The sequence below is a fragment of the Erinaceus europaeus genome, chromosome X (assembly GCF_950295315.1).
Source record: "Erinaceus europaeus chromosome X, mEriEur2.1, whole genome shotgun sequence".
Classification (NCBI taxonomy): domain Eukaryota; kingdom Metazoa; phylum Chordata; class Mammalia; order Eulipotyphla; family Erinaceidae; genus Erinaceus; species Erinaceus europaeus.
Window position 1 is genome coordinate 84,454,669 of NC_080185.1, and position 144,179 is coordinate 84,598,847.

Consider the following 144,179-nt stretch of genomic DNA (forward strand, 5'->3'; position numbering starts at 1 on the left):
AGCACACATTAGGAAACAAGAAAAAGCACAAATAAACAGCTTGATTGCACATCTTAAAGACCTAGAAGAAGAAGAACAAAGGAACCCTAAAGCAACCAGAAGGACAGAAATCACTAAAGTTAGGGCAGAAATAAATAACATTGAGAATAAGAAAACTATACAAAAGATCAACGAAAGTAAATGTTGGTTCTTCGAAAGAGTAAACAAAATTGACAAACCTTTAGCCACACTCACAAAACTAAAAAGGGAGAAGACCCAAATAAATCAGATAGTAAATGAAAAGAGGAGATATCACAACAGACACTGCAGAAATTCAACATATCATGCGAGGCTTCTATAAACAACTATATGCCACCAAGATAGAGAACCTGGAAGAAATAGACGATTTCCTAGATACCTACCAACTTCCAAAACTAAGTAAAGAGGAAGTGGATAACATGAACAGGCCCATCACAGCTAATGAAATTGAAACAGTTATCAAAAATCTCCCCAAAAATAAAAGTCCTGGACCAGATGGCTTTACAAATGAATTCCACAAAACCTTCAAAGAAGAACTAATACCTCTACTTTTAAAAGTCTTCCAAAAGATTGAAGACACTGGAGTACTCCCTGCCAGCTTCTATGAAGCCAACATCACTCTGATACCAATAGCAGACAGGGACACAACCAAAAAAGAAAACTACAGACCAATATCTCTGATGAAAATAGATGCGAAAATATTGAACAAAATTCTAGCCAACCAGATACAGCAGTATATCAAAAAGATTGTTCATCATGACCAAGTGGGGTTTATCCCAGGCATGCAAGGTTGGTTTAATATACGTAAAGCAATCAATGTGGTCCACCACATCAACAAAAGCAAGACAAAAAACCACATGGTCATATCAATAGATGCAGAGAAAGCCTTTGACAAAATACAACATCCCTTTTTTTTTTTGTCTTTAAAAATCTTTTTTTCTCTTTTTTTATTTTTATTTAAGAAAGGATTAATTAACAAAACCATAGGGTAGGAGGGGTACAACTCCACACAATTCCCACCGCCCAATCTCCGCCCAATCCCCTCCCCCAATAGCTTTCCCATTCTCTATCCCTCTGGGAGCATGGACCCAGGGTCATTGTGGGTTGCAGAAGGTAGAAGGTCTGGCTTCTGTAATTGCTTCCCCGCTGAACATGGGCGTTGACTGGTCGGTCCATACTCCCAGTCTGCCTCTCTCTTTCCCTAGTAGGGTGGGTCTCTGGGGAGTGAGTACCTCCCTAATACTTCCTCTCCACTTTTCCAAGCTTTGGGTCCATGATTGCTCAACAATTTGTTTGGCTTTGTATGTTAACTCTCTTTTCAGTCACCAGGTTCCAGGTGTCATCAGGATGCCGGCCAAACTTCCCTGGATTGAAGACCCCACCAATATGTCCTGGAGCTCAGCTTCCCCAGAGAACAACATCCCTTTATGATCAAAACACTACAAAAAATGGGAATAGATGGAAAATTCCTGGAGATAGTGGAGTCTATATATAGCAAACCTACAGCCAACATCATACTCAATAGTGAAAAACTAGAAGCATTTCCACTCAGATCAGGTACTAGATAGAGATGCCCACTATCACCATTACTGTTCAACATAGTGTTGGAAGTTCTTGCGATAGCAATCAGGCAGGAGCAAGGGATTAAAGGCATACAGATTGGAAGAGAAGTCAAACTCTCCCTATTTGCAGATGACATGATACTACACATAGAAAAACCTAAGGAATCCAGCAAGAAGCTTCTGGATACCATTAGGCAATACAGTAAGGTGTCAGGCTACAAAATTAACATTCAAAAGTCAGTGGCATTCCTCTATGCAAACACTAAGTTAGAAGAAGAAGAAATCCATAAATCAATTCCTTTTACTATAGCAACAAAACCAATAAAATATCTAGGAATAAACCTAACCAAAGAAGTTAAAGACTTGTATACTGAAAATCATGAGTCACTACTCAAAGAAATTGAAAAAGACACAAAGCAGTGGAAAGATATTCCATAATCATGGGTTGGAAGAATTAACATCATCAAAATAAATATACTACCCAGAGTCGTCTACAAATTTAATGCTATCCCCATCAAGATCCCAAGCACATTTTTTAGGAGAATAGAAAAAATGTTACAAATGTTTATCTGGAACCAGAAAAAAACCTAGAATTGCCAAAATAACCCTGAGAAAAAAGAACAGAACTGGAGGCATCACACTCCCAGATCTCAAATTGTATTATAGAGCCACTGTCATCAAACTGCTTGGTACTGGAACATGAATAGACATACTGACCAGTGGAATAAATTGAGAGCCCAGAAGTGAGCCCCCCACCCCTATGGACATCTAATATTTGACAAAGGTGCCCAGTCTATTAAATGGGGAAACCAGAGTCTCTTCAACAAATGGTGTTGGAAAAAATGGGTTGAAACATGCAGAAGAATGAAACTGAACCACTATATTTCACCAAATACAATAGTAAATTCCAAGTGGATCAAGGACTTGGATGTTAGACCACAAACTATCAGACACTTAGAGGAAAATATTGGAAAATCTCTTTTCTGCATAAATTTTAAAGACATCTTCAATGAAACAAATCCAATTACAAAGAAGACTGAGATAAGCATAAACCTATGGGACTACATCAAATTGAAAAGCTTCTGCACAGCTAAAGAAACTGCTACCCAAACCAAGATACCCCTCACATAATGGGAGATCTTTACATGCCATACATCAGACAAGAGGCTAATAACCAGAATATATAAACAACTTGCAAATCTCAACAACAAGACAACAAATAACCCCATCCAAAAATGTGGAGAGGACATGGACAGAATATTCACCACGGAAGAGATCCAAAAGGCCAAGAAAAACATGAAAAAATGCTCCAAGTCTTTGATTGTCAGAGAAATGCAAATAAAGACAACAATGAGATACCACTCCACTCATGTGAGAATGTCATAGATCTGAGAAGGTAACAGCAGCAAATGCTGGAGAGGGTGTGGGGTCAAAGGAACCCTCCTACACTGCTGGTGGGAATGTAAATTGGTCCAACCTCTATGGAGAACAGTCTGGAGAACTAGAAATGGCTAGAAATGGACCTACCCTATGATCCTGCAATTCCTCTCCTGGAGATATATCCTAAGGAAAACAACACACACATCCAAAAAGATCTGTGTACACATATGTTCTTGGCAGCACAATTTGTAATAGCCAAAACCTGGAAGCAACCCAGGTGTCCAACAACAGATGAGTGGCTGAGCAAGCTGTGGTATATATACAATCGAATACTACTCAGCTATAAAAAATGGTGACTTCACCGTTTTCAGCCAATCTTGGATGGATCTTGAAAAATTCATGTTGAGTGAAATAAGTCAGAAACAGAAGGATGAAGATGGGATAATCTCATTCTCAGGCAGAAGTTGAAAAACAAAATCAGAATAGAAAACACAAGTAGAACCTGAATTGGAATTGGCGTATTACACCAAAGTAAAAGACTCTGGGGTAGGTGGGTGGGTGGGTGGGGAGAATACAGATACAAGAAGAACGGCAGAGGATCTAATGGGGGTTGTATTGTTATATGGAAAACTGGGAAATGTTATGCATGTACAAACTATTGTATTTATTGGTGAATGTAAAACATTAATTCCCCAGTAAAGAAATTTAGAAAAAGAAAAAGAAAGTATGCACAAACTATTGTATTTACTGCCGGACGTAAACATTAATCCCCCAATAATGAAATTTTTTTAAAAAATGAGCTATGAGCTGTAGCTACAAAAAGCTTCTGTACAGCAAAAGAAACCAATACTCAAACAAAATGACCCCTCACATAATGGGAGAAGATCTTTACATGCCATACATCAGACAAGAGGCTAATAACCTAAATATATAAAGAGCTCACCAAACTCTACAACAAGAAACCAAATGACCCCATCCAAATATGGGGTTAGGACACAGACAGAATATTCACCACAGAAGAAATCCAAAAGGCCAAGAAACACATGAAAAAATGCTCCAAGTCTTTGATTGTCAGAGAAATGCAAATAAAGACAACAATGAGATACCACTTCACTCCTGTGAGAATGCCATATGTCAGAAAATGTAGCAGCAGCAAATGCTGGAGAAGTTGTGGGGTCAAAGGAACTCTCTTGCACTGCTGGTGGGAATGTCAATTGGTCCAACCTCTATGGAGAACAGTCTGGAGAATTCTCAGAAGGCTAGAAATGGACCTGCCCTATGATCCTGCAATTCCTCTCCTGGGGATATATACTAAGGAATCCAATACGCCCATCCAAAATGATTTGTGTATACCTATGTTCATAGCAGCATAATTTGTAATAGCCAAAACCTGGAAGCAACCCAGGTGTCCAACAACAGATGAGTAGCTGAGCAAGTTGTGGTATATATACACAATGGAATACTACTCAGCTATTAAAAATGGTGATTTCACCGTTTTCAGCCCATCTTGGTTGGAGCTTGAAGAAATCAGGTTAAGTAAAATAAATCAGAAACATAAGGATGAATATAGGATGATCTCACTCACAGGCAGAAGTTGAAAAGCAAGATCAGAAGTGAAAACACAAGTAGAACCTGAACTGGAGTTTGTGTATTTCACCGATATAAAATACTCTGGGGTGGGTGGGGGGGGGGAAGAACAGGTCCTGGAAAAGGATGACAGAGGACCTAGTGGGGGGTGTACTGTTATGTGGAAAACCGGGAAATGTTATGCATGTACAATCTATTGTATTTACTGTTGACTGTAAAACATTAATCTTCCAATAAAGAAATTTTTTTAAAAGAAAAATAGTTATTATTGGAAATGTATTAACAATTTAAGCCCACAATTAAAATTCAAGCAGGTTACCAATATGAAGCTTTAAGTGCTTAGAATAAAGGAATATATACTCAGAATTGTTTTCTATGCATTAAAAAGTTTGGGACATTCAATCTATTTTCACAACATATTGACTAAATAGTGAATTATAAGACTATAAATTAATAGGAGTGTGTATTACTACCATTCCCACCACAAAAAGTCTATGTCCTTACCCCTACCCCCTCTAATGAAGCTGAAAATCCACCCCCCATAACTTTTTACTTTGGTGTAATATTCCAAACCCAGTCAAATTCTGCTTTGCATTTTTCCCTTTTGGTTCTTCTTTCTCAACTTCTGTTTATGAGTGGTATCATCCCATACTCATCTTTCTCTTTTTGACTTACCTCACTTATCATAATTCCTTCTAGCTCCCTCCAAGATGGGTCAGAGAAGGTGGGTTCATTATTCTCAATAGCTAAGTAGTATTCCATTGTGTATCTATACTACAACTTTCTCAGCCTTTCATCTCTTGTTGGGCACCTGGGCTGCTACTAAATTTTGACTATTACAGATTGTGCTGCTATGAACATAGGTATACACATATCTCTTTGGATAGGTGTGATTGAGTCCTTAGATATATCCCTAGGAGAGGAATTACTGGGTCATATGGAATGTCTATTGCTAGTGTTGTAAGGGTTCTCCAGAGTGCTCTCTACAGAGGTTGGACCAATTTGCATTCCCTCCAGCAGTACAGAAGGGTTCCTTTGTTCCCACAATGTCTCCAGTATTTGTTGCAGCTCTCGTTTTTGATGTAGGACATTCTCACAGGGGTGAGGTGGTATCTCATTGTTGTCTTTATATCTCCCTGACAATCAGTGACCTGGAGCAATTTTTCCTATTTGTTGCCCTTTTGGATCTCTTCTGTAGTGAATGTTTTGTTCATATCCTCTGACCACTTTTGGATTGGGTCATTTGTTTTTTGTTGTTAAGTTTGGTGAGCTGTTTGTATATTTTGGTTATTATTCTCGTCTTATGCATGGCATGTGAAGATCTTCTCCCATTGTGCGAGGAGTCTCTTTATTTGGATGATGGTTTCTTTTGCTGTGCAGAAGCTTTTAATTTCATGTAGTCCCAGTGATTTGTTTTTGATTTAGTCTTCCTTGCAATTGGGGTTGTGTCATCAAAGATGCCCTTGAGGTTTAGATGTAAAAGTGTTCCACCAATATTTTCCTCTAAATATTTGATAGTTTCTGGTCTACCATCCAGGTCCTTTATCCATTTGGAGTTGACATTTATTTCTGGTGAGATAAAAGTGATCTGATTTCACTCTTCTGAATTTTTCAACCCAGTGTTCCCAGCACCATTTTTTGAATAGACTCCCCTTTGTCCATTTAACAATTTGGATCCCTTTATCCAAGATTAGATGTCAATAGGTATGGGGGTTTAGTTCTGGGATTTCAATTCTGTTCCACTGTTCTGTGGATCTATTTCTGTTCCAGTGCCAGGCTGTTTTGATCATGATGGTTTTATAATATAGTTTTAGATATGGGGGTGTTATGTCCCCATTTCTATTTCTTTTCCTTAAGACTGTTTTTGTGATTCTGGTTACAGATAAATGAGTATATATTTTTTATTCTCTTAAAGAAACTTGGTGGACTGTTGATGGGTATAACATTAAATTTATATATGGCTCTGGGTAGAATATTCATTTTGATTATATTAATTCTTCCAGTCCATGAGCATGGGATATCTTTCCACTTCTTTGTATCATTTTCTATTTCCTTAAATAGACATAGTTTTCAGTATATAAGTCTTTCACTTCTTTGGGCAGGTTTATCCCTAGATCTTTTATTGATCTGCAACAGTGAATGGGAGTGATTTCTGGATATCCTCTTCTTCAGACTTAAGTGTTTTCAGAAAGAAATGCCACTGATTTTTGTACATTAATTTTATACATTAATTTTTGTACATTAATTTTGTACATTAATTTTGTATCTTTTCAATATATAGGCTGTGTAATTGATATGCAGACTCTCTCAAAAGCCTATACCAAGTAGATCAGAAGCAACCAATAGCACAGCTAGATACAAGATACTGGGTACAATACAGCAAACCCTAACAAAAGGACTTTTTTTTTAACAAATTATTTTCTTATATTACATTATATAATACACAAATGTATATTAATAACCTGCTCTTTTAATCATTTCTTACAGAAGGCTAAGAAAAAAACATAGTTAAGATTAATCTAGCTGATAAATACAATTCTTTTTTATTTTTTTACATTTTCTTTTTTTTTATTTAAGAAAGGATTATTTAACAAAACCATAGGGTAGGAGGGGTGCAACTCCACACAATTCCCACCACCCAATCTCCATATCCCACCCCTTCCCCTGATAGCTTTCCCACTCTATAGCCCTCTGGGAGCAAGGACTCAGGGTCATTGTGGGTTGCAGAAGGTAGAAGGTCTGGCTTCTGTAATTGCTTCCCCACTGAACATGGGCGTTGACTGGTCGGTCCATACTCCCAGTCTGCCTCTCTCTTTCCCTAGTAAGGTGTGTCTCTGGGGAAACTGAGCTCCAGGACACATTGGTGGGGTCTTCAATCCAGGGAAGCCTGGCCAGCATCCTGATGGCATCTGGAACCTGTTGACTGAAAAGAGAGTTAACATACAATGCCAAACAAATTGTTGAGCAATCATGGATCCCAAGCTTGGAATAGTGGAGAGGAAGTATTAGGGAGGTACTCACTGCAAACTCTAGTGTACCTCTGCTTTCAGGTATATATTTTGCAGTAGTTTATGGATACGTGTGAACATATGATCTCTGTCAGAGAAATTGTTGTATATCTAGGTTTTGGGACTTTGTTAGAAAGTGAACCACCTGAGATGAAATTAGAGTATACTATGAAAGGAAAGGTCTCACCTGAGTAATAAAGCTGAAGGGTTGTCATTCCACAAGTGAAGTCTCTGGACACAGTCTGAAGTAAAGCATGTTGAGGTGGCAATCGTTGTGTTGGTTAGGTTGTGATCGGCAGATGCAATATTATTTGATATGGATTGGGAGAGGCATACGGGAAAGTGGGTCCTATCCAAGGGTTCCAGGACTGGGGGAAGTAGGGGCTCTATAGTGGAAATGTGAGGTTCCTGCTGTCTTAGGGTTCAAAAAGACAATCGATAGTTAATGTTATCATCACATTATTTGGTAATTGGGTTAACTTTGAAAAGTCCTTTTGTTATGGTTTGCTGTACAGTACCCAGTATCTTGTATATAGCTGTGCTATTGGATGCTTCTAATCTACTTGGTCTAGGCTTTTGAGAGAGTCCGCATATCAAATACACAGCCTCTATATTAAAAAGATTCAGTTTGTCTTTTGAGAAACTTTGAGACATACAATTGATTTTCCCCCTCTCATGTTAATTAACTAGTGATTTATATGTCTACATTTTGCTAGGAGTGTACATAAACACCATTCCCACCACCAAAAGACTGTGACCCATCCCTCCCACCCACTCCCACCCCCTACTGGCCCAGGAAGCTGCATGCCTACCCCTCACCACTGGGTTTTTACTGGTGGGAATGTAAATTGGTCCAGCCTCTGTGGAGAGCAGTCTGGAAAACTCTCAGAAGGCTAGACATGGACCTTCCATATGATCCAGTAATTCCTCTCCTGGGGTTATACCCCAAGGACTCCATAACACCCAACCAAAAAGAGATGTGTACTCCTATGTTCATAGCAGCACAATTCATAATAGCTAAAACCTGGAAGCAACCCAGGCGCCCAACAACAGATGAGTGGCTGAGAAAGCTGTGGTATATATACACAATGGAATACTATGCAGCTATCAAGAACAATGAACCCACCTTCTCTGACCCATCTTGGACAGAGCTAGAAGGAATTATGTTAAGTGAACTAAGTCAGAAAGATAAAGATGAGTATGGGATGATCCCATTCATCAACAGAAGTTGACTAAGAATATCTGAAAGGGAAACTAAAAGCAGGACCTGATCAAATTGTATGTAGGGCACCAAAGTAAAAACCCATTACTTCTTTACCCATTCATCTGTGGACAGACACTTAAGTTACTTCCATAGCTTGGCTATTGTGAATAGTGCAGCCAAGAACATAGGGGTGCACATAGACTTTCAAATTAATGTCTCTGTGTATTTCAGATATATGACTAGGATTGGTCTTGCAGAGATAAAGGTTATTGGACACTTACATTTCTTATGATGGAGTCATATTCCACTGTATATATGCTACAACTTCCTTAACCACTCATATGTCATTGGACACTTGGGTTCTTTCCACATTTTGATTATTTCATTTAGTATTGCTGTGATCACAGGTGAGCATAGATCTCTTCAGAGATGAGTTAGTTGGATACATGCCTAGGAGAAAAATTGCGGAATCATATAGTGGTTCTATTTCCAATGTTTTTAGAAGTTTTAATGCTATTTTTTCATAAGGACTAGACCAATTTACATTCCCCTATCAGTGTAGAAGAGTTTCTTTTCCCACACATCTACCTTAACATATATTGTTTCTTTTAAGTTTATGACATACTCACAGGTGTAAAATAGTATCTCCTTCTCTTGATTTGTGTTTCCCTGGTAATTAGTCGACTTTGAGCATTTTTTTCATGTCTATTGACCATCTGATCAGACCCTATCCCCATTTTTCTCATTTATCTATCTATCTATCTATCTATCTATCTATCTATCTATCTATCTATTTACTACACCCCCATTTTATCATTGAGTCTTCAATGCTCCAGACCAAGTTTTACAGATAGAGAGGCAGACGCAGAGATAGAGATGTAGAAATAAAGATACCACAGCACCAAAGCTTCCCTTACTGCTCTGGATTGTGCCCATGACAACACAAGCACATTATACAAGTGAGATATTTTGTTCTGGGAGTTTTTTATTTTATTTTATTTACTTATTTTTTTTCCCTTATTGGGGGATTGATGGTTTACAGTTAATTGTAAAATATAGTAGTTTATATGTGTGTAACATTTATCAGTTTTCCATATAACAACTCAAATCCCCTCTAGGTCCTCCTCTGCCATCATGTTCCAGGAACTGAACCTTCTTCCTCCACCCCAGAGTCATTTAGTTTGCTGCTATACATCAAACCCAGTCCAAGTTCTGCATTGTGTTTTCTTATTGTATTTTTCAACTTCTTTCTTAATTAGTGATTAAATAATGATCAGTAAGATTGTGGGATAAGCTTCTTGGATGGAGCTTGAAGAAATCATGTTAAGTGAAATAAGTCAGAAACAGAAGGGTGAATATGGGATGATCTCACTTTCAGGCAGAAGTTGAAAAACAAGATCAGAAGAGAAAACACAAGTAGAACCTGAACTGGAGTTGATGTATTGCACCAAAGTAAAAGACTCTGGGGTTGGTAGGTAGTAGTGCGGGAGTACAGGTCCTGGAAAAGGATGACAGATGACCTAGTGGGGAGTGTATTGTTATGTGGAAAACTGAGAAATGTTATACATGTACAAACTATTGTATTTACTGTCAACTGTAAAACATTAATCCCCCAATAAAAATTAAAAAACAGATCTATATTTGTTACATGTTTAAATATTTTTGTATACGTAACACAGGGGATTTTAATGACAAAATTCTTCTAAAAATAATTAGGGTTGGGGGTAGACAGAATAATGGGAAAAATGATTGTGGGATAAGAAGAGTACAATTCCATACAACTCCCACCACCAGAGTGCTATATCCCATCCCCTCCATTGGAAGCATCCTTATTCTTTATCCCTTGGGAAGCATGGACCAAAGATCTTTATGGGGTGCAGAAGGTGGGAGGTCTGGGTTCTGTAATTGCTTCTCCGATGAACATTGGCATTGACAGGTTGATCCATACCCCCAACCTTTTTCTATTTTTTCCTAGTGGAGACGTGGGTTTCCAGGACTTAGTTGTTGTACTTGGTTCCTTAGGATATATCCCCAGGAGAGGAACTGCAACATCATAGGGAGGGTCAACTTCTAGCCTTTTGAGAGTTCCCCAGACTGCCCTTATAGGGCTTGGACTAATTTACATTCCCATCAGCACTACAGGAAGGTTCCTTTGTCCCTACAACCTCTCCAGCATTTGTTGCTGCTACCTTTTTAAAAAAATTTTATATTTACATATTTATTTCCCCTTTTGTTGCCCTTGTTTTTTTTATTGTTGTTGTAGTTATTGTTGTTGTTACTGATGTCATTGTTGTTAGATAGGACAGAGAGAAATGGAGAGAGTAGGGAAGACAGAGTGTGGGGGAGAAAGACACCTGCAGACCTGCTTCACCGCCTGTGAAGCAATTCCCCTACAGGTGGGGAGTCAGGGGCTCGAACTGGGGTCTTTATGCCGTTCCTTGTTCTTTGCACCATGTACGCTTAACCAGAGCTCTGCCCCATTAGGGAAAGAGAGAGACAGGCTGGGAATATGGATCAACCTGCCACGCCCACGATCAGCGCAGAAGCAGTTACAGAAGCCAGACTTTCCACCTTCTGCACCCCATAATGACCCTGGGTCCATACTCCCAGAGGGCTAAAGAATAGGAAAGCTATCAGGGGATGGGATAGGATATGGAGGTCTGGTGGTGGGAATTGTACCCCTCTTATCCTGTGGTCTTGTCAGTATTTCCATTTTATAAATAAATTCAAAAAAACTTCCACTCAGTAATTTTTTTTATTTTTGTGATGGTCCTTTTTGTTGTGCAGAAGCTTTTCAGTTTGATATATTTCAGTCCCGTTGATATATTTCAGCTTTTTTTCCCCTTGCTGTTGGTTTCAAGTTTCCGAAGATGTTTTGGAAGCAGAAGTTATGAAGTTCTCTGTCAATATTTCTTTCTATCTGTTCTATGGTTTCCTTCCTAACAGACAAATATTTGATCCATTCTGAGCTGATTTTCATGCCTGGTGTGATGTGCTGGTCTTGATGAATTATGCATGACATAATTCTATTTTCCCAGCACCATTGATTAAAAAGACTCTTCCTCCATTTAATGTTTTGGGTTCATCAATATAAATTAACAGTCTATAGGCATGAAAGCTTATTTCTAGAGCTCTCAATTCTTCTCCATTGACATGTGTGCCTACTTTTGTTATAAATAGTTTTTTTATTTCGTTAGTGACTTAATATTGATCTACAAAATTATGAGATAACAGGAGTATAATTCTACACCATTCCCATGAACAAAGATCTGTAGTTCTCCCAAGGTCACAGATATGGGTTGACTATAACTTCTTTTATTTATTTTTTTATACAGATTTTTTCTTTTTTTTTTTTACGAGAGCACTACTCAGCTCTGGCTTATGGTAGTGTGGGGGACTGAACCTGGGATTTGAGAGACTCAGGCATGAAAATCTCTTTGTATAACCATTATGCTATACCCCCACCCATATACAGATTTTTTAAAAAATATATTTGTATTTATTTATTTTAAAAGGGAGACATTAACAAAACCGTAGGATAGGAAGGGTACAACTCCACACAATTCCCACCACCCGATCTCCATATCCCATCCCCTCCCCTAACAGCTTTCCCATTCTCTATCCCTCTGGGAGTATGGACCCAAGGTCATTGTGGGATGCAGAAGGTTTGGAAGGTCTGGCTTCTGTAATTGCTTCCCCACTGAATATGGGTGTTGACTGGTCGGTCCATACTCCCAGTCTGCCTCTCTCTTTTCCTAGTAGGGTGGGTCTCTGGGGTAGTGGAGCTCCAGGACACATTTGTGAGGTCATCTGTCCAGGGATGTCTGGTTGGCATCATGCTGGCATCTGGAACCTGTGGCTGAAAAGAGAGTTAACATACAAAGCCAAACAAACTGTTGAACAATCATGGACTTAAAGGCTGGACTAGTGCAGATGAAGTGTTGGGGGTTACTAAATGCAGCCTATTGTGTACTTCTGCTTTCAGGTATATATTTTGCCCTAGTTTATGGTTATGTGTGAACATAGGCTCTGTCTCATGGGACCGGTCTATATCTAGATTTTGGGACTTTGTTAGGAAGTGAACCACCTGGAATGGAATTAGGGAATACTATGAAAGGAAAGTTCTCACCCGTGTAATGAAGCTGAAGGGTTGTCATTCCACACCTGATGTCTCTGGACACAGTCTGAAGTGAAGCATGCTGAGGTGGCTTGCATTGATTAGGTTGGGATAAGTGGATGCAATATTATTTGATATGAATTGAGAGAAGCATGCAGGAAAGTGGGACCCACCCAAAGGTTCCAGGACTGGGGGAAATAAAGGCTCTATAGTAGAAATGTGAGGTTCCTGCTGTTTTAGGGCTCAAGAGGACAATAGATAGTTATTGTTATCATCACATTATTTGGTAATTGGATTAACTTTGAAAAGTCCATTTGTTAGGATTTGCTGTATAATACCCAACATCTTGTATATAGCTGTGCCACCGGTTGCTTCTGTTCTGCCTGGTCTAGGCTTTTGAGAGAATGGACATATCAAAGACTCAGCCTATGTATTAAAAAGGTTCAGTCTGTGCTTTATAAAGTTTGAGACAATCAATTTTTCCCTTCTCATATTAATTAAATATTATTTATATGACTACAAATTAATAGGAGTGTACAGAAACACCATTCTCACCACATCTATTATGGACAACCACATCTATTATGGACAACTACATCTATTATGACAACCACATCTATTATGGAAAAGTGATACTAACCACCTCTTAATGCCATACACCAAAATCAAATCAAAATCATCAACATGGGCAGGGGGAATACCATCATAGTGATATAAACACTCTCATGCTTGAGGCTCTGAGGACCCAGGTTCAGTCCGCCCAACACTATAATCTAGAGCTAGCTGTGCAGTGCTCTAGTAAAATTTAATTACTTATTTTTTTAAATGACCAGAACATTAAACCAGGAACTCAAAAATTTATAGAACATCAATGAAATATTCCAGGATCTTCACCTCAAAGAAGTCTTTGGAGACTTAACCCCATGGGCATGAAAAGTGAAAACAAGAATAAATAAATGGGACTACATGAAACTAAAACGCTTCTGGGGGGGGGTGGATGGTGGCAGCACCTGGTTGAGCACACATGTTACAATGTGCAAGGACCTAGGTTTAAGCCCCCAGTGCCCACCTGCAAGAATGTGCAAGAAATGCTTCACCTTCAGGAGTGGTGAAGCAGTGCTGCAGGTGTTTCTCTGTCATTCTCCATATCTATCTCCCCTTTCCTCTCCATTTCAGGCTGTCTCTATCCAATAAATAAAGATAATAAAAATTTTAAAAGATAAAAAAGCTTCCACATAAAACTAACATTTAGAAAAAAAATTTAAAGCTTCTACACATCAAAAGTACCCTACACAAGGATAATCAGGCAACTCAGTAAATGGGAGGAGATATTTGCTCATCACACATCTGACAAGATACTGATAAAGAACTGATACAGGGGAGTCACTTCACAAGCAGTGAAGCAGGTCTGCAGGTGTCTATCTTCCTCTCCCCCTCTGTCTTGCCCTCCTCTCTCCATTTCTCTCTGTCCTATCCAGCAACAATGACAACAATAAAACAAGAGCAACAAAAGAGAATAAATAAATATATAAAAAGATGGCACTAAGAAGGGAAATATTCCCTTTATTAGAAAAAAAAACTTATAAAGCTCAAGAAAAGAAAAAAATAATAATCTGATAAAAACTGTACCAAAGTAAGGCCTGGCAGAATAACTGACACCTTACAGACACTTCTCAGAAGACACAGACCCAGACCCCAGACCCAAGGGAAGAAAGGAGCAGGTGCTTTGGAGCTTCGTCGCCATTTGCGAATTACCTAGTTAAACGCACACCTGCAGACCCCAGACCCACACTTCCTTAGCTGCCATCAGTCTGATGGGAAAGAACTGGAAATTGGACCTTTTGTCCATGAGACCCCTGACCCAGTACTTGGACTGGGGAATGTGCAAAGACCCAGTCATAGCCAGTGGGGTGACCTCTGATGGTAATTTAGGAACCTTGGAAAAAGGCTGAAACATACCAAGGTAAATGCAAAGTGATGTCCCCAGAAGCTGAACCTGTAACTATGCCCTTGTAGTAAAACTTGCCCAGTAAAGAAATGCTGAGTAATGGGAAAGTAAGCTTTGAAATACATTGTTCAAATATATTTACTAAAAATCTACCCAGGACCAATTGGGAACCTAAAGCAGGAACAGCAGTCTGTGCTCCACCCTCAGGCAGGGGACTTCTTCATCAAACAACCCTAAAAGTGCCTGAGTACCAGCAGTCACAAGTGCTCTTTGTCGGGTTGTGTGTTGCAGGAGAGAGAAGAGACCAGGAACTTGTGGCCTAGTGGGAATGCAAATCTTTATTCACACGGAGGCCCCAGATTTGGGTGCGGGCACCTCGGGTTTAGGCCAAATCTTTATTCACACGGAGGCCCCAGAGTTGGGTGCCAGCACCTCGGGTTTAGGCCACGTGGAGCTAGCAAAATGGCTGCCTCCCGCTACGCCCACCAGCCCTTCTCCAGGTCGGGATGCAGAAGAGAAAAGAGAACGAAACGGAAACAGCAGCAGGCTTTATAGGGCAAAAACCAGAAGTGGCAAGTCGGGACGGGATTGGCTAGGAAAAGGGGTGAAGTGAGGCAAAAGGCATGTTGGGAAGGTGGAAGCATCCTTAGCAACTGTTGTAATGGTTTTAACTGAATTAGCAATACCCTGAGGGAATAACATGGTAGAGATCTGTAAATAATACTTGCATGGAAATATAGTGGTTTGTGGGCCATGCCAATGTTCAACCACATCTGAACAATTTCCCAACAGCTCTTGAAAATAAAGTGAAGAGAGTCATGTAGTAATGTTGAGCAACTTTCAGGTCTCGTCTTGGGCAGCTTGCAGAGCATTGTCATAAAGTCTACTGAATGAGGGAGTCAGGCAGTAGTGCAGTGAGTTAAGCACACATGGCACGAAGTACAAGGACCAGAGTAAGAACCCCAGTTTGAGCCCCCAGCTCCCCACCTGCAGGGGAGTCTCTTCACAGGCGGTGAAGCAGGTCTGCAGGTGTCTATCTCTCTCTCCCCCCTCTATCTTCCCCTCCTCTCTACATTTTTCTCTGTCCTATCCAACAACAATGACATCAATAACAATAACAATAATAACTACAACAATAAAAAAGGGCAACAAAAAAGGAATAAATAAATATTAAAAATAAAAGAAAGAAAAGTCAACTGAATGAGATGTGTGGTAGGAAGAACACTTATGTCTCCTTCCAATAACATAATCATAACCACTAGCCACATGGAATAGTTAGACATTGAAAATGTGGGAGATCCAGGGCCAGTAGTGGTACACCTGGTTGAGCATACACATTGAGAGTACACTTACAATGTACAAGGACCCAGGTTCTAGCCCCTAGTCCCCACCTGAAGGGGGATGCTTCGTAAGCAGTAAAGCAATATGGCAGATGTCTCTGTCTCTCTTTTCCTTATCAATTTCTCTCTGTCTCTATCCAAAATAAATAAAACATTAAAAAAAGTTCAAACCTCCAGTCCCCACATGCAAGGGCAAATTTCACAGGCTGGGAGGCAGCACTGCAAGTGTCTATTTCCCCTTTCACTCTTGATTTCTCTCTGTCTCTGTCCAATATATAACTAAATAAATAAGAAAAAATTAAAGATGTAATAGAAAAATGAATGTAAAATAATCTCACAAGTAATTTTTTCATATTTACAGAGTTTCAATGATAATATTTTAGACAATTGTGGTAAATAAATTGTAGTGTTAAAGTAAAAAAAAAATGGACCAAGAACTAAATAGACAGTTTTCTTAAGAAGTGATGTACATGACCCACAGACATATGAAGAAATGCTCCATTGTATGTATCATTAGAGAAATGCAAATTAAAACTACACTGAGACACCATCTCACACCTGTGAGAATCACCCACATCAACAAAGCAGTAAATTACAAGTGTTGGAAAAGTTACAGAGAAAAGGGACTCTGCTACACTGCTGGTGGGGATACAAGGTGGTACAGTCCTTTTGGAAGACTATATGGAGAGTCCTAAAATAAAACTGAAGTTACTTTCTAATCCTTCTATATCACTCCTAGGCATGTATCCAAAAGACATGAAAATACTGATAGCAGCATTATGTAGAAGTGAAGAACAACAATGGGAAGAAAGTTATCCCTCTCATAATTATACCCATAAAGTTAAAATATTGTGAGGTGAAAGACAGTTACAATGAAAAGTATAGAATATATATAGATATTGCATCTGCTGATCCCAACCTAATCAACACAACAAGTAACACTTCGGTATGCTTCACTTCAGACTGTGTCCAGAGATGTCAGGCATGGAATGTCAACCCTTCAGCTTCATTACTCTGGTGAGACCTTTCCTTTCATAAGATTCTCTAATTCCATTCCAGGTGGTTCACTTCCTATCAAAGTACCAAAACCTAGATATATACCAGGTCCCATGAGATAGGGCATATGTTCACACGTATCCATAAAATAGGGCAAAATATATACCTGAAAGCAAAAGTGCACAATAGTCTACAGTAAGTCAGTATAAAGTTCATAATGAAATAGTGTCTACCGAGACTTAGATACCTTCCTCACATATTTCCTCACTCACTCCCAAGCTATCCTTATCAAAGCAAAGACTGCAAAAGCTGAATAAGGGCAAAAGACTGACATACTTTAATGATGACTCTTTAGTCACTATCACCCCATCAGCTGTGGCACTAGTTGGGGAGTTGAGATTCCTGAGATTCCCAAACAGACATGATGGGCCTAGACCTTGAATAAATCCCTCTCTTCATTATTACCGGTCATCTATATCAGGAACAACAAAACAGACCCCTTTGTGGACCCCCATAGGACCTTGCCCTCAACTTGGATCAACAATGGTAGAGAATGTTCCATCCTCCAAAGGGAGGCTGGGCAACATACTCTATGCTACACCTGAAGAAGATGGGTCCTGATATTGGGGCAGCTTAAAATGTTTCTACTCATGACCACAGAATGTAAGCTCAGATCTACAGGGATGCAGGGGTCACATAGGCTACTAAGCTGAATATGAATAAGCTACTAAGCTTAATTTGATCACATCAAATTAATGGGGTTTACAGTCAACAATATTTATACACTTTTCCCATATTTAGGAGCTATTCTCTTCCCTGATCCAGTTTTCTGGTCCTTTTTCCTGCCATGACATCATCTCACCAGACAGTAACTTGGATCCACCTGCATATCAGATTTCAGGCTCAGCAAAAAAAAACTAGTATAGCCACAGGCCCTTTGGAATATGACTGAAATATGCCTACTAACTATCTACAGAATGGAAGACCCCCCAACTCTTCATATGAACTATTCCAGCCTTTAGGTTCATGATTGTTCAACAATTCAACAATTTGTTTGGCTCTTTTCAGCCACCAGGTTCCAGATGCTAACATGATGCCGACCAGACTTCCCTGGACAGACAACTCCACCAATGTGTCCTGGAGCTCCGATTCCCCAGAATCCCACCCTACTAGAGAAAGACAGAGGCAGGCTGGGAGTATGGATCGACCAGTCAATGCCCATGTCCAGTGGGGAAGCAATTACAGAAGCCAGACCTTCCACCTTCTGCATCCCACAATGACCTTGGGTCCATACTCCCAGAGGGATAAAGAATAGGAAAGGCATCAGGGGAGGGGATGGGATATGGAGAGCTGATGGTGGGAACTATGTGGAGTTGTACCCCTCTTATCCTATGGTTTTGTTAATGTCTCCTTTTTATAAATAAATTTAAAAAAGAAAAAAAGTTACATGTATAGAAGTTCTCCTAAGACTATAGATACGGATTAAATCTTATTTCTACAACTGTCAAAAATAAATAATTAATTAAAAACTGTTCCGTATTCATTAACTGTAAGAATAAATTTTGAGGGGCCAGGTGGTATTACACTTGGTTGAGTACAAACACTAAAGTGCACAAGGACCTACATTCAAGACCCCAGTACCAATTAATTAAAAAAAGAAAATAGTAATAGCAACAATAAAAAAAGAGCCCAGTACCTACCTGTAGGGGAGAAGCTTCACAAGAGGTGACACAATGCTGCAAATATCTCTTTCTCCTTCTCTAGATCCCCTTTTCCCTCTCAATTTCTCTGTTTCTACCTAAAATAAATAAATACGTTTAAAATAATGTTTTTTCAACTTGACATTTCTTTTCATTTTTATTTGTGATTAATAGTAAGATACAAAAATATAAGATTACAGTGTATAATTCCACCATGAAAGTTTTGTGCCCCCATCCTCCTACCGCCCAAATATAATCATCATAGTTCTCATAAGTTTTCAAAACAGTTTGCTTTCTTCTGTTTTTTTTTAATTTTTTTAATTATCTTTATTTATTGGATAGAGACAGTCAGAAATCGAGAGGGTAGGGCAGATAGAGAGGGAGAGAGACAGAGAGACACCTGCAGCCCTGCCTCACCACTTGCAAAGCTTTCCATCTGCAGGTGGGGACCGGGGTCTCGAACCCGGGTCCTTGTGCACTGCAACATGTGCGCTCAACTAGGTGCGCCACCACCCGGCCCCTTTCTTCTGTTTTTTTTTTTCCCAAGTTCATGTGTTCTCTAGATTCCACATATGAGTTAAGCCATCCATCAGTTGTCTTTCATCTCTTTATTTATTACTCTAAGCATTATCACCTCCAGTTCCATCCATTTTGTCCCTAAAAACATAATATAATTTTATATGCATCCCTATTTAAATACATTTCTAAATACAATTTTACACATATGAATGCATTTATAAAGTAATTTATAGTTTCAATGCAATACCTACCAAAATAATATTCTTTGTGGAAACTGAGCAGTCTGAAAGTTTTTGTGGAACCACAAAGAAACATGAACAAACAAAGCAATTTTGAGAGAAAAAGAATTGGAAGTATCATGCTCCCTGACATCAAACTATACTAGAAAGCAATGATAATTAAAGCAATGTGGTATTGAAATTTTAAAAAGGCACTCAGGTCAGTAGAACAGAGCAGCAAGTGCAGAAATAAATCCACATGTATATGGGAATCTAATATATCAATATGATAAAGGAGCCAAAGCCATTCGGTGGATAAATGAAAACCTCTTCAACCAACGGTGTTGTGAAAACAGGCAATTCATATGTAGAAAAATGAAGTTAAACCAACATTTAGTATCATATGTAAAACTTAACTCAAAACAGATTAAAAACTCATCTACACTTCATGTCTGCTTCTCTCTGCATACTTTCTACAGATTTCCTGCTCTGCTCAGAATTTTTTTAGGCACTTGACTTGGCCCATTGCCCACTCACCTCTACCGACATTCTGATCAAATGAACATTTTGATTCAACTCCCCAAAACTAACTGATCTCCCATCTGGATCACTTTTTCTAAAATGTATTTATGGGAGAGGAGACAAATATCAAAGAACCACTCTGCCATATGTGATGCTATGAATCAAATTTAGAACCTCACACATGCAAGTCACACTCTACGGTTGTTCTACCTCCAAAGCCACTGGATCTCCTACTTCACATTCCCAAAACAGTGATTTGATTGATGCACCTCATAAAGCTCATAGGTTGTAAGATTAGCATTGGTGCAATCAACATTCCTCTAAAGGAGAAGACACAATACATATTATCTCTTGAAATTCAGCAAGAGTTGTAAATAGAACAGATTCTCCCAGAAGTCAATGTAAGATTGGTGGGAAAGAACTAACATTTGTAATGTGTGTATCAGAATGACTGACACATAGTAAGTACTAAATGATTATGATAATTAACAGTGGCAATATTCCATTTCTTATGGGAGCCTTCCTAGAAGTTTCTAATTTCCCAAGCATCCCATCCCCCAGATCATAACCTATACTACAAGAATCATTTAATTAATAAATCAATGATTTAATTAATAAATGATTTGATTAAATCAATGATTTAATTAATAAATCAATGAGATTTATTAATTAAATTCATGGTAGACTTTGAAAATTTCCTATTTGTAGAGTACCATTATAGGCACTGGCAAAAGGAATACACAAATTAATCATGCCCTTATCCTCACTTCAAGGAATTCACAGGGTAGTGAAAAGAAAAGACAATCTTAAAAATGAGATGTCTGGGAGTTGGGTGGTAGTACAGTGGGTTAAGGGCACATGGCATGAAGCAAGGACCAGCGTAAGGATCCTGCTTCGAGCCCCTGGCTCCCCACTTGCAGGGGAGTCTCTTCATAAGCGGTAAAGCAGGTCTGCAGGTGTCTTTCTCTCCCCCTCTCTGTCTTTCCCTCCTCTTTCCATTTCTCTCTGTCCTATCCAACAGCAATGACGTAAATAACAACAACAATAATAACTACAACAATAAAAAAACAACAAGGGTAACAAAAGGGAATAAATTTTTTTTTAAATGAGAGATCCTCAGATATGAAGCTCTGGGAGTTCAGAGAAGGGCAAAGACCTGTTTCTTCATATGAATGCCTGCTATTAGATGTCTCAAAGTCACCTTGAAATAAACATATTTAAAACTGACCACAAACCTGTTCCTATTCTCAGTAAAGCAAGTTCATCTACCCCTAGTTGCCCAGTCTTGAAACCTGAGCTGTACCCACTAATGAAGTCAGCTGTTTCAATTGCCGAAGTTGTTCCTGAGCCTTTAGTAAGTTTTTGTCTTGCCTGAAAGGTCAGAACCAATAATAAACTCAAGCATTTCTGGAGGACTATGAAATCAAAATCATATTTGAGAGAAAATACCTAGAGTTCTCTCAGGTTGAATTTTGATTTGACCTCTGATTTCACTGAGTACAATCTCTTTCATAAAATCAGGTCAATTAAAGTCTGAAGTATGCTTATGCCATTTTCTCTGTAATTTGTTCCTAAATTAATATCTGCAAGCTCTGCCCATACTCCTAAACAGGAAAAACTTTAAACACAAAATTATTTATTTCATAACTATTTTCTGACGGTCAAATACAGGGAGCATTCTTAATATTCAATAAGAGTAGAAGAGTTAACAGAATTGTGGCACAGATGACTAATGGATCATTCTATAACTAGTACAGAGGGATGTCATCTGTGGAAATTCTCTAGCAGCAGGGGAAATTATTGTGTTGTAACTAAGGGTACAGGTGTACACTCCAATTGCAGCAATGCAAATTGCTTGTGTCTTTATTTCAACTATGAACATCTCTGAACTTTTTATTGTATCTTTTTCAATAAGTCTTAATTATGTGCCTTTTGTACCAGACCTCCCTTTATGTGCTAGGGTTTCAGATTCACAAACACAGAAGAAGAAATATATAAAAATAATGAATTCAAAAATATGTGTGCCAATTTGGGTGAATTCACTTGGCCTTGAATGTCTCTAAACCCAGAGGGTTCAATTCTAGCTCTAAAGTGTTAAGACTCCTCCCTGGACATCCTTCTGGGGCACTTAAAGTCATAGTAGGTGATTTACCTCACTTTTATTTTCAGAACTTTTTGATAGTGATCTAATAGAGGTTTATAGGCTTATAAAATTACAAGAATATAGTTCCACACCACACTAACCACCAAAGTGAAGGGCTTTTACAGTGAAAACTGCAGGGGAAGCATGGCCATGGTGTATAGGAAACAGTCATAGCGTTAATAGCCACCACAGTTCTTTTCCTGGTAAACTAGATAAGGCAATAAAAAAAAAATCACCTGAAATCTCAACAAATTACAACTAGGACTTTGAAAGAAACTCACTAAGCCACAGTAGCCATAGGTGATTGCCAGTGACCATTGAGGGAGAGATTTTCAGGACATAAAAAGTTATTTGTGCCAGAAACCAGTACCATTTTGGTAGTTATGTAGCAGTACAGTTGGTCAACAGCAGGAAGGTGGAGAATTTTGGGGTACTAAGGGACATCAGAATATTGAACTTCTCACAATAAATCACCATCTATCAGGGTAAAAACCTGACCAAGAACTAAAGCCATGTAACCTGTCCTAAGTCTGGAAACTGGCTTTCAATAAATCCAACTTGTTCTTTAAGCACCTAGAGGAAAGCAGTTCTAACACACTATTAATTTCCAGACTCCAGTGTAGAGACTCAAACATAGCAGCAAGGCCTTATTTTGTCATCAGAAGCTTGGTGACACAAGGTAGAGTCTTCCTTCCCCAGTATATGAGCAGGAATATCCAGCACTGTAGCCACAGCACCATCTGCTGGCTCCACAACAGAAACCACACTAACTGCTAAAATTTAGACACAACTCAGCCATGGCAGGTATTACAAGCTATCAAATATACACAGAATTGGAAAAAATGTCAGAGATAGAATTTAGAAAATTCATTATGAAGGCAATTCAAGAATATAAATATAACATATAGTAATAAATTCAAGAATTCTTGGATCATTTCACCAAAGAGTTATACAACACAGAAGAAAAACCCCAAACAGAATCTGCTGTAGAGTTGAAAAAAATTAAAGGAAAACTCCAAACAGAGTTACAGGATGTAAAGGAAATTTTGAATTTAATTCAGGAAGAGGTAACAGGCCTAATAAGTGGATTAAATCAGTTGAGGAGAGAATACGAGGAGTATATACTCTGGAAATTCAAAGATGTGGAAAGGAAAAGTTTATGAAAAATGAAGCAATTCTCTGTGAAATAGCAGGGATCCCTGAGGGAGAGTAGATGGAGAGAGAAAAATAGAATATATTCCAAGAAATCCTAGAAGAAAACCTTACACACACAGGAAATATTCAAAACATAAACATCCAGAAAGCTGAGCAAACACCCATGTTTCTAAATCCTAAATATCCCACACCAAAATACATCATAATAAAACTAAAAGCAAGAACAAGGAAATATATAACAGCTGCTAAGGAAAGAAAGAAACTTACATACTGACATAGGACCATCAGGTTTTCATCAGATTTATCATCACAAACTCTAGAGGTAAGGAGGGAGTGAGATAGCATATTCAAAGTATTAAACGATAAGAATTGTCAGCCAAAGGGGTTGGCTGGTGGCACACCTGGTTCAGTACATATTTTACAATGCCCCTAGTCCCCACCTACAGGGGGAAATCTTTGTGAGTGGTGAAGCAGTGCTACAGGTTTTTCTCTGTCTCTCTCCCTCACTATCTCCATCTTCCCTCTCAATTTCTGGCTCTTTCTATCAAATTAATACATAAATATATTTTTAAAAGAATTGTCAAGTTCAAATACTGTATCTGGCTAAATTATCCTTCACCTGTGGTGAAGAAATAAAGATCTTCTCAAACATACAGAAACTGAAGTACTTCACAACTAACAGTCATATCACGCAATAATTACCATTTGTAAGTGTTAATTAGCAATTATTAATTAGTCCCACATAAAAAGAAGCAAAGGAATTCCAACCCCAAGTGAAGTGGTCATTGGTATAACAGCACAAGGAACACAAACAATAGCAAAAGAAAAAAAAAAAGACATAGAAGGGAGTTGATTGGTAGAGCAGCGGGTTAAGCGCATGTGGTGCGAAGCACAAGGACAGACGCAAGGATCCCGGTTCGAGCCCCCAGCTCCCCACCTGCAGGGGAGTCACTTCACAAGCAGTGAAGCAGGTCTGCAGGTAGAGTCTATCTTTCTCTCTTCCTCTCTATCTTCCCCTCCTCTCTCCATTTCTCTCTGTCCTATCCAACAACAACAACAACAATAATAACTACAACAATAAAACAACAAGGACAACAAAAGGGAATAAATAGATATTATAAAAAAAATTTTTAAAAAGACATAGGAAAAGGGGAAAGCAAAATGGACACAGTATAGTAGAATAACATCTTGCTGAAGCAAGTCCAACTTAAAAGAGATTGTGGTAGATTTTGTAAGATGCAACACTCATGATAACTACAAAGCAAAATATAGCACAGAAGTGAATAAGAAGCATATCTGCAGTAAGTGAGACCATCATAGAAAGTCATGCACAACCCAACAACAAAAGTCCTGGACCAGATGGCTTTACATACGAATTCTACAAAACCTTCAGGAAACAGTTAATACCTATACTACTAAAGTTCTTCCAAAAGAATGAAGAAAACTGGAACACTCCCTTCCACCTTCTATGAAGCCAACATAACAATGATACCAAAAGCAGATACGAACACAACAAAAAAGGAAAACTACAGACCAATATCTCTGATAAACATAGATGCCAAAATATTAAACAAGATCCTGGCCAACCAGATACAGCAGTATATCAAAAAGTTTGTTCATCATGACCAAGTGGGATTTATCCCAGGAATGCAAGGCTGGGTCAACATATATATATTTTGTCAGTGTTTTTTATAATTAAAAATTTTTGAAAAAGACCAAAAAGTGAATATTCTGCCCAGAGCCATATGCAAATTCAATGCAATCCCTATTAGTGTCCCACTCAATTTTTTAGGAGAATAGAACAAAGCTACAAATGCTTATCTAGAACTAGAAAAGACCTAGAACTGCCAAAACAATCTTGAGAAGAAAGAACAGAATTGAGTGCATCACACTCCATGATCTCAAATTGTATTATAGGGTCACTGTAGTCAGGATGGCTTGGTACTGGAACATAAAAAGACACACTGACCAGTGGAATAGAATTGAGAGCCCAGAAATATTCCACCAAATCTATGGACATCTAATCTTGGACAAAGGTGCCCAGACTATTAAATGGGGAATGGAGAGTTTCTTCAACAAATGGTGTTGGAAAAAATGGGTCAAAACATGCAGAAGAATGAAACTGAACCACTACATTTCACCAAACACAGAAGTATATTCCAAATGGACCATGGACTTGAATATTAGGCCCAAAACTATCAAATACTTAGAGGAAAATATTGGCAGAACTCTTTTCCATCTAAATCTGAAAGGCATCTTCAATGATATGAATCCCACTACAAGGAAGACTTAAACAAAAATAAATCAATGGGACAACATCAAATTGAAATGTTTCTGCATAGCAAAACAAACCACCACCCAAACAAAGTATCCCCTTTCAGAATGGGAGATCTTTACATGCCATACATCAGAAAAAAGGCTAATAACCACAATTTATAAAGAGCTCACCAAACTCAGCAACAAAAAACAAACAAGAGGTGAGAAGAGAGCTGAAAAAGCTAAACTTCTGACAGATGCTTGCTTTAGTAGCCTTTCATACCCATATCCTTTGCCAGTTTATATGCGTTAGTAGAGGTCATGACATCTGTCATATACTAATTACATTGATTTCCCATAATTCCTTTTGTTCTCCATAAGGAAAACACTATTCTCAATACTGGAGGAATCATCTTTGTCCAAATCATGTGGCTAGCAGACAATGAAGAAGCCAAAAGTCTCAGTGCTCATCTGCGACCAGAACAACCTTGTCAGCCACACAGCTGCCTGAGTTTGAGAACATAGACAGGCTCTAGGCTCCAGGCTCCTAATTCCTGTCTCAATTCAAGAGAATCACAGATCTGTACTGCTCACAATAATTCATCTGTGTGGGGTCAAAGTGGTGTTTCACTTGGCTGAGCAAACACATTACAGTGTGCAGGGACCTGAGTTCAAGCCACCAGTCTCACCAACAAGAGGTTAAATATTGCTTCAAGTATCTTTCTTTTTTAATATTTATTTATTTATTCCCTTTTATTGCCCTTGTTATTTTATTGTTGTAGTTATTATTGTTGTTATTGTTGGATAGGACAGAGAGAAATGGAGAGAGGAGGCAAAGACAGAGAGGGGGAAGAGAAAGATAGACACCTGCAGACCTGCTTCACCGCTTGTGAAGCGACTCCCCTGCAGGTGAGAGCCGGGGGCTCGAACTGGGATCCTTGCACCAGTTCTTATGCTTTGCGTCACGTGTGCTTAACCCACTGTGCTACAGCCCAATTCCCTAAGTATCTTTCTGTATCTATCTATCTATCTATCTATCTATCTATTTATCTGTCTCCCCCTTTCCTCTCAATTTTCTCTGTCTATATCATAAAGTAAATAAATAAATAATTTTAAAATAACTTGAAACATCACATTACAACTGAAACTTTTTTTTTTTTTGCCTCCAGGGTTATTGCTCGAGTTCCGTGGCTGCACTATGAATCCACTGCTCCTGGAGGTTATTTTTTCCCATTTTGTTGCACTTATTTTTGTTATTGTTATTGCTGTTGTTGGATAGGACAGTGAAAAATAGAGAGAGGAGGGGAAGACAGAGGGGGAGAGAAAGACACCTGCAGATCTGCTTCACCACTTGAGAAGCCACCCCTTCCCCCTACAGATGAGGAGCTGGGGGCTCAAACCTGGATCCTTATGTCTATCCTTGTGCTTCACACCATGTGCACTTAACCTGCTGCACTACCACCCAGACCCACAACTGAAACTTCTGAAGAAATTCACTGAACCACAGGTGAGTGCAAGCATGCAGGAAAGGAGTGAAAGAGAAATTCTCAAGACAAGAAAAACAGTCTAAGGCATCAGCTGGCACCATCTTGGTAGCTACTAGTGGAGCACAGAGTCTGCCCCAAGAGGAAAGGGAATTTATCTGGGGAAAAAACTGACTGAAAAACTAAAGTCATGAAGCTGGGGAGACAGTGTAATATTTATGCAAAAAGCCTTTCATGCCTGAGGCACTGATCATCCCAGATTCAATCTCCAGTATCACCATAAACCAGAATTGAGCAGTGCTCTGGTAAAGAAAAAATAAAATAAATAAATAAATAATGTTGTTTTGTCTGCCCAGGCTGCAGCAGTGGGCTTTCAGAGGCCAGAGTACAGATTGAAACGACACAGAAAGAAGCTATTTTGTTGACACTAGCACTAAATCTGCCCAGGAATATTTTGTAGAATTTTTCCTTTCCTTCCTCCCACCATCATCATGACATATAAACAACATAGCCACAGCACAACCTATTGACTGAACAACAGAAACCACACTTTGTGTGTCAGCTCAGAAACAACCAAAACATAGAAAAAGTACAAATGACCAAAAACATGGAGACCTAGAAAAATGTCAGAGATAGAATTCAGAAAACTCATATGAAGGTAATTCAATAATAAAAAATACAGACTCAAATTCAAGAACTCGGATATAATCTCACCAAAGAATTACAAAATGCACAAACAAAACTCTGAATAGAGCTATGGGATGTGAAGAACACTTTGAATGTAGTCAAGCTTATATAAGAGAACTAGTAAGCAGACTAAATTAGGCTGAGAAGAGAATATCACAGCTAGAAGATAAAACCAATACAACCTCTGAATTCAATGATGCTGGAGAGAAAAGCTTTATGAAAAAAATGAAGCAATGACCTGTGAAATATCAAACCCAAGAGAAACTGAATGTGAGAGTTATTGGGATATCTGAGAACAAAGAAACCATAGCAACTAAGCAGAACTTGGACTGGAGTTGGTGTGCTGCACTAAAGTAAAAGACTCTTGGGGGGTGTTAGGTCCTGGAACATGATGGCAGAGGAGGACCTAGAGGGGTTGTATTGTTATGTGCAAATGTTATACATGTACAAATTAGTCTTCTATTATATTGTACTGTTGACTGTAAACCATATGGAAAACATAGCAGAAAATTTTCCACACCTAGCAACATTTAAAACATAGGCACCCAAGAAGCTGAATGAACACCCAAGACTCTGAATCCAAAATAGCCCACAACAAGTCACATCATAGTAAAACTATCCAAAAACAAGTCCAAGGAAAAATATTGTATGCTGCTAGGGGAAGGAAGAATCTCAATATAGATGGAAATAACAGTCTACCCATATCTGTGACCTTGGCATTTAGTTTCCAATGGGGGGGTTGGGGGATACATATCTCTGCCAGTTTGATCCCTGGCATCATCACATATGCCAGAGTTATGATGGGTTTTTGTTTGTTTGTTTGTTTGTTGTTTTTTGGTTTTGTTTTTACCAGAGCACTGCTGAGCTCTGGCTTATGGTGGTGTGGGGGATTAAACCTGGGGCTTTGGGGCCTTAAACATGAGTCTCTTTGTATAACCATTATGCTATCTACCCTCTGATTCTTTCTATTCTTCTTCTTGTCTCTGGCACTAATAATGTCTTTTAAAAAGTACTGGTTAGGGAGTTGGGAGGTAGCACAGCGGGTTTAAGAGCACGTGGTGCAAAGTGTAAGGACTGGCATAAGGATCCCGGTTCGAGTCCCTGGCTCCCCACCTGTAGGGAAGTCGCTTCACAAGCAGTGGAGCAGGTCTGCAGGTGTGTCTATCTTTCTCAGCCTCTCTCTGTCTTCCCTTCCTCTCTCCTAACAGTGACATCAATAACTACAACAATAAAACAACAAGGGCAACAAAAGGGAATAAATAAATACTAAAAAAATAATAAAGTTTTAAAAAAAAGTACTGGTGAGAATGTGGTGAGATAGGAATACTTTTACACTGTTGGGGGAATGTAAATTCATCCACCCCAGAGGAAAATAGTCTGTAATTTCCTCAAGTGTTTTAATATGGGTCTGCCATATGATCTTCTAGGTATGTATTCAATGAAAACAAAAACACTTATTCAGAAAGATCAACGCACACTCATTATGTTCATGACAGTGCTTTTTGTAATAGCCAACATTGGGAAATAACCTGAATTCAATGCCTGAATTAAAGAAGCTATGCTATATATGCACAATGAAATAGTATTCAGCTGTAAGAAATGGCAAAATCTTCTCTTTTGCTACAGCATGGGTAGGACTGAAGGGAATCATGTTAAATGAAATCATGATGAATAGCAGATGACCACACTCACAGGTAGAAACTTAGGAAGCAAATCAAAGGAAAATATAGGGTGAAATCTCAATAAAGTATGGTCTATTATAGCAGATTCAAGGACTAAAGTGAGAGAAACAAGTTGACTGAAAGGGAGCTGGGGACCTGGAATAGGGAGTGAAAGATGATGATTTGGTGTCCAGTGAGGTGTGCCTGTTTTGGAAATAGACTACATTTCCTGTTTTTTGTTAGTTGGTTTGCTTTGCTTGTTTTGTTTTTTGGGGTGGTTAATGGTTTACAGTAAATACAGTTGTTGGTACATGTGTAAAATTACTCAGTTTTCTGCAAAACACTTTCACCCACAGCCTAGGTCTATCATGCACCAAGACCTAAAAGCTCCCCACCACCACCAATGTCCTTAAGTTTGGTGCAATACACTTAAACCCAGTCCGAGTTCTACTTTGTTTCCTCTCTGTTCCTTTTTTTTCCTATTTTTTATTAGCAATATTAACAAAATTACAAAATAAGAGGGGTACAATTCCATACTGTTCCTGCCAACAGAGTTCTGTATTCCCATTCCCCCCATTGGAAACTAATACCAAGGTCACAGATATGGATGGACTATTATTTCCATAACCATCTATATTTATATATTTTCCCATATTTTTCTATGGTCCTGCATTCTCTTCCAAGTCACACCTACACCTATTGCTACTTTTTTCTTTCTTCTTTCACTAGGTCCTGATGGAACTGGGTTTCAGAGCCCTCTAGTCATCTCCCCCTCTGGGAGTATGGGATAAAATTATTTTGGGGGTACAGAATGTAGGAGTTCTGGCTTCTGTAATTGCTTCTCCACTGGACATGGGTGTTGGCAGGTAAATCCATACCCCCAGCTATAGTAAATAAAAAATAAAAAACTGGCACTGCTGTGGTTGTGGTTTAAACAAATAGGGAGTTTATTACATTGCAGTACAGTGATATAGTATGGTATTATTTAGGTACAGCAAAATAGGCAATGGGGTGGAGATATCAGCTAGTCATTACATTTATTAGCAATTAACAGAATTACAAAATAAGAGGGGTACAATTCCATACTGTTCATTACAGCTGGCGAGGCATGAGTCTTTTTTATTTTTTTTTTTTTTGGCCTCCAGGGTTTTCACTGGGGCTCAGTGCCTGTACTATGAATCCACTGCTCCTAGAGACCATTTTTCCCCATTGTGTTGCCTTTGTTGTTGTTGGCTAGGACAGAGATAAATCAAGAGAGAAGGGGAAGACAGAGAGGGGAGAAAAAAATAAACACTTGCAGACCTACTTCACCGCTTGCAAAGCAACCTCCATGCAGGTGGGGAGCCAGAGGCGCTAACTGGGATCCTTACACCAGTTCTTGCACTTCCACCATAAGCGATTAAGCCGGTGCACTACCACCCAGCCCCAGAGGCATACGTCTTTTATTTAATTTACTGAAGCTAGAGTACACATGTTGAGGTCCCAGGAGAAGTGGTATGCACTCCAAGGAGAGCACCCATGAACAGCTAATTGCATCTGAGTTCGCAGGAACAGAGAGCATTTCCAGAATACATGCACTTAAACTAAGTTCCGACACACCCACAATCCTTTGTGGGTTTGCATGTGCTTATAGGCTGACATCAGCCATATGTTAATTACATTTGTCAGCAGTATCCTAATTACGTTCATATCCCAACACCCAGCATGTTTCTATCTTTTCTTAGTGGTGTAAAGCTCTAGAGAGATAAGGCTCCTGGATACACTGGTGAGGTCATCTGCCCAGATAAATCAGAATGGAATCATTTGCAACTTGGTGTCTAAAAGGCAGTAAATTATGAGGCAGGACAAAATGTTTAATATACAGGAACCAAAAAGTAGGACTAGAAGAGGTGAGAATAGGGATCTTAGGGTAGTAAAAAGCTAGGAAATCTATTTTGGCTATGTTCCTAGGGTCCACGATTTTACTGATTTTTGCCTGAGCAATACTGAAGGTAGGCTATAAATGGCATCTGGGAAGGTGATGTCAGAGTTGAGAATAGAACTAGAAAGCTGGATTAAGGAAAAGAGTAGCTCCCAAACTTGAAGAAAATATGTAATACAATTAACTGTTTACCTCATCTATCTGACCCAGGGCCCATATATATTCATATTTTGCAGAGGAGCCTGTGTAACCTCCAAGTCCCTGTCAGTCTGAGCTCACAGTCCATGATCACAGCTGGGAACATTCTAGGCTGCACACATTTCAGGACCAGTCTTCCTCATGTGGCATAGTACGCTGACTCAGCTTCCCTTTAGAGAGTGGGGAAGTCCATACCATTGCTGCTTTATAGGGAGGGCAAGGTCCTGTAGAGGCCCACAAGAGGGCTTCTGATAATGTCCCTGATGGAAATGACCAGTGATGGTGGAGAGAGGGGTTTGTTAGAGGTCTAGGCCCATTGTATCTACAGGGGAATCCTAGGATTCCAAGCAGGGCCCCATGTGGTGATGGTGGCCTGGTAGTGACCAAAAAGGCCACCATTGAGTGAGCTAGTCTCTTGCCCTTTTCCAGCTTTTGTAGTCCCTTATTTGTCTAACCAGTTTGGTTTTCTCCCAGTTGTTAAAGCACTGAGTATCATTTATTGTATCCAAATCAGTCTTTAGGGTCTAGTCTCAATTTAGGGGAAAAAAAAAACACCTGGGATTTTAGTGGGGTCTAAGTTAGCCTGGAGTTTTACTACATTTACTTGTTTGATGATCCTAATAAAGCCTTTCATAGAGTCTATTAATTATCCTGTAGTTGATATAACTTTTGCCAATATATCTCTTGGCTGATTGTATACAGTGTTTCTTCTTCTAAAGATTATCAAGGGGTGACAATAATGTTGGTGCTATCTGAAGAGATTAAGAGATATATATTTCTTTTGTGTAGTTAGTTGAATAGTCAGAGTGACTGAGGGATATGAGGTAGGGGATAGGAGAAGAGGGTATCTAGGCCTAAGTGATATATATTTGGTTAGAAAACTTATGGTACCTTCGTTAGGTCATTCTACTTAATTTCCCATCTTATTATGTCTGATCACAGAGGACTATTAAACACTTTCACCTTGAGGTTTATAGTTGCCACTGCTTATGGACATATGTATACATGTACCTAGTCCCCTAGATCTGTAACTTTGTTAGAGAGTGTGTCATCTGAAATGGAACTAGGTAGTCCCAATGTGTTAGCAGAGGTTTCACCAGATTTTTAAAAATTGAAAGGTTGACATCTCAGACTTGCCCTCTCTGGATACAAACTAAAGCAAAAAGGCAGTGGCAGCTGAACATGGCATGGTGACATTGGTTGTGTTGATTTAGTTGAGGTCAGGAGAGGAGTATAACAGATCAAGAAGAGAGGCATCAAGAAATATAAGCAAAGTCTCAAGAGGTACCAGAACTTGGAGAAATAATGGATTTTAAATAGAATTCACTTTTCTGTCATTATTTCTCAGCTTTCATCCATGTGTGAGATAATCCCATATCCATACATCTCTTCCTGGCTTATCTCACTTGATTCCTTCAAGCTCCATCCAAGATAAAGTGAAGAACATGAATTCATCATACTTTTTTTTAATATTACTTATTCCCTTTTGTTGCCCTTGTTTTATTGTTGTAGTTGTTACTATTGTTCTTATTGATGTCCTTGTTGGATAGGACAGAGAGAAATGGAGAGAGGAGGGGAAGACAGAGAACCGGAGAGAAAGACACCTGCAGACCTGCTTCACCACCTGTGAAGGTACTCCCCTGCGTGGGGAGCTGGGGGCTTGAACTGGGATCCTTATGCCATTCCTTGCGCTTGGCCCAATTCCCAAATTCATCATTCTTGAGTAGTATTCCATTGTGTATATGTACCTGGTTGCTTCCACATTTTGGTAATTCAAATTGTGCTGTTTTGAACATAGGTATACAGATATATTTTGGCTAGGTGGTTTTTGTTCCCCAGAGAAAATGCTGGGCAATAGGGTAGGTTCATTTCTAGTCTTCTTTTTTATATATAATATCTTTTTAAAATAGTTTTATTTTTTTAATTGGGGAATTAATGTTTTATATTCAGCAGTAAGTACAATAGTTTCTACATGCATAACATTCCCCAGTTTCCCATATAACAATACAACCCCACTAGGTCCTCTGAATCCTTCCTGGACTTGTACTCTCCCCAGCCACCCACCCCAGAGTCTTTTACTTTGGACAGTACACCAATTCCATTTCAGGTTCCACTTGTTTTCTTTTCTGATCTTGTTTTTCAACTTCTGCCTGAGAGTGACATCATCCCATATTCATCCTTCTGTTTCTGACTTATTTCACTCAACATGATTTTTTCAAGGTCCATCCAAGATTGGCTGAAAATGGTGAAGTCACCATTTTTTACAGCTGAGTAGTATTCCATTGTGTATATATACAACACTTGCTCAGCCACTCATCTGTTGTTGGACACCTGGGTTGTTTCCAGGTTTTGGCTATTACAAATTGTGCTGCCAAGAACATATGTGTACACAGATCTTTTTTGGATAGATATGTTGGGTTCCTTAGGACATATCCCCAGGAGAGGAATTGCAGGATCATAGGGTAGGTCCATATCTAGCCTTCTGAGAGTTCTCCAGACTGTTCTCCACAGAGGTTGGACCAATTGACATTCCCACCAGCAGTGTAGGAGGGTTTCTTTGACCCCACACCCTCTCCAGCATTTGCTGCTGTTACCTTTTCTGATATATGACAGGATTCTCACAGGAGTGAAATGGTATCTTGTTGTTGTCTTGATTTACATTTCTCTGACAATCAGAGACTTGGAGCATTTTTTCATGTTTCTGGGCCTTTTGGATCTCTTCTTTGGTGAATATTGTGTCCATGTCCTCCCCCCATTTTTGGATGGGGTTATTTGTTGTCTTGTTGTTGAGTTTGGCAAGCTCTTTATATATGTTGGTTATTAAACTCTTGTCTGATGTATGGCATGTAAAGATCTTCTCCCATTCTGTGAGGGGTCTCTTGGTTTGGGTAGTGGTTTCTTTTGCTGTGAAGAAGCTTTTTAGTTTGATGTTTCGAGACTTCAATGAAAATGAAGACACAAGCTATCAAAATATTTGGGACACAGCTAAGAGGGAAGTTCATAGCTATACAAGCACACATTAGGAAAAAAGAAAAAGCACAAATAAACAGCCTGATTGCACATCTTAAAGACCTAGAAGAAGAACAAAGGAACCATAAAGCAACCAGAAGGACAGAAATCACTAAAGTTAGGGCAGAAATAAATAACATTGAGAATAAGAAAACCATACAAAAGATCAACGAAGCTAAATGTTGGTTCTTCGAAAGAGTGAACAAAATCGACAAACTTTTAGCCAGACTCACAAAACTAAAAAGGGAGAAGACCCAAATAAATCAGATTGTAAATAAAAGAGGAGATATCACAACAGACACCGCAGAAATTCAACATATCATGCGAGGCTTCTATGAACAACTATATGCCACCAAGCTAGAGAACCTGGAAGAAATGGACGATTTCCTAGATACCTACCAACTTCCAAAACTAAAGAGGAAGTGGATAACATGAACAGGCCCATCACAGCTAATGAAATTGAAACAGTTATCAAATATCTCCCCAAAAATAAAAGTCCTGGACCAGATGGTTTTACAAATGAATTCTACAAGAACTAATACCTCTACTTTTAATAGTCTTCCAGAAGATTGAAGACACTGGAATACTCCCTGCCAGCTTCTATGAAGCTAATATCACTCTGATAACAAAAGCAGACAGGGACACAACCAAAAAAGAAAACTACCGACCAATATCTCTGATGAACATAGATGCTAAAATACTGAACAAAATTCTAGGCAACCGGATACAGCAGTATATTAAAAAGATTGTTCATCATGACCAAGTGGGGTTTATCCCAGGCATGCAAGGTTGGTTTAATATACATAAATCAATCAATGTGATCCACCACATCAACAAAAGCAAGACCAAAAACCACATGGTCATATCAATAGATGCAGAGAAAGCATTTGACAAAATACAACATCCCTTTATGACCAAAACACTACAAAAAATGGGAACAGATGGAAAATTCCTAAAGATAGTGGAGTCTATATATAGCAAACATACAGCCAACATCATACTCTATGGTGAAAAACTGGAAGCATTTCCCCTCAGATCAGGTACTAGACAGGGCTGCCCACTATCACCATTACTATTCAACATAGTGTTGGGTTCTTGCCATAGCAGTCAGGCAGGAGCAAGGAATTAAAGGCATACAGATTGGAAGAGAAGAAGTCAAACTTTCCCTATTTGCAGATGACATGATAGTATATACAGAAAAACCTAAGGAATCCAGCAAGAAGCTTTTGGAAATCATCAGGAATACAGTAAGGTGTCAGGCTACAAAATTAACATTCAAAAGTCAGTGGCATTCCTCTATGCAAACACTAAGTTAGAAGAAGATGAAATCCGGAAATCAATTCCTTTTACTATAACAACAAAAACTTAAGCAAAGAAGTGAAAGGCTTGTATACTGAAAATTATGAGTCACTACTCAAGGAAATTGAAAAAGACACAAAGAAGTGGAAAGATATTCCACGTTCATGGGTTGGTAGAATTAACATCATCAAAATGAATATACTACCCAGAGCCATCTACAAATTTAATGCTATGCCCATCAAGATCCCAACCACATTTTTAGGAGAATAGAAAAAATGCTACAAATGTTTATCTGGAACCAGAAAAGACCTAGAATTGCCAAAACAATCTTGAGAAAAAAGAACAGAACCAGAGGCATCACACTCCCAGATTTCAAACTGTATTCTAGGGCCATTGTCATCAAAACTGCTTGGTACTGGAACATGAATAGACACACTGACCAGTGGAATAGAACTGAGAGCCCAGAAGTGAGCCCCCACACCTATGGACATCTAATATTTGACAAAGGTGCCCAGAATATTAAATGGGGAAAGCAGAGTCTCTTCAACAAATGGTGTTGGAAACAATGGGTTGAAACATGCAGAAGAATGAACTGAACCACTGTATGTCACCAAATACAAAAGTAAATTCCAAGTGGATCAAGGACTTGGATGGTAGACCACAAACTATCAGATACTTAGAAGAAAATATTGGCAGAACTCTTTTCCACATAAATTTTAAAGATATCTTCAATGAAATGAATCCAATTACAAAGAAGACTAAGGCAAGTATAAACCTATGGGACTACATCAAATTAAAAAGCTTCTTCACAGCAAAAGAAACCACTACCCATTTCTAGTCTTCTGAAAGTCCTCCAGACTGCTCTCCATTGGGATTGGACCGATTTACATTTGCAGCAGCAGTGCAGGAGGGCTCCTTTATGGGGGGGTGGTAAGGGTTTGATAACAAAAACTGTCACACCACACATCCTTAAATCAGTGTTTAAAAAAAGCTATCCAATGCACACGAATGAGCCTACATTAAGTTTATATCACACCTGGGTGCCAAACTTGGTTCTACCACTGACTTCTTTCAGACAACTTTCTGAGCCTATTTATTCATCAAAATGGAAGATTAATACCTTACCAGTGGAACTATACTGGGGATTAATGAAGGCAACACATTTCCATGGTTAGGTACAGTATGCTTTGGTCTCCTCAAAATGGAGTGGTGTGCACATGCCTGCTAATCAGCCTTCACTAATCAGTCCCTCACATAGATCCTAAATTAGAATTTAAATATGTAAATTAGTAAGTAGCAGCACGAGATGCGAGATGGTGTAGAAATTTGGAGAAGGGAAAATGACTAATGTAATCTAATAACCATTCCCATCAAATGTACATTGTCTCAAGCAAACTGCTGATTAAATGAGATCCTGTATACTGTCCACTGAGAGTAAAGTCAGACACTGCTTGGACCCAATGCCCTGGTCTGACAGAAATAAACTGTCCCGGGAGTCGGGCTGTAGTGCAGCGGGCTAAGCGCAGGTGGCGCAAAGCACAAGGACCGGCATAAGGATCCCTGTTCGAACCCCAGCTCCCCACCTGCGGGGGAGTCGCTTCACAGGCGGTGAAGCAGGTCTGCAGGTGTCTATCTTTCTCTCCTCCTCTCTGTCTTCCCCTCCCTCTCTCCATTTCTCTCTGTCCTATCCAACAACAACGACAACAACAATAATAACTACAACAATAAAACAACAAGGGCAACAAAAGGGAATAAATAAGTAAAATAAAATAAAATAAAATAAAAAGAAACTGTCCCAAATATGTTGGTTTAATGCAGTAAAAGGACTTCTAGATACCAGAAAGGAGTGGGCTGTTATATGTTCACAAGGTAACAATTCACCTGAGGGCAAACTCTGCGCATCAATAGTACCAAACATGTTTGAACCACGTAATTCAATCTCACTATTAGAAGAGATGAGCATCTAATCAGACTTCTGTTCAATCTTCAGATCCTACTAACTTAAGTCTGTCCAGAAATGCTTCAACTCAGGGCTTGTCCCAAATCCACCTAGCTAACACTGACAGGTGCTTTGTTTTCCTTTCATTCAAAAGAACTGCCTACTACATTGCAACACCAACCAGACTTTTAAGTAATCTTCCCTCTGTGCTATTCCCAGCCCCTTTCAAAGTCACAGAAGGCTCATCACTGACCCCTTCTCCCATTCACACTATACCCAGATGAGTATCTGTGAAGTTAGAAGACTCCATTGCTGAAATGACCTGCCACTGAAATCTTCTACAGGCTGATAAAAGAAATCATCACCCTAGGCGAGGGTATATAGCATAATGGTTCTGCAAAGACTCTCCTGTCTGAGACTCTGAAGTCCAAGGTTCAATTCCCTGCACCACCATAAGGCAGAGCTGAGCATTCCTCTGGTTTAAAAAAAAAAAAAGAAAGAAAGAAACCATCACCCTCCCAGGGACCCCACCCCCACCCCACCCCACCAGGCCTACCAACTGTCTAGCTTCTACTTGCATGTTTAGCTCTTCAAGAGGGTTTTATTGTATCTTCGTTCTGTGTGTGTGTGTGGGGGGGAATCAGTTCTCCAACCATCTCAGCTCAGATTGCAGGATAAACTGTTAAAATCAGTAACCTGAGAGGCAGCACACAGGAAAGAGTGTTAAATTCTCAAGCATAACATCCTGAGTTTGATTCTTGAAATTACATGTGCCAAAATGATAATCTGGTTCATATTATCTCCCTTTTCTTTTTTTGCATCCAGGGTAATCTCTGGGGCTCAGTGCAAGCACTCAAATCCACTGCTACTGGAGGTCATTTTTCCCTTTTTTTTTTTTGCCCTTGTTGTTATTGTTGTCATCACTGTTGTTGGATAGGACAGAAACTGAGAGGGGGAAGACAGAGAGAGAGAGAAAGATGGACACCTGCAGACCTGCTTCACTGCTGTGAAGTGACCTTCCTGCTCGAACCGTGATCCTTGTGCCAGTCCCTGTGCTTCACACCATGTGCGCTTAACCTGCCGTACCATCACCTGTCTCTCTCTCTCTCTCTATCTCCTTCCCTCCCTCTCTCCCTTCCTTTACTCCCACCCTCCTTCCCTCCCCCCCTCTCAAAATATGTACAAGGGGAAAAATTTGCTAACATCAGGTATCTGCTGAGAATTTCCTTTATTTAACTTGTACAACAGAGTAAGGGTTAAAGGATACTGGGTTTGGCAATTTCAGGTGCTTGGGGCTCCTTTAAGGGTAAAGAGAATGAAAGGTGCTTTTAATACGCAGGTGCTTCAGGAAAACATAAACATAAGCTGACACTCAGAGTAGAGAAGGAATAAGATCAGCTGATCAGTCACTGGCAGCATCATCAGCAGTGCCAGAGAGGTCAAGGGCAGACATCATGGAATCAGACAGCTTGCTGGCAAGTTTATCTGTAGATAGAGAAATACAGGTTGGTGAAAAGTTCAGATTTAGTGCCTGACTTATCAATAGACCTACAGAAGCTGGCTTACATCTTTCTACATCCAACTTCCAAAGTAGTTCATTTACCCCTCTAAACAATAAACAAAACAGTAGTGGGCTGTTAGCAGCCACAACTCAACCTCAAAGGTTCATCTGTACAATAATTACTACAATATAGTTTCTGTCTCAGCATCAAACTCACTGGGCTCCAAATATTTTCATTCTTTCCTAGTATCAAAACAGAAATTCTTTTACTGTAATGAACTTAGCACTCTGCCATTACCCTCAATATTTTTTTTTTAATTTAAGAAAGGAGACATTAACAAAACCGTAGGATAGGAGGGGTACAACTCCACACAATTCCCGCCACCCAATCTCCATATCCCATCCCATCCCGATAGCTTTCCTATTCTCTATCCCTCTGGGAGTATGGACCCAGGGTCGTTGTGGGGAGCAGAAGCTGGGAGGTCTGGTTTCTGTAATTGCTTTCCCGCTGAACATGGGTGTTGACTGGTCGGTCCATACTCCCAGTCTGCCTCTCTCTTTCCCTAGTAGGGTGGGTCTCTGGGGAAGCAGAGCTCCATAAACTAAGGCAAAATATATACCTGAAAGCAGAAGCACCCTCAATACTTTTACAGAAAAAAGAGTCAGGCGACCCAGGGTTGAGCCCAGTCCCCACACTGAAGGAAACATCAGTGCAGTGGTCTCTTTAAAAAAATAAATAAATAAAAGATTTGTGTTATTTTATGACTATGGGGGGGGGGGACAGAGGGAGGTAGGGAGGTAGGAAGGTGCCAAGAAAGAACCTGTATCAAACACATGGCAAAGTAGTGCCTTCTCCAAGTGTGCTATTTCTTTTTTTTTTTTTTTAATTTTTATTTATTTATTCCCTTTTGTTGCCCTTGTTGTTTTATTGTTGTAGTTATTATTGTTGTTGTCGTTGTTGGATAGGACAGAGAGAAATGGAGAGAGGAGGGACAGAGAGGAGGAGAGAAAGATAGACACCTGCAGACCTGCTTCACCGCCTGTGAAGCAACTCCCCTGCAGGTGGGGAGCCGGGGTTCGAACCGGGATCTTTATGCCGGTCCTTGTGCTTTGCGCCACGTGCGCTTAACCCGCTGCGCTACAGCCCGACTCCCACCAAGTGTGCTATTTCATAGGCCCAATGCTATGCTTTCTTTCACTCCCTTCTCTGCCTCTATCTAGAGAAAAGAGAGAGCAACACAGAAAGAGACCGACACAAACAGACACACACTGTAAGGGGTTTGAGCCTGAGTGCTCTCTCAGTCTCAAGCCACATCCTATTTATCTTAGACATCATCTCCTCCAGGCAATCTCTGGTACCTCCTATTACATAACCACCTCCGGGTTGGGTTAGAGCCCCATACTGTGCATTCTGTGTCTTCATGGTGATCAGTCTGTGTTACCCATGTCTATTTTCTTTTCTCCTTCCAAGCTTTCCAGATGATTCTAATACAAGAAAAACTGGATAACCCCTGCACTAATAGGGGCATCTCCTAATCTTTTCATACTCCCTAACCCTGACTTGGAATTGGAGACACAGTAATGCTCATTCAGGAGCCAGTAGTCAAGACCCAAGGTGGCACTTTCTGTAGCACAGGGTGGTTAGGGGCACCCACCTGTGCGCTTCTGCATCTTCTTCTTATTCTTCAGGGCAGATGCCAGAGCCTGGCCCTGCTGCAGGGGTTCTGTCTCCATGATCTTCTGCAGCATTGGGCGGCGGTCCACAGAGTTAACATTCACCATATTGTTGTTCCTAGGGCGGTGGTCCAAATCGCGCTTCGCCCATCCTATCTGATGACGGTTTGGATTGGTGCAATATCCAGTGAAATCGCCGATCTAGGAAGAGGGGAACAACAGTGATATCTTTTCCCTGAAAGTAGATGCTCAAAGACATCTGCAAGTAAGCCTAGACCAGGTCAAACAAAGTTCCATATTTGGTTCCACCATAGATTAGCAAATACTAGGTTAAGCTGTCAGTTTCACTTTGTTCCTCTGTCAAATTGGGTAGGACAATGGGGAGTATGCATGGCTTATAAATGAAAATTAAAAATAGAGCTACTTGATCAGTGACAAATGTTATAACAGTTCTTTGTTTAAGTGATCCATAAAGGACTTTTACCTGATTTAAGAATTTTTCTTCTTATACCTTTTTTTTTTTTTTTTTTTTGTATCCAACTCTGTGTGGAGAAATGCTGGAGAAATGGGACAGATGCTGTCTCATCTTTGGGAAGCAATCAAACTAGGGAATACAGTCAATCATATTGTAAGCAGGAATGCGTTAAGTGCAACTTAAACTTAAGTGACAAAGGTTGAGGAGGTAGCAATGGTTAACATACTTCTACTGATAAAGATCATTCCTTATCATTGGACACTGGAGCATGCCTGGGCACCAAAAAATGTATCTAGCTGGTTGAAGTAGAAGGTACATGTGGGGAATAAAAGCTAATGTTGAAAGTATTTAAAAGCTAATAAAGGACCAGGTAGTGGCACACCCAGTTCTGTGTACCCATTACAGTGCAAAGGGCCCAGTTTCAAACCCCTGGTATCCACCGGGGTGGGCAGACACTTCACAAGAGGTAAAGCAGTGCTACAGGTGTCTCTCTTTCTCTCTCCCTTCTATCACCTCCTCTCCTCTCCATTTCTCTCTGTTCTATAAAATAAGAACAACTAATAAAGAAATCTCACAGGCTGCAGAGATAGCATACTGGTTATGCAAAAAACCTTTTATGCCTGGAGCACCAAAGATCCCAGGTTCAATCCCTAGCAACACAGTAAGCCAGAGGTGAACAGGGCTCTGGTCAAAAAAAAGAAGAGCTAAAAAGAAAAAGAAAATAATGTCAGGTATCTTTCTGACCATATATAGATACTTATTATACTAGTTGTATGTATACACTTATGTGATAATACATATATGTACTTCTCTAATTCTTAAAATGACGTTATAATACACATGGCACTAAAGGTCACATGGCTATTAAGCAGGATAAATCCAAAGAATCAAACTTCAGTGCCCATATGTATGACAACTCACATACTCTCACAGTATACACACCCAGATGTTGGAACAGTTCAGAGCCCTTAACCTGAGTCTCAAATTTATAAAGCAGAGTTGGTAGCAACTGCAACTACCTGAAAAAAAAAACAGTACATTCTAGGGGGCTACATGGACAAGTGAAAATACCAAAAGTGATGTTATACATACAACTTTACACTGGTTTTTTTTTTAAAAAAATAAGCAACTGAGGAAATGTTTGAAACTATGTGAGAATATGAATGGCATAATTCCTTCTACTGCAAAAAGTATGATCTGTGTCCATTGGGACAAATAGATGGAACTAGAGGTGATTATGCTTAGGAAAAAAAAGAGATGAGGGTGTCAGGCAGTAGCACAGCGGGTTAAGCGCACGTGGCGCAAAGGGCAAGGATCAGCTTAAGGATCCCGGTTCAAGCCCCCGACTCCCCACCTGCAGGGGAGTTGCTTCACAGGGAGTTGCTTCCCCTCCTCTCTCCATTTCTCTCTGTCCTATCCAACAACGACAATATCAATAACAAATACAACAATAAAACAACAAGGGCAACAAAAGGGAATAAATAAATAAATAAACAAATTAATAAATGAAAATAAGAGATGAAAACTACCAAATGGTCTTACACAAATGTGGGATCTAGAGAACTGATACATATGAACTTGGGGGGGGGGGAACAGAAGAAAGCAAAAGATTCTAAGACTTGTGAAAACTACAGTGGATATCTACAGGAGGGGGGGAGGGTGAGGATACAGAACTCTGGTGCTAGGTGTGGTGTGGAAATAAACACTATATAATCTTACAATATTGTGACCACCAATCACAAATTAACTTAAAAATTCTTACCACTATCCAGTGCAGGCCTCATCATCTCTTACAGTTCATAGCTAACAATTAACCTTCTGAATTCCTGCCTCCACTACGATCCCTGTTTCTAACCTGATTTCTTTTTTAAAAAATAATTATTTATTCCCTTTTGTTGCCCTTATTGTTGTATTGCTGAAGTTATTATTGTTGTTGATGTCAATGTTGTTAGATAGGATAGAGAGAAATGGAGAGAGGAGGTGAAGACAGAGAGGGAGAGAGAAAGATAGACACTTGCAGACCTGCTTCAACGTTTATGAAGAGACTCCCCTGCAGGTGGGGGGCTGGGGGCTTGAACCGGGATCTTTACGCTGGTCCTTGCACTTTGCGCCACCTGTGCTTAACCCACTGTGCTACCTCCCAACTCCCTCTAACCTGATTTCTTTTTTTTTTTAAATTTAATTTAATTTTATTTATTCCTTTTTGTTGCCCTTGTTGTTTTATTGTTGTAGTTATTATTATTGTTGTTGTCGTCGTTGTTGGATAGGACAGAGAGAAATGGAGAGAGGAGGGGAAGACAGAGAGGAGGAGAGAAAGACAGACACCTGCAGACCTGCTTCACCGCCTGTGAAGCGACTCCCCTGCAGGTGGGGAGCCGGGGCTCGAACCGGGATCCTTATGCCGGTCCTTGTGCTTTGCGCCACCTGCGCTTAACCCGCTGCGCTACAGCCCGACTCCCTTAACCTGATTTCTAATACACAAATCTGGCCGTGCCACTTTCCTGATTAAGAACCCCTTACAGGGCAAAAGACTAGCTCACTTAATGATGTCATTTTTGGTCACTACCAGGCTATCCCATCACCTGGAGCCCTACTCAGGGAATCCTTGGATACCCACATAGATACAATGAGCCTATACCTGTAATAGACTCCTCTCTTCACCATCTCTGGCCACTTTCATCAGGAAAGTCATCAGAAGCGCTTTCAAGGGACTGTCCAGGAGCTCATCCTCACTATAAGGTAGCAATGATAGGGACTGCCACACTCTGAAGGGAGGCTAGGTCAGCCTACCCTGCCACCTGAGGAAGGGTGGTCCTGAAATGAGTGCAGCCTAGAATGTTCCCAGCTGTGACCATGAACTGCAAGCTCAGACTGACAGGGACTCAGAGGTTACACAGGCTCCTATGATAAGTATGAATATATATGGACCCTGGATCAGATAAATAGGATAAACAGTTAATTATACTTATATATTTTCTTCAAGTTTGGGAACTCTTTGCCCTAATCCAGCATTCTAGTTCTATTCTCAACTCTAGTACCAGCTTCACAGAAGATATTTTTAGTCAACCTCCATGTTAGCTATAAAGCTCAAGCAAAAATTAAAAACTAAAGTCATGGGCTTCCTAGCTTCTTTCTTTCCACCTAAGATTTCTATTTTCATCTGCTCTATTAATATTTTTTTCATTCCATTTTATTCAAAATTTTGTCCTACTTTATTTATTACTGTCTTTCAGTCACCAAGTTGCAGGTACTACTATGATTCTATCCTGAAATCCCCAGGCAGACAGCCTCACCAATGTGGCCCAGAATCTCACCTCTCCAGAGCCCTACACCAGGAGGGAAAAAGAGAAACAGGATGGTTGTTAGATTAACCTGCTACCATCCCTATCAAGTGGACAAGTAATTACAGAAGCCAGAACACCCACCCTCTGCACCTCAAAAAGAATTTTGGTCCATACTCCCAAAGAGGGAGAAATGGTCAGGAAAACTGAGCTCTGGACCCCAATTCCATCAGGACCATGAGAGAGAAGAGGGGGAGAAAGGACATTTGAAAGTAATAATAGGCGCAAGGACCGGCATATGGATCCTGGTTCAAGCTCCTGGCTTCCCACCTGTAGGGGGTTACTTCACAAGCAGTGCAGCAGGTCTGCAGGTGTCTATCTTTCTCTCCTCCTCTGTCTTCCCCTCCTCTCTCCATTATTCTCTGTCCTATCTAACAACGATGACATCAATAACAACAACAATAATTACAACAACAATAAAAACCAAGGGAAACAAAAGGGAAAATAAGTTAAAAAAAAATTTAAGTAATAATAGGTGTAGGTGTGACTTAGAAAGAAAGAGAAGACAGGCCCATAGAAAAAACAGGGCATATAGTTATAGAAAAAGGTGACAGATAGATAGATAGATAGATAGATAGATAGATAGACAGACAGACAGACAGATATAGAAGTAACAGTCAACCACATCTGTGATCTTGAGAGAATACAGTTTCAATGGAGGGAATGAGGGACACAGAACTCTGGTGGTAGTAAAAATAGGGAATTATACCCCTGTTGTCTTATAATTTTATAAAGCAATATTAAAACACTAATTAAGAGGGTCGGGTGGTAGTGCAGCACGTTAAGTACACGTGGCGCAAAGTGCAAAGACTGGAGTAAGGATTCCAGTTCGAGCCCCCGGCTCCCCACCTGCAGGGGAGTCGCTTCACAGGTGGTTTTTCTCTCCTCCTCTGTCTTCCCCTCCTCTATGTCCTACCCAACAATGACGACATCAATAACAACAGCAATAACTACAACAATAAAAAGGGCAACAAAAAGGAAAATAAATATAAAAAAAATTGAAACACTAAAAAACAAACAAACAAACAAAAAAAAAAAACCTTCCAGTGGCCAGGGAGGTGACTGAGCAGTTAAGAGTATGAATGAAGTTCTTTGTCTCCTTCAAGCCCTCATAGAACATATGACAAAAATCCTGGCCTGGTCTTGTCTCTCTTCTCATAAAATAAAAAGTACATGCGGGAGTCGGGCTGTAGCGCAGCGGGTTAAGCACAGGTGGCGCAAAGCACAAGGACCGGCATAAGGATCCCAGTTCGAACCCCGGCTCCCCACCTGCAGCAGAGTCGCTTCACAAGCGGTGAAGCAGGTCTGCAGGTGTCTATCTTTCTCTCCTCCTCTCTGTCTTCCCCTCCTCTCTCCATTTCTCTCTGTCCTATCCAACAACGACAACAACAATAATAACTACAACAATAAAACAACAAGGGCAACAAAAGGGAATAAATAAATAAAATAAATATTAAAAAAAAAGAAAAAAAAAGTACATGCATCTTTTAACAAAAAATTTTTTAAAAAAGGAGACCCAGGGCTTGATGGTAGAGCACCTGGTTGAGTGCACACATTACCATGTGCAAGGATCCAGGTTCAAACCACTAAACCCCATCTGCAAGGAGGAAGCTTCACAAGTGGTATTGCTGTAGGTGTCTCTCTCTCCTCCTCCCCTCCCAATTTTTCTATCCTGTCAAATAAAATAAAATAAAAATATTTTAAAAACTTAAAAAAAAAAACTCAAGTTCAATCCCTAGTATAACATATGCCAAACTGGTACTCTGGGCTCACTCCTTAAAAAGATGGGTGAGATCCCCCAGACAATACCTTTGGTCCACCTGCCATGATAGCTGTGAGTTTAAGACAAAAATTAGTCCACCTTCTGCACCCCATAATGATCCTGAGTTCATACTCCCAGAGGCATAAAGAATAAGAAAGTTTTCAAGGGAGGGGATGGGATATGGAGTTCTAGTGGTGGGAATTATATAGAAATGTACCCCTCTTATCCTGATATTGTCAGTATTTCCATTTTATAAATAAAAAAATAATTTAAAAATTAGTAAAGTCATAGGCCCCTTGCAATATACCTAAAATAGACCTACTAGCTTTTCCCAAAATGGAGATCCCAAATCTCACCTACTGTATTCTTACCTTTAGGTTCCTGATTATTAAACAATTTGTTCTGCTTTATATCTTTTTTTAAAATATTTATTGATTTATTTATCCCCTTTTGTTGCCCTTATTGTTTTTTATTGATGTAGTTATTACTGTCATTGTTACTGATGTTATTGTTGTTGGATAGGACAGAGAGAAATGGAGAGAGGAGGGGAAGACAGAGAGGGGTAGAGAAATATAGACACCTGCAGACCTGCTTCACCGCCTATGAAGCCACTCCCCTGCAGGTGGGGAGTCAGGAGCTCCAACCATCTGCTTTATATCTTAATGCTTTTTCAGCCACCAAGTTGCAGATGCTACCATGATACCAATATGACTTCCCTGGGCAGACAACCTCACCAATGTGTCCTGGAACCCCACCATCAACAGAGCCCTGACCCAGTAGGAAAAGATAAAGACACAGGCTGGGGTTATAGATCAACCTGCCAATGTCCATGTTCAGCAGAGAAGCAATTTCAGAAGCCAGACCTTCTACTTTCTGTACCCCATGATGATCCTGGGTCTGTACTCCCAGAGGGATAAAGAATAGGAGAGCTTTTAATGGAGGGGATGGGATATGAAATCTGGTGATGGGAATTGCACCCCTCTTTTTTTTTTAAGTATTTATTTATTCCCTTTTGTTGTCCTTTTTTTTAAAATTGTTGTAGTTATGATGGGAATTGCACCCCTTTTTTAAGTATTTATTTATTCCCTTTTTGTTGTCCTTTTTTTTAGATTGTTGTAGTTATTAATATTGTCGTTGATGGATAGGACAGAGAAATGGGGAGAGGGGAAGACAGAGAGGGGGAGAGACAGACAGATACCTGCAGACCTGTTTCACTGCTTGTGAAGCGATTCCCCTGCAGGTGGGGAACCAAGGGCTCGAACCGGGATCATTACACCTGTACTTGCACTTCGCGCCACATGTGCTTAATCCACTGCACTACCGCCCAACTCCCAATTGTATCCCTCTTATCCTATGGTCTTGATGATATTTTTGTTTTATAGTAAAATAAAAAATAGAGAAACACTTGCAGATATATGTAGTCAAGAAAAATAAAGGACAGGGAGTTGGGCAGTAGCGCAGTGGGTTAAGCACATGTGGCGCCAAGCACAAGGGCTGGCATAAGGATCCCTGTTAGAGCCCGGCTCCCCATCTGCAAGGGGAGTCACTTCACAGGCGGTGAAGCAGATCTGCAGGTGTCTGTCTTTCTCTCCTCCTCTCTGCCTTCCCCTCCTATCTCTATTTCTCTCTGTCCTATCCAACAATGACATCAACAACAACAACTACAACAACAACAATAAAATAACAAGGGCAACAAAAGGGAAAATAAATATTTTTTAAAAAATGAAAAATAAAGGACAGAACTTTGGATTAGTCATGTGGGACAATCTACAAAATTAATTTGTAAGTGAAATGCAGAATAGCAATATATTACTTAAGTTAAAAATAAATGTCTGAAGGGGCCGGGTGGTGGTGCACCTGGTTGAGTGCACACATTACAGTGTGCAAGGACCTAGGTTCAAGTCCCCGGTCTCCACCTGCAGGGGGAAACTTCACAAGTGGTGAAGCAGGGCTGCAGGTGGAGACCGGGGACTCTCTCTCCCTCTCTATCTCTCCCTCCCCTCTAGATTTCTGGCTGTCTCTATCCAATAAAGATAATAAAAATAATAAATAAATAAATGTGTTGGGGGGGCAGGTGGTAGTGTAGTGGGTTAAGCACACATGGCACGAAGCACAGGGACCAGTGTAAGGATTCCAGTTGGAGCCCCTGGTTCCCCACCTGCAGGAGGGTCACTTCATAAGCCGTGAAGCAGGTCTGCAGGTGTCTTTCTCTCTCCCTCACTGTCTTTCCCTCTTCTCTCTATTTCTCTCTGTCCTATCCAACAACAATAACAGCAATATCAACAAAGGCAATAAAATGGGAAAAAATGGCAGTGGATTCGTAATGTAGGCACCAAGCCCTAGCGAGACCCCTGGAGGCAAAAAGTAAAAATAAAAATAAATAAATGTCTGAAATGCAAATTAAAGCCACACTGAGATTCTACCTTACACCTGTAAGAACAGTCCACAGCAACAAAGCAATTACAAGTATTGGTGAGGATGTGGAGAGAAAGGAACTCTGGCACACTGCTGGTGGGAATATAACTTAGTGGAGACTATGTACCACAGTAGGTAGAGTCCTTAAATAAAAAACTGGAAATGTGGGGGCAGATGGTGGTGCACCTGCTTAAGCACACACATTACAGTAAATAAGGACCCAAGTTCAAGCCCCCAGTCCCCACCTACAGAGGAAAAAGCTTTATGAATGGTGAAGAAGGGCTGCAAGTATCTCTAAACGTTTCTATATCTCCAACCCCTCTCAGTTTATCTGTCTCTATCCAATAATATGCAGATAAATAAATAAGAAAAATAAATAAAAATAAAAATGTAAATGCCTTATGATCCAGCAATACTACTCCTACGCATATATGCAAAAGACAAAAAAAAACACTAATTAAAAGGAATATATGCATGTTCATAGTCGCCTGCTTCAGAATATCCAAGGCATAAAAGTAACCTAAGTGCCCATCAAGGAATCATTAGATAAAGGAGTTATGGAATATATATTCCATGGAATCTTGCTTTGCAACTTAACAAGATTATATTATGTCACTCGGGGCAATATTAATGGAACTAGAGATTATTATGCTTAGTGAAATAAGCAAAGAGGTGAAAGACAACTATGGGACGGTTTCACTCATATTTGGAATATAGATTGTCAAAGTATATAAACTTGTGAAAAATAATCAGCAAGCTATCAGACTGTGGGGACTATTGTGCCTATGGAGGGAAGAATACAGAACTTTGGTGGTACATATGGTAGAAAACTATGCATACCACTGAAATCTCACAATATTGTAAACCAATGATTCAATAATCAGTAACAGGGGAGTTGGGCTGTAGCGCAGCGGGTTAAGCGCAGGTGGCACAAAGCACAAGGACCGGCATAAGGATCCCGGTTCGAACCCTGGCTCCCCACCTGCAGGGGAGTCGCTTCACAGGCAGTGAAGCAGGTCTGCAGGTGTCTATCTTCTCTCCTCCTCTCTGTCTTCCCCTCCTCTCTCCATTTCTCTCTGTCCTATCCAACAACGACAACAACAATAATAACTACAACAATAAAACAACAAGGGCAACAAAAGGGAATAAATAAATATTAAAAATAAAAATAATAATAATAATCAGTAACAAAATCTCTGTATCTGTGTATAAAGACAGAACAACTATAAAAGAATACTCAAATTGGTTTTAGTGACTGCCTCCAAGGAAAGGACAGGGTGGCTGGGAGACAGAAACAAAGGAGATATGTACTGTCTAGTGAAAAGATAAAAAAGAACCAGCAAAGGTAGCCAGGTGATGGCACAGTCAATTGGGTGCACATGTTACCACACAAAAAGGACCAGAATTCAAGTCTCTGGTCCCCATCTGCAGGAGAAACTTAACGAGCAATGAAGCAGTGCTACAGGAATCCCTCTCTCTCCTTCATTCTTTTTTTTTAATTTATTTATTCTATCTCCCCTTTCCATCTCAGTTTTCTCTCTCAGTTATATTTTTAAAAATATATAACTTTTTTTAAAGGGGGTAGTAAAATAGTTTATCTAAATAGTGTAATAGCCTTGCCATGCATATGACTTAGGTCTGAGCCTGACCCCCACCACAATGGAAGAAGCATCAGTGCTATGGTATCTTTCCCTCTTTTCTGTGCCTATAACTAAAAAAGGCAGCCTAAATTGGTGAAGGCCAAATCACCACCAATACCACCACCACTACTACTAATAATAATAATAATAACAATTTTAATGAAAAATAAGCCTCTTCACCCAGAAAAAAAAATAATAAAGGAACGTCAGTGGTTTCCTGTTACTGAAAGCAATACCAGTGATATAGTCAAACTCAATGACTTCTGGGCATCCTCTGATTTCCCACACCAGGAGCATTTTCCTCCAAGCACACATTTGGGCTTTGGCATGAACAGAAACAGCCTCTGCCCATGAGCTAACTGCTATCCCATTTGCCCATAGAATTCCTCATTCCCCAGAACCCCGCCCCACTAGGGAAAGAGAGGGGCAGGCTGGGAGTATGGATCAACCTGTCAATACCCATGTTCAGTGGGGAAGCAATTACAGAAGTCAGACCCTCCACCTTCTACATCCCACAGAGGGTTAAAGAATAGGAAAGCTATCAAGGGAGGGGATGGGATACAGAGTTCTGGTGGTGGGAATTGTGTGGAGTTGTACCCGTCTTATCCTATGGTTTTGTCAGTGTTTCCTTTTTATAAATAAAATAAAACAGAACAGAATAAAATAAAATAATTTTAAAAAATTCCTCAAGTCTTTAAGATGTGGCACCAGCGGTAAGACCTCCAAGCAAGTCTTAGGTTAAATTCCTTAAAAATCTATGCTTTTGCAACCTCCATTCCCACTCACCAACCTGTGTTTCTTATTGCACCATGCAAATGTCTGGGTCTGAAACAGACTAAACTGTGATTCCTTGAAGGGTTGAGAAGGGGGACTGGTAGAATAAAAAACTATGAGTTCTTAGTACATCAGATCTTAAAAAAAAAAAAAAAAATAGCAGGCCTCAATACAGAAATTCTGGTATTTATATATTCCATGGACTACTACTTCTACAATCAAAAAAGATGATATTGTGTCCTTTGGGACAAAATGAGTGGAGCTGGAGAAGATTATGCTTAGCAAAACAACTAAAGAGATAGATGAAAGACAACTACTAGATGGTTTCACTCATATGGAATCTAAAGAACTGATAAACACAAAATTAAAAAAAAAAAAACAGAAGCAAACTTTTGTCTCTAGGATTATCGCCGGGGTTCAGTGCCTGCACTACGAATCCACTATTCCTTTGGCCATTTTTGTTTTCCTATTTTTTTTGCTAAGTCAGAGAGAAATTGTGAGGGGATGGGAAGATAGAGAGGCAGAGACAGAGAGACATCTGCAGGCCTGCTTCACCACTTGTGAATCGATCCTCCTTCAGGTGAGGGGCTGGGGGCTCAAACCGGGATCCTTGCACCAGTCCTTGTGCTTCACTCTATGTGTGCTTAACCTGGTGTGCCACCTCCTAGCCTCCGCAAACAGTTTAAGATTTGTGAGAACTATGGTAGTTATCTCTGGGAAGTTAGAGGGTGGAGGCACAGAAATTTGGTGTAGTGTAAAATTTTACAATCTTGTAACCTACTATTAATCACAAATGAAAAAAATAAAAATATATCATGACTTTTCCAATAACCCAATAAAAATGAAGAGGGAAAAAGTATTTTTGACTTGATCCTGTAAGTCTGGAAAGGCACAAAAGGATAAGAGAGGATTGCAAGCTTAGGCTAGGGCTATAGGAAGGATGGAATGAACTCAACAGTTTCTCAAGATACCAAGGAAAAAGAAGCCACAAGACTTCTCTGGGGAGCCAGCTGGTGGCACACCTGGTTAAGCACATACACTACAGTGTGCAAGGACCCAGGTTCAAGCCCTTGGTCCCTACCTGCAGGGGGAAACCTGGTGAAGTAAAGCTGCAGGTGTCTGTCTCTCCCCTTATCTCCCCCTCCGCTCTCAATTTATCTGTCTCTATCCAATAATACATCATTTAAAAAAATTAAAGACTTCTGTAGTAGTTGGGTATGGGATGCTGGGACTTAGCTAGAAAAGGAGAGTTAGAAACATCTATATTTACAACTGGCTAGCTAGATGAGGATACCTACTCTATGTGCCAGAGCCAGGATTGAGAAAGTTACATGAGAACTTACTCTATCAACCTGTCATTACTTGGCAAAGAGTGCATGTACCCTCTAAGGTAATCCCAGGGAGCCCACAAGGCATGAGTGAACAACCAACACAGACTTCATGAAAGACAGAAAGATACTAATCACTTCCTGGAGTCTTGATTACAATAGGGTTTTTCCATGAAGAAAGGAGACAGGTACCTTATACACAGTGGTTTTATTTTCTATGGCATCTGCCATTTTCACCAATGGAGAATGAAGCCACTTGAGATCCATTTCGCGTGGGTCCATGTCACCGAATAGTTCATCAGATTCTCCGGTAGCCAAGCCTTTAACACAAACAACACTACTATCAAGATCCCAGTTCCTCCCTGCTGCCAGCCCCATCATCAGTCCCAAGTAGAAAGAACATGTAGAAGCTACTCAGTGGAGTCAGAAGGGAATGAGGCTACACTAACAATGGAGTAGGGCATTCACTTTCTGGGAGAGTTTCTTTAGAGTTTCAACAACGTCTACACCTATAAAATGAGAAAACCACAAGTCCTATGAGAGTGTGCTGCTTTCAGTCACAACAGAGAAAGCCCAAAGCACACTGACCTGGGACTCTGCCCTGTGAATACCAGGCACTAAGAGCACTTCCCTAGGACCAATCCTCTCTCGCCTTACCTTTGATCCTTTTAGAGGTAGTTACCACTGCTAATCAAAAATGTGCCCTGTGGCAATGTCCTTATTACTGTTGTGCCTGCTTTTAAAATTCAGCCAATCCCTTCCCTTGGCTTTCAATCCCTACTCACTCTTCAAAATCCAAAGAGCCAACTCCTCTAAGAAGCTCTAAAAAATAACCTATCCTTTGTCCTCTTCCCAATCTTTCTTTCGCCAAAGGGCAATCTCAGTGGCAGAGTCCCTCTTGCCCTAATAAGTAGCCAGCATCAAGGATCATCATAAAAATGTGAATACAATTTCTTCCCCAAGTTCCCACTTCATAGAAAAGGACAAAATTCAGAAAGGAAAATGATTTGCCTGAAGCCACGTGAGAAATATATGCAGTTGAGTCCTCTTGGTGTCACCTATAATCTAAGGACACAAGTACAAATGAAGGAAAGGAATTAGCTAGCCCTCATGGGAGTCAAGGCTTTCTTCACTGACGCAGGATAGTCAGTCAGTCCCAGTTACTTTTCTTAGGCAGTAATGAAAAGGAAAAAGTCATAAACCAGAGCTATAGATGGCAGAACATACCTCCTATAGGAGTTTCTGAAAGTCACATCTCAGCACCCCAGCAAAGAATCATGTTAGAAACATCTAATATGGGAGTTGGGCGTAGTGCAGTGGGTTGAGCGCAGGTGGCACAAAGCACAAGGACCGGAGTAAGGATCCCGGTTCGAGCCCCTGGCTTCCCACCTGCAAGGGAGTCATTTCACATGTGGTAAAGCAGGTCTGCAGGTGTCTTTCTCTCCCCCTCTCTATCTTCCCCTCCTCTCTCCATTTCTCCCTGTCCTATCCAACAACGACAGCAATAACAACAATGATAAACAACAAGGGAAACAAAAGGGAAAATAAATATTAAAAAAAAGAAACAGCTAATATTTACCAAATCTATACTGCATGTAGACACAGGTCTATATGTTTTGCTTATTAAATCAATCCTCTTGACTACTTTATCTGGTGGGTGCTATTGCCCTCACTTTACAGATGGCATGACTGAGACATACAAAGGTTTAGATAGCTTGCACAGCACCCACAGCTATTAAGAAATAAAACCTGAATTTGAATACAAACAGTCCATTCTCATAATCACTTCACTTCTCTGAGATGAGTCTTATATAACAGAGATGAAGAATTGGCTTTTATAACACCTTTGCCTATCACTGATTATGTGCCTTTTGTTCCAGATTAGTAAACAATTTGTTCTTCTTTATATCTTAATGCTTTTCACACATCAAGCTGCAGATGCTACCATGATGACAACCTGACTTCTCCGGGTAGACGACCTCACCAATGTAACCTGGAACCACATTCTCTCCAGAGCCATGCCCCAATAGGAAAAGATAGAAACAAGGTGGGGGTATGGATAGACCTGTCAACACCCTTGTTCAGTGGAGAAGCAATTACAGAAACCAGACACTTACTGCACCTTCCACTTTCTGCACCTCATAATGATCCTGGGTCCATGTTCCCAAACAGATAAAGAATAGGAAAGCTTCTAGTGGAAGGGATGGGATACGGAACTCTGGTGGTAGGAAATGATTTTTACCCCCTTACCCTATGTTTTTGTCGATATTTTCTATTTTTTATTTTATAAATAAATTTTAAAAAAGAAAGTATCACCTATATTACTAATTTATTTTCTATTCACCAAGAGTCCATAACCACACTCTATGACCTGTATTATAATTTTCCACATTTCCAGAGAAGATATTAAACTAAGTGTTGGATGAACAATTTTCCCAAAGCCAGAATACAACCAAAAAGGGGAGGTCAAATGTGGAATTTGTTGTCAAGCTTTTGTGGTTCTGCTAGGGAAAAACCAAGTGCTGTAAAGGATGGTATACTCACTCACTCTACTTACATTCCATAGTATCTTCATTGGCTTGCTCAGTATCTTCAATATCAAAGAGCTCAGTCATCTCTTTAACAATCTCAGCACTGAGATGAGTGGGCAGAGTATGGGTGGCAGGTGGAAGTGTATAGAAACTGATCTTCCCACTGCATTGGGAGATGGGAGGAAATTGGTGGTGATGTCATTAAAAGATAAAATAGACAAAAGGAAATTAAGTTCCCATGTCAGAAATTATGAAGGATAAGAAAAGCCAGACAGGGAGTCGGGCAATAGCGCAGCAGGATAATCACACATGGCGCAAAACGCAACGACTGGCGCAATGATCCTGGTACAAACCCCGGCTCGCCACCTTCAGGGGAGTCGCTTCACAGGCAGTGAAGCAGGTCTTCAGGTGTCTATCTTTATTCCCTCCCGTCTCCTCCTCCTCTTTCAATTTCTCTCTGTCATATCCAACAACAACGACATCAATAACAACAATAACTACAACAACAAAAAACAAGGGCAACAAAAGGGAAAATAAATAAATATTTTAAAAAAGAACAAAAAATAAATAAAATACAGATAGTGAATTTTGATCAAGAGGTTGAATTGTTGGATAAATACCGGACATAGATTCTCAAGCCCTAGGATCAACCAGGAATACCAAAGGAGACCACCCGGGACCGAAACAAGACAGGCCTAGAATGACCACAGGAACTCAATAAGTCACCGGTGAGTACAAACACCTGTGGCTGGTGAAAGAGAGGAAAGAGGGGCATAAGGAGCAATTAAATGACTGCTAACAGTTCAGCAGTTTATCAGTTGAGACACCACCTCCAGTCTGCTCCAACAAGGGGACAGCTTAAGGGAGGAGAGGACTCCCCAGAGACTAACCAAGTGTAACTCTGAGTCTCCATTGCTACTACCCTCAGAATCTGGAGCAGCGACAGGAAGGGACACCAGGGGACAGAGATCTAACCAGGAAACTCAGAAGACCTATACCTCGGTGGCATAGCTGAGAGGCTGTGAAAGTCTCTTTGCATAACCACTGGATTATCTCTGCCACACCCTGCTTTATCTCTTGATCAGGAGTCAGTGATTAATCTAAGAAGCCTATTGATAGTTTTAAAGGCTTCAGGCTCCCATAGCCTACAGGGAAGGAAAAAAAAAAAGAAAGAGGCTTTTAAACCACTTAGCACCAACTCAGGGATTGAAATAATGTTAACTTCCACCACTGTGAACCCTTTAATTAACTTACTTAGACACAAATCAATCCAGGCAATAGTGATCAATAATTTGAAAAGTACTGATAAAGGAAACTCATAACATAATATATAAAAAGGTTAAAACAACAAGAAAAAATATTGGAGAATCCAAGCAGGAAAAGAGTTCAGCTAAAAGTCCTCCAGAGGGTGAAGCACAAAACAACGAGTTCAACATCCAAACATTAGCTAAGGAAATAATAACAGGAGTGAGTAAAGATTTTGAAAAAAATTGTAATCAGAAATGCAGGAACAACAAATGAGAATATGGAAGAAAATTCTAATAATCTCATGGTTATTAGAAAGCTGAAAGCTGAAATTGCTGAGCTAAGAATGCAACTAGCTGAACAAGCTAAAACAGTATCAGAGCAGGGCAACAAAATAGATGAACTCCAGAAAGCAGTAGATAGCAGAGAGAATAGAATAAATGAGGCTGAAGACAGAATTAGCAAGATCTAGGACGAATTAGAGACTACTAAAAAAGAAGTAAGATATCTCAAAAAGAGACTAAGAGATGCTGAAAACAACAACAGAGTCCTATGGGATGACTTCAAAAGAAAAAATATACACATTATTGGCTTAACAGAGGAAGAAAGAGAGGGAGAGGAAAAAAGCATTGTTCAGACTATAATAGCTGAAAACTTCTCTAGTCTAGACAACATCAAAGACATAAAGATTCAAGAAGCCCAGAGGGTCCCAAAAAGAATTAACCCAGACTTAAAGACACCAAGACATCATATTTAGAATGGAAAGGAATAAGGATAAAGAAAGGATCCTGAAGGCTGCAAGAGAAAAAACAAAGAGTCACCTACAGAGGAAAACCCATAAGATTAGCAGCAGACCTCCACACAAACACTACAGGCCAGAAGAGAATGGCAAGATATCTATCTAGTGCTCAATGAGAAACATATATGCTAAAATACTGAACAAAATTCTAGCCAACCGGATACAGCAGTATATTTAAAAGAGCAGCAGCAGATGGCTTTCCCTCCTCTCCTCTCCCGGATCAACTAGGAATACCAAAGAAGACCACATGGGACCGAAACAAGACAGGACTAGAATGACCACAGGAACCCACTAAATCACCGGTAAGTACAATCACGTGTGGCTGGTGACAGAGAGGAGAGAGGAGCGTAAGAAGAGACTAAGTGACTGCTAACAGTCCAGCAGTTTATCAGTTGAGAAACCACCTCCAGTCTGCTCCACCAACAAGGGGACGGCTGAAGGGAGGAAAGGACTCCCCAGAGACTCACCAAGTGCAACTCTGAGTCTCCATTGCTACTACCCTCAGAATCTGGAGCAGCAAAAGGGAGGGACACCAGGGGACAGAGATCTAACCGGGAAACTCAGGAGAAGACCTATACCTCGGTGGCATAGCTGAGGGGCTGTGAAAGTCTCTTTGCAAAATCACTGGATTATCTCTGCCACACCCTGCTTTATCTCTTGGTCAGGAGTCAGTGATTAAGCTAAGAAGCCTACTTATAGTTAGAAGCCCTCAGGCTCCCATAGCCTACAGGGAAGAAAAAAAAGAGGCTTTTAAACCATTGAGCTCCAAATCAGGGATGAAAATACTATTGAAACAACTGTTAACTTCCACCATTGTGGACCCTTTAATTAACTTGCTTAGACACAAGTCAATCCAGGCAATAGCGATCAGTAATTTGAAAAGTACTGATAAAGGAAGCTCATAAAATAATATATAAAATGGTTAAAACAACAAGAAGAAATATTGGAGAATCGAACCAGGACAAGAGTCCAGCTAAAAGTCCTCCAAAGGGTGAAGCACAAAACAATGAGTTCAACATCCAAACATTAGCTAAGGAAATAATCACAGGAGTGAGTAAAGAGTTTGAAAGAATTGTAATCAGAAATACAGGAACAACAAATGAGACTATGGAAGAAAATACTAATTATCTCATGGTTATTAAGAGCTGAAAGCTGAAATCGCTGAGCTAAGAATGCAACTAGTTGAACAAGCTAAAACAGTATCAGAACAGGGAAACAAAATAGATGAACTCCAGAAAACAGTATAGGGCAGAGAGAATAAAATCAATGAAGCTGAAGACAGAATTAGCAAGATTGAGGATGAATTAGAGACAACTAAAAAAGAAGTAAGAGAACTCAAAAAGAGATTAAGAGATGCTGAAAACAACAACAGAGACCTATGGGATGACTTCAAAAGAAACAATATACGCATTATTGGCTTACCAGGGGAAGAAAGAGAAGGAAAGGAAGAAAGCATTTTCCAGGCCATAATAGATGAAAACTTCTCTAGTCTAGACAACACCAAAGACATAAAGATTCAAGAAGCCCAGAGGGTCCCAAACAGAATTAACCCAGACCTAAAGACACCAAAACATATCATACTTAGAATGGAAAGGAATAAGGATAAAGAAAGGATCCTGAAGGCTGCAAGAGAAAAACAAAGAGTCACCTACAATGGAAAACCCATAAGATTAGCAGCAGACTTCTCCATACAAACACTACAGGCCAGAAGAGACTGGCAAGATATCTATCGAGTGATCAATGAGAAAGGCTTTCAGCCAAGAATACTATATCCTGCTAGACTGTCATTCAGACTAGATGGAAGCATCAAAACCTTCTCAGACAAGCAAGAGTTGAAGGAATCAACCAACACCAAGCCTGCCCTGAAAGAAGTTCTGAAAGGTCTCCTATAAACAACCAGACCACCACAAATACGACATATATCAAAACACTCTAAAACTCTACAAGAATGGCATTAAAATATCCTCGATCTTTGCTATCAATAAGGGTCAATGGCCTGAATTCACCTATTAAAAGACACAGAGTAGGAAGATGGATCAGAAAACACAACCCAACAATATGCTGTCTATAGGAAACCCACCTAACTCAACAAGACAAACACAGACTTAAAGTGAAAGGATGGAAAACTATCATACAAGCCAATGGCCCAAAAAAAGGGCAGGAGCAGCTATTTTCATATCTGACATGATAGACGTTAAAATAGATAAGATTAAAAAAGATAGGAATGGACACTACTTAATGCTCAGATGATCAGTCAATCAAGAGGACTTAACAATTATTAACATCTATGTACCCAATGAGAAGCCATCTAAATACATCATACTTCTACTGAAAGAGCTACAGCAATATATTAACAGTAACACAATCATAGTAGGGGACTTCAACACCCCACTCTCTCAACTTGACAGATCATCCAGGCAGAAAATCAATCAAGACATAAGGGAGATAAATGAAGAGATAGATAAACTAGAACTATTGGACATTTTCAGAGTCATTCATCCCAAGAAACTGGAATACACATTTTACTCAAATCCACATGGGTCATTCTCAAGGACAGAACATATGTTAGGCCACAAAGACAGCATCAGCAAATTCAAAAGCATTAAAATCATCCCAAGCATCTTCTCAGACCACAGTGGAATTAAACTAAGACTTAACAATCAACAAATGATTAGTAACAGTCCCAAAATGTGGAAGCTCAACAGTACACTTCTTAACAACTTCTGGGTCAAAGAGGGAATCAAGGAAGAAATCAAAATGTTTCGAGACTTCAATGAAAATGAAGACACAAGCTATCAAAATATTTGGGACACAGCTAAAGCAGTCCTAAGAGGGAAATTCATAGCTATACAAGCACACATTAGGAAACAAGAAAAAGCACAAAAAAACAGCCTGATTGCACATCTTAAAAACCTAGAAGAAGAACAACAAAGGAACCCTAAAGCAACCAGAAGGAAAGAAATCACTAAAGTTAGGGCAGAAATAAATAACATTGAGAATAGGAAAACTATACAAAAGATCAACGAAAGTAAATGTTGGTTCTTCGAAAGAGTAAACAAAATAGACAAACCTTTAGCCAGACTCAAAAAACTAAAAAGGGAGAAGACCCAAATAAATCAGATTGTAAATGAAAGAGGAGATATCACAACAAACAACGCCGAAATTCAACATATCATGTGAGGCTTCTATGAACAACTATATGCCACCAAGCTAGAAAACCTGGAAGAAATGAATGATTCCCTAGATACCTACCAACTTCCAAAACTAAGTAAAGAGGAAGTGGATAACATGAACAGGCCCATCACAGCTAATGAAATTGAAACAGTTATCAAAAATCTTCCCAAAAATAAAAGTCCTAGACCAGATGGTTTTACAAATGAATTCCACAAAACCTTCAAAGAAGAACTAATACCTCTACTTTTAAAAGTCTTCCAGAAGATTGAAGACACTGGAATACTCCCTGCCAGCTTCTATGAAGCCAACATCACCCTGAGACCAAAAGCAGACAGGGACACAACCAAAAAAGAAAACTACAGACCAATATCTCTGATGAACATACATGCAAAAATATTGAACAAAATTCTAGCCAACCGGATACAGCAGTATATCAAAAAGATTGTTCATCATGACCAGGTGGGGTTTATCCCAGGCATGCAAGGTTGGTTTAATATACGTAAATCAATCAATGTGATCCACCACATCAACAAAAGCAAGACCAAAAACCACATGGTCATATCAATAGATGCAGAGAAAGCCTTTGACAAAATACAACATCCCTTTATGATCAAAACACTACAAAAAATGGGAATAGATGGAAAATTCCTGGAAATAGTGGAGTCTATATATAGCAAACCTACAGCCAACATCATACTCAATGGTGAAAAACTGGAAGCATTTCCACTCAGATCAGGTACTAGACAGGGATGCCCACTATCACCATTACTATTCAACATAGTGTTGGAACTTCTTGCCATAGCAATCAGGCAGGAGCAAGGAATTAAAGGCATACAGATTGGAAGAGAAGAAGTCAAACTCTCCCTATTTGCAGATGACATGATAGTATACACAGAAAAACCTAAGGAATCCAGCAAGAAGCTTTTGGAAATCATCAGGCAATACAGTAAGGTGTCAGGCTATAAAATTAACATTCAAAAGTCAGTGGCATTCCTCTATGCAAACACTAAGTTAGAAGAAATTGAAATCCAGAAATCAATTCCTTTAACTATAGCAACAAAAACAATAAAATATCTAGGAGTAAACCTAACCAAAGAAGTGAAAGAATTGTATACTGAAAATTATGAGTCACTACTCAAAGCAATTGAAAAAGACACAAAGAAGTGGAAAGATATTCCATGTTCATGGGTTGGAAGAATTAACATCATCAAAATGAATATATTACCCAGAGCCATCTACAAATTTAATGCTATCCCCATCAAGATCCCAAGCACATTTTTTAGGAGAATAGAAAAAATGCTACAAATGTTTATCTGGAACCAGAAAAGACCTAGAATTGCCAAAACAATCTTGAGAAAAAAGAACAGAACTGGAGGCATCACACTCCCAGATCTCAAACTGTATTCTAGGGCCATTGTCATCAAAACTGCTTGGTACTGGAACATGAATAGACACACTGACCAGTGGAATAGAATTGAGAGCCCAGAAATGAGCCCCACCCCTGTGGACATCTAATCTTTGACAAAGGGGCCCAGACTATTACATGGGGAAAGAAGAGTCTCTTCACCAAATGGTATTGGAAACAATGGGTTGAAACATGCATAAGAATGAAACTGAATCACTGTATTTCACCAAATACAAAAGTAAATTTCAAGTGGATCAAGGACTTGGATGTTAGACCACAAACTATCAAATAGTTAGAGGAAAATATTGGCAGAACTCTTTTCCACATAAATTTTAAAGACATCTTCAATGAAACGAATCCAATTACAAAGAAGACTAAGGCACGTATAAACCTATGGGACTACATCAAATTAAAAAGCTTCTGCACAGCAAAAGAAACCACTACCCAAACCAAGAGACCCCTCACAGAATGGGAGAAGATCTTTACATGCCATACATCAGAGGTTAATAACCAACATATATAAAGAACCTGCCAGACTCAACAACAAGACAACAAATAACCCCATCCAAAAATGGGGGGAGAACTTGAACAGAATATTCACCACAGAAGAGATCCAAAAGGCTGAGAAACACATGAAAAAATGTTCCAAGTCTCTGATTGTCAGAGAAATGCAAATTAAGACAACAATGAGATATCACTTCACTCCTGTGAGAATGTCATACATCAGAACAGGTAACAGCAGCAAATGATGGATAGGGTGTGGGGTCAAAGGAACCCTCCTACACTGCTGGTGGGAATGCAAATTGGTCCAACCTCTGTGGAGAACAGTCTGGAGAACTCTCAGAAGGCTAGAAATGGACCTACCCTATGATCCTGCAATTCCTCTCCTGGGGATATATCCTAAGGAACCCAACACATCCATCCAAAATGATCTGTGTACACATGTTTTTGGCAGCACAATTTGTAATAGCCAAAACCTGGAAACAACCCAGGTGTCCAACAACAGATGAGTGGCTGAGCAAGTTGTGGTATATATACACAATGGAATAGTACTCAGCTGTAAAAAATGGTGACTTCACCGTTTTCAGCCGATATTGGATGGACCTTGAAAAAATTATGTTGAGTGAAATAAGTCAGAAACAGAAGGATGAATATGGGATGATCTCACTCTCAGGCAGAAGTTGAAAAACAAGATCAGAAAAGAAAACACAAGCAAAACCTGAAATGGAATTGGCATATTGCACCAAAGTAAAAGACTCTGGGGTGGGTGGGTGGGGAGAATACAGGTCCATGAAGGATGATAAATGACATAGTGGGGGTTGTATTGTTAAATGGGAAACTGGGGAATGTTATGTATGTACAAACTATTGTATTTACTGTTGAATGTAAAACATTAATTCCCCAATAAAGAAATAAATTTTAAAAAAAGAACCTGAAATGGAATTGGCGTATTGCACCAAAGTAAAAGACTCTGGGGTAGGTGGGTGGGGAGAATACAGGTCCATGAAGGATGATAAATGACATAGTGGGGGTTGTATTGTTAAATGAGAAACTGGGGAATGTTATGCATGTACAAACTATTGTATTTACTGTTGAATGTAAAACATTAATTCTCCAATATGAAATAAATGTTTAAATAAAATAAATAAATAAATAAATAAAATGAAATAAAAAAAGGATTCTCAAGCCCGATGTAATGTGGAACCTTGGCCTTCCTAACCTGAAACTTAAGCTGTTCTGTCCCTATAATACAAAATATAAGCCCTTTTTGTAACCTCACTCCCAAGCAGGCCTTACCTCACCCAGTCAGCCAGGACAGCTTTGGCTGCCTGCTCCTGATTGTATATGCCTCCCTTTTTCTTCTTCCCCAAGCGCTGAGCCACTGCAGTCAAAAAATGCTCAGTGGTCTGGAACCCAGAGACACCATAATAGTTGGATATCTGATTTAAAAGAAAAAGAAGAAGAGGAGAAGCCATTACAAAAAATGAAGAACTTGTGGAATAGATAGGGCATGAGTAAAAAATCTGCATACCTCCTCCAGGTTACAGCGTTGCAAGATGGTCTCCACTGGGGTCACGGGATCCGCCAGCTTCTGCACTTGGATGCAATTGCGCAGGATGGTACCCACTTCTGAATTAGGTCCTGGGACAATGCCTGGGGCATCCAGTAGTCTAATAAACTTGTCCAGATAGACCTCCTGCATGAATCTGGGGCAGGAGAGAGGAAGCAGAGCACATAGGACAGCAATGTACCCAGATGTATTTAGCATCCTCTAGGCTAAGCACACAATAGGGAGAAATAATAAGGAGTAGATGGCATAAAAATGAAGATAGAAGGGGTTGGGCAGTAGTGCATCTGGTTGAGTGCATGTTATCATGCACAAGGACCAGGGTTCAAGTCCCCAGTCCCCGCCTGCAGGAGCAAAACCTCGTAAATAGTGAAGCAGTGCTGCGTCTCTCTGTCTTGTTCCCTTTCAATATCTTACTCCCTTTTTGATGTCTCTATCCCTATCCAGTATATAAAGAATATTTAAGGATCCAGGTGGTGGCACACCTGGTTAATTGCTCACATTAGTGTGCAAGGACCCAGGTTCAAGCCCCTAGTCCCCATCTGCAGGGGAAAAGCTTCGTGAGTGGTGAAACAGGGCTGCAGGTATCTCTCTGTCTCTTTACCTCTCTATCTCTACCTCACTTCTCAGTTTCTCTGTCTCTATCCAGTAACACATAAAAATATTTAAGAAGAAACTTTTTTTAAAAAAAAAATCCCTACTAGGACTAATTATAGTCTAGCCTCTGTCATTGGGGACTGACTTATAGGTCCCTGGGAAAGGTTCTGATTCTGACTCCCTTTTCCTTCACTTAACAAGTACAACTGCTTATTTAAAGCCCAATCTTGCATAGCTATTAGGAAGCTTCAGTAATAAACATGACAAGCACCCAGTCGTGGTTCATACCTAGGTGTACCACGTAAATGAGATCTAACAGTAACAGACCTAGGCCAAAGAAATAATCAGAAGCTGATTGGTAACAGGCAAAGGATAATGGGTTGACAATATGTGATTAGGGAAATAGTAGGGTCACGAGTGGGGACGCAGGCAGATGCTTACTTGGTGACCCCAGGAACAGCTCCCACGCTGCATGCACGGCTTCGCTTCAAGCTGTTAATCAGGCTGCTCTTACCAACATTGGGAAGGCCTACAAAGGAGCAAAAATTGGTTCAGGAAAGGAAGGGTCCTCTGAAACATTTAGGCCAGCCTGTGTGAGGGAAGTTCAGGCAAGGGCAGTGACCTAGTCAAAGGAAAGTCCCAAACAGAGCCTGCCTCCTGTCTTCCCACTAAGACCTAACTAAGCTTCTCCATGGCCTTTCTACCTCTCTCCCCAATTTCTGAATAAACAGGCTAAATGTATCCCTCTCTATACATATGAAACTCAGTCCCATTTAAAAGCAGTAATGGAAAGACATCTGATGCAAGACCTCTGTGACATGCTTCAACAGAGCATAGCCATCAAGGTCCGTGAAGCAGAGAATTGTCTGTACTGGCAGGGAAACAACTCATTTTCAAAGCCAGTTTCTCTGAGAAGCTGTCTATAGTACATATTTTTCTGTTTCAGCAACTGCAAGCACTTCTCAGTCTATGGATATCTGTGTGGGCTTCTACCTCACCATTCTCCTTATTCTTCAGACCAGAATTTACAATTTTCATATAGGTATATCTGTCTGTAACCCTTGTATGTGTAGTCTATAGGTCTTTCAGTGTAGCTCAATCTTTTGGTTCTTCTCACTCTATCGTTGCTATCTCCATTTTTGTCCTTCTCAATTCTTTTCTCTGTAACACTGTTCTGTTTAACTCTGTATCTAAGAATTCTTTCTCTGCCAAACTGTCTGATTGGTTTCTATTAAGACATTTGTTCTTTCTCTTTGATATTCACCAGCCCATCAAATTTGCCTCTCTTAACCCCTCTGTCAACTCTGTCTCTTCAGTATCTGTTCCTTCTCTCTGTGGGTTGATCTCTCTGTATATGTTTCACTGGGTCTCTCTCATCTCTTCCTGACTATGTCCAACTTTCTGTCTCTTTCTACATATAAATATCTGTCTCATTACAGAAATATCTGTGTGTTTGTCTTTCTGTGACTCTAGATGAAAGCTTTGGAAGACTGCGTGTATAAAAGTACATCTGTGTTTATGACCCAATTCACTTAAGGAAAACAGGGTTGTAGCAAAGTGAGTGGAAAGGGCTTGGTCTACATGTGTTTTCTATGTATTAGTCTCTATATGGGCTGTCTCTTGAGTCTGGAAATCTACTCACAGGTGTGAATCAGTACATATATGCGGACCCATACATATGTGTAGGTCTCTGTGTGCTCCTCTATCTCTACACTTTCATCATTCTGTATCCATGTCTCTCTGAATTTATCTATCCTGTTTCTCTCTCTCTCTTGTTCTTTCTTAGGAAATGCCCAACTCCCTAGATATGCAGGGAACCTCTAGCCCTCTTCTCATTACCTGCAGATTTCTGTACATATATCTATCACTAGGTCCCTCTTATTGTTGATGTTTTTGTTGCCATGGCTTCACTGCTCCAGTGAAATCAAATAGATACAGAGGGAGAGATGGAAAGATATCACAGCACTGAAGCTTCTTCCAGTTCTATAAGGGTCAGGCACAAACCTGTATGCATGGCAATACAAGTACACTACCCAGGTAGGCTATTTTGCTGGTTCTCCTTCTAGTATTACTTTCTGACCATATCCACCGACCCCCAACCCCCACCCCACACATAACTATTATCTCCCATTTCCACTCCCTACCAACCAACTCTATCCTTTGGTTTCCCAGTTTTTTTTTCTATTTTTATTCAGATATATGTGTCTTTACTTTTTTCTCAGTGTCTTGTACCCTTTTTCTAGCCTCTCGCCCTCTTACTCCTCTCCCTAAAGGTCTATCTCAACCTCTTTCAAGCTGCTTGTTATATTCCTGTCATTCTTTCCTTGGTGCCCTGAAATCCTGTCAAGCTCAGCTTTAATAGTTTGCCCTCTATGCCAACTCTTCCTCAGTCTCTTTAGTACTTATTACTTCTCTTTCTAGATTTCTCTCTCCATATATATGCCCCTTTGTAAATGCTTCACTAGGTCTCATTTTATCTTTCTCTGATGTTTCTGTAAGCCTGTCTTTTATTTTCTGCTTTGTCTCACTTAAGGCTAATGTCACAACTTCCTTTCTCTGATCCTCAGTCTCATTATCTATAAGAGGAAAATATTGACCCCTTCCTTTCTATAGCTACAACAGAATGAGATGATGCCAACCGTAAACTTAAGTCATGTATATTGGATCCATGGTTCTAATTATTTATGGTGGTGATTCTTATTACGTACTCACATATACATATATCCAAATTACAAACAAATCTATTCCCAAACCACTATTCACTTCTCCAAAAAAAGTAATATAAAGTTCCCAGCATCCTTCTCTCTAATGAAACCCCCACCCAAGGGCAGAGCATGGATAGCATAAACTATCCTCCAGGCCTTACCCACAACACCCACACGAATATGGGTGCGCACATCACCAAGGCGACAGTAGTTCCCCAGAACCCTCATGAGGTTTTCAGCTCCAAAGCAGGCTTTGCTTTTCAGCAGCGACTTGGAGGCATGTTCTATTGGCACAGTACAACGGTTCTGAAAAAATGAGGGGTACAAAAGAAAAAAAATTAAGCAGATGTGGTCTAAGTGCAGCTTTCCACCTCTCAGGACTTCCCTATCATAACCAAGATCCCCAGCCTGAAGCAGAAAGCCTTTTACACAGGTTTTGAAAGCTTCCATTTCCCTGACCCCTCAGAGACCCACAATGTCTGTTTTCCACTATTTTGCATCTTCTCTATCTTTGGCTTTGTCAAGATATCCCTCTTTCATCCTCCCTCTCGATTTCTACTTGTCTCTATCCAATAAATAAATATAATTTTTTAAAAAAAGAAATCACATCAACAAACAACACCAAGAGAAACAACATTTGCATCACAAGGGTGTCAGAAGAAGAAAAAGGAACAGAATTATTATGAAGAAGTATCAGCCAAGAGTTTCTCAAAATTGAAGGAAGTAAAATATCAAATTCAAAGAGCATAGAGAGGCCAAGTGGTAGCACATCTAGTTGAGCTCACATGTTATAGTGAGCAAAGACCTGGGTTAAAGCCTTGGGTACCACCCACCTGCAGAGTAAAAATTTCACAAGCAGGGAACAGTGATTCAGGTCTTAGTCGGGGGTCTGTCTTTCTGTCTCTGTCTCTCTCCCTCCCTCCATCCCTTCTTAATTTCTCCAAAAATAAGTATTTTTTAAAAAGAAGCTTAGACCTCTAAGAAAAATAAATCCAAACCTAATCTCAGCAAGACACATAATTAAAATAGCAAAAATTAAAGACAAGGAAATAATATTAAAATCATGTAGAGAAAAGCAAAGAGTCACTTATTAGGAAAATCCAACAACTATCAGCTGATTCCTCAATGAAAACACTGAAGGAAAAAATGGCAGTACATAATAAAAATTTTAAGTAGAAAAGACTTCTACCTAAGTAGAATACTCTACCCAGCTAAGACAGAAAAACAAATGAACAACAGACAAACAAAAACTCATAGTTAAAGGCTCAGCTAAATTATCAAGGAGCTGAAGGTCAGATTCAACCACTAATGCTAGCCCAAGCTTACCAGGTTTTTGACCTGATGCTGGGTGCTGGCCTTGAAAGCCACAGTTGGTAGCTCATTCTGAAGGTATTCCAGCCACTTCTCTACAACTTCCTTGGGGACCAAGTCTGCAGAAAACAGGAACAAACAAAACTGGTAAAGAGAACACCTCTGGGGTCTGAGTGGTGACGCACCTGGTTGAACCCACATACTACAATGTGCAAGGACCCAGGTTCAAGTCCCTGGTAACCATCTGCAGAGGAAAGCTTTGCGAGTGGTAAAGCAGTGTTGCAGGTGTCTCTCTCTCTATCTCCCACTTCCCTCTCAATTTTTGGCTGTATTTATCAAATAAATAAAGATAGGAGAGAGAGAGAGAGAGAGAGGAAGAGAGAACACCTCTGTAGGGTTCATCCTGAAGATGCATACACCCTCACACAAGGATGCAAATAAATACCTCCTTTAAATAAATATCTTCCCTAGCCTAACATGATTCTGTACAGTCTTCAAATTAAAGATAGAAAGGGTAGTATAGCAGCAGAGGAGGTGGTGTGGGGGATAAAGTGTTTAATTCTCAATCATGAGTTTGATCTTTGACAAATCATGAGTGTCTGTCTCTCTCAAATATTAAAAATAAAAATAAAGGACAGTCTAATCTTGGAGACCAGATGGAAATTTCACAAAGGAATTTTATCTCCTTGATGCAAACAGGCAAACTAGCTACCAACTCAAAGTCAACAGAGTTCCATAACATAGAAAATAGCATCAGATCTCCTGCCTCCTTTCTGGGAAATTCTAGATTGGCACAAAAAATAGCCTTGACATGATCTGTTATGGATGGGGGTAGATAGCATAATGGTTATGCAAAGAGACTCTCATATCTGAGGCTCCAAAGTCCCAGGTTCAATCCCCTGCACCACCATAAGCCAGAGCTGAGCAGTGCTTTGTTAAAAAAAAAAAAAAGTCGTGTCCTGGAGCTCAGCTTCCCCAGAGCCCCACCCTACTAGGGAAAGAGAGAGGCAGACTGGGAGTATGGACCGACCAGTCAACGCCCATGTTCAGCGGGGAAGCAATTACAGAAGCCAGACCTTCCACCTTCTGCAACCCTCAATGACCCTGGGTCCATACTCCCAGAGGGATAGAGAATAGGAAAGCTATCAGGGGAGGGGGTGGGATATGGAGATTGGGCGGTGGGAATTGTGTGGAGTTGTACCCCTTTTGTTAATTAATCCTTTCTTAAATAAAAATAAAATTAAATTAAATTAAATTTAAAAAAAAGTGGCTACTATATGGAAAGAACTACTACATCAAGCACTTATTAATTCTCACATTTATACCTGTAAAGCTGGTATAATCACAGATCATTTTACAGTCAAAGGAATAGGATCTCTTAGAGGTTAACACAACTTGCCCAAGATCCCAGAACAAATAGGCAGCACTGAGATGAGATGCAGATTCCTGATCCCATGAGATTTCTTATTCTAGTGTTTGGATTCCAGTTTGTGGGAGACAGGAATACTCCCGGGTCAGCCAACTACAGATAAGACTCAAAATGGCAAGAGCATAGGTCAGAGAGCTAAAGCACAAGGAATTTCAAGCCTAAGGCCCCAGGTTTGATTTCCCAAATATTTAATATGCCAGGTACTCTGGCCTCTCCCCCCCAAAATTAATTTTATTAAATGGTAAGAAAAGGGAAATAAAAAACAGGCAGAGTGAACTCCATCCCCAACATCTGCTATAGTGTGTGTGTGTGTGTAAGAGAGAGACAGAGAGAGAAAGAGAGAGACACTACAGTGACCTGGGAGGTGGTGCAGTGGATAAGATGCTGGGCTCTCAAACCTGAGTTCCCAAGTTCAATCCCTAGCATCACTTGTATTAAGAGTGATGCTCTGGTTTACTCTCCTTATCACTAATGAATAAACAAATCTTTGTTTGTTTAAGTGACTACAGGACGTAGGCAGTGGTGTACTTGGTAGAGCACATACATTACATGTGTAAGGACATGGGTTCAAACCCTCAGTCCCCTACTGCTTCATGAGCAGTACAACAGTGCTGTAGGTATGTCTCTCTTCTTTCACCCTTATGATTCTGTCTCCAATAAAGGGAAGGGAGGGAGGGAGGGAGGGAGGGAGGGAGGGAGGGGGATGGCCACCAGGAGTGATGGAGTCATTGTGCAGGCACCGATCATCAACAAAAATCCTAGTGGCAAAAATAAAAATAAGGGAGTCGGGCAGTAGTGCAGCGAGTTAAGCGCACATGGCACAGAGCACAAGGACTAGCATAAGGATCCCTGTTCGAGTCCCCGGCTCCCCACCTGCAGGGGAGTTGCTTCACAGGTGGTGAAGGTCTGCAGGTGTCTATCTTTCTCTCCCCTTCTCTGTCTTCCCCTTCTCTCTCCATTTCTCTCTGTCCTATCTAACAATGATGACATCAATAACAATAACAATAACTACACCAACAATAAAAAACAAGGGCAACAAAAGGGAAAATTTAAAAAAATTTAAAAAAGAAATTCCACCTTTAAAAAATTAATTAATTAAATAAATACATTACTATACCTCCTAGATTCCTGACTTTGAAACCTGGACTAAGAATTCTTACCACAAACTAGAGATGATTATGCTAAATAAAATAAAAAGTAAAAGACAATTAACAGTTTTACTCATGTGTGTAAGAGAAAGTAAATCAATTTGCCAAAAAAAAAAAAAGATAGTAACTATCTCAGACTTTGTGAAAACTATGGTGGTTACCATATAGCGGGAGAGCACATGGACTTTGATGGTAGTTAACAAGAGTTACACATACACACACACACACACACACACACACACACACACACACACACACGAGTGTGAAACTACCCCAGAAATCTTAAAGAGTTTTGTAAAATAGTGTTAAAGCACTAACAAAATTATTTATACCTTGCACAACAGATACAAACATCGAAGTGCAGGGTCTCAGCCTTCACTCCTAGTCTTTTAACCCTGATCTATCCCCAGTATACACAATCTGGCACAACACCCACCGATCTTGTTTAAGACCAGGACTAACTTCTTGTTGCCTTCTGCCTGGAGGACAGCTTCCTCCATTTGGAAACAGCGGCAGCCCAATGGGTCCCTGACATCCAGGACTTCCAAAATCACATCAGAGTATTCCACAACCTGCAGGGCAGAGTATAGGGGAATGAAGGCAGGGAAAGAATTAGGGAGCCAATGAGAGTATCAGTTCCATCTCAGTCAGGAAAAACAAAAATGGAGAAGAGATGGTACTAGGTTGACACCTTCCCTAATAGGCCTTAATAAATACCTTACGAAACTCCTTATAGTAAGCCTTCCTTGTGGCCTCATCATCCAGTTGAGGAAACATGTTTAATTCCTGCATAACTTCTTCCTAAAAGGAAAAAAGAGAGAGAATGATACAGGAAAAGTTCAGGCTTTGGAGAACCACAGGAAACTGAGCCAGTCATATAAGTTGTAGCTCACTGAAAAGCAGCTAGGAAATAGAAGAAGGGTAAATAGACCCACATGGTGTGTATGTGCATATGAGAGAGAGAGAGAACTAGAGGAACTGGAGGCCAGAGTATACACGTGATGAGTTTAGAGGAATGTGACAAGGAGGTAAGAAAAATAATCCTTTAGGAGGCAAAATATGTACTTTTTGTTATAAAGAGAAGATGAGGCGTAGCCAAGATGGTGACTTGGAAACAATACCTGGTGAGAGCTCCAAAAAGTAGCAGCTTACAACCTGGGATTCGCTGGAAAGGGTAGGATATCTGGCGGATCCATGAAAGGGTGAATAAGGGGTGGTGAGGGTGACACAAAAAAAGAGTCCTATAACCCACTCATGGGCTGGCAAACAGAGGCCAGACAAAGACAGGAAAACCTTTGGATTCATTATTTCTGAATTCACCCTTCTCCCCCACCCCAGAACCAGCCCCACTGGCTGGCAAGCTGCTCCTAGAGGCTTCCTGCAGAAATATTTTCCTTACCAAGATGCCTGGCTCAGCATGGGGTGTCATTCCAAGCCTTTTCCTTATCTCTCCCCCTCTCCCTCTCCCTCATGTGGCTGGAGCTGTATCTGAGTGATAAAATACCTGACCAATCAGAGCCTCAGGCCTACCTGGAAAAAACTACCTGGAGTTTCTTCTTTTTCTTTCTTTTTTTTTTTGGGGGGGGATACTTCTTATAATTCCTTGTATTTTCTCAGGCTGCTTTCAGCTAATCTGGAGTGGTCCAAGCTGCAGACTGACTGTTATGGTTTTTTATTCTATTTTATTTTATTATTACTATTATTATATAAGTGTGTCCCTTTTCCTTCTTCTTCAGGTTGGCCAAAATTAACTGCTGTTGCTTTTTCCATTGACAGGTGACTAAGTGCCCTATCCATGTGAGAGGAACTTATTTCTCTCTCAGTATTCACTCCACCCTCAGTTTTCTCTCCTACTAGCTAATTAAAACAACAGTAACAACTTTCCTTTCCTGGCTCTACTTTTTTTCTATTTCTTTTCTTCCTTCTTTTGCTTTCTGAATTTGCTGACACTTATTTGTTAATTATTTTGTGGAAGAAATCTGACCCAACTAAAAAGGTATGTGTACACTTATGTTCATAGCAAGACAATTCGTAATAGCTAAAACCTGGAAGCAACCCAGGTGCCCAACAACATATGAATGGTTGAGAAAGCTGTAGTATGTATATACACAATGGAATACTATGAACAATGAACCTATCCTCTCTGACTCATCTTGGATGGAGCTATAAGTAATTATGGTAACTGAGCTAAGTTAGAAAGACAAAGATGGAGATTCGACTTCCGGAGGGGGAGCTACGAGCAGCAGATCGCTTTCTCTCCTCTCCTCTCCTCTCCCGGATCAACTAGGAATACCAAAGGAGACCACCCGGACCGAAACAAGACAGGACTAGAATGACCACAGAAACCCAGTAAATCACCCGTGAGTACAAACACGCGTGGCTGGTGACAGAGAGGAGAGAGGGGCCTAAGGAGAAATTAAGTGACTGCTAACAGTTCAACAGTTTGTCAGTGGAGACACCACCTCCAGTCTGCTCCACCAACAAGGGGACAGCTGAAGGGAGGAAAGGACTCCCCAGAGACTCACCAAGTGCAACTCTGAGTCTCCATTGCTACTACCCTCAGAATCTGGAGCAGCAACAGGGAGGGACACAAGGGGACAGAGATCTAACCGGGAAACTCAGGAGAAGACCTATACCTCGGTGGCAAAGCTGAGGGGCTGAGAAAGTCTCTTTGCATAACCACTGGATTATCTCTGCCACACCCTGCTTTATCTCTTGGTCAGGAGTCAGTGATTAAGCTAAGAAGCCTATTGATAGTTTAAAAGCCCTCAGGCTCCCATAGCCTACAGGGGAAAAAAAAGGCTTTTACACCACTGAACTCCAATTCAGGGATTGAAAAAACTGTTAACTTATATAAAATAGTTAAAACAACAAGAAAAAATATTGGAGACTCGAACCAGGACAAGAGTCCAGCTAAAAGTCCTCCAGAGGGTGAAGCACAAAACAACAAGTTCAACATCCAAACATTAGCCAAGGAAATAATAACAGGAGTGAGTAAAGAATTTGAAAAATTTGTAATCAGAAATGCAGGAACAACAAATGAGAATATGGAAGAAAATTCTAATTATCTCATGGTTATTAGAGAGCTGAAAGCTGAAATCGCTGAGCTAAGAAGGCAACTAGCTGAACAAGCTAAAACAGTATCAGAACAGGACAACAAAATAGATGAACTCCAGAAAGCAGTAGAGGGCAGAGAGAATAGAATCAATGAGGCTGAAGACAGAATTAGCAAGATTGAGGATTAATTAGAGACAACTAAAAAAGAAGTAAGAGATCTCAAAAAGAGATTAAGAGATGCTGAAAACAACAACAGAGTCCTATGGGATGACTTCAAAAGAAACAATATACGCATTATTGGCTTACCAGAGGAAGAAAGAGAAGGGGAGGAAGAAAGCGTTCTCCAGGCCATAATAGCTGAAAATTTCTCTAGTCTAGACAACACCAAAGACATAAAGATTCAAGAAGCCCAGAGGGTCCCAAACAGAATTAACCCAGACCTAAAGACACCAAGACATGTCATACTTAGAATGGAAAGGAATAAGGATAAAGAAATGATACTCAAGGCTGCAAGAGAAAAACAAAGAGTCACTTACAAAGGAAAACCCAGAAGATTAGCAGCAGACTTCTCCATACAGACACTACAGGCCAGAAGAGAATGGCAAGATATCTATCGAGTGCTCAGTGAGAAAGGCTTTCAGCCAAGAATACTATATCCTGCTAGACTGTCATTCAGACTAGATGGAAGCATCAAAACCTTCTCAGACAAGCAACAGTTGAAGGAAGCAACCATCACCAAGCCTGCCCTGAAAGAAGTTCTGAAAGGTCTCCTATAAATAGTCAGACCACCACAAATAGGACATATATCAAAACACTCTAAAACTCTACAAGAATGGCATTAAAATATCTTCAATTCTTTGATATCAATAAATGTCAATGGCCTGAATTCACCTATTAAAAGACACAGAGTAGGAAGATGGATCAGAAAACACAACCCAACAATATGTTGTCTACAGGAAACTCACCTAACGCAACAAGACAAACACAGACTTAAAGTGAAAGGATGGAAAACTATCATTCAAGCCAATGGCCCACAAAAAAGGGAAGGAACAGCTATTCTCATATCTGACATGATAGACTTTAAAATAGATAAGATTAAAAAAGATAGGAATGGACACTACTTAATGCTCAGAGGATCAGTCAATCAAGAGGACTTAACAATTATTAATATCTATGCACCCAATGAGAAGCCATCTAAATACATTAAACTTCTACTGAAAGAGCTACAGCAATATATTAACAGTAACACAATCATAGTAGGGGACTTCAACACTCCACTATCTCAACTTGAAAGATCACTGTATTTCACCAAATACAAAAGTAAATTCCAAGTGGATCAAGGACTTGGATGTTAGACCAGAAACTATCAGATACTTAGAGGAAAATATTGGAAGAACTTTTTTCCGCATAAATTTTAAAGACATTTTCAATGAAACGAATCCAATTACAAGGAAGACTAAGGCAAGTATAAACCTATGGGACTACATCAAATTAAAAAGCTTCTTCACAGCAAAAGAAACCACTACCCAAATCAAGAGAAAGACAAAGATGAGTATGGAATGATAACACTCATAAACAGAAGTTGAGAAAGAAGAACAAAAAGGGAAACTCAAAGCATGATTTGTATGAATTTGGAGTAGGGCACCAAACTAAAAATCTCTGATGTTTTGCTTTACTGGGGGGAGGAATAGGGGGTGGGATGGGACACAGTCTTTTGGTGGTGGGAATGATGTTTATGTACACTCCTATTAATTTGTAGTCAAATAAATCACTAATTAATATGAGAGGGGAAAATTGAATGTCTCAAACTTTTCAGTGCACAGGCCATAGGGTGAGTCTTTGATATGTTAACTCTCTTAAAAGCTTAGATCAGGGAGAACAGAAGCAACAGGTACCACAGCTATATACAAATAATGTCAAAGGACAGAAATTATGGTGATGCTGTGAATGATACAGTAAAACCTAACAAAGGGATTTTTCAAAGTTAAGCCCATTGCCAAATAATCTGATTATAGCAATAACTATCTATTGCCTTTTTAAACCCTAAGACAGCAGGGACCTCCCTCTTCTTCTATAGAGTCTATATTTCCCCCACTCCTGGAACCAAGAGAGTAGACGCACTTTCCAGCATGCGTCTCTCAATTTATACCAAATGATATTGCATCTGCTGATCCCAACCTAATCAACGCAATGAATACCACCTCAGCATGCTTCACTTCAAACTGTGTCCAGAGACTCAAGCATGGAAATATCAACCCTTCAGCTTTATTACTCAGGTGAGACCTTAACTTTCATAGTATTCTCTAATTCCATTCCAGGTTGTTCACGTCCCAACAAAGTCCCAAAACCTAGATACAGACCACATCCCATGAGATAGGACCTATGTTCACATGTATTCATAAATTAGGGTAAAATATATACCTGAAAGCAAAGGTACACAATAGTCTTCAGTGAGTAAGTATAAAATTCATAAAGAAATAGTGTCTGCTTAGATTTAGATACACCTTCCTCAGTTGTCTCCTATTACACTTCCCTCACTCACTCCAAAGCTAACCTTATCAAAGCAAGGTCTTTAAAAGCTGAATAAAGGCAAGAGACTGGCATATTTTAACGAAGACTCTTTCGTGACTATCAGGCTACCCCATCAGCTGGGGCCCTAGTCGAGAAGTCCTGAGATTCCCAAACAGACATGATGGGCCTAGACCTCAAATAGATCCCTCTCTCCATTGTTACTGGTCATTTCTATCAGGAACAACACAATAGACACCCTTGTGGGCCCCATAGGACCTTGCCCTCAATTTGGATCATCAATGGTAGAGAATGTTTTTTGGGACTATGTGTAAGCTTGATAGAGCTTAGGGAGAACTACCCCCATCCTTGGATGGAGGTCTGAGAAGATACCCTCTTGGTGAGTCTCTCTCAACTGAGGTGAGCAAAAGGGGGGACAGACTTAGTTCTTTCCTTCTTGACTGTCAGGCCCACAGAAACCCTAATACTTCTCCCCATTAACTGCAGGCCACATAGCCGCCTACTTTAAGATTCACTTATTCAAAGTCACCTTCTGATCACAGAAAAACACACCTTATCACACTCTTAGCAGTGCCCTTTGATGTCCTCAATTTGCATCAAACCTTGCTTATCTTCTCTCTATCTTGCCTTAACTGGTTCAACCCCTCTCCTCCCCTCAAACACCTTTGGGTGGTAATTAAATGCCTGCATCAGGAGACTAATTATCTCTGCATCAATTCTTGTCATACCAGCCCCCTACCATAGAGGTTAGCCGAACTTTAAAAAACCTGTAATTTCTGACATATTTCAATAATAATTCCCTTTGGTTTTCTATTAAACTCATGTCCACCTGCTAATAAACGAGTTCTGAGCACGCTGCAGTCTCCCCGGTGTCTTTATTCTAGAAAGAACTGGTCCGTTACCTTTCCCCTGGAGATCACCCCGCCAGAGACCCCGACAAATGTTCCATCCTCTGAAGGGAGGATGGACAACATACTCTATGCTACACCTGAGGAAGATGGGTCCTGATATTGGGGCAGCTTGGAACATTCTTACTCATGACCACAGAATGTGAGCTCAGATATACGGGGATACAGAGGTCACATAGGCTCCTGAATGTGGGTCCCAGATCACATCATACCAGTGGGGTTTATCGTCAACAATATTTATTCACCTTTTCCATATTTGGGAGCTACTCTCTTCCCTGATCCAGCTTCCTGGTACTTTTTCCAGCCATGACATCATCTCCCATCTCCCCAGACAATAACTTGGATCTACCTGCATATCAGATTTCAGGCTCAGGGGGAAAAAAGAAGAAAAATAAACTAGTATAGTCACAGGCCCTTTGAAATATAACTAAAATATGCCTACCAGCTATCTACAAAACGGAGACCTTCCAACTCTTCATATGAACTATTCCAGCCTTTATGTTCAAGATAAATCAACAATTTGTTTGGCAAGGCAGAGCCAAGATGGCGACTGAGAAGCAGCTACTGGTCTGAGTTCTGACAACAACTGCTGGAAACGGTAGGATTTTTTTACCTTCGGCAGGACAGTGAATTCGGGGTCCTAGCTGTGACACCAAGGAGGTGAATACAGCCCAATTTGGTTAGAATAGAAAGGAAAAAAGAAAGGAAAAATTATTTATTATTCCCGAAGCACACCCCTGCCCCCCTATAACCAGACCCTGAGTGCCAGAGAGCTGCTCCTAGCAGGCTTCCCTGCTGAGCTTCTTTCTTTACCAAGATTCCTGGCCCAACAGGGGTTCCATTCCAAGCCTATCCCTTTCTGAAACCCTTGGCTCTTTTTCTTTAAAGTGAGCAATTGGTTCTACAAAAGGGAAAGACTGCCCTGACATGTTTTTTGTTTGTTTCTTTGTTTTACTTTTTTAACAATCAGCTGCCTCTGCTCAAGCAGCTTGAAGCAATCTGGAACAGGTTTTTTACACTGATCTATTTTATTATTAATATTATATAAAGGTATATCTCTTTCCCCACTTCCTTTAGGTTGACCAGAATTAACTCTTAGCGTATTTTCCATTGCTAGGGGACCACCGTCTTATCCATTGTGAGAGGAACTTGTTTCACCACTCCTACCTCCTCTACCCACTCTCCCATTCACCCTCCTCCTAACTAATTAAAAAATAAAATTAAATTAAAAATTAATTAATTAATTAAAAAAACTTTCCTTTCACTGCTCTTTGTTTACAGTTACTTTTCTTATCTTTTTTCTCTTCTCTCTCTTGTTTTTCTTTTTTTTTTTTTCTTGACTTCCTTTCTTCCTCTGACTTCGGCTTTCTGAATTCACTGATATTTATTTGTGAAATATTTTGGCGAAGAAATCTGACTCAGAGTGGACTCTCTATGTGTGTATGTCTGCTCTACTTCCCTTTCACCTCTTGATACCCCTAGAATATACACTGGATAGTAGATTTGCATAACTTTCTATTCTTTTTTTAAATTTTTATTTATTTATTACTGGATAGAGACAGAGAGAAATCGAGAGGGGAGGAGAGATAGAGAGGAAGAGAGACAGAAAGACACCTGCAGCCCTGCTTCACCACTTCTGAAGTTTCCACCATGCAGGTGGGGACCAGGGGCTTGAAGTCAGGTCCTTGTCCACTGTAGTGTGCGCACGTAACCAGGTGCACCACCACCTGGCCCCAATTGTCTATTCTTGGTATCCCTTTTTTCCTTTCTCTTTCTTCTTCACGTGGACTATTTTTTCACGGACTGGAGACATTGTTTGGATAACTGGTAGTGGTTAAACTGTTTCAATCCTTGCTTCAGTTGCTTTTGTAATTTCTGAGGTTGTTGACTGCATTTGTCATAAAGGTTTTTAGTACAGTGTTGCTTGTACTCAAAACACAACAACTGAGGAACAACAGAACATAAAAATAAGAAATGCATTAATCATAAAAAGGGGTAAATCAAGAGCGAATAAAACTGCTACTAAAACGAATGAAGACAAGACCTCAAAAGAAACTACAAATCAGCCAGAAGTAACCATCAGACTATCAGCAGACTTCTCCACTCAAACTCTAAAAGCCAGAAGAGAATGGCAAGATATATATCGAGCCCTGAATGAAAAAAGGTTTCAACCAAGGATAATATATCTTGCTAGACTTTCATTCAAACTAGATGGAGGGATCAAAACCTTCTTAGACAAACAACAGTTAAAGGAAGCAACTATCACCAAACCGGCCCTGAAAGAGGTTCTAAAAGACCTCTTATAAACAAGAACTTCACTATAATACTTTCCATATATCAGAGCAAATAAAAATTCATTGAACAATGGCACTACAACTTCTATGAAGAACTATATGCCACCAAGCTAGAAAATCTAGAAGAAATGGAAGAATTCCTAGAAGCATACGCCCTTGAAAACTGAACCAAGAAGAACTACAAAACCTAAATGCACCAATCACAGACAAAGAAATTGAAACCATTATTAAGAATCTCTGCAACAACAAAACTCCTGGACCAGATGGCTTCACAAATGAATTCTACAAAACCTTTTGGAAACAGCACCCATACTTCTAAAGCTTTTCCATAAGATCGAAGAAACAGGAACACTCCCTTCCACCTTCTATGAACCCAACATCACCCTGATACCAAAAGCAGATAGGGACAGAACAAAAAAGGAAAACTGCAGACCAATTATCTCTGATGAACATAAATGCCAAAATATTAAACAAGATCTTGGCCAATCGGATATAGCAGCATATCAAAAAAGATTGTTCATCACAACCAAATGGGATTTATCCCAGGAATGCAAGGTTGGTTCAACATATATGTAGGTCAATCAATGTCATTCACCACATCAATAAAAGCAAAGCCAAAAACCACATGATTATCACAATAGATGCAAAGAAAGCCTTTGACAAAATCCAACACCCATTCATTCTCAAAACCCTATAAAAATGGGAATAGATGGGAAATTCCTCAAAATAGTGGAATTCATATATAGCAAACCTACAGCCAACATCATACTCAATGGACAGAAGCTGAAAGCATTCCCCCTCAGATCGGGGACTAGACAGGGCTGTCCACTGTCACCATTACTCTTCAACATAGTGTTGGAAGTTCTTGCCATAGCAATCAGGCAAGAGAAAGGAATCAAAGGAATACAGATTGGAAGGGAAGAAGTCAAGCTCTCACTATTTGCATATTTTGCAAAATGACTGGAAGTTATTAGGCAATATAGCAAGGTGTCAGGCTACAAAATCAATGTACAAAAATCAGTGGCATTTCTTTATGCAAACACTAAATCTGAAGAAGACATCCAGAAATCACTCCCATTCACTGTTGCAGCAAAATCAATAAAATACCAAGGAGTAAAGCTGACCAAATAAGTGAAAGATTTGTATACTGAAAACTATGAGTCACTCTTCAAGGAAATAGAAACTGATACCAAGAAATGGAAAGACATCCCATGCTCATGGATCAGAAGAATAAATATCATCAAAATGAATATTCTCCCCAGAGCCATATATAAATTTAATGTGATACCCATCAAAGTTCCACCAAAACATCTTTAAGAGAATAGAACAAAAACTACAGTCATTTAGCTAGAACCACAAAACACCTAGAATTGCCAAAAGCATCTTGAGGACAAGAAACAGAAATGGAGGCATCACACTCCCAGACCTCAATCTTTATTATAAAGCCATCATAATCAAAACAGCATGGTACTGGAACAAAAATAGGCACACAGACCAGTGGAACATAACTGAAAGCCCAGAACTAAACCTCCACACCTATAGTCATGTAATCTTTGATAAGGGGGCTCAAAGTATTAAATGGAACAAGGAGGCTCTCTTCAATAAATGGTGCTGGGGAAACTGGATTGAACCATGCAGAAGAATGAAACTGAACCACTTTATCTCACCAGAAACAAAAATCAACTCCAAATGGATCAAAGACCTGGATGTTAGACCAGAAACAATCAAATACTTAGAAGAAAACATTCATAAAAAAACTTTCCCACCTAAACCTCAAGGACATCTTTGATGAAACAAACCCAAGTGCAAGGAAGACTAAAGCAGAAACAAACCAATGGGACTCTCAGAAGGCTAGACATGGACCTTCCATATGACCCAGTAATTCCTCTCCTGGGGATATACCCCAAGGACTCCATAACACCCAACCAAAAAGATGTGTGTATTCCTATGTTCATAGCAGCACAATTCATAATAGCTAAAACCTGGAAGCAACCCAGGTGCCCAACAACAGATGAGTGGCTGAGAAACCTGTGGTATATACACACAATGGAATACTATGCAGCTATTAAGATCAATGAACCCACCGTCTCTGACCCAACTTGTATGGAGCTAGAAGGAATTATGTTAAGTGAGCTAAGTCAGAAAGATAAAGATTATACCACTCATCAACAGAAGTTGAGAAAGAAGATCAGAAAGGGAAACTGTCAGAGTTCAGGGCGCCAGTATACAGGGCTAGCTTCACGGCGGGACGGACGACCATAGACACATGGCGGAGTGGATAAGCAGTATTTTTTTTATTCATGAGCGAACGATTCAAAAAACTAATCTAATCTAATCAAAACCCAATTCTGCTGCCTCTCTCTCCTCCGGCCGCTAAGGAAGTATGTAGGATAGGGGGCGGGGAGAAGCAAGAAGTACGAAAAGGCAAGGACTAAACCAAAATCTCCTGGAGGCAGGGGGAGTGAGACCAAACCAATGTAACAGAATGACCATGTAAATAGACCACAGTGTCAAGCAATGTAACCAAAGGGATCCCAGAAGCAGAACTAGAAGCATACCAACAATTCCCTGTTTTCTTTCTAACTAATTGACCATAGTATCAAGACTGTGGGGTGAATAGAAACCTATATCGTACAGGCATTTAAAAAAAAAAAAAAACTGGCAGAAACTTGGAGGAACAAGTAAGCAAGCAACAAGAACCAGTGTGATGCCAAGGGAAGGTCTGAGGGAGCATTTCTTGCCTCTGAGGGCTTCTCTTGCCTCTGGGGCGTTTCTTGCCTCAACGGGCGTTTCCTACATCTGTGGGCATTTTCTAGTAAGGAGGGGGTTATGTCCAATAGTACCAAGGCAGCTGGCTGTAGTCAGTCTTTGAGAAACCCAGCAGCGTAAAGGGAAGCTGCTATAAAGTTGTGTAGCAGTAAGTCTGATAGAAGTGCCAGTTCAAGGCAGATGTCCACGGAAGAATTGCCAGGGGGTGAAACGTTGCATGACGAAGGTTAGCCGCTGGAATTCTGCTTTTCTGTAGAGAACTTGACAGCTGCAATTCACTTAGTTGTGAAAAAATAAAAATAAAAATAAAAATAAGCATACCAACAGGAAACTAAAAGCAGGATCTGACTAAATTGAAAGTAGGGCACCAAAGTAAAAGCCCTGTGGTAAGGGTGAGGGTGGACATGCAGCTTCCTGGGCCGGCAGGGGGTGGGGGTGGGTGGGTGGGATGGAACACAATGTTTTGGTGAGGGAAGGTTGTTTAGTACACACCTATTAAATTGTAGTCATATAAATCACTATTTAATTAATATGAGTGTTGTATGCTTCACATTGATTTTGGTCTCACCCCCCCTCCGCCTCTGGGAGATCGTGGTTTGGCCCCTGCTAGTTTCGCGGGCCCTCTTCTCCCTGCCCCCGGAACCCCTACAGACTTCGAGAGTTCGGGCCGCAGCCGCGGGAGGAGAAGGATGCAGGACAAATCTGTGTGGTGATTAGTTTGGGGAGTCCCTCTCTGCCGCCGGAGCAGCGGAGCAGAAAGACAGAGAGCACATGTTTGCCCACTCGTGAATAAAGAAAGTTCACATATCCACTTCACCTTTTGATCACACCCCTAACACCAGACAGTGAAAAGCCCCCAAAATCTTATTTCTTTGTATGCTTTGATAGCTATGATTTACATCAAGCTTTGTTTTTCTTTCCTCTACCTCACCTTACTGGTTTAACTCCTATGCTTCTCTCAAATGCCTTTGGATAATTAAAGTGCCGGCATCAAGGAGACTAATTGTCTTGACCTTTATGTATTGCATCAATTCTTGTCATACCAGCCCCCTACCATAGGGGCAAGCTGACCTTTAAGAAACCTGTAATTTCTGACATATTTGAAAAATGTTCTTTGTTTAACTCTCTATATAAACCTGTACTCATCCCCAAATAAAACGAGTGTTTGTACCAAAATACTCCCCAAAGCCTCCTGTCTGAATCGCTGGGACCTGAGAGCCGGTGAGGGAAGTTCGGTGGCTTGCCCCCTGGCTGGATCCCCTCCACAGAAGTGCCAGCAGTGGGGAGCCAGGGCCCTAACCAGATCCTTACGCTGTGTACTATGTATGCTTAACCGGGTGTGCCACCACCCAGTACCCCATGCCTTGTTCCCTAACCCTACATATCCCAACCCCATCTTTGACCTCTACTTCAGAAGTGAGATGGACACAAGGCTGTCCAGTCACAGGTAAACTTCAAAATTGCCCTTTGTTTTCCTCTGATACTCCACTCTGTAGACAAGGTGAACCTCCCTTCCAAATATCTCACACCCTTCATCTTTTCCTTTCATAGACCAATTAAAAAGATTTTTTTGAGCAAACCCACACCCTATCTCTTAAAGACAATTCACTTACCTTGCGCTCAAATTCCTCCTGGCGCCTAAAGACATCCTGACAATAGCTCTCAATTGTCCTGCGTCTTTGTCTCTCTTGTTCTCGAGCAGCCTGCTGCTTCTCTCTCATCTCTTCAACCTACAAGTAAGCACAAAACCAGGACTGTAGCAGACTAATCTGCAGCCTGAGGGAGGAATGAAAGGAAGAGTAACAGGAAGCTACGAGACAGAAAGAAGACAGTGTGATACACAAAGTGGAAGGAGCAGGGATACAGGGTGAAATGAGATGTGACAGTAGCATAAAAAAGATCTGAGTGAAAAAGGCACAGAAATGAAGAAAAAGATCAACACTATAAAGAGGGCTGAGCGGTGGCACACAAAATTGGGTCCACACATCATCATGTACAGGGGCCAGGGTTCAAGTCCTCACACCCTATCTGCTGGGAGAATGTTTCACAAGCAGTGTAATAGGCCTACAGGTGTCTCTCTTCATCTCTCCTCTATCTCCCCTCCCTTCTCAATTGCTCTGTACCCTACCAAATAAAATAGAAAAGGGGGAGAGGAAGGAAGGAATATATGAATGAACAAATGGCTGCCAGGAGCAGTAGATCCTTAATGCCAGAACTGAGTACCAGCAATAACCCTGGTGGCAATACAGTTAGTTAATTAATTAATTAATTAATTAAAAAGAGAGTATATGTAAAACTGAAGAGGTGTCCCAGGTAAAGCAGATCATTGAAGACCAAAGGGAGAAAGAAAAAGATCCTAAAAGGTTCCATCATTTAAAGAGTGAGAAGGAAAAGAAAGAGGAGGAGAAGGAGTAGGAGAAGGAGGAGGAAGAGTAGGAGACAGAGAAGGAGGAGAAGGAGGAAAAGGAGGAGGAAAAGGAGGAGGAGAGGAAGAAGAAGAAAAAGGGTCAGGTGGGACACATGTGGGAGAAGGCACACTTCACAATATGCAGGGGCCTGGGTTTGAGCCCCAAACTCACATGTGAGTACTATGGAAAGCAGTGCTGTGGTATCTCCTTACTGTCTCTGTCTCTCTGTCTCTGTCTCTCTCTCTCCCCTTCTCTAGCTCTCCATATCTTAAAGAGAAATAGCAACTGCCAGAAGGGGTAGAATTATGCAGTCATGGAGATGCCCTAGCATGTTGGAAGAAAAAAGGAAAAGCCTCAAGGAAAGCTGAAAATTTAGAGATGAGGGAAGTCATATCTATGAGTGTAGTGTAGGAGAATGTGCTAGTGAGGCTGGCAGGGTTTGTTTGGTAGAGCAATGGAAACAAAAGCTGGACAATGGAGTGGGAGGTGATGGAAAGGTGAGAAAAGGAAGACACTAAATCAATTATCAAAGCCATAACCCTCTCTAACTCTTCTAAGAATAGCCTCAACAACATTAACATCTCATTCTCCCACAGAACAAGCAAGCTAGACAGCCCCTACCCCTCCCCCAGGTAAAGGACTTACCCTTTTCTTCTTTAATTCAGCCTCCCGATTGGCATGATCATTGGAGTGAAACTGAGTAGCAGAGAATGCTTTGGAGGATGCTTTCTCCCCACTGTGCTTAGCAGGCTAGTCACCACACAAAAAGAAAAATAAAATCAACTCTTAAGTTTTCAAACCCTTAGCTGTATACAAGGAAAGAAAGAAGAGGAGCAAGCCCAGATGTCTGTCCAACTGACTAGAGAGCAAACCTCCCTCCCATGACCAAGCTGGACTGAATGAAGGAAGGGGAGGGGAGAAATAAGTAGGAATGTTTCCCAAGTAAAGGCAAAAGGAAAAACTTACAGGCAAGCAGGTCTTCAAGTGTGATCTTTGGACCAAAAGCAGCAACATTACTGAAGAAACTCAGGGGTGGGGCCCAACAATCTTGGTTTTAACCAGTCCTCCAGGAGTTTTTAAAATTTGAGGACCACAGTTCTATTCCCAACATTACTTATCCATACCTTTCTCTGCAATACCAGGAGACACAGGAGGTGGGGCCAAAAACTGCTTTGTTATCACTTCACTCCAGGAGCGATAGGGAAGAACTTGGGACTGGGACTTGAGTCCCAGCTATACTACTTTGAAATCTGAAAATTTCTCACTAAAGTTGTTTCTTCATCTAAATATTGGAAGCAATGACTACCCCTATCAAGAAAAATCAACAATAAATGTTGGACTGGCAAAGTAGCTCACTTGGATAGTGAGTCACTTTTTTTTTTTTTTGATAGTGTGTCACTTTGCCATGTGCATCTCAGGTCCCTACCACATTGAAGAAGACTTTGGTGTTGTGGTCTCTTTCACCCTCTCTCTGTCTCTTTCTCTCTCCCCATCTTTGTCTTTATCTTAAAAAAAGAAAGAAGAAAGGATGGAAGGAAAGAAGGAAGGAAAGGAAGAAGGAAGGAAGGAAGGAAGGAAGGAAGGAAGGAAGGAAGGAAGGAAGGAAGGAAGGAAGGGAGAGAGAGAAATAAAGAAAGAGAGGGTGGGAGGGAGGGAGGAAGGGAGGAAAGGAGGGAAGGAGGGAGGGAGAGAGGGCTGGGCAGCTGTGCAGTGGTTTAAGCATGCATGGCGTAAAGCACAAGGACTGGCATAAGGATGCTGGTTTAAGCCCCCAACTCCCCAACTACAGGGGGGTCGCTTCACGAACGGTGAAACAGGTCTACAGGTATCTATCTTTCTCTCCCCTTCTCTGTCAACCCCTCCTCTCTCCATTTCTCTGTCCTATCCAACAATGACAACATTAATGACAATAATAATGATGATAAACAAGGGCAACAAAAGGGAAAAAAAGAAAAAAGAAACAAATGATGCTGATTCTTTGTTGTAGTAACCCAGAAAGTGATGGAAAGTCAGATCCATTTTTATCTACTGTAGGCCTCTTCTAGAGAATATAGTGCCATTTTTATCTACTGTAGGCCTCTTCTAGAGAATGTCAACTGTTCCGACCTTATCCCCAACAATAAGCATTTCTTACCTGAAAGTGAGGCCAACATACCTTTTTACAGCCTTTGGAACCTTTACCTGGCTTTTTATTTTCTATAAAAGAAAAAACAAAGTAGTATCATCCACTTAACCATTAAAAATGGTGACTTCACGGTTTTCAGCCGATCTTGGATGGACCTTGAAAAAATCATGTTGAGTGAAATAAGTCAGAAACAGAAGGATGAATATGGGATGATGTCACTCTCAGGCAGAAGTTGAAAAACAAGATCAGAAAAGAAAACAAGTAGAACATGAAATGGAATTGGTGTATAGCACCAAAGTAAAAGACTCTGGGGTGGGTGGGTGGGTGGGTGGAGAGAATACAGGTCCAAGGATTCAGAGGACCTAGTGGGGGTTGTATTGTTATATGGGAAAATGGAGAATGTTATGCATGTACAAACTATTGTACTTACTGCTTAATGTAAAACATTAATTCCCCTATAATAAAAAAATTAATTAATTAAAAATAAATAAATAAAATAAAAATAAAGTGGAAGGAGTATGGCGGTAGCGCATTGGGTTAAGCGCATGTGGCGTGATGCGCAAGGACCAGCATTACGGATTCCAGTTTGAGCCCCCGGCTCCCCACTGGCAGGGAAGTTGCTTCACAAGCAGTGAAGCAGTTCTGTAGGTGTCTAACTGTCTCTCCCCTTCTCTCTCCATTTCTCTCTGTCCTATCTAACAACAATGATATCAATAATGACAACAATAAAAAAGAAAGGCAACAAAAGGGAAAATAAATAAATATAAAAAATTAATTAATAAAATAAATAAAGTGGAAAGAAAAAATATGGCTGCCAGGAGCCATGGTTTCGTAGTGCTAACACCTAGCCCCAGCAATGACCGTGGAGGGGAGGGAAGGAGGGAGATAGATAGATAGATAGATAGACAGACAGACAGACGGATAGACAGACAGACAGACAGTTATTGACCTGCATGTGTACTTGTGACTCCCCCTCCCCTGCTTCCCAGTGGGGGAAACACAATAATGTTGGCCCCTGTGGTCTGGGATGTGGCACAGTGGATAAAGTCTTGGATTCTCAAGCATAAGGTCCTGAGTTTAATCACTGGCAGCACATGTACCAGAGTGATGTCTGGTTCTATTCTATTCTATTCTTTTTTTTAATTTAACCTATTTTTTTAATATTTTATTTAATTTATTTATTCCCTTTTGTTGCCCTTGTTGTTTTATTGTTGTAGTTATTATTGTTGTTGTCGTCGTTGTTGGATAGGACAGAGAGAAATGGAGAGAGGAGGGGAAGACAGAGAGGAGGAGAGAAAGATAGACACCTGCAGGCCTGCTTCACCGCCTGTGAAGCGACTCCCCTGCAGGTGGGGAGCCGGGGTTCGAACCGGGATCCTTATGCCGGTCCTTGTGCTTTGCGCCACCTGCGCTTAACCCGCTGCGCTACAGCCCGACTCCCTCTATTCTATTATTCTATTCTATTCTATTCTATTCTATTCTATTCTATTCTATTCTATTCTATTCTATTCTATTCTATTCTACCCTACCCTGTTCTGTTCTGTTCTGTTCTGTTCGTTCTATCTTCATGAATAAATAAATAAAATATTTTAAATAATAATAATTTTGGCCCCAACCTGATGTGCACAACAATCAGCAAACTGCTTTCCTTTGAATTCCCAAGTCAGCAGCAAGGGAATGTGATCTGAGGTGAATCAGCCAATTAGACCAAAGTAGAAGACTTACGCACACAGTCTCTTCCTCTGCAGACTCTGCTCAGGCTGGCATATCCAAAGGAACTTGTCCTTCTCAGCTAAACTGCAGTACCCCACCCCCCACGTATTGAAAAATCTCACCTCCAATTATGCCTTAACAAAGTTCAGGAACTTAAAGAGACTTCTCCCCTTTAAAAAGAATTTCCAGCTGTCCTCACTTTCACAGCTGACTTCTTGAGAAAATTGCTTAAATCCCATCACTTGCAAGAAAGCTCAAAAGATTCTGGAAGGTCAGGATATAGATGAACAAATATAAGAGCAGCAAGATTATAGGATAAAGAGTATTCTCCACAGTTACATTAGGGGATTCATACCAAAGCTGAGTTCATATGGGAAACAGAAAATTGAAATATTATTGCAAATTCCTAAAGAGATTTAAGAAGACACTTAATGGTACAGTGTAAGGAAAATATGCCAGGGCTAGCAAGATAGGTCACTTGAAAAGATACCATCTTTACCATGCATGCAACCCATGTCTGACTCACCAGCCCCCACAGCACTAGGGGGACTGTCAATGCTGTGATGTCTCTCCCTCTGTATGTATCTCTTTCTATCTGGAAAAAAAAAGTCAGCTTGCAGCCATGAAGCCGCAGTAATGGGAGAGAGACAGAGAGATTGATTCTTGTGTACTTGGGAAACATAAATGAGGTGCTTTATTTACTCCTGAACAAATTCAAGGTGGATTATTTTAGAAAAAGAAATCCCAAAACCCAGTAACAAATAAAAATTAAATGCCTGCATATCTGACTTTGGGAGAAATATTGCAGTTTTTTTTAATTTATAAAAAGGAAACACTGACAAAACCATAGGATAAGAAGGGTACAAGTACAGCTCCACACAATTCACACCACCAGAACTCCGTATCCCATCCCCTCCCCTGATAGCTTTCTATTTTTTAACCCTCTGGGAGTATGGACCCAGGGTCATTATGTAGCACAGAAGGTGGAAGGTCTGGCTTCTGTAATTGCTTCCCTGTTGAACATGGGCGTTGGCAGATCTATCCCGTACTCCCAGCCTGTCTCTCTCTTTCCCTAGGGGGGCGGGGCTCTGGGGAAGTGGGGCTCCAGGACACATTGGTGGGGTTGTCTGCCTAAGGAATTCCTGTTGGCATCATGATAGCATCTGGAACCTGATGGCTGAAAAAAGAGTGGGATGGGGACACAGAACACTGGTGATGGGAACAATGTGGAATTACACCCCTAGTATCTTATAATTTTGTAAATAACTATTAAATTACTAATATTGGGCATGGGTAGATAGCACAATGGCTATGCAAACAGAATGTCATGCCTAAAGCTGTCCCAGGTTGAATCCTCTGCACTACCATATGCCAGAACTGACCAGTGCTCTGGTAAGGTGGGGGAGGAAGGAGAGGGAGAGAGGACAAGACCAGACTTTAAGGGTGTGGGTAGATAGCATAATGGTTATGGAAAGAGACTCTCATGCCTGAGGCTCTAAACTCCCAGATTCAATCCCCCACAAAACCATAAGTCAGAGCTGAGCAGTACTCTGGTTAAAAAAAAAATCGGAGGGAGTCGGGTGGTAGCGCAGCGGGTTAGCGCATGTGGCACAAAGCACAGGGACTGGTAAGGATCCCCAGTTTGAGCCCCTGGCTCCCCACCTGCAGGGGAGTCAGTTCACAGGCGGTGAAGCAGGTCTGCAGGTGTCTGTCTCTCTCCCCCTCTGTCTTCCACTCCTCCATTTCTCTCTGTCTTATCCAACAACAACAACATCAACAATAACAACAATAATAAAAAACAACAAGGGCAACAAAAGGGAATAAATATTAAAAAATTAATTTAATTTAATTAAAAAATCAGAGTAAATCACTATTTTTTTTTAAGCAGAGCACTGCTCAACTGTGGCTTATGGTGGTGCGGGGATTGAACCTGGGACTTGAGCCACAGGCATGAGAGTCTCTTTCCATAACCATTATGCTATCTATCCCTGCCCATATTTTATTATTTCATGCCTATATGAAAAAAAGACAGACATCACTAACAGCAAAATTAATCATCTAGAAGATCAAGGGGACACACACCTTGCTTAAACAGAACAAAAATAATAATAATCCAAGAAACGGAAATTATGAAAAAAAATTAAATTATTTATACACCTTTCCCATATTTGGGAGCTACTCTCTTCCCAGATACAGCTTTCTGTTCCTTTTTCCAGCCATGACATCATTGCCCCAGACAATAACTTGGATCCACCTGCATATCGCATTTCAGGCTCAGGGAAAAAAAAAAACTAATATAGGCACAGGCCCTTTGGAATATAACTAAAAATATACCTACTAGCTATCTACAGAATGTAGACCCTCCCCAACTCTTCATTTGCACTACTCCAGCCTTTAGGTTCATGATTAGTCAACAATTTGTTTGGCTTTATATGTTAACGCTCTTTTCAGACACCAAGTTCCAGATGCTATCATGATGCCAACCAGATTTCAAACGACCCCACCAATGTGTCCTGGAGCTCCAATTCCCCAGAAGCCCGCCCCACTAGGGAAAGAGAGAGGCAGGCTAGAAGTATGGATCGACCTGTCAATGCCCAGGTTCAGCAGAGAAGCAATTACATAAGCCAGACCTTCTACCCTCTGCATCCCACAATGACCTTGGATCCATACTCCCAGAGGGTTAAAGAATAGGAAAGCTATCTATCAAGAGAGGGGATGAGATACATAGTTCTGGTGGTGAGAACTGTATGGAGTTGTACTCTCTTATCCTATGGTTTTGTCAGTGTTTCCTTTTTATAAATAAATAATAAAAATAAAAGAGGAAAGTTCTTTAAATTAAAAACAATTTTTAGATTTTATACTAGACAGTTCCATGGTGCATCAAGAGTAATAAGAAATACAAGGGCTGGGGATAGAGCATAATGGTTCTACAAAAGGCTCACAATGATGGTGCTGGGGATTGATCCTGGGAGCTCAGAGCCTCAGACATTGTGAGTCTTTTGCAGTACTCTGGTAGCTCTCTGTGTGTATCTTTCCCTCTATCATTAAAGTAAATAAATAAAATATTAAAAAAGAAAGAAACACATGAGCCAGTCAGTGGTATACCCCACTGAGCAAAGACATTATCATGTGCAAGGACCCAGGTTCAAGCCCCCAGCTGCCTACTTAAAAGGAGGAAACTTGCAAGCAGTGAAATACTGAAGTTCTCTCTTTTTCTCTTTATTGTCATTTCCCTTTTGAATTTCTGTCCTATCAAATTAAAAATAATAAGTATTTTTAAAGTAAGGAATAATACAATAGGGTGGTCCAGGAGATGGCACAGTGAATAAAGCATTGGACTCTCAAACAAGAGATTCCCAAGTTCAATCCCCAGCAGCACATGTACCAGAGTCTAGTTCTTTCTTTCTCTCCCATTTTTCTCATTAATAAATATATTTTTTAAATAAATAAATAATATAAAAGGCATATGTTCTTGAAATTTCTGATCTCTGAGGGTAAAGTGAAAATCTTATATAAGCTTCCCAATGGTAAGAGTTTCCAACAAAGATTAAAGAACAAAAGAGCCTTCTCAAATCTGTAACTTGGGACACTTAAAACAGAAGAAATACCATCACAAAGTTCCAAGACAGTGGTCTGGGAAGTGGTACACTGGATAAAGCATTGGAATCTCAACCACGAGGTCCCAAGTTCAATCCCTGGCAGCACATGTTTCAGAGTGATGTCTGGTTCTGTCTAAATCTCCTATCTTTCTCATGAGTAAATAAATAATTTCTTTAAAGAAAGTTCGAAGACACAGGATTGCATTCCAGTCTAAATTCCTATGCCTGAGCAACAGATTACTCTTACATGAAAGTAAGATAGATATTTTCATATGTACAAAGAGATTTCTATCTGCGTTCACTATCTGGTGATACCACTTAAAAAATAGAATTAAATCATAATAAAAGCATACCTCATTTTATTTAACTTCACAGATACAGGTAATTGTTAAGAAACATTGGGGGGGAGTCAGGCGGTTGCGCAGCGGATTGAGCGCAGGTGGCGCAAAGCGCAAGGACCAGAGTAAGGATCCCGGTTCAAGTCCCCGGCTCCCTACCTGCAGGTGAGTCGCTTCACAGGTGGTGAAGCAGGTCTGCAGGTGTCTATCTTTCTCTCCTCCTCTCTGTCTTCCCCTCCTCTCTACATTTCTCTCTGTCCTATCCAACAATGACAGCAATAATAACTACAACAATAAAACAACAAGGGCAACAGAAGGGAATAAATAAATAAATAAATAAATAAATAAATAAATAAGAACCATGGGGGGTGGGAATAGATAGCATAATGGTTATGCAAACAGACTCTCATGCCCGAGGCTCAGAAGTTCACAGGTTCAATCCCCACCACCACCAGTGCCTTGGTATATTAAAAAAGGGGGGTAGAGGGTGGTGCACCTGGTTGAGTACACATGTTACAATGTGCAAGACCCGGGTTTGAGACTCTGGTCCCCACTACAGGGGGAAGGCTTTGAGAGTGGTGAAGCAGTGCTGCAGGTGTCTCTCTGTCCCTCCCTGTCTACCTCCTCCTTCCCTCTCGATTACTGGCTATCTCTTTCCAATAAATAAATAAAGATGATAAAATAAAAAAAATTGAGAGGTTTTTTTTTAATTGAAACAATTGAGAAATAAATGCAGTTTCTTGAGTAACTCACTGTGAGGGGATACTGTTTTCTGTCATCACTGTAATAACAAAATGATGTTGCATAATACTTATACAAGGACTTGCTGGTTTGTAACTGCAACCATACATAAGGTAAGTCTATCAGCACCACTGTCCCAACAGTATGTGTTCATTTTGTGTTTCTATCCCACATTTTGGTAATTCTCACAATATGCCATGTAATAACACTTCATTATTCTATCATTTATAGTGATCTTTGATGTTACTACTGCAATTGTTTTTAGGTCAGCAAAGACCATGTCGATGTGAAACAGAGAAGTTAATAAATGTATGAGGCGGGAGTAGATAGCATAATGGTTATGCAAAGAGACTCTGATGCCTGAGGCTCAGAAGTTCCAGGTTCAATCCCCCACACCACCATAAGCCAGAGTAGATCAGTTCTCTGATAAATTAAAATAAACAAATAAATGTAGTATGTTTTCTTATTGCTGTCTGCCATCCATCCTCCCAGCTCCGTTTCTTTAAAGGTCTCCAAATTCCCTGAGATACTATATGGAAATTAAGCCAATTAGTAGCCCTACAATGGCCTGTAAGTGAAAGGAAGACCTACACATCTCTCATATTAAAATAAAAAATTTAGAAATGATTAAGCTTAGTGAAGAATGTCTCTCAAAAGCCAATATTTATTTATGAGAAAGATAGAAGAGAGAGAGAAAGAACCAGATATCATTCTGGTACATGTGCTGCTGGAGATTGAACTCAGGACCTCATGCTTGACAGTCTAGTGCCTTAGCTACTGCACCACCTCCCGGACCACACTAAGAAAATTTTTAAAAATAAAGATGTAGTGGTACTGGAGGTGGCACCATGGCTAAGGAAATAGACTCTCAAACATGAGATCCTGAGTTCAATCCCCGGCAGCACATGTACCAGAGTGATGTCTGGTTCTTTTTCTCTTTCCTCCTATCTTTCTCATTAATAAATAAATAAAATCTTTTAAAAAATAAAAAATAAAGATGTAGGTGGTAGCACAGGTTAAGCGCACGTGGTGCGAAGCACAAGGACCAGCCTAAGGATCCCTGTTCAAGCCCCCGGGAGTCGCTTCACATGTGGTGAAACAGGTCTGCAGGTATCTATCTTTCTCTCCCCCTCTGTCTTACCCTCCTCTCTCCATTTCTCTATTTCCTATCTAACAATGACGACATCAATAACAACAATAATAACTACAAAAACAATAAAAAACAAGGGCAACAAAAGGGAAAGTAAAAATAAATAAATAAAAATAAAGATCTAGTTAAGAAAATTGATAAAGGTCACTATATTATATAAATAAAAGCTCAACAAAGCTAAAAAAAAGTTGACATTTAGGACTTTTAATAATGAGGAAAAAAGTCAACACCTGGATTCAAAGCTCCAAAAGACAGTCTGACAATAGAGATTGCTCAAAATGTTAAAAAAAAAAAAAAAAAAAAGAGATCTGGCAATTCCCCTCCTTGGTATTTATCCAAAGAACACTTATTCAAAGAGATTTTCACACATCTTTTCTGTTGTAGTGATACAATAACTGAGATTTGAAAGCAAACAAAATATACAAAGATATATGCACATAATGGAATACTACTCTGTCAGAAAAAAAATAGATATTGACTTTTGCTATGACATGGATGGATCTGGTGAGGAATCATGCCAAGTAAAATAACATTAGAGAAAGAAAAATACCATGGTCCAGGAGGTGGTGCAGTGGATAAAGTGTTGGAAAATCAAGCTCGAGGTCCTGAATTCAATCCCCAGCAGCACATATGCCAGAGTGATGTCTGTTTTTTTCCCTCCTCCTATCCCTCATTAATAAATAAAACATTAAAAAAAATACCGGGGTCTGGGAGGTGGAGCAATGGATAAAGCATCGAATTCTCAAGAATGAGGTGCCAAATTCAATCCCTGGCAGCACACGTACCAGAGTGACGTCTGGTTCTTTCTATCTCCTCCTATCTTTTGCATTAATTAATAAATAAAACTTGAAAGAAAGGAAGGAAGGAAGGAAGGAAGGAAGGAAGGAAGGAAGGAAGGACAGCGGGTTAAGCGCACGTGGTGCAAAGTGCAAGGACCGGCATAAGGATCCCAGTTCAAGCCCCCGGCTCCCTACCTGCAGGGGAGTCACTTCACAGGTGGTGAAGCAGGTCTGTAGGTGTGTCTATCTTTCTCTCCTCCTCTATTTCTCTCTGTACTATCTAACAACGACATCAATAACAACAATAACTACAACAACAATAAAACAAGGGCAACAAAATGGAAAAATAAATAAATAAATATAAAAGGAAGGAAGGAAGGAAGGAAGGAAGGAAGGAAGGAAGGGAGGGAGGGAGGAAGGAACCATATGTGGAATTTAAAACACAAAGCAAGGGAAAAGGCAGGGTGAAACAGCAGTAAATACATGGTCTGTTTCAACAGATCTGAGGATACTAAAGGCTGAAAAGAAGATTAAAATGGGGTTGAGGGTCCAATAACCTGCAGTAGAAGACACTTTTCTGGGGAGATGTGAAATCACACCTGAAGGCCGGGTGGTGGCATACATGGTTGAGCACACATGTTACAATACACAAGGACCTGGGTTCAAGCCCCTGGTCCTCATCTGCAGGGGGAAAGCTTTATGAGTGGTGATGCAGGGCTATAGGTATCTCTCCCTCTCTATCTCCCCATTCCTCTCAATTTCTGGCTGTCTCTAATAAATAAATAAATATAATAAAAAAGAATGAAACTGCACCTGAAACAATAGTCTTGTACATTTCCTCAATAAAAATTTAAATTACAGGGGCCAGGCAGTGGCGCACCTGGTTAAGTGCTCACATTACAGTGCACAAGGACCCAGGTTCAAGGCCCTTCTTCTTCTTCTAGCGTTTGCCCTTCTTCCGTAGCCAGTCGACAGCATCAGGTTGAGCCTGATGTAAAGTTTCGAGACCTCCTTTGAATCTGGAGAGGTGGCAGTCGTTGACTATGTGGGTCATAGTCTGTCTGTAGCCGCAGGGGCAGTTCGGGTCGTCTCTGGCTCCCCAGCGATGGAACATAGCGGCGCACCGGCCATGGCCTGTTCGATAGCGATTGAGGAGGGCCCAATCATAACGTGCTAGGTCAAAGCCAGGTTGACGCTTGCAGGGGTCTGTGATGAGGTGTTTGTTCTTTACCTCAGCTGACTGCCAACTCTGTTTCCAAGAGTCTGGAACAGAGAAGTTCAGTGTAGGTGTAGGAGACCAGACTGGGTGATGAGACGTCAAGCGTTGGACAGGGTGGGCAAAGATATCCGCGTATATTGGCAGGTCCGGTCGAGCGTAGACATGGGAAATGAACTTAGATGATGCCGCATCCCGACGAATATCTGGCGGGGCGATGTTGCTAAGAACTGGCAGCCATGGGACCGAGGTGGAATGGATGGTTCCAGAAATTATCCTCATGGAGGAATATAATTTGGAATCGACCAAGTGGACATGGGGGCTATGGAACCATACTGGGGCACAGTATTCTGCAGTGGAATAGCATAATGCCAGAGATGATGATCGTAGTGTGGAAGCGCTCGCGCCCCATGAGGAGCTGGCCAGTCTTGCAATGATGTTATTCCTCGCGCCCACCTTTGCTGCAGTTTTTATGAGATGTTCGTGAAATGACAGAGTGCGATCGAGAGTAACTCCAAGATAGACTGGCTGGGCTTCATGCTGGATTCTCGTACCGCCAAGCTGCACATTAAGCTCACGCGAGGCCGAGGCATGGTGTAGATGGAAAACAGATGATACCGTTTTTGCAGTGCTAGGGATTAGTCGCCATTTTTTACAGTAATCAGATATCAGAGACATGTCTTTCATGAGTTTTTCCTCGAGGATGTCGAACTTGGATGCCTGAGTTGCACAGCAGATGTCATCGGCGTAGATGAACTTCCTTGAAGAAGTTTCTGGGAGGTCATTGATGTAAATATTAAATAGCGTAGGAGCAAGAACAGAGCCCTGGGGGAGGCCACTTGAGACAAGTCTCCATCTGCTAGACTTGTCACCCAGATGCACCCGGAATCTTGTTTTGGAGAAGAAACGATATAGTGTTGGCCACCCATGGAGGCAGGCATCTTGGCTTGAATGGCTAAGGAGTGGCTTCTTTTAATTGAGCAAAGAAAATAGTTTCTTGAGAAGTAATGTATATCTAGTAAGGATGCTGTGGATATTTTTCAAATGACAATACATATTTTAAAAACTGCATAAACTTAACTGATAAAGCAATGGCAGGGGTTGAAAGAACTGACTCCAGTTTTGTAAGAAGTTCTGTTGTGGAAGTGGGGTGTGGTATACCTGGTTGAGCACACATATTACAGTGTGCAAGGCCTCAGGTTTAAGCCCCCAGTCCTCACCTGCAGAGAGAAAGTTTCGCGAGTAGTGAAACACTGCTGAAGGTGTCTCTATCACCTCTCTCCCTCTCTATTTCCCTCTTCCTTCTCAAATTGTTTCTGTCAAAACTTAAAAGTTCTATTGTGGAAAAAATGTTATTAATCAGCATTTCATGCTACAGAAACATCTTTCATAACAGAAGAGTCAATATATAATGCAAACTTCAGTATTCCTTTAAGAAATTTCTCAGGGAGCAGGGCACCAAAGTAAAAACCCTGTGGTGAAGGGGAGGGTGGCCACTGGGCTTCCCGGCATGGCGGGGGGGGGGGGGTTGTTGGGATGGGACACAGTCTTTTGGTGGTGGGAATAGTATTTATGTACACTCCTATTAAAGTGTAGACATATAAACCACTATTTAATCAATATGAGAGGGGAAAAATTGATCATATGTCTAGAACTTCTTAAAACACAGACTGAGTCTTTTTAATACATAGGCTGTCTTTGATATGTTGAATCTCTCAAAAGCCTAGACCAGGAAAAACAGAAGCAACCAGTAGCACAGCTATATAAAAGATGCTGGGTATTATACCCCAAACCCTAACAAAGGGACTTTTCAAAGTTAACCCAATTACCAAATAATGTGATGATAACAATAACTATCCATTGTCTTCTTGAACCCTAAGACAGCAGGAACCTCACATTTCCACTATAGAGCCTATATTCTCCCCAGTCCTGGAACCTTAGGGTGGGGCCCACTTTCCTGCATGCTGCTCTCAATTCAAATCAAATAATATTGCATCCACGGATCACAACCCAATCAACACAACGAGTGCCACCCCAGCATGCTTCACTTCAGACTGTGTCCAGAGACTTCAGGTGTGGAATGACAACCCTTCAGCTTCATCACTCGGGTGAGACCTTTCCTTTCATAGTATCCTCTAATTCCATTCTAGGTGTTCCACTCCCCAATAAAGTCCCCAAACCTAGATATAGTCCAGGTCCCCTGAGATAGAGTATATGTTCACACGTGTCCATAAACTAGGGAAAAATATATACCTGAAAGCAGAAGTACACAAGAGCATGCAGGGAATACGCCCCAACACTTCATCTACATTATTCCAGTCTTTAGGTCCATGGTTGTTCAACAATTTGTTTGGCTTTGTATGTTAACTCTCTTTTCAGCCACCAGGTTCCAAATGCCAGCACGATGCCGACCAGACTTCCCTGGACAAACTACCCCACTAATGTGTCCTGGAGTTCAACTTCCCCAGAGACCCACCCTACTAGGGAAAGAGAGAGGCAGACTGGGAGTATGGATCGACCAGTCAACGCCCATGTTCAGCGGGGAAGCAATTACAGAAGCCAGACCTTCCACCTTCTGCAACCCACAACTACCCTGGGTCCATACTCCCAGAGGGATAGAGAATGGGAAAGCTATCAGGGGAGGGGATGGGATATGGAGATCAGGTAGTGGGAATTGTGTGGAACTGTACCCCTCATATCCTATGGTTTTGTTAATGTCTCCTTTCTTAAATAAATAAATTACTTATTTAAATGAAATTAAAAAAAAGAAATTTCTCAGGAGTCAGGCAGTGGCGCAGTGAGTTAAGCGCAGGTGGCACAAAACTAAAGGACCAGCTTAAGGATCCGTGTTCTTAAGGATCCATGTTCGAGCCCTCAGCTCCCCACCTGCAGGAGAGTCACTTCATAGGCGGTAAAGCAGGTTTGCAGGTGTCTATCTTTCTCTCCCCCTTTCTATCTTCCCTCCTCTCTCCATTTCTCTCTGTCCTATCCAGCAACGACAACATCAATAACAACAATAATAACTACAACAATAAAACAACAAGGGCAACAAAAGGGAATAAGTAAATATTAAAAAAAAGAAATTTCTCCAGTAAACACAACTTTGATCAATCACCACTCTGATCAGTCTTTAACAATGAAAAGACTCTCCACCAGCAAAAATATTACAACTCAATGGAAGCTCAGATGACAATTAGCTTTCTCTAGCTATAAAGATTTGGAGAGGGGCCAGGTGAAGGCGCACCTGGTTCAGCGCTCACATTATAAATATGCAAGGACCCTGGTTCAAGCCTCTGATCCCCAACTGCAGAGGAAAAGCAGTGGTGGAGCAGGGCTGCAAATGTTTGTCTCTCTCCCTCTCTATCTCCCCTTTCCCTCTCATTTTCTGTTTCTATCCAGTAGTAAATAAATAAAAATATTTTAAAAATTAGAGATGTTGCTCAGGCAAGAATTACTAAAGTCATGGTCTCATGGAACATTCCTAAAATAGACTTCCTAGCTTCTTCCTACATGAAGACCCCTAGTTTCATTTGCTCTATTTGTATCTTTGGGTTTTTGTCTATTGAACAATTTGCTTTATATCTTACTGTCTTTCAGTCACCGAGTTGCAGACAATACTATGACACCATCCTGAACTCCATGGGCAGACAAACTCACAAATGTGTCCCAGAACCTCACCTCTCCAGAGCCCTACCCCACTAGAGAAACAGACTGGATTTGGGGGTATGAATCGACCCGTCAACATCCATGTCCAGTAGAGAAGCAATTACAGAAGCCAGACCTTCCATCATCTGCATCCCATAAAGAATTTTGGTCCATACTTATAGAGAGGGATAAAGAATAAAAAACTTCCACTGGGCACTGTATATATTCAGTATATAATAAGCTTTACCTTTATCATTTTATTCCACTGTCATCACCCCAGTTAGTCTCACTGAAGTTGCAGTTTATTAGTGAAAGTGCTTGTTTTGTGTGTACATGTAAAGTGTTTCTTTGCTTCTTTTTTCTTTTTGAAAATATATTTATGAAGAATGGGGAGAAAGAATCAGAGAGTGAATTAAAGTATCACTCTGGTAATATGTGATGCCACAGACGGAACTCAGGACCTCAAATGTGAATACCAATGTCTTATCCACTGGACCACCTCCCTGGCCACAAGGTTTTAAAATGTATTTTAGTTGATTTATTTTAATGAGGGGGGTAGATAGCATAATGGTTATGCAAAGAAACTCTCATGCCTGAGGCTCCAAAGTCCCAGGTTCAATCCCCCGCACCACCATAAACCAGAGCTGATCAGTGCTCTTGTTGAAAGAAAGAAAGAAAGAGAGAGAGAGAGAGGGAGGGAGGGAGGGAGGAAGGAAGGAAGGAAGGAAGGAAGGAAGGAAGGAAGAAAGAAAGAAAGGAAGAAAGAAAGGGAGCCAGGCGGTGGCGCAGTGGGCTAAGCGCACATGGTGCAAAGCGTAAAGACCCAATGAAGGATCCCGGTTCAAGCCCCTGGCTCCCCACCTGCAGGGGGTTTGCTTCACAGGTGGTAAAGCAGGTCTGCAGAAGTCTATCTTTCTTCCTCTCTGTCTTCCCTCCCTCTCTCGATTTCTCTTTGTCCTATCCAACAACGACGACAGCAATAATAACAACAATAAATAACAAGGGCAACAAAAAGGGAAAAGAAAAAAGGAAAAAAAAAAAAAAAGAACCCGTTCTCAAATTAAAAAAAAAAAAAAGTGGTCCAGGAGGTGTCGCAGTGGATAAAGCACTGGATTCTCAACCATGAGGTCTTGAGTTCAATCCCTGGCAGCATATCTACCAGAATGATGTCTGGTTTCTCTCTCTCTCTCTCTCTCTCTCTCTCCCTATCTTTCTCATGAATAAACAGATAAATTCTTTAAAAAAAAAAAGGACAAAAAATACACAGCCCTTTAAAGAGGCATTACTGAGCTCTGATTTACAGTGGTGTAGGGGATTGAACCTGGGACTTCATAGCCTCAGGTATGAGTCTTTTTGCACAATCATTATGCTCTCTCCCCCACTGGGGATACAAATAGATATATATATATTTCCCTTTTGTTGCCCTTGTTGTTTTTATTGTTGTTGTTGTTATTATTATTATTATTGTTATTGATGTTGTTGGATAGGAGAGAAATGGAGAGAGGAGGAGAGAAAGACAGACACCTGCAGACCTGCTTTACTGCTTGTGAAGTGACTCCCCTGCAGGTGGGGAGCTGGGGGCTCGAACCGGGATCCTTATGCCGGTCCTTGCGCTTTGCACCACGTGTGCTTAACCCTCTGCGCTACCAACCGACTCCCCAGACACAGATTTTTCTATTCAATGTTCACCATTTTCCCCACTAATATATGACTTTCTTTAATACAGAATATAATCAGGCCCAGGAGGTAGTGCAGTGGAAAAAGTGACGGACTTTAAAGCATTGAGGTCCCAGTTTGATCTTTGGTGTCCCATGCACCAGAGTCATGCTCTGGTTCACTCTCTCTAGTGAATAAACAAATATTTACAAGCAGTAGCAAACCTGGTTAAGCTCAAGTGGCACGAAACACAAGGACCGGCGTAAGTATTCTGGTTCAAGCCCCCACCTGCAGAGGAGTCACTTCACAAGCAGTGAAGCAGGTCTGCAGGTGTATTTCTCTCCCCCTCTTGTCCACTGCGCCACCTCCCAGACCACTCTCCCCTTGTCTTCCCCTCCTCTCTCCATTTCTCTCTGTCCTATTCAACAACAATAATTACAACAACAATAAATAAATAAAGTAATACAGTCCCACCTGCAGGGGAGTCGTTTCGCAAGCGGTGAAGCAGGTCTGCAGGTGTCTTTCTTTCTCTCCCCCTGTCTTCCCCTCCTCTCTCCATTTCTCTCTGTCCTATCTGGCAATAACAACATTAATAACAATAATAATAACCACAACAACGATAAAAACAAGGGCAACAAAAAAGAAAATAAATATTTTTTAAAGTAATATAGTTAAGGCTGGGTGGTGACTCAACTGGTTGAGTGCACATGTTACAATGCACAATGATCCTGATTCAATCCAGCTTGCAGAAGGAACAGCTTCAGGAGTGGTGGAGTAGGACTCGGGTGTCTCTCTGTCTCTCTCCCTCTCTATCTCCCCCTCATATCAGTTTCTAGTTGTCTCTATCCAATAAATAAATAAAAATAATCATTTTAAAAATTAAGTTTTTGGGAGTCAGGTGGTAGCACAGCAGGTTAAGTGTACATGGCGCAAAGTGCAAGGACCAGTGTAAAGATCCTGGTTCAAGCCCCAGGCTCCCCACCTGCAGGGGGGTCTCTTCACAAGAGGTGAAGCAGGTCTGCAGGTGTCTTTCTCTCTCCTTCTCTGTCTTCCCCTCCTCTCTCCATTTCTCTCTGTCCTATCAAACAATGACAACATCAATAATTACAACAATAAAAGAAGAGAAACAAAAATAATTAAACAAAAAAAATTAAGTTTTATTTTTTTACCAGAGCACTGCTCAGCTCTGGCTTATAGTGGTGCACGTGACTAAACCTAGGATTTTGGAGACTCAGGCATGAGAGTCTGTTTGCATATCCATTATGCTATCTACCCCCAAGAAAGTCAATAACAACAACAATAATAACTATAACAACAATGAAAAACAAGAGCAACAAAAGAGAAAATAAATATTATTTTTTTAAAAAAGTAATATAGTTATACATTTCCAAAATAAAAGAGGTGCAATTGAACACTTGCCCCTTTTCTCTATTTGCATCAAGAAACCATTGTAGAATGTAAAACATTAATTCCCCAATAAAGAAATAATTTTTTTAAAAAAAGAAAGAAACCATTGTATTACCTTATCATGTAATATCCATTTTTATATCAAAACAAACACACTTGACTCCTGTCAGCAACTTGCTTATTTTAATGTGCTGCTGAAGATGGAACTGAGGGTGTCACATATGGGTAGTCTACCACAGAACCATCTCCTGGATCCAATTTTCAATGATTTTTCTAAGTAAGAGAGTGAATAAGATACACACAGACATATGCACATACACAAACACACACATAAACAAGGAGAGAAAATAAAGCACAATAATTCCACAACCCATGGAATTATTCTCATTTTGTCTTTACTACTGTCATGGGGTACAGGACAGGTGCTGTACCTAACCACCTGGCTACCTCCCTGACCTCAGCAACTTGTCTTATTTCATGTAGGAAATAAGAGTGCTAAGGAGATAGCATAATGACTATGGCAAAAAGGGTTTTGTGCCTGAGGTATCAAAGGTCCCAGGTTCAATGCCCAGCACCACTGTATGCTAGAGCTGAAGAGCACTCTAGAAAGAAAGGAAGAGGGGGTGGTAGCGCACCAGATTTAGCACACATAGTACGAAGTGCAAGGATCTGGGTTTGAGCCCATGGCTCCCCACCTGTGGGGTAGCTTCACAAGTGGTGAGGCAGGTCTATAGGTGTCTGTCTATATTACTTTCCTTTCTCAATTTTTCTCTGTCTTACCCAATAAAAAAAAAAGATAAAATGGCCTGCAGGAGCTGTGGATTTGTAGTGCAGGCACCAAGCCTCTGCAATAACCCTAGAAGCAAAATAATCATCATCATCATCATTATTATTATTACTACTATTGTTATATAAAAATAAGTTAAAGGAAGAGGGGGGAGGAAGAATGAACTCTGGAGATATTTCCACCTAATAATTTTACATTCAACAGTCTTTATTTATAATACTTCCTCATCTTTTTTTTTAATTCTTTATTTATTTGTTGAATAGAAACAGTCAGAAATTGAGGGGGGAGATATAGAGGGAGAGAAACAGAGAGACACCTACAGCACTGCTTCACCACTCGCAAAGCTTTCCCCCTACAGGTGGGGACCAGGGGCTCGAACCTGGGTCCTTGTGCATCGTAACATGTGCGCTCAACCAGATGCACCACCACCCGGCCCCAATACTTCCTCATCTTTACAATCTGCCAGGACTCTGTTGTATGTATGCTCTATTTAACAAGTTAATCACTATCTTTTCATCACTATCAATACTTTTATCATCACTGATAGCTGATGCTCTTAAATAGACTGTATTTTATTAACTTGTCTTGTGTTGAGATAATACAGTTTGTAGATAGAGGAGGATAGTATAATGGTTATACAAAGAGACTCTCATATCTGAGGTGCCAATGTCCTGGCTTCAGTCCCCCATACCACCAGAAGCCAGAGCTGAGCAGTGCTCTGGTAAAAATTAAATTAAATTAAATTAAAAAACAAATAAGTATATATGTGTGTATAATAAATAAATATATGTGTATAATAAATATATATGTGTATATAATTTTCTTTGATATTAACATAAAGTTCAATTACTGATTATTATTATTATATAATGTTAAACATATTGATTTTTTTCCAAGGCACCATTCACACAGGATATGAGGCCACCAGCTTGCATAATTCTCATCTGTTATATCCAGTGTGTGAACTTTTATCATTTTATGTGGAATACAGTAGGATAAATACAGAGAAGCCCAGAATTGAACTAGCCCTAAGGAAACTACTTTCCCTTTATAAGGGGGAATACATGTATCCTATTTGTCTTTTCTCCTTCTAAGCTGTAAGCATCATGGTAGGAAGTGAGGAGACTGAGTAATATACATAGAAATAATCTAGTATCTGGCACACAGTAAATACCAAATAACTACTCAGCCATTAAAAACATGCAATAATGGGATGGCAAAATAGATCATCTTGATAGTATATCTACTTTGTCATAAATGTGACACAGGTTTGAGTTTATCCACTGCCAAAATGGAAGAATCTTCAGTGCTATAGTGTATTTGGGACACAAAGATGAACCAGGGTTGGGAGATAGCTCACTCAGTGAAGTACTTGCCTTACCATGCCCAAGGTCCTGGCTTCGAGCCCCACCCAGAACACCAGGGAAAACCATGACACCAGTATAAGTGCCAGTGATTGACTGAGCAGTACCAATGGTGTCTCTCCCTCTCTGAAATAAATAATGAATAAGTTGACCCAGAAACACTAGTATCACACATTTGCAAGCCCTTAGCAGCACATGCACACACACACACACACACACACACACACACACACACACACACGGAATCCGATGTGACTGAGAAGTAGTAAAGTAAACAGTGTAGTAAAGGAGACACTTCCTTTCATACAGTCAATAACCCCAATTCCTGTGGGTGGTACTAGATGAGTGGAAATTAAGAAGGTTAACAGAGAGGGATTCCCAGGGGAGGTGAAGTACAAGCAGAGATCTGGGGAAAAAAAAAAAAAAAAAAAAGACAAGCAAGTTACCTATCTGAAAGATGAGATGGGTTGGTCTGGGAGGTGGAGCAGAGGATAAAGCATTGAACTCTCAAGCATGAGGTCCCAAATTCAATCCCTGGCAGCACATGTGCCAGAGTGATGTCTGGTTCTTCCTCTCTCCTATCTTTCTCATAGATAAATAAAATCTTTAAAAAAATTCAAAGCTCAAGAGAAGTCAGACAATAAATAATTTGGAAACAGGATAGTATGGGACTATATTCCAAAGAGAAATGAGGCTGACACTTTTAAGCCAATACTTATAGAATGCTCACTATGTGCTAGGCACTGTTCTAAGTGCTCCACTTATTTTAACCCACTAAATCATAATAATGGCCCAAGTTCAAGCCAGCCTCATACAAAGTGGAAGAACACTTATCACTATGGTATCTTTCCCTTTCACTCTATCTCAAAGTCTTCCCAAACCAGTGAAGCCCCAACAATGACAAAAAAAAAAAAAAACTTCCATAACAGCACTAATAGAAAGATAGTGTTATTATTCCTATTTTGTATACAATTCTAAAATTAACCAACCTGTTCAGGTCACATAGTATGTGAAAGAGATGAAATTCAAACCAGTCTGGTCTCAGAATCCATGACCTTAGCTTCTGGTACAACTCAGGGTACCAACTTAAAGGAACAACTGTTTTCTTCAAATATTAACTTTATATATATATACACATATATACACACACACACATATACATACATATACATATACATATATATATATAATTTGTTGGGGTTTTTTTTCTTATTTTTTTGAAATAGAAACACACAGAGCACTGGTATATATCATGTGCCAGGAACTGAGCCTGAGACTTCTTGGACCTCATGCATGCAACTTTGGTGTACCAATGCTGTATTATCTTCCCAACCTAAAAGTACAATTTATAAGTGTCCATGAAATACTATGGACATTGTTGAATGTAAAACATTAATTCCCCAATAAAGAAATTTAAAAAAATAAAAAAGAAATACTATGGACATTCATTAAAGCTTTGGGATGCCACCTGCAGGGGAGTCGCTTCACAGGCGGTGAAGCAGGTCTGCAGGTGTCTATCTTTCTCTCCTCCTCTCTGTCTTCCCCTCCTCTCTCCATTTCTCTCTGTCCTATCCAACAACGACAACAAAAAGTATAGTTCCAGGAACTCCATTCTAGGTGAGAGAAGGGTCACAAGCCTGAAGAATGGCACAGCCAGCAGTGATGTAACAAACAGCTGAATTAAGGCAGACTGCCATCACTTAAGAGAAAACATTAGAATGAGATAAGCTCTGGACTAACAGCTGCATGAACATTAAAACATGTAAAAGTGCCAAGGTGTTGTTTTCATCCACCAGTGTAGGCAGAGCAACTGAGGAGCAGAAGTCCAATCAAAGAGTCAGGCTGGGGTTGGGTGGTGGCACACTCAGCTGCTCCTCACATGTGATCATGCATAAGGGCCCTAGTTCAAAGCCCTGGCCCTCACCTTCAGGGTGGAAGCTTCATGAATGTTAAAGTAATGCTGCAGCTGTCTTTATCTCCTTCCATCTTGGTTTCTGCCTGTGTCCAATAAAATGAGTAATTTTTTATAAAAAAAAAAAAAAAAAAAAAAAGCTTTGGGATGAGCAAAGATAGTAAAGCAAACTCACTGTGTTTCATCATGATGTCTAGCTTCAGTAGAGACGGGTTTACCTATGCAGGCTTTCTTCCTGTTAGAATGGGAAAAGAATCAATTTAAAGAGAGTTGGGGACAGGCTGATATCACCATCAAAAGTGCAAAAGATTTTCATGCCGGAAGTCAGGCGGTAGAGCAGCTGGTTAAGCGCACGTGGCACAAAGCACAAGGACCAGCGTAAGGACCGGCTCCCCACCTGCAGGGGAGTTGCTTCACACTTCTCTCTCTCTCTCTCTCTCTCTCTCTCTCTTTCTCTCTCTGTCTTCCCCTCCTCCTTTTATTTCTCTCTGTCCTATGTAACAATGATGATATCAATAACAACAATAACTATAACAGTGAATAACAACAAGGACAACAAAAGGGAAAATAAATATTTTTTAGAAGCTTAAAAAAAAGTTCATGCCTGAGGCACCAGAGGTCCTAGATTCAATCCCCAACACCACCATAAACTAGAGTTGAGAGTTGAGTGCTATGGAAAAAAAAAAGCATTTAAGATAGGGGAGTCACAACTACATGTGTCCTCTAAAGGCAAATTGACAAGGAACATGATGAGGAAGTTATAACAATTATAAGGTTTGGATGAAGGGGCTCTACTGTAACTCAGCCTGGCATAAGACTATCTAGGGAAGGTTAGTGTCACATTTCCAAAAAGGAAGGCTAGCTCTAAATAGCTGTTCCTAGGGAGTCACTGTACTTCAATGCATCAAGTAGGCAATTAACATTGAAGACCTCCATGTTGGGAATTGAGTAGAGGAGGGCATGCATGAACTTTTTTATACAGTGTTAACAATATCTCTAGTCCCAAGTAAAGAGTCTATATTTTATCTATATTGAAAGAGGCAGAGGAGACAGATCCTACAAATGTACCTGGGGAAAAGGGACGTAAAAAGAGAATTTTAAAATCTATAAATCTATATGAACTGAGACCTAAGCAAAATCTTGGGGGAGAGGGAAACAACCTGTGCCTGCAGGTATGACTAAGGTTTGTTCCTCGGTGATTGAGGGTGGGAGTCAAGAAGTTTATGCCACTGCACTCTGGGGTACAGAGGACCCAAGGAACCTGGCACATGAACTGTGTTCATGTTTGATGCATGGGAAAGAAATGCAGGTCTTCATGTTTAAGTTGTGCAGTGGTTGTGGATTTCTTTCTCTTGAAGAGGACCAGGGTGGAAATGATAAAGCTGTCTCCACTACAAGTTACCATTAATAGCAGACTAATAAAGGCAGAAACCATGTGGGTGGCAGAGTGGTGGCTCACCTGGTTGAGGACACATGTTACAATGTGCAAGGACCTGGGTTCAAGCCCCGGGTTCCTGCCTGCAGGGGAAAAGCTTTTACAAGTGGTAAAGCAGTGCTGCAGGTATCTGTCTTTCTCCCTCTCTATGTTCCCCTTCCCGCTTGAGTTTTGGCTGTCTCTATCCAATAACTAAAGTTATTTTTTAAGGGAGCAACTGTGTTTCTTTGCATAGGTCTGTACCTAGCTTGCTGTGGGCTATGTAGACCCTTCCATGGAAAGTAGAATGGGGAAATTTTTGTTTACTTTAATATGAGTTGAGGGCCAGTAACTCAACTTGCATAGTGCCCTTTCTCTGCCATAGGTACCACCCAGGTTTGAGCACGATCTGACAAGAGTGGGGTGGAAACTTTGTAAGTGTCTCCAAGCCACTCTCTTCCTCTCTCCCTCTACTCTATCAAGTTCTTCTGTCCTAGCAAGTAAAACAAAAATCAAAAAGAAATCTTGTAAAAATACATAAATTAAAAACAAAAAGCTGACATCCTCTACCTTAGATAAACCTATACACCAGTAATTTAGGGTGATTAATCACAGGCTCTCAAGACTACAAAGAAGCTACAAAGAGGAAGAGCTGGAACTTCCATGGTGCCCCTAGGGTCTCTCTTTTTGCCACATTCAGTGATTCTAGATATTGGAGAGGGGGTCAGGCGGTGGTGCACCTGGTTGAGAGGACATGTTACAGTGCTTAAGGTTCAAATCCCAATTACCCACCTGCAGGGAAGAAGCTACAAGCAGTGAAGCAGTGCTGCAGGTGTCTATCTCACTATCTCTCCCTCCCCTCTCAATTTCTGACTCGATCAATAAATAAGTAAATAATAACAAAACACAAAAGACTAAATACTTGAGAGTGGAGGAGTGATCTGTGCCAAACAGAAAGGGAAAACAAATCTGGGTCCTGATGGGGAGGGAGGTACAGTCTCTTGGGATTAAGGTCTGCTTATCTTTGCTGCAGGAAGGGCATTCTGGGGAGCAGTAAGTCAGAACATTGGAGTGGGGATGGGGACTCTGATTTTGCACAATGGAAATTCATTCTAGCCTGAGAGGGAAATCTGCCAGGTAGCTCTGGGGGGCTGAGGTTTGACCCTCCAACCACTTTAGGGAGGGGTATCTGCAGGAGCGGAGGTGGGGCTTCAATTGGTGAGAGCGAGGCAGGGAGGTCTCATGGTTCTGACATGAAAAGGAGGGGGGTTACCTCTCCCTGTATTAAACGTTTATAAAACCATCTTTGCAGGAGGGAGATCAAAAGGCAGAGAGAAAATGCATTCAAAGACTCGTTCCTAAGAGAAGAGTTAAGCAGATGTGGATCGGTGCGCCTTAACGCCCACAGAGGTTGGCACTAGCCTGCCTCATGAGAAGGGATCTACAGGGGTATATTTAATACCATACATTCACGGAACGATGCCTGTCTACACTGGGGAGTGTAGAATGGGGTTTCACTGCAATGACTCTGTATTGAATCTGTTTGGAACTACGCACCTGCCTAACTGGGAAAGGACAGCAAGAACACAGATGGGCGCGTCTCCACGTGAGGAGGAATCCCTGCCCCTCATCTGGGCCCTCCTAGTCAGGAAAGCAGCCAGCTCTTTACCTTATTCCTGGATGGAGGGCGCCTTTGGCTTCACTTCAAGTAGACAATCCTAATCTCAAAGCCCACACTCTTATAAACGCTCATCGCCAAGAGTCGTCTCTTACCTCCACTTCCGGCGGGGATCTGAGAAGAAGGCAGTATTAAGATACAGTCCGCCCAAGCTCTGCCTTAGCACTCTGCGCTCCAACTTCCGGATCCCAGCCACCCAAAGCACGGCCCCGCCCATGGTGCGTCCCGAGGGGCGGAGCCTCTGATTGGCTGTGCCTGCTCGCCTGTCTGTGCCCAATAGCCACACTGACCCTGCCTCCGGGTTATCGGTTACGGGAAAGAACTAGCAAAGCTGGCACGGGGAGCGGTGTCAAATACTGTAGACATAACCTATTTGTAAGCCAAGATATAGCCTGAACGCCTAAGTATGCCTGGGCCTAAATATCGTGTTCTCAAATCTGAGGGAGCACGAAATCGTAGCGACAGCAGCAGGCAGGAATGGAGGGGGAAGGGCCGAAGCTTTTCTCTGCGTGGAAGATGGCGACAGCACATTGTAAGAAAATGGCGCCTGGGTCACGTGTTTTCCCTGCTCTGCCCTACCTGCGGTGATTTAACAGCTTCCCAAAGCCTTCCCAGCATATAGGGCCCCAAGACAAGCCCTGAGGGTTCTCACTCTCAACTTACCTGCTGAGGCTTAGATCCAAGGCCAGGCCCTGGAGTGAAACAACAGGAGCTCTCTTACTCTGAAAGCCTGTCCCACGGGTTTTTCATCTTTCTCTCCTTCCTCTCTACTTTGCCAAAAGCCTTGTAGTTGGTTTTGTGGGAGTGGAGTCTTTCTATCTGTACTGGGAACCGATCAAGGTTGTTTCCAGAAGTATCTCAAGGAGCGCCTCACCTAGCTAGAGACTAAAACCTTCCTCTTCAAGACTATAGAGCTGGGAAAACAGCATAATGGTTCTGCAGAAGGGGTCGGGCGGTAGCGCAGTGGGTTAACCGCACGTGGCACAAAGCACAAAGACCAGAGGAAGGATCCCGGTTTGAGCCCCCGGCTCCCCACCTGCAGGGGAGTCGCTTCACAGGCGGTGAAGCCGGTCTGCACGTGTCTATGTTTCTCTCCCTCTCTCTGTCTTCCCCTCCTCTCTCCATTTCTCTCTGTCCTATCCAACAATGATGACATCAATAACAACAACAATACCTACAAGAACAATAAAAAACAAGGGCAACAAAAGGGAAAATAAATAATAGAAAAATGGTTCTGCAGAAGACTAATTCTTGGCATATCGCACCAAAGTAAAAGACTCTGGGGTGGGTGTGTGGGGAGAATACAGGTCCAAAAAGGATTCAGAGGACCTAGTGGGGCTTGTATTGTTATATGGGAAACTGGGGAATGTTATGCATGTACAAACTATTGTACTTACTGTTAAATGTAAAACATTAATTCCCCAATAAAAAAGAAAAAGAAGGGGGTCGGGCGGTGGCGCAGTGGGTTAAGCGCATGTGGCGCAAAGCGCAGGGACCGGGGTAAGGATCCCGGTTCGAGCCCCCGGCTCCCCACCTGCAGGGGAGTCGCTTCACAGGCGGTGAAGCAGGTCTGCAGGTGTCTGTCTTTCTCTCCCCTTCTCTGTCTTCCCCTCCTCTCTCCATTTCTCTCTGTCCTATCCAACAACGAATTGCGTCAACAAGGGCAATAATAATAACCACAATGAAGCTACAACAAGGGCAACAAAAGGGGGGAAAAAATGGCGTCCAGGAGCGGTGGATTCATGGTGCAGGCACTGAGCCCAGCAATAACCCTGGAGGAGGAAAAAATAAAAAATAAAAAAAAAGAAAAAGAAGACTAATTCCTCAGACTCTGAGGTCCCAGGTTCAAAGCTCAGCACCACCATAAGCCAGAGCTGAGCAGTGTTCTGATATCTTTTTCTCTATTAAAGTAAATAAATAAGATATTTTAAATCTTAAAAAAAAAAACTCTATATGGGCTGAGAATATTGCATAATGGTTATATTGAAAAGACTCATTCCTGAGCCTCCAAACCAACACCACTGTATACCAAAACATAGTTAAAAAAAAGAAAAAAAGAAAAATTAAATAAAATAATAACAACAACAGTATACTGGATGGGGAAAAGCATAATGGTTGCACAAAAACTTTCGTGCTAATGGCTCTAAAATCCCAGGTTCAATGCCCTACACCACCTGAAAAAACGGGGGGGTGGGGGGCAGTGGTGACACACTTGCTTAAGTGCAAATGTTACCATACTTAAGGACCTGGGTTCAAGCCCTCAGTCCCCACCTGCAGGGGTAGTGGTGAAGCAGTACTACAGGTTTGTCTCTGTCTCCCTATCTTGCCTCCTCAATTTCTCTCTGTTGTATCAAGTAAAATAAAGTCTAAAAATAAAATAAATAAATAAGGGTGGAGTAGATAGCATAATGGTTATGCAAACAGACTCTCATGCCTGAAGCTCTGAAGTCCCAGGATCAATCTCCCACACCACCATAAGCCAGAGCTGGTCAGTGCTCTGGTAAATAATAATAATAATAAAGACTCTGGGGCTGGGTGGTGGTGTACCTGGTTGAGCACACCTGTCACAGTGTGCAAGGACCCGGGTTCAAGCCCTCAGTCCCCACCTGCAGGGGAAAAGCCTCAGAGTGGTGAAGCAGGGCTTCAGGTGTCTCTTTGTCTCTCTTCCTCTCTATATCCCCCTTTCCTCTCTATTTCTGACTGTCTCTATCCAATAAATAAAAAAGAAAAAAAATAAGCATCTTTAAAAGTTTAAAATTTAAATAAATAAATAATAAAGACTTGGGGCTGGGTAGTGGCACACCTGGTTGAGGACACCTGTTAGAATGCTCAAGGACCCAGGTTCAAACCCCCAGTCTCCACCTGCAAGGGGAAAGCTTTAGAGTGGTGAAGCAGGGCTGCAGGTGTCCTCTGTCTCTCTTCCTCTCTATATACCCCATCCCTCTCCATATCTGGTTGTCTCTATCAAGTAAACAAAGATAATTTAAAAAAATTTAAAATCCTGGGAATAGGGTGGTGGCCAAGCAGGTTAAGCATACATGGTGCAAAGCGCAAGCACCAGCATAAGGATCTCGGGTCTAGCCCCCAGCTACCCACCTGCAGGGGGAGTTGCTTCATAGGTGGTGAAGCAGGTCTGCAGGTGTCTATCTTTCTCTCCCCCTCTGTGTCTTCCCCTCCTCTCTCCATTTCTCTCTGTCCTATCCAATGACAACAACAACAATAATAATAACCACAACAATGATAAAACAACAAGGGCAACAAAAGGGAATAAGTAAATAAATAAATAAATACATTTTTAAATCCTCAATATCCAGGGGCCTAGCGGTGGCCCTTAGGGTTGAATACACATTTTATAATATACCAGGACTAGAGTTCAAGCCCCCAGCTCCCACCTACTACAGGGGAGAAGCTTTACCAGTGGTGAAGCCTTGCTGTGGTTGTCTCTATCTATCTCCATTTTTATTCCAGTCTCTAGCAAATAAATACATAGCTGCAGGTCTCAGAGATGGTGCACAGTACATAAGGTGTTGGACTATAAAGCATGAGCTCCCGACTTCCAATACAAGCACCATATGTTTTACTGTGTTGCTTGGTGTTCTCTCTCCCCTCCTCTCACTGGTGAATAGATTAATCATTTTAAAGCCAATATAGGGGACCAGAGGTGCAGAATAATGGTTATGCAAAAAAAAAAAAAAAGACATTGATGCCCTAGGTCAGAGCCCCTGTTTTATTATTTTATTTTATTTTTATTTATTTTTTACCAGAGCACTGCTCAGCTCTGGCTTATGGTGGTGCAGGGGATTAAACCTGGGACTTTGGAGCCTCAGGCATGAAAGTCTCTTTGCATAACCATTATGCTGTCTAACCCTGCCTCCCCCTGTTTTACTTTTTTTAATGTCTGCCAGGTTTTTATCGAGGATAAAGCATATGCTCTGATAGATGAGCTATCTCTTGAGTCCAGAATAAAGTTGCACAAGGCGGGAAGTGCATAGGACTAGTGTAAGGATCCCAATTCGAGCTTCACAAGAGGTGAAGCGGGTCTGCAGGTCTTTATCTTTCTCTCCTTCTCTCTGTCTTCCCCTCCTTTCTCGATTTTTCTCTGTCCAATCCAACAACGACAGCAATAGCAAAAACAACAATAATAATAACAATAACAGGAACAATAAACATCAAGGGCAACAAAAGTTTAAAAATAACCTCCAGGAGCAGTGAATTCATAATGCAGGCATCGAGCCCCAGCAATAACCCTGGAGGCAAAAAAAAAAAAAAAAAATTAAAGACATTAAAAAAAAAAGGGCTGGGCAGTGGTGGAATGGGTAAAGTACACTAGATAACATGTTCAGGATCCAGATTCAAGCCCCTAGCTTCCACCTTTAGGACAAAAGCTTCATGAGTAAAGTTGCAGTGAAGGTGTCTCTCTGAATTTCTCTGTCTTTATTACAATATATTTTTTTTAACAGAGCGCTTCATGTGTGCGTCTCTTTCTCTGTCTTCCCCTACCTTCTCAATTTCTCTGTCCCTATTCAATAAATAAAGATCATTTTAAAAAAATAAATAAAAAATGAGGGAGCTGGGCGGTAGCGCAGCAAGTTAAGCACATGTGGCACAAAGAACAAGAATCCCGGTTATAGCTCCCGGCTCCCCACCTGTGGGAGAGCTGAGGCGCTTCACAGGCAGTGAAGCGGGTCTGCAGGTGTCTATATTTCTCTCTCCTTCTCTGTCTTCCCCTCCTCTTTTCATTTCTCTCTGTCTTATCCAACAACGACGACATCAGTAGCTACAACAATAAAAATAACAAGGGCAACAAAAGGGAATAAATAAATACTTTAAAAAATAAAAATAAAAAATGAAAGGGGGATTCGACTTCCGGAGGAGGAGCTACGAGCAGCAGATCACTTTCTCTCCTCTCCTCTCCTCTCCCAGATCAACGAGGAATACCAAAGGAGACCACCTGGGACTGAAACAAGACAGGACTAGAATGACCACAGAAACCCAGTAAATCACCCGTGAGTACAAACACATGTGACTGGTGACAGAGAGGAGAGAGGAGCCTAAGGACAGATTAAGTGACTGCTAACAGTTCAGCAGTTAACAGTTCAGCAGTTGAGACACCAACTCCAGTCTGCTCCACCAACAAGGGGACAACTTAAGGGAGGAGAGGACTCCCCAGAGACTCACCAAGTGCAACTCTGAGTCTCCATTGCTACTACCCTCAGAATCTGGAGCAGTGACAGGGAAGGACACCAGGGGACAGAGATCTAACCAGCAAACTCAGGAGAAGACCTATACCTCGGTGGCATAGCTGAGGGACTGTGAAAGTCTCTTTGCATAACCATTGCATTATCTCTGCCACACCCTGCTTTATCTCTTGATCAGGAGTCAGTGATTAAGCTAAGAAGCCTATTGATAGTTTAAAAGCCCTCAGGCTCCCATAGTCTACAGGGAAGAAAAAAAGAGGCTTTTAAATCACTGAGCTCCAACTCAGAGATTGAAACAACTGTTAACTTCCACCACTGTGAACCCTTTAGTTAACTTACTTAGACATAAGTCAATCCAGGCAATAGTGATCAGTAATTTGAAAAGTACTGATAAAGGGAACTCATAACATAATATATAAAATGGTTACACACTCATTACAGTGTGCAAGGATGCACGTTCAAACCCCTGTTCCCAACCTACAGGGGAACAGCTACATGAGTGGTGGAGTAGGACTCAGGTATATCTGTCTTTTTCCCTCTTTTTTTTTTAAATATTTTTTAAGATTTTATTTATTGATTGATGGGAAATATAGGAGAGAGAAAGAACCAGACATCTCTCTGGTACTTGTGCTGCTGGGGACTGAACTCAAGACTTTGTGCTTGTGGTCTAGAAGGTGGCACAGTAGATAAGGCATTGGACTCTCAAGCATGAGGTCCTAAGTTCAGTCCCCGGCAGCACATGTACCAGAGTGATGTCTGGTTCTTTCTCTCTCTTTCCTGTCATTTCTCATGAATCAATAAATAAAATCTTAAAAAAAAAAGACTTCGTGCTTGAGAGTCCAGTGCTTTATCTACTGTGCCACTTCCCAGTCCACTCTCTCTCCCTCTCTATCTACCCCGTCTCAATTTCTCTGTCTCTATCCAATAATAAATAAATAATATAAAATAATAATAATAATAAATTAAGTAAAATGAAATCTTCAAAAATTTCTTCCTGAACTTTTAATTATAGCCCCTCTCCCCTTAGCCTAAATTTAAAAAAAAATATTTTATTTATTTATTAATGAGAAAAGATAAGAGGAGAGAGAGAAAGAACCAGATATCACTCTGGTACATGTGCTGCTGAGGATTGAATTCAGGACCTCATGCTTGAGAATCCAGTGCTTTATCCATTGCACTACCTCCCGGACCACCTTAGCCTAAATTTTATAATTAAAATTTTTTTATTTTTATAGGTCATTTTTCCCATGTCCTTGTTCTTGCCCTTGTTGTTGTTGTTGCTATTGTTGTCATTGATGTTGTTGGATAGGACAGAGAGAGGAGGGGAAGACAGAGAGGGAGAGAAACATAGGCACCTACAGACCTGCTTCACCGCTTGTGAATCGACCCACCTGCAGGTGGGGGGCAGAGGGCTCGAACCAGGATTCTTACACCAGTCCTTGCACTTTATGCCATGTGCGCTTAACCTGGTGCGCTACCACCCGGCCCCCAAAATGTTTATTTTGTATCTTAGATGTTTTCATCAAATAAATAAATTGGATCAGGGAGATAGTATAATGATGATTTAAAAGATTCTCATGCTGAGGGGTTCGGGCGGTGGCGCAGAGGGTTAAGCGCAGGTGGCGCAAAGCGCAGGGACCAGCATGAGGATCCCGGTTCGAGCCCCCGACTCCCCACCTGCAGGGGAGTCACTTCACAGGCGGTGAAGCAGGTCTGCAGGTGTCTGTCTTTCTCTCCTCTCTCCATTTCTCTCCATCCTATCCAACAACGATGACAACAATAATAACAACAACAATGACTACAACAATAAAACAAGGGCAACAAAAAGAAAGAAATATAAAAAAAAAAAAAAAAAAAAAAAGATTCTCATGCTGAGGCTCTGAGTTCTCAGATTCAATCCCATGCACCCACCATAAGCCAGAGCTGAGCAGTGCTCTGGTAAAGCAATAAAAATAAACAAACAAATAGATATTTAAAGGAAAGAGGGGCTCAGGCACCAAGTTGAGCGCATACGTTACCGTACTCAAGTACCCAGGTTCAAGGCCCCTCTCCTCACTGGCAGGGGAGAAATTTCATGAGTCTACAGATTTCTCTCTTGTCTATATATTTGCCTATCTCCCCTTCCCCTTTCAATTACAGATGTTTTACCTAATTAAAAAAAAATAGTCACCAGAAGCAGTGGATTGTGGTGCCGACACCGAGCCCCAGCAATAACCCTAGTGACAATAAAAATAGATAAATAAATGACTTACAGAATTTTTAACAAACTTCTCTCTAAATCAATTATTTATGCTGTTATGTCTCCACAAGAAAGTGGAGAAACTATCACTTCCACAAGACTCACTACAAGGCATAGATGACAAGGTTCAGCAAATGTTTCTTCAGTAGGTAAGTTTACAGACCTGCACCACAGTCAGTGGGAGATAGACATTTACCAAAGTAAAATAAAACTGAATTGCCACTTATTTTCTCATAAGTGGGTGAAGAAAATCTTTATGACTTAGGGAAAAGTCCCATTGCCACAAACTAGCAGAGAAAAATAATGAAATCTTTGAAAATGAATGAAAATTGTGGGTAGAAGGTAGATAGCATAATGGCTATGAAAAAAGAATCTCATGCCTGAGGCTCCAAAATCACAGGTTCAATCTCCTGCGCCATCATCAACCGGAGCTGAATAGTGTTCTGGTAAAAAAAAATGATATTACTACTTTGGAAAACAAGAAATATTCAGAATAACTGAATATGACCCTGCAGCTAGCAAGTCTACTGTTCAAGTAACAGGAAGATCTCCCCAAAATTTAATCCCTTGAGAAATTCTTATGCATAAGCACAAGGAGACATGGAGTTTTTCCTCTATTTCCTTTTAATTTGTGTGAGCTGCTTTTAGAGTCTAGTTGTTAATTTCAGATACTGCAAACATTTTCTCCTGTTTTAACTTTGCCTGTAAAAGGCTCCTTTGAAAAGAAAAACGTTAATTTTAATAAAATCAAGTTCATCAATATTTTGTTTTTTGTTTGTGTTTGTTTTTTGCTTTGTTGTTCAGTCTGAGGTTTCTAATAAAAAAAGTAATTCCCAGGAAGCCCAGGAGGTGGCACAGCTACCCAGGAGATAAAGTATTGGCCACTCAAACATGAGTTCAATTCCTAACATAAGGTGTGAGAATGATGCCCTAGTGTTATATTCTCCACCTCTCTCTCTCCCTCTTTCTGTCACCCTCTCTCCTTCTCTCTCTCATTTGTTTTGATTCATTTTCCAGAGCACTGCTCAGCTTTGGTTTTATGGTGGGGCTAAGGATTGAACCTGGGCTCTTTGGTGCCTCAGGCATGAAATCTTTTGCATAAGCATTTATTCTATTTCCCAACCCTCTCTTATGAGTATATGTATATAATTTTATTTTTGTTTGTTTTTACCAGAGCACTGGTCCATGCTGGCTTAAATTTTGATGGTAAAAAAATAAAAGCAATTCTCTCCTAGCTCACAAGATATTCTCCTTTTTTTAAACTTTATATCTTTGGAGCCAGGCGGTGGCTCACCTGCTTAAACGCACAGATTACAGTGCATACGGACCCATATTTAAGCCCCTGGTCCCCGCCTGCCAAAGGGAAAGCTTCACAAATGGTGAAACAGGGCTGTAAGTGTCTCTCTTGTTTCTTCCCCCTTCTCTCTCCCCTCTCAATTTCTCTGTCTCTATGCAATAACAAAAATAAATAAAAAGGAGAGTCAAGCGGTAGCGCAGCAGGTTAAGCGCATGTGGCGCAAAACACAAGGACCTGCCTAAGGATCCCGGTTAGAGCCCCCGGCTTCCCACCTGCAGGGGAGTCGCTTCACAAGTGGTGAAACAAGTCTGCAGGTGTCTTTCTCTCCCCCTCTCTGTCTTCCCCTCCTCTCTCCATTTCTCTCTGTCCTATCCAACAACGATGACATCAATAACAACAACAACAATAACTACAACAATAAAACAACAAGGGCAGCAAAAGGAAATAAATAAATATTAAAAATAAATATATATATATATATTTTAAAACTTTATTCTCTTTCGGGAGTCAGGCAGTAACGCAGCGGGTTAAGCACAAGTGATGCAAAGCACAAGGACCTACTTAATGATCCCGGTTGGAGCTCCAGCTTCCCACCTGCAGGGGAGTCACTTCACAAGCGGTGAAGCCGGTCTGCAGGTGTCTTATCTTTCTCTTCCCCTGTCTTTCTCCATTTCTTTCTGTCCTATCCAACAACAACGACAACAATAACTACAATAAAACAACAAAGGCAACAAAAGGGAATAAATAAATATTTTTTAAAAGACCTTTATATCTTTCACCACTTTTTTTTTTAAATATCTACTTATGGGAGCTGGGCTGTTGCGCAACGGGGTTCATCACACATGGCGCAAAGCGCAAGGACCGGCTTATGAATCCTGGTTTGATCCCCCAGCTCCCCACTTGCAGGAGGTCGCTTAGCTAGCAGTGAAACAGGTCTTCAGGTGTCTGTTTTTCTTTCGTCCTCTCTGTCCTCCCCTCCTCTCTTGATTTCTCTCCGTCCTATCCAACAACAACAGCTATGACAACAATAACAACTACAACAAGGGCAACAAAATGGGGAAAATGACCTCCAGGAGCAGTGGATTCGTACTGCAGTCACCAAGCCCCAGCAATAAACCTGGAGACAAAAAAAAAAAAAAGCTACTTACTTATGGTAGAGAAAGAGAACCAGGGATCTGGGTGGTGGTGCACCTGGTTGAGTGTATATGTTATAGTACTCATCACAGTTCAAGCCCAAAGATTTGTGAGTCGTGAAGCAGGGCTTCCAGTGTCTCTCTGTCTCTCTCGTTCTCTATCAACCTATTCCCTCTTGATTTCTGGCTGTCTCTATCTAATAAATAAAAATGATAAAATATTTTTAAAATTTTTAGGGAGTCGGGGGTTAGCGCAGTGGGTTAAGTGCATGTGGCGCAAAGCACAAGGACAGCATAAGGATCCTGGTTCGAGCCCCTGGCTCCCCACCTGCAGGGGAGTTGATTTACAAGCTATGAAGGAGGTCTGCAGGTGTCTATCTTTCTCTCTCCCTTTCTGTCTTCCCCTCCTCTCTCCATTTATCTCTGTCCTATGCAATAACAAAGGCATCAGCAACAACAATAATAACTACAACAATAAGGGCAACAAAAGGGAAAATAAATAAATATTTTTAAATTATTTTTTAAGATAAAGAAAACCAGAGGGTGGAGGAGATAACATCATGAATAATAACATAACAGCAAAAGACTTGTCATGCCTAAGGTTCTGAAGTCACAGTTTCAATCCCCCACACCACCATAAGCTAGAGGTTCAGGGAATTGAACCTGGGACCTCAGAGCCTCAGGCATGCAAGTCTTTCATATAACCACTTTGCTGTCATCCCACCCTGCAACACTTTATTTTTCAATTAATCTAGAATCTCATATGTGAAAATAGGTAGGAGTTCAATTATATTATTTTTTTTTAAGTTTTTTTGTTACCTTTATTTATTTTTTGGATAGAGAAAGCCAGAAATTGAGGATTGAGGGTTGAGAGAATGTCAGAAATTGGGGATGATATAGAGAGACAGAGAGACACCTGCAACCCTGCTTCACCACTCGTGAAGCTTTCCCCTGCAGGTGGGGACCAGGGGCTCAAACCCGGGTCCTTGCGCACTGTAACATGTGCACTCAATCAGGTGCACCACCACCCAGCCCCCAATTTTATTTTTCCACATACTCCACCATCAAATACTAAAAAATTTATTTTGTCATTCCTTTGTCATGCTACCTTTGAAATATCTTTTTTATTTCTTTATTGGAGGACAAATGATTTACAGTTGACAGTAAATACAATAGTTTGTATATGCATAACATGTCTCAGTTTTCCACATAACAATACAGTCCTCCAATCCCCCTTGTTATATCTTTCGAAACACACAGATACAGGTCTGTTTCAAATTTGAACTAATGATGTGGGAGTTATACAAATAGATTCAAGCCTGAGGCTCCCAAACCCTAGATTCAATTCCCCACACCACCATAAACCAGAGTTGAGCAGTGCTCTGAAAAAAAAATAGTGGCAAATTTGAATTAATTCCATCTTGCTTTTAAAAGAAAATAATTTATCTTCATGTCTAATAGGGCAAGTCCCTCTTCTTTAAACTTTTAAACAATTCTTAGATTACCTTTACTACATCTCCACAATTTTTTAAAGATTTTATTTATTAATGAGAAAGATGAGAGAAAGAGAGAGAGAGAGAGAGAGATCGATCCAGACATCACTCTGGTACATGTGCCGCCAGGGATTGAACTCAGGCCCTCATGCTTGAGAGTCTAGTGCTTTAGCCACTGTGCCACCTCCCAGACCACAATCTCCACAACTTCTTAATTGGGAGATTAATGTTTTACAGCCAACAATAAATACAATTGTTGGTAGATATGTAAAATTTCTAGTGCTCTGGGAGGTGACACTGTGATAAAGCTTTGGACTCTCAAGCATGAGGTCCCAAGTTTGATCCCCGGCAGCAAATGTGCCAGAGTGATGTCTGGTTCTTTCTCTCTCCTCCTATCTTTCTCATTAATAAATAAATAAAATCTTTTTTTAAAAGATATGTAAAATTTCTGTTTTCTTCAAAGCACAGTAACCACCAGCCTAGATCCTTTTGCACCATCATGCACCAGGACCTGAAAGCCCCACGCACCAACCCCTTAGCTCTTGTTATGGTAGTGCTAGAGAATGAATTTGTTGCCTCAGACACGAAAACCTTTTTGTTTTATCATTTTACTATCTCCCAGCCTTATCTCCACAAAATGTTTGTCAGGCTCTTTCAGTATACAACTAGAATTCTTAATATGATATCAATGAATTTATATTATTTGTGGTAACTGACATCACAATACTAATTCATCTCATCCAAGTATAAAGGTTATTTCTTCATGTGTTCGATTCACCTCTGTGTTCTTTATAAATGTGTGGTGTGTTCCTTATAAGTTTTCTCTTGGGACTTCCGGAGGCGGAGCTACGAGCAGCAGATTGCTTTCTCTCCTCTCCTCTCCTCTCTTCTCCCGGATCAACTAGGAATACCAAAGGAGACCACCCCCGAAACAAGACAGGACTAGAATGACCACAGGAACCCAGTAAATCACCCGTGAGTACAAACACATGTGGCTGGTGACAGAGAGGAGAGAGGGGCCTAAGGAGAGATTAAGTGACTGCTAACAGTTCAACAGTTTATCAGTTTATCACCTCCAGTCTGCTCCACAACAAGGGGACAGCTGAAGGGAGGAACGGACTCCCCAGAGACTCACCAAGTGCAACTCTGAGTCTCCATTGCTACTACCCTCAGAATCTGGAGCAGCAACAGGGAGGGACACCAGGGGACAGAGATCTAACCAGCAAACTCAGGAGAAGACCTATACCTCGGTGGCATAGCTGAGAGGCTGTGAAAGTCTCTTTGCATAACCACTGGATTATCTCTGTCACACCCTGCTTTATCTCGTGGTCAGGAGTCAGTGATTAAGCTAAGAAGCCTATTGATAGTTTAAAAGCCCTCAGGCTCCCATAGCCTACAGGGAAGGGAAAAAAAAAGAGGCTTTTACACAACTGAGCTCCAACTCAGGGATTGAAAAAACTGTTAACTTCCACCATGGTAAACCCTTTAATTAAATTACTTAGACACAAGTCAATCCAGGCAATAGTAATAAATAATTTGAAAAGTACTGATAAAGGGAACTCATAACATAATATATAAAATGGTTAAAACAACAAGAAAAAATATTGGAGATTCCAACTAGGACAAGAGTCCAGCTAAACCTAATGCAACAAGACAAACACAGACTTAAAGTGAAAGGATGGAAAACTATCATTCAAGCCAATGGTCCAAAAAAAGGGCAGGAACAGCTATTCTCATATCTGACATGATAGACTTTAAAATAGATAAGATTAAAAAAGATAGGAATGGACACTACTTAATGCTCAGAGGATCAGTCAATCAAGAGGACTTAACAATTATTAACATCTATGCACCCAATGAGAAGCCATCTAAATACATCAAACTTCTACAGAAAGAGCTACAGCAATATATGAACAGTAACACAATCATAGTAGGGGACTTCAACACCCCACTATCTCAACTTGACAGATCATCCAGGCAGAAAATCAGTAAAGACATAAGGGAGCTAAATGAAGACATAGATAAACTAGAACTATTGGACATTTTTAGAGTCATTCATCCCAAGAAACTGGAATACACATTTTACTCAAATCCACATGGATCATTCTCAAGGATAGACCATATGTTAGGCCACAAAGACAGCATCAGCCTATTCAAGAGCACTGAAATCATCCCATGCATCTTCTCAGACCACAGTGGAATTAAACTAACACTTAACAATCAATAAAAGATTAGTAACAGTCCCAAAATGTGGAAGCTCAACAGTACACTTCTTAACAACTTCTGGGTCAAAGAGGAAATCAAGGAAGAAATCAAAATGTTTCGAGAGTTCAATGAAAATGAAGACACAAGCTATCAAAATATTTGGGACACAGCTAAAGCAGTCCTAAGAGGGAAGTTCATAGCTATTCAAGCACACATTAGGAAAAAAGAAAAGGCACAAATAAACAGCCTGATTGCACATCTCAAAGACCTAGAAGAAGAACAACAAAGGAATCCTAAAGCAACCAGAAGGACAGAAATCACTAAAGTTAGGGCAGAAATAAATAACATTGAGAATAGGAAAACCATACAAAAGATCAACGAAAGTAAATGTTGGTTCTTCAAAAGAGTAAACAAAATCGACAAACCTTTAGCCAGACTCACAAAACAAAAAAGGGAGAAGACCCAAATAAATCGGATAGTAAATGAAAGAGGAGAAATCACAACAGACACTGCAGAAATTCAACATATCATGCGAGGCTTCTATGAACAACTATATGCCACCAAGCTAGAGAACCTGGAAGAAATGGACGATTTCCTAGATACCTACCAGCTTCCAAAACTAAGTAAAGAGGAAGTGGATAACATGAACAGGCCAATCACAGCTAATGAAATTGAAACAGTTATCAAAAATCTTCCCCAAAATAAAAGTCCTGGACCAGATGGTTTTACAAATGAATTCTACAAAACTTTCAAAGAAGAACTAATACCTCTACTTTTAAAAGTCTTCCAGAAGATTGAAGACACTGGAATACTCCCTGCCAGCTTCTATGAAGCCAACATCACCCTGAGACCAAAAGCAGACAGGGACACAACCAAAAAAGAAAACTACGGACCAATATCTCTGATGAACATAGATGCGAAAATAATGAACAAAATTCTAGCCAACCGGATACAGCAGTATATCAAAAAGATTGTTCATCATGACCAAGTGGGGTTTATCCCAGGCATGCAAGGTTGGTTTAATATACGTAAATCAATCAATGTGATCCACCACATCAACAAAAGCAAGACCAAAAACCACATGGTCATATCAATAGATGCAGAGAAAGCCTTTGACAAAATACAACATCCCTTTATGATCAAAACACTACAAAAAATGGGAATAGATGGAAAATTCCTGAAGATAGTGGAGTCTATATATAGTAAACCTACAGCCAACATCATACTCAATGGTGAAAAACTGGAAGCATTTCCACTCAGATCAGGTACTAGACAGGGATGCCCACTATCACCATTACTATTCAACATAGTGTTGGAAGTTCTTGCCATAGCAATCAGGCAGGAGCAAGGAATTAAAGGCATACAGATTGGAAGAGAAGAAGTCAAACTCTCCTTATTTGCAGATGACATGATAGTATACATGGAAAAACCTAAGGAATCCAGCAAGAAGCTTTTGGAAATCATCAGGAATACAGTAAGGTGTCAGGCTATAAAATTAACATTCAAAAGTCAGTGGCATTCCTCTATGCAAACACTAAGTTAGAAGAAATTGAAATCCAGAAATCAATTCCTTTTACTATAGCAACAAAAACAATAAAATATCTAGGAGTAAACCTAATCAAAGAAGTGAAAGACTTGTATACTGAAAATTATGAGTCACTACTCAAAGAAATTGAAAAAGACACAAAGAAGTGGAAAGATATTCCATGTTCATGGGTTGGAAGAATTAACATCATCAAAATGAATATATTACCCAGAGCCATCTACAAATTTAATGCTATCCCCATCAAGATCCCAAGCACATTTTTTAGGAGAATAGAAAAAATGCTACAAATGTTTATCTGGAACCAGAAAAGACCTAGAATTGCCAAAACAATCTTGAGAAAAAAGAACAAAACTGGAGGCATCACACTCCCAGATCTCAAACTGTATTCTAGGGCCATTGTCATCAAAACTGCTTGGTACTGGAACATGAACAGACTCACTGACCAATGGAATAGAATTGAGAGCCCAGAAATGAGGCCCCACACCTATGGACACCTAATCTTTGACAAAGGGGCCAAGACTATTACATGGGGAAAGCAGAGTCTCTTCAACAAATGGTGTTGGAAAATATGGGTTGAAACATGCAGAAGAATGAAACTGAATCACTGTATTTCACCAAATACAAAAGTAAATTCCAAGTGGATCAAGGACTTGGATGTTAGACCACAAACTATCAGATACTTAGAAGAAAATACTGGCAGAACCTTTTTCCGCATAAATTTTAAAGACATTTTCAATGAAACGAATCCAATTACAAGGAAGCCTAAGGCAAGTATAAACCTATGGGACTACATCAAATTAAAAAGCTTCTTCACAGCAAAAGAAACCACTACCCAAACCAAGAGACCCCTCACAGAATGGGAGAAGATCTTTACATGCCATACATCAGATAAGAGTTTAATAACCAACATATATAAAGAGCTTGCCAGACTCAACAACAAGACAACAAATAACCCCATCCAAAAATGGGGGGAGGACTTGGACAGAATATTTACCACAGAAGAGATCCAAAAGGCTGAGAAACACATGAAAAAATGCTCCAAGTCTCTGATTGTCAGAGAAATGCAAATCAAGACAACAATGAGATATCACTTCACTCCTGTGAGAATGTCATACATCAGAAAAGGTAACAGCAGCAAATGCTGGAGAGGGTGTGGGGTCAAAGGAACCCTCCTGCACTGCTGGTGGGAATGTCAATTGGTCCAACCTCTGTGGAGAACAGTCTGGAGAACTCTCAGAAGGCTAGAAATCGACCTACCCTCTGACCCTGCAATTCCGCTCCTGGGGATATATCCTAAGGAACCCAACACATCGATCCAAAAAGATCTGTGTACACATATGTTCTTGGCAGCACAATTTGTAATAGCCAAAACCTGGAAGCAACCCAGGTGTCCAACAACAGATGAGTGGCTGAGCAAGTTGTGGTCTATATACACAATGGAATACTACTCAGCTGTAAAAAATGGTGACTTCACCGTTTTCAGCCAATCTTGGATGGACCTTGAAAAATTCATGTTGAGTGAAATAAGTCAGAAACAGAAGGATGAATATGGGATGATCTCACTCTCAGGCAGTAGTTGAAAAACAAGATTAGAAAAGAATACACAAGTCAAACCTGAAATGGAATTGGAGTATTACACCAAAGTAAAAGACTCTGGGGTGGGTGGGAGGGTGGGGAGAATACAGGTCCATGAAAGATGATGAATGACATAATGGGGGTTGTATTGTTAAATGGGAATCTGGGGAATGTTATGCATGTACAAACTATTGTATTTACTGTTGAATGTAAAGCATTAATTCCCAAAAAAAAAGCAATTAAAAAAATAAGTTTTCTCTTGAGAATTGTGTGTTTTTACTGATGTCACATCTAGTTGATTTATACTTTTGTCACTGTTGTGAATATTTGAATAACAGAATTATGTAAGATATATTGGGCTGTCAGAAAATTGCAGCACACTGCCCAAGTGAGCTATTTTGCTGGCCCTACAAGTGGTAAAACTGAAATAAGTAGAGACCTGAAAAAGGTTGTGTGTGTGTGTGTGTGTGTGTGTGTGTGTGTGTGTGTGTGTTTCGTGTTTGAACTGTGAATCAACTTTTCTAGTTTCAGATAAACAGTATTTTTTTTGCCTCTAGGGTTATTGCTGGGGCTTTAACTACAAATCCAGTGCTCCTGGAGGCTATTTTTCCCCCTTTTGTTTCCCCTGTTGTTTTATGGTTGTTGTGGTTATTATTATTATAGTTGTTATTGATATTGTCACTGCTGGATAGGACAGAGAGAAATGGAGAGAGGAGGGCAAGACAGAGAGGAGGAGAGAAAGACTACTGCAGACCTGCTTCACCATCTGTGAAGCGACCTCCCTGCAGGTGGGGGGCCAGGGGTTTGAATGGGGATCCTTACACCGGTCTTTACCCTTTGCACCACCTGTGCTTAACCCGCTGCGCTACCGCCCAGCCCCCATAAACAGTATTTTGAATGCACATATACTAAATGTACTGATTATCTCCACATCTTTCTGATTTTGAGATTCCTATCTAAGATCATTGGATGTCTTCCCATTTGTTTCTGTAGAATTTGCCAGAGCTGAACAGTATTCTTGTCTTTCTCTCTCTGTATCTTTTTTAAAGTATTTTATTTATTCATGAGAAAGATAGGAAGAGAAAAAGAACCAGACATCACTCTGGTACATGTGCTGCCAGGGATTGAACTCAGGACCTCATGCTTGAGAGTCAGTGCTTTATCCACTGCGCCACCTCCTGGACCACCTCTGTATATATATATATTTTTTTTTCTAAAAGACTCTCATTAAAGTGAATGAATAAAATCTTAAAAATAGGGGCCTGGTGATAGCTTACCTGGTAGAGTGCACACATTATCATGAGCAAATACCTGGGTTTAAGCTTTTGGTTCCCACCTTCAGGGAAGAAGCTTAAGGAGTGGTGAAGCACGTCTGTCTTTGTCTCTCCCTCTCTATCCCCCAACCGCTCTCAATTTCTCTCTAGCCTATCAAATAAAATGAAAATAAATAGCTAATAATATAATAAAATATTTAAAATTATATAGTTGTCTGTTTTGTTTGTCTGTTTTTACCAGAGCACTGCTCAGCTCTGGCTTATGGTGGTACAGGGCATTGAACCTGGGACTTGATGGAGCCTCAGACATGAGCGTCTTTTTGTATAACCATTATGCTATCTACCCCGACCCAAAATTATATGGTTTTTAATAAAAAGTTTTCTCCTAAGGATAGTTTCTGGGGGAGGGCAGGCCATGGAGCACCCGGTTAAGCGCACACAGTACTAAGTGCAAGGACTGAACAAAAATCCAGGTTTGAGTCCCCAGTTCCCCACCTGCAGGAGGGGGACACTTCACAAGCAGCAAAGCAAGACTTTCTCTCTCCCTCTCTATCTCCCCCCTACTCTCCTCTCTCTCAGTTTCTTTCTGTCCTATCCAATAAAATGGTAAAAATGGCCGTTAGGAGCAGTGGATTCGTAGTGCCTGCACTGAACCCCATTGATAACCCTGGAGGGAAAAAAAAGATATTTTCGAGAGTCAGGTAGTAGCGCAGCGGCTTAAGCACACGTGGCGCAAAGCCCAAGGACGAGAATAAGAATGCCGGTTCAAGCCCCTGGCTCCTCACCTGCAAGGGAGTCGCTTCACAAACGGTGAAGCAGGTCTGCAGGTGTCTATCTTCCTCTCTCCCTCTCTGTCTTCCCCTCCTCTCTCTATTTCCTTCTGTCCTATCTTACAACAATGACATCAATAATAACAATAATAACTGCAACAACAGTGGAAAACAAGGGAAAAATAAGTAAATAAATATAAAATTATTTTTTAAAATATGGTATAAAAATGTGGTATATATACACACAATGGAATACTACTCAGCTGTAAAAAATGGTGACTTCACCGTTTTCAGCCAATCTTGGATGGACCTTGAAAAATTCATGTTAAGTGAAATAAGTCAGAAACAGAAGGATGAATATGGGATGATCTCACTCTCAGGCAGAAGTTGAAAAACAAGATAGGAAAAAAAAAAGAAAAGAAAGAAAACACAAGTAGATCCTGAAATGGAATTGGCGTATCTCAACAAAGTAAAAGACTCTGGGGTGTGTGGGTGGGGAGAATACAGGTCTAAGAAGGATGACAGAGGACCTAGTGGGGGTTGTATTATTATATGGGAAACTGGGGAATGTTATATATGTACAAACTATTGTATTTACTGTTGAATGTGAAACATTAATTCCCCAATAAAGAAATTTTAAAAAAATTAAAAAAGATATTTTCTCATAAAGGTTGTGGACATTTCTAATTAAATTCACTTCTAGGTCTATAAGCTGAATGTGAGACACCCTCCCCCAAATTAATGCTGATTGTATTTGGAGGTGGGGCTTTGAGGCAGTATTGAAGTCATGAGAGCAGAATCAGGACCATGAACTAGAACCCCAGAAATCTTCTTGTCTTGTCCACTAGGTGAGGACACAGCTTGAAAATGACCAGCTGTGAAATAGCAAATGTTCCCTCATCAAACAACAAATCTGCCAATGTGTTGATCTTTTCTTCCATAGCCTTTAGAGCTGGAAAAAAATTAATTTCTGTTTTTTATAAGCCAGCCAGTCCATGGTATTCTTCTTCCTCTTTTTTTTTTTTTTGAGAGAGAAATGCAGAGAGAGACACAGAAACACCAGAGCACTGCTCAGCTCTGGTTTATGGTGGTGCAGGGGATTGAACCTGGGACTTAGGAGCCTCAGCCATGAGAGTCTGTTTGCATAACCATTATGCTGTCTCCCCCACCAGTCTATGGTATTCTATTACGAAACAGCTCCAATTAATTCAGACAGCATTTTATATTGCTATTAAGTGGAACCATTTCTTCCACATATCTTCTAATTGGATACTTCTCCTTTTAAAAAGATTTTATTTATTTATTAATGAGAAAGATAGGAGGAGAGAGAAATAGAACCAGCATCAGTCTGACACAAGTGCTACCGGGGATTGAACTCAGGACCTCACTCTTGAAAGTCCAATGTTTTACCCACTTTGCCACCTCCCGGACCACCTGAATATTTTCTATATATTGATTTTATAACCTGGGCTGGGGAGACAGCAGAAAGTCTTTCTGCAGAAGATTCTCATTACTGAGGCTCCAATCTCCCAGTTTCAATCCCCAGTACCACCATAAGCCAGTGATAAGCAATGTTGTGCTGTCAGGCTCTCCCCTCCTCCCTCACATTTAAAAAATAAAATATTAAAAAGTTAATTTGGGGGCTATGGAGAGATCATAATGGTCATGCAAAGGAATTTCATGCTTGAGGCACCAAAGGTCTCAGGTTCAATCCACAGCACCATAAAGCAGAGCTGAGCAGTGCTCTGGTTAAAATATATAATTTTGTATCCTGGCACTATACTGGCTTGTTTTGTCTGTAGTATTTTTTTAAAAATTTTATTTATTTATGAGAAAGATAGGAGGAGAGAGAAAGAATCAGACACCACTCTGGCACATGTGCTGCCGGGGATAGAACTCAGGACCTCATGCTTGAGAGTACAAAGCTTTATCACTGCACCGCCTCCCAGAGCACTGTTTGTAGTATTTTTTTCTATTGGTATGCTTGGGTTTTCAGATTATACACTCCTATCTATAGAGATATCTTTATGTCCTCCATTCCAGTTGTATACTTCTAATTTCTTTCTTTCCTAATTACGATTCTTGATACTTATAATACAATGGTTGTCCTGGAGGGGGAGCCCGGGTAGTGATGCATTTTGGTTAAGCACACATAACACCATGTGCAAGAGGATCCAGGTTCAAGCCCCCACTCCCCACCTGCAGAAGGAAGACTTAATGAGCGGTGAAGCAGATTTTCAAGTTTCTGTTTGCCTCTCTCCCTATCTCTCCTTCCCTCTAAATTTCTCTCTGTCTTGTCAAATAAAAATAGAAAATTAGAAATAAAAAAAGAGAAAAATAGCCACCAACAGCCTTAGACTTGTTGTGCTGGCACCGAGCCCCAGCAATAACCTGAGAAGCAAAAAATAAATGAAAAATTGTCTTGGAGGGGTCTATGCAAAAAGGCTTTCATGCTTTTGGCACCGAAGGTCACATGTCCAATCCCCAGCACCACCACAAACTAGAGCTAAGCAGTGCTGTGGGAAAAAAAATTGTAGTGGATATAGTAGACAACCTTACCTGTTTTTTGTTTGTTTGTGTAAGTAAATGCTGCTAGTACTTCTTGGTTAGTGAAATGCTTGATTGCTGAATACATATGATCTTGGGAAAGAAACCATATATTCCTTTTATATTGAATATTTTTAACAAGGCCTAGGGAGACAGCATAATGGTTATGCAAAAAGAGTCTCATTCCTGAGGCTCCAAGTTCCCAGGTTCAATCCCCCACAAAACCATAAACCTGAGTTGAGCAGTGCTCTGGGGAAAAAAAAGTAAATAAACATTGAGTATATGTATTACCATGAGGGTGCATGTGTCCTTTCAAATGTTTTCATGTTTTTGAATAAATGCCAGGCGGTGGTTCACCTGGTTAAATGCACACACTACAGCATGCAAGGACCCAGGTTCAAGCCCCTGGTCCCCACCTGCAGGGGGAAAGCTTCCCAAGTGGTAAAGCAGGGCTTGCTGACATCTCTCTCTCCCCCCCCCTCCATCCCCCTCTCAATTTCTTTCTGTCACTATCCAATAATAAATAAATAAAATTTTTAAAAAAGATAAAAAACATTTCTTTAATGGATTTTTAAAATTTCTTTATTAGGGAATTGTTTTACAGTTGACAGTAAATACAATAGTTTGTATTGCATAACATTTCTCAGTTTTCCACATAAGAATACAACCCCACTAGGTCCTCTGTCATCCTTTTCCAGGACCTGTACATTCCCCCCACCCACCCCAGAGTCTTTTAATTTGGTGCAATACACCAACTCCAGTTCAGGTTCTGCATTCTCACAGGAGTGAAGTGGTATCTCATTGTTGTCTTGATTTGCATTTCTCTGACAATCAAAGACTTGGAGCATTTCTTCATGTGTTTCTCAGCCTTTTTGATCTCTTCTATGGTGAATATTCTGTCCATGTCTTCTCCCCATTTTGGGATGGGGTCATTTGTTTTCTTGTTGAGTTTGGCAAGCTCTTTATATATTTTAGTTATTAAACTCTTATCTGATGTATGGCATGTAAAGATCTTCTCCCATTCTGTGAGGGATCTCTTGGTTTGGATACTGGTTTCTTTTGCTGTGCAGAAGCTTTTTAATTTGATGTAGTCCCATAGGTTTATACATGCCTTAGTCTTCTTTGTAATTGGATTCATTTCATTGAAGATGTCTTTAAAATATATGTGATAAAGAGTTCTGCCAATATTTTCCTCTAAGTATCTGATAGTTTCTGGTTTAACATCTAGATCCTTGATCCACTTAGAATTTACTTTTGTGTTTGGTGAAATATAGTGGTTCAGTTTCATTCTTCTGCATGTTTCAACCCATTTTTTTTCAACACCATTTGTTGAAGAGATTGACCTTTCCCCGTTCAATAGTTTGGGCACCTTTATCAAAGATTAGATGTCTACAGGTATGGTGGAATGGATTTTATTTAAAATGAAATTAAAACTTTATTCCAATAATCCCACATAGGTAATTTCCTTTTTAAAATTGTATTAGTGACTTAATATTGATTTACAAAATTGTGACTTAATATTGATTTACAAAATTGTAATATAATGGGTATAATTCTGCACCATTCCCTCCACCCGAATACTTTTAATTTTTTTAAATTTATTTTTCCTTTTGTTGACCTTGTTGTTTTATTGTTTTTGTAGTTATTATTGTTGTGGCTGTTGATGTCATTGTTGGATAGGACAGAGAGAAATGGAGAGAGGAAGAGAAGACCCCCTCCTCCACCAGAATTCAGTATCCCCATTCCATTGGAAGCTACAAGGTTGCAGATATGAATTAACTATTATTTATATAATTATTTGTATATATTTGCCCATTTTTCTATGATCCTGTGTTCTCTCTCTATTTTTTAATACCAGAACACTACTCAGCTCTGGTTTATAGTGGTGCAGGGGATTGAACCTGAGATCTTGGAGCCTCAGGCATAAGATTCTGTTTGCATAGCCATTATGATATCTACCCTGCCCCCTTTTCTTCCTTTCTAAGTCACACCTACACTTATTACTACTTCCAAATGTCCTTCCTTTTTTCTTTTTTCTCTGTGTCCTGATGGAGTTGGAGTTCAGAGCCCTCTGGTCATCTTCCCCTATCATTTATCCCCAACTGGGAGTATGGACCAAATTGTTTTGGTGGATACAGAAGGTGGGAGTTATGGCTTCTGTCTTTATTCATCTTTATATACATTTTTCCCCTCCAGGGTTATCGCAGGGGCTCAGTGCCTGCACTACGAATCCACTGCTCCTGGAGGCTATTATTTTTCCCCTTTTGTTGCCCTTGTTGTTTTTGTTATTGCTGTCATCGTTGTTGGATAGGATAGAGAGAAATCGAGAGAGGAAGGGAAGACAGAGAGGGGGAGAGAAAGACAGACACCTGCAGACCTGTTTCACCACTTGTGAAGCGACCCCCAGCAGGTGGGGAGCCAGGGGCTTGAACCTGGATCCTTAGACCAGTTCTTGCACTTTGAGCCATTGTTGGGTAGTATGCCAGCTCCCCCGGCCTAAAGCTTCTGTCTCTAATCCTGTTTAACTAAGCACCGGCATGCCTGCAGGGCATTGGTTTGATCCCACTTAAAGCTGCAGTCCATTTACATAAGCCACTGTTAACTAAGCACCACCCTCCCTCCAGGGCATTGGTTTAATCCCCACTGGTTCACGATGTCTTTTTGCTCCGCCCCCTCTCCTAGTACACCCTGATCTCTACCAGTCCTTTTTCACTCCACCCTCTCTACATCACACCCTGTTTCCACCCTATTTGGCTAGTATATATACAAGCTGCTTTTCTGAGTAAAAACACTTGGAATTGTTTTCTGGCTTCGTGAGTTCCAGAGTATATCTCCTGCGACATTAGCTCCTCTTGAGTTCCTGATCCCTCTCCCACTCAGCAGCCTAGATTGGCTCCAGTTGTGTTCTCTCCAACCCAGAGAGCACTTGCTCAGGAAGAAGCTCCCTCAGGCTATCCTGGCAAGCCATATGCACTTAACCCCCTGTGCCAGCCCCCCTCTTTCTTTTTATTTTTTTAAAATATTATTTATTATTTATTTATTCCCTTTTGTTGCTCTTGTTGTTTTATTGTTGTAGATATGATTGATGTGGTTGTTGTTGGATAGGACAGAGAGAAATAGAGAGAGGAAGGGGAAGACAGAGAGGGAGAGAGAAAGATAGACACCTGCTTCACTGCTTGTGAAGTGACTCCTCTGCAGGTGGGGAGCTGACGGCTCAAACCAGGATCCTTATATGGGTCCTTGCGCTTTGTGCCACCTGCGATTAACCCACTGTGCTACCACCCGACACTCCAGGCCCCCTCTTTCTATATATTTTTCTACTCACAAATTCATTTTCAGTACACCTGAAATCTATGATTACCTTCGCCCCCTTTTATTTGTGATTAATAGTGGGTTGCAAGATTGTAAGGCTACAGTGTTCCACACCACAGCCATCACCAAAGTTCCATGTCCCCACCATCCCACCTCCTAAAGATAACCATAGTTTTCACACATCTTAGAAAGAGTTTGTTTGCTCTGTTTTGGCTTGTTTTCAAGTTCCTGTGTGTCGTTTTTTCCAGGCTGGCTTCGCAGGTGGGAGACAGACGGCCAGAGACTCATGGCTGAGCTGAGAACGCAGTCCAAAAAACTAATCTCTTCTAATCACAACACAACTCCCTCCTCCATCTCTCTCCTCCATCGAAGAGTCAGGAACAAGGAAGTATTTACAATAGGGGGTGGGGAGAAGAAAGAAGTGCGAACCAACGATGACTAAACCAAATGTCTCAGAGGTGGGAGGGGGGAAGACCAAACCAATATCCCGGAGGCAGGGGGTGCCCAGCCAACAGTGGACGTGCAAACAGAACACATAGCAAGCAACACAAGCAAACCCATTGTGATGATAAAATCAGAAGGCTTCACAAGCAGAATCCAGAAGCATACCAACACCTGTGTATCAGTTCTCTAGATTCCACATATTAGTGAAACCATTCGGTAGTTATCTTTCATCTCATTAATTATTCAGCTAAGCATAATCACCTCTAGTTCCATTCATTTATTTTTTATTTTTATCAGAGTACTGTTCAGCTCTGGCTTGTGGTGGTGCATGGTATTGGACCTGGGACTTTGGAAACTCAAGCATGAGAGTCTTTTTGCGTAACCATTATGCTATCTACTCCTGCCCATTTCCATCCATTTTGTCCAAAGGAAATAATATCGTATTTTTATTACAGAGTAATATTTCATGGAGTACATATTCCATAACTTCTTTAGACAGTCATCTGTTTATGAGCATTTAGACTGCTTCCACTCTTTGGCTATTGTGAATAATGCAGCTATGAACATAGGGTTGCATAAGTCCCTTACAATTAGTATTTGAGGATCCCTTGACTTATTTATTTATTTATTTATTTATTTATTTATTTATTTATTTATTGGATAGAGACAACCAGAAATCGAGAGGGTAAGGGAGTAGAGAAGGAGAGAGATAGAGAGAGAGCCACCTGCAGCACTACTTTACCACTCGCAACGCTTTCCCCCTGCAGGTGGGGGCCTGGGGATTGAACCCAGGTCCTTGTGCACTGTAACCTGTGTGCTCAACTCACCAGCCCCGACTTTTTAAAATCACTTTTTCTTTTTCTTTTCTTTCTTTCTCTCTTTCTTTTAAAAGATTTTTGACATTATTTTTCACAATAGAACAGAGAGAAACTAAAATAGAAGAGAGAAAGAGAGAGAGAGAGAAAGAAACCAACCTGCAGCACTGCTTCATCACTTGTGAATCCCCCCCATACCCCAACAGGTGGGGACAAGGGACCTAAACCTGAGTCCTTGTACATGGAAATATGTGCACTTAAGCAGCCTCCTGTGCTTTCTTCTTCTTTTAATCTATTAGTTTATTATTGTTAACATTTATGTTATTTATTTTGGTAGGATTAATGGTTTACAGTAAATATAGTTGTTGGTACATGTGTAAAATTTCTCAGTTTTCTGCAAAACACTCTAAGCTGCCACCTAGGTCCTCATCGACCTTGGTGCACCAGGACCTAAACATCTTGGGAGTGTACACACACACACACACACACACACACACACACACACACACACACACACCAATGCCCACATTTAACCCTATGCTAGACCTGAGGAAGATGGGTCCTGATATTGGCGCAGCTTGGAATGTTCCTACTCATGACCATAGAATGTGAGCTCAGATCTACAGGGATGCAGAGGTCACATAGGCTCCTAAGCTGAATATGGACCCCAGACCAAGTCAAATCGATGGAGTTTGCAGTCAACAATATTTATACCCCTTCCCCATATTAGGGAGTTACTTTCTTCTCTGATCCAGATTTCTTTTTCTTTTTCTTTTCTTTTCTTTTCTTTTTTTTTTTTTTTTTTTGAGTGAGATGGAATTCAGTTTTATTTTGTCCTCTCTGGAAATTCCATTTACACCGTGGCCTCATCTACCATAGAGGAGGAGACACTCTGCTGTACGCCACAGAACTCAAGTAACATCTGTCCTCATTCATTAGAGGCAGCAGGGGATTTGTCTCTCTTGTTTTTGTTTTGTGTTTGGCTCCAAGAAATTACACTTTCAGTACAAGTGTAGTGAGGAACCACTGGCAAACTGCTGGAAATGTCTTCTGGATTAATCAGTGTACCATTTCATAAAGTGCTTCTGGAGTTAAAAATCGGTCAAGTTGTCAAAAGTGTCCACACTCTTGCAATGCAAAGAATAAAAGAATCCCAAAGGGCATGTCACTGAGTCCTTCCCAGCTGGGTCTTATAATTGGCACTGCCACTTTAACCACTGAGGCGCTGGCCCTCACCCCAGGCAAAGCCCCCTGGCCGCTCTTCAGGTAGTGGATTTTAATTTGGATCCTCATCTGGTGTATCAAAAATAGCTTTCAAAATATATGGCATTTTCAGAATTCTTATTCCACCAGGCTGATTGGGAAATACATCTTTCAAGAAAAAATATATGTGTCCAACTGCAATTCCCAAGAGATCCACAATGATTGAATTTCCCAACAACAAGGAAAAGCCCATGAGCACCCAAGGCAGAAAGGGGCCTGGAAGTTGAGAAGGCTGAAGAAGTTCATGCGGACATAGGGATTCCTTCGGCACCAGAAATAGACAAGCATTATTGTAAAGGCCTGGCTCAAGAAAACTAAACTCACGAATAAACCAAAAAGAAAAAAATCATGTTAAATAAAAAATTGAATCCAACTGGACCAAAAAACAAGAAATTGGTTATCAGCCTCCATATTTGAAAGTGTTTAAATATTAATTCAGGGTTGAAGTATAGCTGAAAAGGTGTGATCAGTTCCAACTGCACAGCGGCAGTAGTGAGGACGCAGGCGGTTGTGTAGGCGCAGCTGACCAGTGGGATTGCAGATATTCCAGTCAAAGGCTCTGGTACGCCATCTTCCCCACCGCCACCTACCACCCCACCTCCCCTGATCCAGATTTCTGTCCCTTTTCCAACCATGACATCACCTCCCCAGACAATAACTTGGATCCACCTGCATATCATATTTCAGGCTCAGAGAAAAAAAAACTACTATAGCTACAGGCCCTTTGAAATATAACTAAAATATGCCTACTAGCTATCTACAAAATGGAGTACCCCCCAACACTTCATCTGCACTATTCCAGCCTTTAAGTCCATAATTGTTCAACAATTTGTTTGGCTTTGTATGTTAACTCTCTTTTCAGCCACCATGTTCCAGATGCTAGCATGATGCCGACCAGACTTCCCTGGACAGACAACCCCACCAATGTGTCCTGAAGCTCCTCTTCCCCAGAGAAAGAGAGAGGCAGGCTGGGAGTATGGATCGACCTGTCAACACCTATGTTCAATGGGGGAGCAATTACAGAAGCCAGACCTTCCACCTTCTGCATCCCACAATGACTTTGGGTCCATACTTTCAGAGGGATAAAGAATAGGAAAGCTATCAGGGGAGGGAATGGGATATGGAGACATGGTGGTGCGAATTGTGTGGAGTTGTACCTCTCTTATCCTATTGTTTTGTTAATGTCTCCTTTTTAAATTTTTTAAATTTTATGTATTTATTTATTTATTTATTCCCTTTTGTTGCCCTTGTTTCTTATTGTTGTTATAGTTGTTGTTGTTATTGATGTTATTGTTGTTGGATAGGACAGAGACAAATGGAGAGAGGAAGGGAAGACAGAGAGGAGGAGAGAAAGAGAGACAACTGCATACGTGCTTCACCACCTGTGAAGCGACTCACCTGCAGGTGGGGAGCCAGGGGCTCGAACCGGGATCCTTACGCCAGTCCTTACACTTTGCACCATGTGGGCTTAACCCACTGTGCTACCGTCTGACTAATGTTTCCTTTTTAAAATAAATTTTAAAAAATTTAAAAATATTTTATTTATTTACTTTAATGAGACAAAGATGGGGGGCAGATGATGGCGCACCTGGTTGAGCAGACATGTCACAGTGTGTAAGGACCCTGGTTCGAACGCCTAGTCCCCACCTGGATGGAGAAAGCTTTACGAGTGGTGAAGCAGTGCTGTGGGTGTCTCTTTGTTTCTCTCCCTCTCTATTACCACCTTCACTCTCGATTTCCGGCTATCTCTATTCAATAAATAAATATAGATACTAAAGGAAAGAATTTTTTTAAAAAAAATAAGACAAACAGACCACAGCCCTTCTCATCCTGTTTTATGGTTATGTTGGTGCTGGGGATTGAACCTGGGACCTATGGTGCCAAAGGCATGAAAGGCTTTTCCCATAACCAGTATGCTATCTCCCTAATCTTAATTATATGGAATCGTACCCCTCTTATGCTATGGTCTTGTCAACACTTCCATTTTATAAATTAATAAATAATGAAAAACTTTAAATGTTTTTAATATTTTATTTATTTATATATATTTTTGCCTCAAGGGTTATTGCTGGGGTTCATTACTTGCATTCTTAAAACCAACACCATTTAATCATGATGAATTTTTTAATGTGCTATAGGGTTTTAAGATTTGTGTTTCTATATTCATACGTTAAATGAGCCTTTTGAATATTTAATATTTACCATAATAATAAATGCACATACAATAGTAAAAAAAACATACAGAAACCATGGAAATACTCTTAGTTAATTTTGCAGTAAATAGTCTTTTCCTACTTGGAGTCGGGTGCCTGGGATCAGTTTGTCAGTTGACCACCATTGCCATTAAATATATTTTTTGCTCCTCCTTTTTTATTGTCCTTATTTGGTTTTAACATAAAAATTTCAAAACTAATAAAACAAGCTGAACAGTTGTCTGTTTTCTGGAGTCTCTTATATAAGTAAAAAAAAAAAGAGGAACAGCAAAAACAACTCACTTGGATAGTATACTGCTTTGTAACCCAGGTTGGAACCTGACCCCCACCATATTGAAGGAAGCTTCAGTGCTATGGTTTCTTTTTCTTATAATTTTTAATATGTACTCTCTTTTGTTGCCCTTGTTTTATTGTTGTAGTTATTATTGATGTCATTATTGTTGGATAGGACAGAGAGAAATGGAGAGAGGAAGGGAAGGCAGAGAGGGAGAGAGAAAGGTAGAAACCTGCAGACCTGCTTCACCGCCTGTGAAGTGACTCGCCTGCAGGTGGGGAGCCAGGGGCTCGAACTGGGATCCTTATGCTGGTCCTTGGGCTTTGCGCCACCTGCGATTAACCTGGTACGCTACCGCCCAACTCCCAATGCTGTGGTTTCTTCCACTGTCTCTTTGCCTCTCTATCTCAAAAAAGAAAAAGTGATTTAAGAGTTTGGTACAATGAACCTATTAACTCATCTGAGCCTGAATTTTGGGAAAAGGAAAGTCTTTGTCCACCATTTCATTAACACTCAGTGACCCATTCAAGTTAGAGAATTTGAGTATACCATTCTTTTTTTTTTTTAATTTTTTTTATTTAAGAAAGGATTAGTGAACAAAAGCATAAGGTAGGGGGGGATACAACTCCACACAATTCCCAACACCCAATCCCCATAACCCACCCCCTCCCATGATAGCTTTCCCATTCTCTATCCCTCTGGGAGCATGGACCCAGGGTCGTTGAGGGTTGCAGAAGGTAGAAGGTCTGGCTTCTGTAATTGCTTCCCCGCTGAACATGGCTCCTATGTTCATAGCAGCACAATTCATAATAGCTAAAACCTGGAAGCAACCCAGGTGCCCAACACCAGATGAGTGGCTGAGAAAGCTGTGGTATATATACACAATGGAATACTATGCAGCTATCAAGAACAATGAACCCACCTTCTCTGACCCATCTTGGACAGAGCTAGAAGGAATTATGTTAAGTGAACTAAGTCAGAAAGATAAAGATGAGTATGGGATGATCCCACTCATCAACAGAAGCTGACTTAGAAGATCTGAAAGGGAAACTAAAAGCAGGACCTGATCAAATTGCAAGTAGGGCACCAAAGTAAAAACCCAGTGGTGAGGGGTAGACATGTAGCTTCCTGGGCCAGTGGGGGGTGGGAGTGGGCGGGAGGGATGGGTCACAGTCCTTTGGTGGTGGGAATGGTGTTTATGTACACTCCTAGCAAAATGTAGACATATAAATCAGTAGTTAATTAATATGAGAGGGGGAAATCAATTGTATGTCTCAAAGTTTCTCAAAAGACAAACTGAATCTTTTTAATATATGGGCTATGTATTTGATATGCGGACTCTCTCAAAAGCCTAGACCAAGTAGATTAGAAGCTTCCAATAGCACAGCTATATACAAGATACTGGGTACTGTACAGCAAACCATAACAAAGGGACTTTTCAAAGTTAACCCAATTAACAAATAATGTGATGATAATATTAACTATTGATTGTCTTTTTGAACCCTAAGACAGCAGGAACCTCACATCTTCACTATAGAGCCCCTACTCCCCCCAGTCCTGGAGTATATCATTCTTAACATTTCGTGTTTTTTTTATCTTTATTTATTGGATAGAGACAACCAGAAATCAAGAGGAAAGGGGGAGATAGAGAGAGAGAGAGAAAGACAGAGAGATACCTACAGCCCTGCTTCACCATTTGTGAAGCTTTCCCCCTGCAGGTGGGGACCAGTGCTTGAACCCAGGTCCTTGTGTGTTGTAACATGTGCACTCAACCAAGTGCGCCACCTACCTGCCCCCCATTCTTAACATTTTGTATTTTTATTTTTAAAATTTTTATTTACTTATGTATTAATGAGAGAGTCGTAGCATTTCTCTGGCATATGTAAAGCCATGGGTCAAACTTGGGGCCTCATGCCTGTAAGTCATGATATTATACTACACTTGATATCACATCCCAGGCCAGTTTTTTTGTATTAGGAGAAAGACTTACCTAAATTTCTAGATTTTCCAGCTAGTTCCTTTTCCTCTTCTTCTCTCCTCCTCTCCTCCTCTCTCCTCACCTCTCCTCTCCTCTCCTCCTCCTCCTCCTCTTCTCCTTCTCCTTCTCCTTCTCCTTCTCCTTCTTCTTCTTCTTCTCTCTCTCTCTCTCTTTGCCTCCAGGTTTATCAGTGGGGCTTGGTGCCAGCACTAGGAATCCACTGCTCCTAGAGGCTATTTTTTTTTCCATTTTGTTGCCCTGGTTGTTTATCATTGTCGTTTTTGTTGGATAGGACAGAGATAAATGGAGAGACTTTTTTTTTTCCTCTTCCAGGGTTATTGCTGGGCTCGGTGCCTGCACCATGAATCCACCGCTCCTGGAGGCCATTTTTTCCTCCCTTTTGTTGCCCTTGTTGTAGCTTCGTTGTGGTTATTATTATTGCCCTTGTTGACGCAATTCGTTGTTGGATAGGACAGAGAGAAATGGAGAGAGGAGGGGAAGACAGAGAGGGGGAAAGAAAGATAGACACCTGCAGACCTGCTTCACCGCCTGTGAAGCGACTCCCCTGCAGGTGGGGAGCCGGGGCTCGAACCGGGATCCTTACGGCGGTTCCTGTGCTTTGCACCACATGCGCTTAACCCACTGAGCCACTGCCCGACCCCCATGGAGAGACTTTTTAAAATTTATTTATTTATGAGAAAGATAGTAGGAGAGAAAGAAAGAACAACCAGACATCACTCTGGTACATGTGCTGCCAGGGATTGAACTCATACATGCGAGTTCAACACTCTATGCACTGCAACACCTTCTGGACCACTCCATCTAGTTTTTAACAGGTTTCTAATTTGAGTGGTGCTTTCACAGGGAAAGGAGCCAGAAAAGGTTGACTACCTTTGCACTTTCAGCAAAGTGGTGCCTATGTGTATTTTGGGTATTGGTAATTGTATAGGAACATGCTCACTTCTTTTTTTTAAAAAAGATTTTATTTATTAGAGGGGGTGGGATATGGAGATTGGGTGGTGGGAATTGTGTGGAGTTGTAGCCCTCCTACCCTATGGTTTTGTTAATTAATCCTTTCTTAAATAAAAAAATAAAAAATAAATGCATTTTAAAAAAAAAGAAAGATAAGAGGAGGAGCTCTAGTGGCACAACCGGTTAGCGCAGGGTACTTATACAGAAAGATAGGAGGAGGGAGGCGGGTGGTAGAGCAGCAGGTTAAACGCACGTGGCGCAAAGCACAAGGACGGTGTTAAGGATCGCGGTTTCAGCCCCCGGCTCCCCACCTGGGGGGGAGTCGCTTCACAAGTGGTGAAGCAGGTCTGTGTCTTTCTCTCCCCGTCTCTGTCTTCCCCTCTTCTCTCCATTTCTCTCTGTCCTATCCAACAACATCAATAACAACAACAACAACATCAGTAACAACAACAATAGCTACAACAATAGAACAACAAAGGCAACAAAAATGAAATAAATAAATATTAAAAGAAAAAATGAAGGAGAGAGAGAAGGAACCAGACATCACTCTGGTACACGTGCTGCTGGGGATTGAACTCAGGGTCTCATGCTTGAGAGTCCAAAGTTTTATCCACTGCACCACCTCCCAGACCACCATGCTCACTTCTTTAAATGTATGTGTGTGATTGTAAATGCTCTAGTGTTTCAGGTTATTATATATATATATCATGCTGGAAAGACAGTTTTTCAAAGGGAAATTGTTCAGATAGTTCTCTCTGTAACTAGTTTTTCTATATCTGTTCACTAGGTTCCCTGAGCTCTAAGGGATCTCTCAGCATCCCAGTCTAAGTCCACATCTCTGTCAGCAATTATTTCATTCTTTGTGTTTTCCCATGTCTCATAGTATCTGCAACTGTGAGGGGTTATGAGCTTATGTTTGTCTTTATGTCTCTGCACATGTCTACATCTC

At 40.7% G+C, this 144,179-nt stretch overlaps 1 protein-coding gene and 1 pseudogene across 7 annotated transcripts; both read right to left on the reverse strand.

Annotated features, from left to right (window-relative positions):
* Positions 1 to 39,082: 39,082 nt before the first annotated feature.
* Positions 39,083 to 110,930, reverse strand: GNL3L (G protein nucleolar 3 like). Of its 7 annotated transcripts, none has more exons than XM_060183382.1 (16): positions 110,778 to 110,930; positions 107,766 to 107,825; positions 87,314 to 87,354; positions 85,804 to 85,908; positions 84,364 to 84,480; positions 71,911 to 71,994; positions 71,630 to 71,765; positions 68,632 to 68,735; positions 67,467 to 67,611; positions 65,042 to 65,129; positions 63,968 to 64,142; positions 63,733 to 63,875; positions 55,339 to 55,475; positions 52,974 to 53,101; positions 41,028 to 41,247; positions 39,083 to 39,356 (listed from the first exon to the last, which is right to left on the reverse strand). In XM_060183382.1, exons 2-16 carry the CDS (start codon positions 107,776 to 107,778, stop codon positions 39,274 to 39,276), a joined length of 1,719 nt encoding a protein of 572 aa, XP_060039365.1. In that variant the 5' UTR covers positions 107,779 to 107,825; positions 110,778 to 110,930; the 3' UTR covers positions 39,083 to 39,273. The 7 variants fall into 7 exon arrangements, with proteins under 7 accessions (XP_060039365.1, XP_060039364.1, XP_016050374.1 ...); XM_060183381.1 differs by having other exon boundaries at positions 87,293 to 87,354; XM_016194888.2 differs by having other exon boundaries at positions 87,293 to 87,354; positions 110,674 to 110,860.
* A 26,300-nt stretch (positions 110,931 to 137,230) lies between these two features.
* LOC107523515 (derlin-2-like) lies at positions 137,231 to 138,364 on the reverse strand (annotated as a pseudogene).
* Between the last annotated feature and the right edge of the window lie 5,815 nt (positions 138,365 to 144,179).

Bases quoted from the DNA above. Each gene is read 5' to 3' on its own strand.
- GNL3L (XM_060183381.1), bottom strand. The intron at 63,876-63,967 runs GTATGCAGATTT...CTTTTAAATCAG, and splicing joins AACGCTGTAACCTGGAGGAG to ATATCCAACTATTATGGTGT. The intron at 41,248-52,973 runs GTACCTGTCTCC...CCCTCTTCCTAG, and splicing joins ATAAAACCACTGTGTATAAG to ATCGGCGATTTCACTGGATA.